Source organism: Rosa chinensis, chromosome 2 (assembly GCF_002994745.2).
Source record: "Rosa chinensis cultivar Old Blush chromosome 2, RchiOBHm-V2, whole genome shotgun sequence".
Taxonomy (NCBI): domain Eukaryota; kingdom Viridiplantae; phylum Streptophyta; class Magnoliopsida; order Rosales; family Rosaceae; genus Rosa; species Rosa chinensis.
The window spans coordinates 69,062,149-69,205,196 of record NC_037089.1 but is presented as its reverse complement, the minus strand read 5'-3'; the positions used below and the strand labels follow the sequence as shown (position 1 = coordinate 69,205,196).

The 143,048-nt window shown below is 38.1% G+C and overlaps 12 protein-coding genes, 1 long non-coding RNA gene and 1 pseudogene across 19 annotated transcripts in view; 8 read left to right on the top strand and 6 right to left on the bottom strand.

Moving 5' to 3' along the window:
• The window catches only part of LOC112186157, a 7,009-nt gene extending 5,748 nt beyond the window's left edge, over positions 1-1,261 (top strand). For both annotated transcript variants that reach the window (XM_024324511.2, XM_024324510.2), the window contains exons 9-10: positions 1-416; positions 759-1,261. The exon at positions 1-416 is cut by the window's left edge and continues 7 nt beyond it. In XM_024324511.2, coding sequence (XP_024180279.1) covers positions 1-416; positions 759-1,028 — 686 coding nt within the window. In that variant the 3' untranslated portion in view covers positions 1,029-1,261. The remainder of the gene's footprint in view (positions 417-758) is intronic.
• Positions 1,262-1,442: 181 nt separating this feature from the next.
• On the top strand, positions 1,443-3,096 carry LOC112186159 (AT-hook motif nuclear-localized protein 16). 2 transcript variants are annotated; one of them, XM_024324515.2, is made up of 2 exons: positions 1,443-1,533; positions 1,645-3,096. In XM_024324515.2, the coding sequence occupies exon 2, from the start codon at positions 1,689-1,691 to the stop codon at positions 2,487-2,489; it is 801 nt and encodes a 266-aa protein (XP_024180283.1). In that variant the 5' UTR covers positions 1,443-1,533; positions 1,645-1,688; the 3' UTR covers positions 2,490-3,096. The 2 variants fall into 2 exon arrangements, with proteins under 2 accessions (XP_024180283.1, XP_024180282.1); XM_024324514.2 differs by having other exon boundaries at positions 1,443-3,096.
• On the bottom strand, positions 2,689-4,426 carry LOC112186158 (pentatricopeptide repeat-containing protein At2g42920, chloroplastic). Its single transcript, XM_024324512.2, has one exon. The coding sequence runs from the start codon at positions 4,315-4,317 to the stop codon at positions 2,689-2,691; it is 1,629 nt and encodes a 542-aa protein (XP_024180280.1). The 5' UTR covers positions 4,318-4,426.
• Positions 4,427-16,923: 12,497 nt separating this feature from the next.
• Positions 16,924-20,000, top strand: LOC112189172 (glucan endo-1,3-beta-glucosidase 1). Its single transcript, XM_024328441.2, has 4 exons — positions 16,924-17,419; positions 18,605-19,072; positions 19,332-19,362; positions 19,458-20,000. The coding sequence occupies exons 1-4, from the start codon at positions 17,341-17,343 to the stop codon at positions 19,618-19,620; spliced, it is 741 nt and encodes a 246-aa protein (XP_024184209.1). The 5' UTR covers positions 16,924-17,340; the 3' UTR covers positions 19,621-20,000.
• A 19,767-nt stretch (positions 20,001-39,767) lies between these two features.
• LOC112189396 (glycerol-3-phosphate acyltransferase 1) lies at positions 39,768-42,691 on the bottom strand. The gene is made up of 2 exons (XM_024328727.2): positions 41,905-42,691; positions 39,768-40,699 (listed from the first exon to the last, which is right to left on the bottom strand). Exons 1-2 carry the CDS (start codon positions 42,619-42,621, stop codon positions 39,806-39,808), a joined length of 1,611 nt encoding a protein of 536 aa, XP_024184495.1. The 5' UTR covers positions 42,622-42,691; the 3' UTR covers positions 39,768-39,805.
• Positions 42,692-46,355: 3,664 nt separating this feature from the next.
• On the bottom strand, positions 46,356-47,804 carry LOC112184662. The gene is made up of 4 exons (XR_002930084.2): positions 47,760-47,804; positions 47,558-47,615; positions 47,064-47,142; positions 46,356-46,603 (listed from the first exon to the last, which is right to left on the bottom strand). It is a non-coding gene; the product is annotated as an uncharacterized LOC112184662 (long non-coding RNA).
• A 2,292-nt stretch (positions 47,805-50,096) lies between these two features.
• LOC112190267 lies at positions 50,097-53,894 on the bottom strand. Its single transcript, XM_040514161.1, has 8 exons — positions 53,809-53,894; positions 53,546-53,568; positions 53,324-53,397; positions 53,156-53,198; positions 52,120-52,181; positions 51,659-51,711; positions 50,647-50,713; positions 50,097-50,364 (listed from the first exon to the last, which is right to left on the bottom strand). Exons 1-7 carry the CDS (start codon positions 53,861-53,863, stop codon positions 50,676-50,678), a joined length of 348 nt encoding a protein of 115 aa, XP_040370095.1. The 5' UTR covers positions 53,864-53,894; the 3' UTR covers positions 50,097-50,364; positions 50,647-50,675.
• A 36,961-nt stretch (positions 53,895-90,855) lies between these two features.
• LOC112184866 lies at positions 90,856-91,669 on the top strand (annotated as a pseudogene).
• A 904-nt stretch (positions 91,670-92,573) lies between these two features.
• LOC112189637 (ribose-phosphate pyrophosphokinase 4) lies at positions 92,574-96,535 on the top strand. Its single transcript, XM_024328982.2, has 7 exons — positions 92,574-92,879; positions 93,475-93,790; positions 94,539-94,634; positions 94,772-94,840; positions 94,928-95,056; positions 95,919-96,015; positions 96,101-96,535. Exons 1-7 carry the CDS (start codon positions 92,764-92,766, stop codon positions 96,229-96,231), a joined length of 954 nt encoding a protein of 317 aa, XP_024184750.1. The 5' UTR covers positions 92,574-92,763; the 3' UTR covers positions 96,232-96,535.
• A 584-nt stretch (positions 96,536-97,119) lies between these two features.
• Positions 97,120-104,564, bottom strand: LOC112189636 (protein MEI2-like 2). Of its 4 annotated transcripts, none has more exons than XM_024328979.2 (13): positions 104,105-104,564; positions 103,125-103,178; positions 102,855-102,998; positions 102,296-102,765; positions 101,174-101,332; positions 100,957-101,073; positions 100,697-100,848; positions 99,845-99,936; positions 98,790-99,714; positions 98,592-98,676; positions 98,434-98,502; positions 98,061-98,240; positions 97,120-97,828 (listed from the first exon to the last, which is right to left on the bottom strand). In XM_024328979.2, exons 2-13 carry the CDS (start codon positions 103,165-103,167, stop codon positions 97,712-97,714), a joined length of 2,553 nt encoding a protein of 850 aa, XP_024184747.1. In that variant the 5' UTR covers positions 103,168-103,178; positions 104,105-104,564; the 3' UTR covers positions 97,120-97,711. The 4 variants fall into 4 exon arrangements, with proteins under 4 accessions (XP_024184747.1, XP_024184746.1, XP_024184749.1 ...); XM_024328978.2 differs by having other exon boundaries at positions 104,148-104,563; XM_024328981.2 differs by lacking the exon at positions 104,105-104,564 and adding an exon at positions 103,532-104,096.
• An 11,911-nt stretch (positions 104,565-116,475) lies between these two features.
• On the top strand, positions 116,476-122,206 carry LOC112186873 (mitogen-activated protein kinase 20). The gene is made up of 10 exons (XM_024325416.2): positions 116,476-117,089; positions 118,064-118,472; positions 118,734-118,861; positions 118,988-119,047; positions 119,412-119,561; positions 119,677-119,832; positions 119,986-120,197; positions 120,301-120,402; positions 121,018-121,184; positions 121,276-122,206. The coding sequence occupies exons 1-10, from the start codon at positions 117,066-117,068 to the stop codon at positions 121,722-121,724; spliced, it is 1,857 nt and encodes a 618-aa protein (XP_024181184.1). The 5' UTR covers positions 116,476-117,065; the 3' UTR covers positions 121,725-122,206.
• Positions 122,207-126,846: 4,640 nt separating this feature from the next.
• On the top strand, positions 126,847-127,876 carry LOC112189262 (transcription factor PAR1). The gene has a single exon (XM_024328554.2). The coding sequence runs from the start codon at positions 126,934-126,936 to the stop codon at positions 127,363-127,365; it is 432 nt and encodes a 143-aa protein (XP_024184322.1). The 5' UTR covers positions 126,847-126,933; the 3' UTR covers positions 127,366-127,876.
• Positions 127,877-136,426: 8,550 nt separating this feature from the next.
• Positions 136,427-137,991, top strand: LOC112188737 (peroxisomal and mitochondrial division factor 2). Of its 2 annotated transcripts, none has more exons than XM_024327914.2 (2): positions 136,427-136,616; positions 136,741-137,991. In XM_024327914.2, the coding sequence occupies exon 2, from the start codon at positions 136,776-136,778 to the stop codon at positions 137,748-137,750; it is 975 nt and encodes a 324-aa protein (XP_024183682.1). In that variant the 5' UTR covers positions 136,427-136,616; positions 136,741-136,775; the 3' UTR covers positions 137,751-137,991. The 2 variants fall into 2 exon arrangements, with proteins under 2 accessions (XP_024183682.1, XP_024183681.1); XM_024327913.2 differs by having other exon boundaries at positions 136,428-136,616; positions 136,768-137,991.
• Positions 137,992-138,925: 934 nt separating this feature from the next.
• On the bottom strand, positions 138,926-141,359 carry LOC112190077. Its single transcript, XM_024329507.2, has 4 exons — positions 141,208-141,359; positions 140,190-141,067; positions 140,005-140,103; positions 138,926-139,289 (listed from the first exon to the last, which is right to left on the bottom strand). The coding sequence occupies exons 1-3, from the start codon at positions 141,311-141,313 to the stop codon at positions 140,011-140,013; spliced, it is 1,077 nt and encodes a 358-aa protein (XP_024185275.1). The 5' UTR covers positions 141,314-141,359; the 3' UTR covers positions 138,926-139,289; positions 140,005-140,010.
• Positions 141,360-143,048: the final 1,689 nt, after the last annotated feature.

The following is a 143,048-nucleotide window of genomic DNA, read 5'->3' as shown; positions in this document are numbered from 1 at the left end:
GACCTGGTGCCTTGCCTTTACCTGAGGCATCCTCCGTACTTCCTCAGCACCTTACAGCTCGGTCATACTCCCAACCTACTTACGAACAAATAGCAAATATTATTGGCTACCCCTCTCCACCCCAGAGCTTTTCGCGTACACCATCAGCATTGCAGCAGGCATATGTAGGTGGTACTGGGCTCCATCAATCTGTGGCAGGCATGGAGTACAGCTTCCCTCAGCACAGAAATAGTGCCTCAATAAGCAGAGTGCCGCCATCTGCTGCTGCTGGTGGCCATGGGAGTTTTGGGACCTCTACCAATGTTCATGGTAATTTTTTGCATAACTCATCTGTCGCGCCCATCAGCACTAGGGACTATGATGATGTTTTTCGTTCTCAGTACAAGGATGGAAACCATTTATCCCCTCTTCACCAGGTACACTTCTTTTACCTAGCTTTTACTACGTAAAATAAATCAATAGTGACTCATATTACATCTTTGATCTCGCATGTACTGTTTATAAAATTGGTGTTCAAGGATTACAAATGTCACCATTATGAACCAATAGATAATAGATACTAATGGGATTTGTGTGATTATTGGGGCATCTTATACGTATTTCAAATTTCCTTTCTTGAAGCATTGGAAATTATATTTCTGCACATATTTTGCATTTGCCACGTATTGCTCTCTGTGGTTCATGAATCATGTTTGATTGGTTTTACGTTGATAATCTTAATATCTCTTTTTTAAACTACTCTTTGCTGTGGCCACCAGAGTTCGAGAACATTGTCTTCTGTTCAAGACAGTGCATATAACAACCTACTTGGGCAGAATCAACAGTATGCAGGATATCAACAAGAACAGGCTGGACAGGTTCCTTCACAGTTGCAGCATTATGGATCCATGGGATACCCTGATTTCTATAATTCTCAAATGGGCATAACACAAGAACGTCAACGTCAAAGCCTCAATGAATCATCCTTTGGTGGTATTCCAGACTTGTCGCCTCAGCAGTTGCACCAAATTTGGCAGCGGACTTACTAATTTTTTTGGGTCCCCTTTTTCCTTTCCCATCGGAGTTGTAGTGAGTTTGGAGTTGGCAAAGTAGGGGTGTTACTATAGTTCAGAATCACGGTGGTTCTGGCTGGTTGTCCAATTGTACATACTCTGAACAGAGAAGTTATTGTTTTGTGCCTTCTGCCCCAATGTTGTATCCTACGAAACTTTGTTGGGGCATAATTTTTGAATTCAATGGGACAGCTTGCCAATTTTAATTATTCTAGTGAAAAAGCCATCTGATATCTTCAAGACATTGTGTTACACACTAAAAACCCTTAAACATGATGCCTCAGCTAAAATTAAATGAGGGTAAGTGTTGGTAGTGTAGGCTTAAATTAACCGACTTGTAAGGTTTGTGAATGATTTAAGTACATTACATGTTATATCTGACTATCTGTTGGGGAAGGCAATTGACATGAAGGAGAGGTCAGTTGGGAGTTAGGCAGTGATTGTGACAATGGAGTTTGATAAAACTAGTGATAATTATGAGGTTGGTATCACTTAAACATCTCCTAATCCTGGTTCATTCTTTCTGGTTTGCTCATAAAACTATTGGCACAAATGGTACTATACTACTATATATACCACATTCTGAATGCAGCTCATGGTGATTCTCTGATCATTGCATACTGTGTGTATGAGAAAATGGCAGGAGGTGCGGATCTAACAGGACCTAATGTTGTGTCTAAAACTTCAGTCGACCGAAGCCAAGATGCGGATAAAGGTAATAATCACCACAGGGCTGGCATTGATGCATTGCTTATGGCACCAAAAATACCAAAGCCAGTGCAACCGGTTTCTTCAGCATCCGAGGGGGAGACAATCCGGCGACCTCGTGGCAGGCCTGCGGGTTCTAAAAACAAGCCAAAGCCACCTATCATTGTCACCCGCGATAGTGCTAATGCGCTTCGTGCGCATGCTATGGAAGTGAGTTCAGGCTGTGATGTGAGTGAAAGTTTAACCAACTTTGCAAGGAGGAAACAAAGAGGTATTTGCATACTGAGTGGAAGTGGTTGTGTAACCAATGTCACACTGCGGCAACCAGCTTCCTCCGGAGCCATTGTGACCCTCCACGGCCGTTTTGAGATTCTCTCATTGCTCGGATCAATCTTGCCTCCTCCAGCCCCTCCTGGGATTACAGGTCTAACTATCTACTTAGCTGGGGCTCAGGGGCAGGTTGTAGGTGGGGGTGTGGTAGGTGCACTCATTGCTTCGGGGCCTGTTGTGATCATGGCTGCATCATTCATGAATGCAACGTTTGATCGTCTTCCACTGGATGAAGATGAAGTAGCTGCAGCTTTGCAAAACCAACAATACCAAAATGGTCGACACCACCACCTGGATATGTCAGATTTATATGGACTTCCACCAAATCTGCTCACTAATGGTAATGTGCCCCCTGAGGTTTACTCCTGGGCATCTGGCCGAACTATGTCAAAGACTTAAAACATGATTGCAGCAACATGTCACCATTAGTATCTGGCATTACTATTCTTCATATGTATCGTTACTTGTAATTTTAACAAGAGTTTGTATCTTCATCACATACCCCCTTTAAATGCTGGTTTTTCCTGTTAATGTTACCTTAATTAAGTATATGCATCATGTAAGGAGGACAAGAGTGGCTTCTAATAATTTCCATAATTTAATAGGCAGCAAGTTCATCATAGCCTATTGCATTTCTTTGTAACATAAATCCCAATCCATTCAATAGTGAATAAATCTCTGGGGCTTTCTGATGCAGCCTTCCACCAGCTATAAACTCATGAACCTCTCCATCCACTTCGATCAAACTACATCCCGGTTCTTTCTCAATCTTCTGCTCTCTCATTGAAAGCCTTTCCTGCATTGCTTCCTCAAATTGACTAGAGGCAGCATAAACATTTGACATTAACACATAACCACAACTGTCACTTGGATCCAACTCAGTAACATGCTTTGCTGCCCGCTTAGCCATCTCAATGTCTCTGTGCTTCCTACAAGATGACAGCAAAGAACCCCAAATAATTGCGTCGGCTTCTATTGGCATACCATCTATGAGCTTCTCAGCTTCTTCAAGAAGTCCAGCTCTGCCTAACACATCAACCATGCAACTATAGTGCTTAATGGATGGTGCAATCTTATTTGTTTCTCTCATTACTGAAAAATACTTCCTTGCTTTCTCCACCATCCCCGAGTGACTACATGCAGTTAGAACACCAAGAAAACTGACATCATCGGGTACAAAACTCGAAGATTCAAGCCTTGAGAATAGCTCGATTGCTTCTTCTTCACAACCATTAGTTGCTAACCCCATAATAATGGAGTTCCAACAAGATAACCCTGTTCTAGGAGCTGCCTCAAACACCTGAACAGCTTTTTCAATGCTTCCACACTTGCAATACATATTGATGATTGCTGTTACAACAATGGGATTGAGTTGAATGTGATTTTTCCTTATATATTCATGAATCCACTCCCCTTGTCTAATTGCTCCTAACTGAGCTGAAGCATTCAACAGGCTCACCATTGTAAATTCACTAGGCTTTATCTTCTTCTTCTGCATTTCACCAAAAAGATCCAAAGCTTCTGTGTACATTCCATTCCTAACATATCCACCAATCATCGAATTCCACGAAATCGAATTCCTTCGAAGCATTTTATCAAACAGCCTTCTAGATTCACTGACTTCACCACATTTGGAAAGGCCCATTACCATAGAATTCCATGCAACAATGTCAAATTCCAACTCTTCTTCAAACACTCTTTTTGCTTCACTCAAAAAGCCACAGTTTGAGTACATACGTATGATGGTGTTCCTTATAAACTGGTCCCTTTCAAGACCCAACTTCACAACTCTCCCATGAAGCTGAGCTCCATCACGGGCAAGACCCACTTGAGCGTAAGCCTTGAAAACTGAAGGGTAAGTCAACCTTTGTGGCTGGATAGCTGAAGTGACCAACATGTCAATGAAAAGAGAGATGGCAGCTTCAGGGTTTGAGCTGTTAGAGAAACCTCTAATGATGGTGTTCCAGATGAAGAGGTTTGGGTTCTGGATATGTCTGAAAACCATGTAGGCATAGTTGATGTTTCCGGCTGGGGAGGCACAAAAGGCCAAGACACGGCTGGCGGCAACTGTGTCATTGGCTAGGCCAGTTTTGATGAGGTGGGCATGGATTTTCTGGAGGTCTTTCATGTTGGTGCATTGGTTTTCTAGCATGGAGAGGTGTGGTTTGTCTGAGATGAATTTGGATATTGAGGTTGAAGAAGTGAAAGAGCAACAACATGGTGTCATTTCTTGTGGCTCTTGTTTTCTGTTATCTGAGTTCTATCCAACCTCTTCCATATGAAATTTGCAGAAGTGTTATCTGGGTTAAACTACAGTACTGCCCCATGTGTTTCTATTTTTACTTGACTCCCATAAAAACCAAAGGGAGACAAGGTTGACGACAATTCCGAAAGTTATTGATTTTTGCCCGACGACATATTCGTTAATAAAATTCCATAAGAGGCTTTTGGAACATATTTTTAGCCATAACTATTTACAACATATTTTTATTTTTTGGTTCATAAGGCATGACATCATTTTAGAGGCTTTCTGTTATAATTTTTTTCCTTCTAAAAAATAAAAATATGTTGTAAATAGTTATGGCTAATATCATGTAAATAGATGGAGAGTCATATATGCCTTTCTCATAGGATTGTGAATAGGAGTAATTGACGTTGCTATTAAACGTTGCCTAATTGTATACATCATGTACTCTTATATAAACCCCCTCATGGTGAGATGAATAGAAACACTCTATCTCCATGCGCCCAAACTCTTTTTTTTTTTTTTTCTGAAACACTTTTGCTTTCATTTTACAACACGTTATCAGCACGATACTCTAACCCAAGCTCTAGTCAGGAAAACCCCCCTGCAGTCCCTACTGCCCCGTGCAGATTAGCCTGTTTTCATGCCCCGAAACCTCTTGATCGGGACCTCAGATCAAAATATTTCCTTCATCAAATTTGTTCGTCTTTGCCTATTCTATCCGCCCTCCAAATTTCAGCCCTATTGGAGTCGTTTTGAGACCTGTACACTATTCGAAGTGGGAGTTGTCCAGAAGAGGCGAATAACTCTTGGATTGGCTGAGAAGACAACCTTCTCAGTTCTGCACACATAAGCTGAAGATTTATCCGTTCTTCATCAAGTAATGTTTTCCAAAATCTAATTTGATATTCTTGCTTGTTGAGCCTATTGATTGAATATGAAAAATCACCATAATGCATGAACCCTAGCAAATCCTACATGATTTATTTACTTGGTATACGTATTTGTATATGTGTTTTGGATTGTTTGATTGGAAAAGAAAAAAATTAGGATACTTTGGAGCTATTTCTAGCACTTGGTCCATTAGCACCAATTCACAACTAGAGAGTATCAATCAATCATGCAAAAATAAAATCTGCTATTTCTAGGATTCGAACCCAGCCACAGTGTGTACCAGCCTAACATGTTGTCCACTGTGCCATTATGGCCAATTGGTAATTATCACCACCATGTAATATTAATACTGCCAGAAGCAGATTCAACTCTATTTAATTGATGATTGATCAATTGATTCAATTCATGTTTTGGTTTTGGTTGACATTTACCCAAAACAATTGCCATAATAATTTCACAATGTATCTTTTATTACTGCATCTGAATATTGTGTATTGCGTGAATTATGGGCTTAATTTTTTGTTACACAAATTTGAATCTACCATTATAATTCTTTATGCTAGAAGCATTATGGGCTAAATTATTATGCGATTATTACATAAACATTATGCCAGAAGCATTTGCCCAATTTATTTATATGAAATGCCAGAAGCATTAATGAGATTTGAACCCATTTCCTTAGGTACATAACCGCTGCATAAATTTATTTACGTTATGATTTAATAACATATATTGAATTGGATTAAATATTTGTTACTCCTCAAACTTTTCCCTGAAAAACAGTTTAGTCCCTCGCCTTTCAAATTAAACTGGATAGTCCTTATTCTTTCTAATTCTCACACAACAGGTCCAAAAGAGGTCTAAAATGACTATTCTACCCCCAAGATCTTTTTTTTATTTTTTTCTCTCTCTTTTTCTAATTTCTCTCTCTTTTTATTTATTTATTTATTATTTTTTTTTTTTTAGGTTCTCTCTTTCTCTCTCTCTCTCTCAAATGCTCCGGTGACTCTTGCAGCTCCCTGCTCTAGTTCCCCAACCCCAATTCCAGCTCCGACCAACCCAGCTTCGATCCCATTTCTAACCAGCCCGCCTCCACCGAGCTCCAGTCCCAGCCAGCCACTCAAACCCTCAATCTCTCACCCATCTCTACCTATTTGATCTGCTCCACTGAATTCCAACCCGAAATGCCAAGATCTAGGAAACTACATCGGCTTTAGACTAACCCAACGACGACTACGTGCCAACTCAGCACCACAAATCCATTGTTTTCCTCTCGACCCAAACGTCGAGAACTCATCTTCGTTTCCGCAGTCGCATTCTTCTCGCCTCCCCCATACTATGAACGTTCTTGACAATCATCATGCCGAAATCGCCGCCGTTCTCCTCCTCGTTGTCGAACTAATTGAGTGAGGCTCGAGGCTGCCGAAGTCCTTGGGGAGGAGTTTGAGGACCAGGGGGAGGAACATGGCATATGGATCGGGTCCTTGGTCCGCCCAGCTCTTGGGATTGCAGCGTCGCTATTATTTCTGGTCTCAATCGGTTGAATTCAAAATTGGATTTGTCATCGCCGCTGACAACTACAGTGGAGTAGAGGTCGAATTTCGGCGGGATTTTTCAGTGGATGGTGCCTGTCGGATCCTTTTCAGAACATGCAGAGCCACTGAGCACCAAGCTCTGGATCCGACGGCAGTCCACGGCTTCAAAGAGTTCTTGGAGATGGGTGAGAGATTGAGGGTTTGAGTGGCCGGCTGGGACTGAAGCTCGGTGGAGGCGGGCTGGTTCGAAATGGGATCGAAGTTGGGTTGGTCAGAGCTGGAATTGGGGTTGGGGAACTAGAGCAGGGAGCTGCAAGAGTCACCGGAGCATTTGAGAGAGACTGAGCACCAATCTCTGGATTCGACGGCAGTCCACTGCTTCAAAGAGTTCTCGGAGATGGGTGAGAGATTGAGGGTTTGAGTGGCCAGCTGGGACTGAAGCTCGGTGGAGGCGGGCTGGTTCGAAATGGGATCGAAGCTGGGTTGGTCGGAGCTGGAATTGGGGTTGGGGAACTAGAGCAGGGAGCTGCAAGAGTCGCCGGAGCATTTGAGAGAGAGAGAGAGAGAGAGAGAGAGAACCAGAAAAAAAAAATAAAAATAAAAAGAGAAAATAAAAAATAGAGAGAAATTAGAAAAAGAGAGAGAGAAAAAAATTAAAAAAGGATCTTGGGGGTAGAATAGTCATTTTAGACCTGTTTTGGACCTATTGTGTGAGAATTAGAAAGAATAAGGACTATCCAATTTAATTTGAAAGGCGAGGGACTAAACTGTTTTTCAGGAAAAAGTTTGAGGAGTAACAAATATTTAATCCTAGATTTGGTTATGTTATAATTGAGAATATTAAATGTGGCTGAGTCAGAAGCTAAAATCAAGCCAAAAGTCACAACAACAAATCCGAGCCAGAAGCTCAGGCCCAAGGTGCAATGCTAGCATAGAAACTCGCCACGTGTTGCCATGACAATGGTTATGAATCTTCTCCAACTAGGCTAATCCAGTTGGATGCGATGTCTAGGCAAGGTTCAGATGAGACTGTGTACTTAAGTGAGTCTCGCTCCACCTAAACCTCATCCTTCCTTACCTGGTCGTATTCAATTGGAGTTACCAAAAGGGTAGACTAATAGCTTTTCATTCTTTGGCAGACCAGTTTGAGCCCAGCAGGCCCACTCTGCCTGCGCAAGACCTAGCAGCCCAGCATGCCTCACATACTTTTTGACTAGCGCATGAAAGCCTAGGTCACGAGCCCGCAGACTATGCCCGATAGGCTTCATTATCAAGCCCACTCATTCTTTGGTCCAGCAGCATCAAAATAAAAGGAAAAATGATTTGATATTGTAATGGTGAATCTATTATCTAATATGTGTAATTAATTGCCAGAAGCATTTATTCACATAATTGTGTGATAGTTAATTGTTAAATTAGTAGCATGCAATTAATATCTCAATTGATTTGTGATTTCCATTTAACCAATTTGTGAGATATTATTACAATTTACTTTATTCAATATTATTGTGTTACTTGTCTAAATTTTTGCACTAGAATATATGTGTAGAAAATGCAGGTACCTAATGAACCAGAAGTTCATAAATGAACCAGCAGTTCATACATAAACCGAACTTGTAGTTTCGATAATGCCGTTTAAGAAACTTGAAGTTTTCTTCATAAATTCACCACACATGATAAAACTAGTAGATTTTACATGTTTAATCTGATTTGTCATACCATGTTGTAAGAACTCGAAGTTTCCATTTGTTGCTCATGGATTTTTCCAAAAAAGCACTTAACACGATTATTTGTTCTTTAATATCAAATTTTAGCAATTGAAAGTTTCTGGAAGAAATTATCTAAAGTTGGCATGTTTTCTTACCTGAAGCAAGACATGATTAGCAAAGTATTGAACAAGCCCATTTGCCCAAAAACAAAACAAGGAGAGGCACTTTATTAATTCTCAGAATTGATCACAATATTGTTGCTCATTGAAATGAACAACAACCTCCTGTTGAGGCATGATCAAGCCAAGCCCATCGATACCCGAGCAGCACTTTTGCTTGAAGCAAATGATGTTGCTCATCGCAAACCTAATCTCGAAAGGAGAGATTGTGACCGTCTGCCACCTGGTCAAAGCCCAAGTGGCCATGTAATTAGGCTCCACGTGGTAGGAACCATGATGCCATAACTCAGCAAGCCAGAGTTGAAAGGAACACTGGTCCGGCCCGCTGCCACCAAAATCAGCATGATCTTTGTTATCGATGTGGAGTAATTGACTGCTGGTCCCGCACCTGTTGTGCGATAGCCTAAGCAGTAGATGAGTATTACGCCGGTCGCAGAACTCGGAATACCAACTTTATTGAATGATCATTTTCTATCTATTCCACACTAGAGATCATGGATTTTTGGGAAGTAAATGAACATACCGAGGATTAGAACTCGAAAACATGGGTATAATTGGCCCTTTGTGCCATATCTATTTCATCTTAGTGAATGAAACATCTTCACATTTTGGTGATTTATGTTTTCAGTTATTTTGGATTGTAGAAATGTGGTTATGTTCGAATATATTTAATTCAATAAACTTATTCATACATGTGATCCATTGAATTAAATAAATGAATAGGCATATTCTGTGGAGAAGTTTGTTGTCTCGGTAAAAGTGCTATTACGCACACCATACTTCCAGATCGGAGATATTTTTCAAACTTATTGTCTATTCATACCTCTGTGACAACCGTATCAGGCCAATCCAACCTGATAGAGGGTTATGGAAAAACCCACTATATGTTGTCCAATGGTACTGAACCTACCATTAATGAGGCCTTATAATCTCCACGTTCCAGAAGAACGTTATTGAGTATTAAAGATATTTGAACAAACGGTTATCACGCTGAAACCACTGAGAAAAATGAGTGTAACATCTTTGCACAACCTCCAAAGTGTATGGCCAGAAGCGTACATTGGAGAAATTGAAATCTGTTAGCTAGAAGCTAACTAATTCAAGCAACTACTTGCTATGACATGACCGTTTGGGACACCCAGGTCAAAGTATGATGCACCGTATCCTCAATTCATCTCAGGTGCATCCCCTTCTAAATAAGGGTCTTGTATATAATGACACACTAAGCCATACTCATTAAGAATATTTAATACTAGACCATCATATGCAAAGACTAGTACATACACCACCATTTTTCTGCACAAAATGCAAGGGAAATTTGTGGACATATCCAACCACCATATGGACCAGTTAAATATTAATGGTTTTGGTTGATGTATCGACAAAGTGATCACATGTTACACTATTGTTTGCAAGAAAACACTGCTTTTGCTAAACTCTCACCCAGATCATGAAATTGAGGGTTCACCACTCGGATTATCCCATAAAGTTGATAAGACTTGATAATACTGGTGAGTTTACATCGAAGTCTTTTGATGATTATTGCATATCCCTTGGGATTGATGTTGAACATATAGTTCCCTATGTTCACACCCAAGATGGTCTCGCAAATAGAATCTTGGTAATGCGCACCAAGCTTCTAGTTTTTGCGTGGGGCTATGCAATCTTGCATGCAACTATGTTGGTCTAGTTAAGGCCCACTGCTACCCAACCTTACTCCGCGTTACAGTTGGTGACTGGGTACGAACCTGATGTTTCGCACTTACGCGCATTTGGGTATGTAGTGCACGTGCCAATTGTGCCGTCACAACTTACAAAATTGGGTCCTCAACCAAGGTTGGGCATGTATGTCGATTATGAATCCCATCCATTATTTTCACTTTAGAGCCCTTGACAGGTGATCTCTTTACCGCTAAATTTGCGGATTGTCACTTTGATGAGACAGTCTTCCCGCCGTTAGGGGGAGATAAGAACGTCACTGTTCCTGATGAACGACGTGAACTAACATGAAATGTCCCCACTATGTTTCATCATGATCCCCAAACAGCATGAAAATACTGAAGTGCGGATAATTCTAGATCTATAGAGTATAGAATACAATATGCCAAACAGTTTCTCTGATCTAGCTAAAGTGACGAGATCATATATACCTGCTGCAAATGTGCCTACAAGGATAGACGTCCTTGTAGGATATGTCATCCCAGATGGACGAGGTATGACCATGGCGGCTAACCAGTCATATGTCCCTGCCCAGAAGTGAGGTAGACCATTAGGTTCGAAGGATTCTTATCCCCAGAAGAGGGTAAACTTGTCACAAATGAATCCTCTTAACATCGCAATCTCAAACCGATCCATCTCATGAGATAAATCCGGATTATGGGTCTGTCCTAGAAGAGACGATGTTGGGGGATGCTCTAACATTTGAACCCATTCCCGAGAATAGAGAAACTCGGTAAATTTAGTGAGATTTGCAATCAGGTTGAGATTATCATCGATGATATATTAGCATTTGCGGTGGCCACCGAATCTATAATATACAATGACCTCGAACCTTGCTTTGTTGATCAATATCAATGAAAAGACGACTGGCTAACAAGGAAATAAGCAATCCATGTCAAATCAGATTCCTTGACAAAGAGAAAGATGTTTGGACATGTTGTTCCTACACCTCCCCATGTTAAACCCGTAGAATTTAAATGGGTATTTGTAAGGAAGCGTAATGAGAAAAATGAAATTGTGATACACAAGGCTCGTCTAGTGGCGCAAGAATTTTCTCAATGCCTTGTGATTGATTACGAGGAGGCGTATTCTCCCATAATGGACGTCATAACGTTCCGCTACCTTATCAGTTTGGTAGTTTCCGAAAAACTGAATATGCAGCATATAAATGTGGTCACAGCTTATCTCTATGGGGATCACAATACAGAGATATACATGAAAGTTCCTGAAGGATTTATGATACCCAATGCAAATAGTTCTAGACCACGGAACACGCTCTCCATTAGTTTTGAGGCGTTCACTTTATAAATTGAAAAAATCTAGACGGAGGTGGTATAACCGTCTAAGTGAATATTTGATCGGGATGAGATATGTGAATAATAAACTATGCCCATGCGTGTTTATTAAGGAAACAAGTTCCGAGTTTGCAATTATGATGGTCTATGTCAATGACATAAATTTGACTGATACTCCTGAAGAGATCAAAGAAACCGCAAAGCACCTGAAGTCGGAATTTGAGATGAAAGGCCTTGGGAAAACAAATTATTGTCTCGACCTAAAGCCCGAGGACAAGTGCATATGAAATTTTGGTCCATCAACCAAATTACATCTAGAAGATGTTAAGACGCTATAATGAGGATAAAAGTGCACACCCATAGTCGTCCGAAGTCTAGAAACAACCGTATCGTCCTGCAGATGATAACAAAGAGATATTGGTGCCAGAAGTCTCATATCTAAGTGCAATAGACGCATTATTGTACTTGGCTTAATGCCCTAGACATGACATCTTATTCGATGTGAACTTGTTAGCTAGATATAGCTCTGCGCCAACACTTCGCCATTGGAATGGCATAAAAGATATTTTTCGCTACCTTAGAGGTACGGCTGATATGGGCTTATTCTATCCCTACGTATCAAGGAATGGATCAAACCCCCTTGATCCTCTGAATGATGCTCGCCTTGTTGGATTTGCTGATATAGACTATCTATTAGACCCGCACAAGGCACGTTCCCAAACTGGTTATGTCTTTACCATTGGGAATACTACAATTTCTTGGAGGTCTATGAAATAGACACTTGTTGCTACCTCTTCGAATCATGCTGAGATACTAGCTCTTCACGAAGCAGTATGTGAATGTACATGGCTAAGAGCCGTTACAAACCATGTTCGAAGCACATGTGGACTACATTCCACCACTGATGAACCAACTATTATCTACGAGGATAATGCTGTTTACAAAGAGCAGATAAAGACGAGTTTCATCAAAGGAGACAACACCAAACATATTGCACTGAAGTTCTCCTTCAATTAGCAACAATAAGAAGCATCAGAAGATTGAAGTTAAACAGACTAGATCTGAAGATAATCGTGCAGACCTCTTTACCAAGTCACTACCAAAGTCTACATTCCAGAAGCATGTTCAAGGTATTGGTCTACGTAAACTATTTGAATTACCTAACATGTAATTTTCAGGGGGAGTATCCTGAAGCATACCCACTTGACCATCGTGTACTCTTTTTGTCCTTCATCCAGGGTTATTTTGTCCCACTGGGTTTTGTTATCTGGCAAGGTTTTAACGAGGCACATCTTTAGCATGGTCACCCCAATTATAGTACATCCTGAAGATGCTTTGATTTGACATATATGCATTTGCTCATCTTTTCCTTTCTACCACGGGTTTCTCCCACTGGGTTTACCGGGCAAGGTTTTGGTACAGCAACTCTAATGCATCCCTCTCATAGACATACTATCTACTTATGATGTTGATAAGAAGACTTCACCTATCTCTATTGTGATACGACTACTCCACATTTACGCGCGTTGTGCTCTTTTTCTCCTTTGACCAAGGTTGTTTTTCTCCCACAGGGTTTTTATTACTTGGCAAGGTTTTTGACGAAGCAACTTAGAAGCGCTCAGCCTAGGCAACACTATTGACATGAAATATCCAAGGGGGAGTGTTGTAAATAGTTATGGCTAATATAATGTAAATAGATGCAGAGTCATATATGTCTTTCACCATAGATTAGTGATTGATAGGATTGTGAATTGGAGTAATTGACATTGCTATTAAACGTTGCCTATTTGTATACATCATGTACTCCGATATAAACCCCCTTATGGTGATATGAATAGAAACACTCTATCTCCATGCGCCCAAACTCTCTCTTTTTCTGAAACACTTTTGCTTTCATTTTACAACAAAATAAAAACCTTATAGATTATTACATGGCATCATTTTAGTCATTAGTGTTATCTTCATGCTCTAATTTTTTAACCTATGATTAGTAATTTATAATATTAAATACAAAATAGTTTATTTATTTTCAAGGTATTGAAAACTTGTTAAACCTTTAATCTCTTCCAAATTGCTCAAAGTCGCTAACCAAAAGCTACTGGACTTTGTCATACACTTGTAGTGCTAGTTTAGAGTCAATCATTATAGAGTTCCAGTGTGAAGTCTAGTTGTCATTTCTGTGTAAGAGATGTCGCCTAAAACTCGTTGTAAGCCGTTCATTATTAATTAAGTTCTTATTTGATAAAAAAAAACTATAGGACATATGTGCCGAGTCTAAGCTGCCTCAAAAATTTAGGTACATAAATTAGTATAATGTTTGTCATTTGTCAATAAAGATGTCTATGACAGCTACAAAGAAACAATAATAATAAGAGAAGGCTGAATCTTAGCCTCCCAATAATTTTATACTCCATAGTCTCAATCGAAAATATTCCCACTAAATACTAATGGGAGAGATTATGGGAGTAACAATCAAGAACTGCCTTTCTTTAGAACCAAAGCATAAAGCAGAGACTATGGTTAATAGATTATACACAGTGGGTATATTTGGAATTTAATTGGTCAAAAGTGCAGGCTTAGGATAGAATTCTAGACAGTCCACTTTAAGACACATTTCACGAATTCAATTTATTTTGTTCAATATATGGTACCCCACATACAGATCCAGAATACAAATACTAATCACTAATTAAAATGGCAATCAAAGACTAAGCATAAATGCTAATTAGGAGTGTGGGAAAGTTGTCACATACAAGTAGAGGAGGAGGTTGGCTTGTAAGCTAGCACATGAAATGTGGTTGCTTTCCTTACATGTAAGCTACCAACTGACTGCAGGTCTACAAAACCATGTTCAAGTGAAGAATCAACAAAGTAAAGTAACCCGAAAATAAAATTAAAATAAAGAATTTACGTACTCTTATAACTTAATAAGGTTTCATGATTATTTAGTTTAAATGTTTAATGACTTATATCTGTCCTTTGTAATTAGGATGTCCTAAGGGCAACTCCAACCATGGGGTTCAAAACCAGATTTGGGAAATTTATAGGACTTCTCATCTCCAACCATGGTTTTTAGGGGGTGTTAGTCCTAAATTTATAGGACTTGGGCTCATCCCAAGTCTCAAATATGAGACTTTTCCAAGACCAGGACTCGGAACTGTAGCAGTGGGGCCAGCAATTGGGCTGTCTTAGCCCAACCGACGAAGAAACCCGCCTGGAGCAAGGATTGAAGGAGACGCGCGCGCCAGGGGAAGGGAAGAAGAGCACGCGCGACTATGCGCTGGAGAGAGAGATTCAGACTGACTTTGTTTGGTCTAGTGGGGCCCGCGGGCTGCGTTTTGTCCCCTGCCGTCCGTTGGAACCCCTAACGGTCATGAAATGGATGGTTCTGATCAATCCATTTTGAATATGGACGGTCAGATGTGGGGTTAATTTTTTTTTTTTTTTTACTGAAACATATCTATTTTTAATCCAAGGGCTCAGATTTGAGGGAAAAAAGTGATCAATGGCTCTTATTAAATCAAGGGTTATTAATTCCATTTTGTTCCAAAATAAATAAATAAAATTAACTGAAAATTGAAGAAAAAAATATACCCGTTAGAACAGTAAATTGTAGGAAATTCTATAAATACCAACCCATTCTTTTCTATTTCCTTACACCAAATATCCTCCATCTCCTTAACAATTTTTCATTAAATCACCCATCTTCTTGTTCTTAAATTTTTATTTATTTTTTATTTTGGAAAAAATGGCTCCAAGAAGGGATTTTAAATAGTTTGATTCTTTGTCGTATATGCCGACACAAATAATTTTTTTTTTTAAATATTATGATAAAATGATAAATTTTTTTTTTACCTTATTCAATTAAATTAAGATATTTTTAATATAATATTCATCAAACTTATACTCATATTAATAATAATAATTTTTAAATATTATGATAACATATTTTAGTCAAGAATAGTGAAAATAGCACCCCCATATAGTACCTCATGGTTGGAGATGAGAATTGAGTCCTATATGAATAGTGCAACAAAGGGGTGCTAAAATGAGAATAGCACCCCCAAATGGTGCCCATGGTTGGAGTTGCCCTAAGATCTATTCAACCAATTGCTGTATAAATAAGAAAGAAAGAAGCAGCAACAGAAAAAAATCAAAAATATATAAAGATATCAACATGCTTGTTGCTTAGCCGAACTACAAAGCCTTGCAAGAAAATCATCCCAACCACAAACATAACCCAACTAGAAAGGGCAACCGCGCGATGCCGCGGGAATTAGATTTGTTAGTTGTTAACAATTTTTTATGTAGTGCTTAGTCGTTAAACAATTCTTTTTGTAATTCTGATAAAAAATGTAATAGATCATAGTTACATAAGTTTGAGAAGTACAATTTTAGAAACAAAGTTTCTATAGTGCAAGTTTTAATAAGCTGTTTGAACAGATTACACATTTGCGAGAACTACAATTACAGAAATATGATTAATGAAACTCTTCCATTTTTAAGATTTTAAAAAAAAAATCTACTTTATGTATCATTTGTAGAAATTTACAAATACAAAACAGAATTGTTCTCTCACAAGAAAAATAATAATAAATAAAATACTTTTTTTTAAGAAAATGAAAAGATATGGCAAAATTGAAAAAAAAAAGACAGATTGTAATTTTAGTTAAACATTGGGGGCAAAACCGTCATTCCACTGTTACATGAACAGTGGATCCATCTTTAGTATTATCACTATTATGTATAATAGGAAGAAGAGACAGACTTTACTAAAGAAACTATTGTTGTCCCTTTCAATAATCTGCAGGGCATCCAGATTAGAATTTGGCACCCATCACGGTTTTATTTTGGCAAATTGTTATTTGCAAATCTGTCATCTTGAGACTCTTATGTAGTAACTTGAATGAAAATTCGCAATAGAAGGGAATAACATGACAGTCTGAACTCTGATTGTGTGAATAACATCATTTATTCTGCATGTATTGGTTTTGTAAGAGGTAATAATTGATTCATAGCCCATTCTAGTAGCCATTAATTCAGAAAAATGGCAAGTTATGTGATCAAAACACAATTTTAGAAGACTCTCATCTCTCCCACCCTAACTAAGGTCATTGGAATAGGAAAATGGCTACCAGATTAAGTATAAAACAACAAAAAGGAGTGTAAGAGAAAAGAGAGAAAGGCAAAATGAACACATCACCACCATCATTACAATCATCACTAACCAGCCCACAGACCAATCCTAAATTCCAAACATCTCTCTCTCTTTACCTTTTTTCTTCAACCTTCTTCCCTTCCCCACTTTTCTCTCCTTTTTGCACCCTCCCTTTGGTTGCACCTCCCCCTACAGAAGGCTACATTACACTAACAACCCATCTCTCTCTCTCTCTCTCTGGTTTGCACTTTCTTTAAAACATATATATGTAATATTTTAAGTACATGAAAATTGACAAAGGGGTACAAAAACCCTTCTTTTCAACAACACCATTCATACTTCTCCAGTTCAACATATATCTCCTTCTCTTTCTTTCTTTTAAACCAAAGAAAACAAGGGCTAGCTAGATTGAACACCACTATCGAAAAACCAGAAGAAGCAGAAGAAGAAGCAAAAGAAGAAGAAGGAGGAGGAGGAGGAGGAACAGCAGGAGGCATCGAAGAGAGGAAACAGAGGATGGTGATGATGATTGGTGGAAGGTTCAACTATGGTTTAATAGTATTCCTGATCCTATTGGGTCATTTCTTCTGTTCAGGTGAATTTCTTTGTCCTGATATGAACTTCGGGTTGCTTCTTTACAGTTTTATATTTGGTTTTCTTTCTAATCCAATGTGACAGCATCTCTCAATTTTCTCTTGTTAAAAAATATATTGTGGCAATAATCCCATTAGCTTCTTTGTCTTTTTCCTTGTTTCTTTCTGTCTTTGACAAATGAATTTTTTTCCTTAATAATCCACTTCACATCAACTTTCGGCTACTAATAAGAATCTAGCTATGTGATAATTGAGGATCTGGTTTTTGAGTCGGGCTTTGATTTGACCAATGAATATGCAATTTTCTTGCTCAAAAGGAATTTTGTCATTTCAAATGTGATTCTTGTTATGAACTCTTAATTGAACACTATAGAAACTTCATATCAAATCCTTGCAAGCATAATTCTTTCTTTTATTTTTCTTCTTCTTTTAAGGTACACATTCAATTTTTTTTGTGCATAACAAATTTAATTTTGAATCATTTTAGGTACAGTTTTCCTGAAGATGACTACTTATTCTCTCTCTCTCTCTCTCTCTCTCTTCCTCTTTTCAGAAGTAGGCTTTGATTTGACCAATGAATATGCAATTTTCTTGCTCAAAAGGAATTTTGTCATTTCAAATGTGATTCTTGTTATGAACTCTTAATTGAACACTATAGAAACTTCATATCAAATCCTTGCAAGCATAATTCTTTCTTTTATTTTTCTTCTTCTTTTAAGGTACACATTCAATTTTTTTGTGCATAACAAATTTAATTTTGAATCATTTTAGGTACAGTTTTCCTGAAGATGACTACTTATTCTCTCTCTCTCTCTCTCTCTCTTCCTCTTTTCAGAAGTAGGGTTTAGAGTACTAGTTCTTCAAATTTTCAATGATGCTGTTCAATTTAGATTTTCCCCCTTAGTTTTTGCTTATATATATATTTGACTAACCTTTATAGTTTTTACTGTTTTCCCTAAAAGTTCAAGAAGAAAACTTTGCTTGAATGATTACTAATAGGGAAAAATTGTTGAGCTGGTTTTTGGTACCCATATATCACAAGCTCAACTTTCTGGTTTGAAACTGTTTATAGGGTATGATGTTGTTTTTGAATCGGGAACAATTCAAATTTGGTACCACTATTTCCATATTCAAAAGGCACTGAACAGAATAAATAAAGCTTACTTTACTTGTCATTTCTAGTACAGGTTTGAAGGTGAGAATTAAAGAACAAAACCATGAACAGAAACAGCTACATATTACTACTTCAATTTCCAGAACCCAGAAAGACATCACAACCCCAATAACCACAGTTCCTACAATAACTCCCACCACTCCCACTTCATCAACACCAATTATGAACCCTACTTCCACACCAGATTCAACCTCTCCAGTTACTACAACCCCCTTTTCTACTACCACAACATCATCCACTTCTGCAAGTTGGTGTGTTGCTAGCCCAAGTGCATCACAAATGGCATTACAAGTTGCCTTGGACTATGCTTGTGGCTATGGTGGCACTGATTGTTCAGAGATTCAGCTTGGTCGAAGTTGTTACAACCCAAATACTGTCCGAGACCATGCTTCTTTTGCATTCAATAACTTTTATCAGAAGAATCCAGTTCCAAATAGCTGCAATTTTGGTGGCACTGCTGTCATCACCAACAATGATCCAAGTAAGATACCACCTCTTGTTTTTGCATTTTTTTTTTTTTTGATTTGCTGTTACGAAAATGTATTATGTTAGACAGCGCGCTTCACATGTTAGGTTGCGGAACCTTTGATTAGGTATATCCTCATTTTGTAAACCAATTTTGAAACATTACATACTAGATATCTGACCAAAGAGCATTACCTAATGCTTTAACGCAATTCAATGTGAATTCCTTTATTCTCACTTCCTTTTATTTTTCTTTTTTCCATCATTGTGTTTAGGTACTGGGACATGTCAATATCCATCCACTAGGTAACCCTCCCATCTCTGATTACTACAGTTCTCCCACCACCTATTTAGTGAGAAAGATCAACTTTCTTATTTGTATACATGCAATGGGTTTGCAGCACAAGTTCATCGGTTTTGAACACAACAAATTCAAGTGGCTCAACGGTTTTCGGTGCAGTACCTTCTGGTCCTTCTACCTCTTCAGCAGCTGCTGCTGCAAGTTCGCACAGCCTGCGAAATTTGTTCACTATGATGTCTCTGACGGTGGTACTACTCGCTTAAAAGGCTCCAGTGGACTTCCCCGACTAAAAATTGGTGTTTGGTTTGGGGGTTAGAATGTAGCATACATATGGGGAGGTACACATTTACATACTAGTGGCTTATTACATTGAGATGTCTCATCTCCTGTAATGGATATATCAATGAGTTTCTTTCTTAGTGATGAGATTGAGAGACCTTAGAAAACGAGATAAAGCAATGTGGGAATGTGTTGGTTCTTGTAGAGGTAGCATTGTAGCAGCTACCGAACACTAAGAAAATGTTGTAATTACCGGGAATAGAAAATTTTGACAGGAACTTATTGAAATAGTGTGTGTGGGACTAATGTACCCATTATATATGGTTGAAGTGAAATATGGGCTTGGTCAGCTTTCTGTTGGGTCTGGGTCCGTCTGCAGAAGCGGGCCTCTTGTACTCATTCCCTTCTTTTAATTTTTTGTTTTTTTTTTTGTTTTCCCTTTTCTTTGTTAATCCCAAATTGGCGTGGTTGCCAATCAACATAAAGCAAAATTGCGTTATATAGGAGTCTTAGCTACTTGCTAGGAGAAACCCTTTGAGGAGTTTTATATTTTTTACGAAAAATTCTAATATGGACCAAGGTGTAGGTAGACCATAGGCAAAATGAAGGGCAAAATGAGACATTTGGTGGCAAAATATCTGATTTTTTTGCCTAGGTGCAGGTGGACCTTGGTCCATGGAAGTCTCTTTGATTTTTTACATGTATTTTAATAATCTGAACTATTTATGCTCTAGTTACATATACAGATATGAACCTTACAAAAAACTAATCAAATTGAAGTACTTCATTGTTATTGTGAGTTTGCTTTGAGAGCTTATTTTATCAAGGGTGCCTCTTAGTATGGAGATTTTTCTATGACATTACGACATTATTAATTTGATTCAGTAAGAGAGATTTTCACCGATTTTCACAAATCTAGTCAGATTAAAACCCACTTCTAGTTGACTTGTGATGAACAATTTGGTTCTAATAGCTCATTTAAGGATTCCAAGAGGGTCTACAAACAATCGTAAATAGAGTTCTCATAAAAAATAAAATATTGAGTGCGGTACTTTTAGCAAAGACTTCTATGTTGCATAAGAGAAATTATTCTGTGGTTTTGAATTACCACGTGGCTTTGTCATGTAGTGGTTTAAAGTTAATAACATCACTTGAATTTGGTCCTCACCAAGTATGAGAGTGAAAAAATAAAAAATAAATTAAGAGACCAATAAAGAATAACTACAAGTCATATGAGCCAATAATATCAATTTGGACCACCACGTGTAACATGGGTTGAGACTATATTACAATTTTCCGCAAGGAGGCATGTCCTAGTTTTTATTTTTGTTTTTATTTTCTAAAATCAATAAAAATGTGCATTTCTTGCTTATGAAAATTAATGCATCTTATAAATGTGTTAAAAGGAGCTTTAGATCCACATTTATGAAAGTAATCAAACGAAGCACAAAATGAAAATTTTACTCATTATACGGTAAATCACACCTTGCGATTTAGTGCTCAACCACTAAAGGAAATAATAGTATTGTTGAAGGAAAGAATTAGCAAATTGAATTGTTATAGGAAAAAATAACTTAAGCGGACTGTAAATCCTAAAAATTAATTTTCAAGAATTAAAAGTAAAAGAATTGCGGCAATTAAAAATGCATTCGGCGACCTTTTCTCAAATCATGAAAAATAAAGATAAAAAATATTTTTAACTTTTAATTGAAGAAATTAAAAGTAACAATTCGATATTTTCATTTCTTCCTTCTATGAGTTTAGAAAGTATAGGGAATATAATTTCGCGTCAATATAAAGTCTTAAAAAAATTATTTTCAAAAACATTACCAAAGATCCCCGTACAGTATTTATGTTATCATTGCAACTGTTTTAGCAAAAACCTGGTCCAACTGTCCAAGAGTGTCATTGTATTTTCTGTTGTCATGTACGTGAGGAGGCGCAGTACAGACTACCTGCTTCCACACAAGTCGCAGCCAGGGTCCATATATAGTCAGCTTTAAATCAATCATCTCACCGGTCACTGAGTTTTTTTTTTTTTTTTGAGAAGAGACACCAGTCACTGAGTTAAAATTTGATTGCAATTCTAGTCTAAACTTTGAAATTATACATAAAATAAAGTTAACATTTAATTGCACTTTCTCTTTGGAAAAACTACAAAATACGTACTAAATAAATTGAAATCTAGCGAGAAAACAAAAGTTTTGGCAAAATTAAGCGATAATTTCATATGGGTGTTGCTCCTTTCAATCTTTATTTATTTTTTTATTTTTTTGAAAAGTGCTCATTTCAATCATCAAAAATGCTTGAGATCACAAATAATTTTACCAAATATTAATACCAAATGATGTGGCAGGTGTCATATCATCAAACTATTTTTAGCATGTATTCTTATTTTATTTTAATTCTTTAAAATAAAAAGAGCAATAATTAAAAATTATTGTTGTTTAATTAGAAAAATGTATATGATAAACAACAGAAAAATGAAGAAAAAAGCCCTAAACAAAACCCTTCAATCATGGAAACTTTAACATGCAATTGTAGGAGAAGGCTATCAATCAAAACATAAAAAATAGAATATGAAGTTGCGTGTGACTTAATTCATTAGTTGACTGGCAATTGAATAATGATCTATTACTACTAGTGGTGGTAGTTTTCATTTTAGAAATAGAGATATGCAGTGATGGAGTAATGATGATATTCAGTTGATAACTGGATCTCTCTCTACCGGGTTTCATGTTCTTACATTGTTAAAGGAAAATAGAAATAGATATACTACTATATATGCAGTATAATAGATTTGATGTAATTTTTGCTATTCTCCTCCAGATTTCTTTGTTCTTTTGATTCTACAGATTATGTTGTTTTTTAGTTGGGAAAAAAATACAAACAGTACCCAATCTATGGCCCACTAATAACTTCAGTACCCAAGTTTTCAAAACTATCACTTTGGTACCCAGGTTATCTAGCCCGACCCAACTTTAGTACCTGGAGCCGTTAACTCAGTAACGACGTCTGACAGGTGGCATATATTGAAGGGTACTTTCGTCTTTTCATATTTAATTCATTATTTATATATATTGTTTTGTTTTACCTCTTCTTCGCTTGCTCTCTCTCTCTCTAGCCCAGCCCCCCCCCCCCCCCGCGGCCGCCTGAACCATGGCAGCAGCAACCAACCTCGTCCTCTCCCTTCTCCTCTTTTAGCTCGCCACCCTCTCCCTTCTCCTCTTTCAGCTCGCCACCACCGCGTACTCCATCGGCATCAACTACGGCACCCTCGCCAACAACCTCCCTAAACAGCATTTAGCTCAAGCACATTTGAAATCCTACAGGTTTCTTCTTTATTTAAACAACAATTCAGTCTCATAAGCTCACACCGCATCCAAACCCAATCAATCTTCCAAGTACAGATATAATTGTAAACCCAGAAACAAAAGAAAAAAGACACCACCAATTCTAGAAAAAGTTCCAATCTTGCATCCAAATCAATTCAATCAAAATCACAGAGATAAAAAAAATAAAAAAAATAAAAAAATAAAAAGAAAAGGAAAAGAGAACCCAGATGGAAAAAAGAGCTAAAAACATGGATTGAAAGGTATCAGAGCTTACCTCAATAGAGAATTAATGAAAGCCTACAGATCTGGGGAGACGGAGAGAAAGAGGGCAGTGAGTTTATGGAGCAAATAGAGCGCTTTTCTTGTGCTTCAATGGTTTTTTGGACTCCCTCCTCCCGCCGAGGTCGCCAACTTCCTCAAGACCCAAACCATCATAGACGCCGTCAAGATCTTCGACGTCAACCCTGAGATCATCAAGGCCTTCGCCAACTCCGGCATCTCCTTAACCATCACCATCCCCAACGGTGAGATCCCCGGCCTCACGAACCTAGCTGGGGCCCGGCAATGGGTCGTCCAGCACATCAAGCCGTTCTACCCGGCAGCCCCGCGCCTCCTCCTCGCCAGCCTAGCCCCCCCCCCCCCCCCCCCCCCCCCCCGCAGCCGCCTAAACCCCTGCCGCGAAGCCCCACAGCCGGCCAGACCAGCACACCAGGCCCTGTGGCCCGCATCCCGCGCCTGCCCACCCTCCATCTACCAGCAGGTGAAGGAAGAAGAAGAGAGAAGAAAAAAGGAAGAAGAGAGAAAGAGTGAAAAAAAAAAACGAAAACGAAAACGAAAAAAAATTGTGACCCAGCCCAAAGAAAAGAAAAAAAGAGAGAAAGATAGGTGATGCCTGATCAGACGAAGAGAGTGTAAGGAAGAAGAAGATGAACAGTGAAGGGACCATAATACCTTTCAAAGTTTGCCAGGTGGCTAACACCGTAACGACCAACAGTGTTTTAGGTACTAAAGTTGAGTCGGGCTAGATAACCTGGGTACCAAAGTGATAGTTTTGAAAACTTGTGTACTGAAGTTATTAGTGGGCCATATGTTGGGTACTGTTTGTATTTTTTTCCCTTTTTAGTTTGAGGAAGGGCGATAGCAAATTTGGTTGTTTGGTGAATCACCTTTTTTTTATGCTGATTAATTAGTTTCTTAATAAAATCAATGTAATTTGTAAATTATTAAATTGAATGTATTGACATGTAAGACGCCAACTTAAATGCCACATAATTTAGTATTGATTTTTGGTATAAAATTTTGGTGTCTGTAGCACTGCTCTTCAATTATTATAAAGAATAATAGCACGTTTTTAAAAAACAATATATTAAAAAAATGATAACATATGGTATGGGGCCTAACTATTTATAAACCAATCGTTTAGCTTTCATTTCATATAGTGCTTACATCTTCTCAGTTTCATATCCATCACCATCCCACCGGGTCCTTCGCCTATTGTGGTTATGGAGGACCATATTCAATCCCTCTTCCAACCCCTCATTCACAGAAAACCAGTCACAAACCATAAAACAACTTATGATTCCATATCAAACGTCGGAATTCTCATTTGTTTCATTTCTGTCATCTCGGTCGCAATCCTCTCATTCTGGGGAAACCACGAAGCTTCTAAAGGGTTTGACATCACCGTCCTAAACGACGTCCCTCGAGACCTCTCTGCCGGCCACCGCTTCAACCTCTTCTATGTCGCCAATGACAAAGCCACCCGCATCGTCCTCGACGCCAATGATTTCATCGAACACCTTCTTCACCCTAGCGACGACAACTTCAAGAAGCAAGTAAACCGTGTCACTGTGAGGCTCGTCAGCGTGAACCTAACAAACGCCGTGGGAGTTTTCGTCGTAGAAGACGACCGTAGCTTTGTGGTGAACATAAGTCCTTCTGTTATGGAAGAGGCCAACGTCGACCGTGCATTAGTGTCGGCAATACGACGTGGCATGGTGCGTGTGTGGCTTTGGGATGGCTGTTAGCATTAAAGCCACCCTCAAGTGCAAGAGGTACAAGTTATAGAATATGGGATTAAGTAAGGATGTCGAACCCACGAAGATTGGTAAATCATTTCCTAGCTAGGGAAAACCTAAGGAAAAACTAGAAGAATATTCAAATGTACAATCACAAACAAAGGCTCACAAGTGAACCAAAGTTCATGGTGAGTATGTGCAAGATGGTGTGTAGAGATTTGATTTTGATTTTGAGATTGGTTTCTATTCAAATTGAAACAATGAAATTAAGTAATATAAACTAACCTAAACAAAACAAGTTGTTATCAAATGGATGGGAGTTAGGGCATCGGGTTTCACCTTTTGCCTCCCTTGCAAGCATTAAAGCAATTGAATATGAATGATGCAAAGCTAATTGTCCAACTACGCTCTTAGCATCCGGATAAGACTACTAAGGCTTAAACCCCTTTCATTTTATTAACTCTAACCGGATAAGTCTAGAGCTAACTACCTAGAGACAAATTCAATTACCGGATAGGTCTCAATTATTTGCCCCTAAATGCATAAAGCTTAGAGTTTAGGTAACCAAGCAAGCAAACCAATCCTATCTCTAGGTGATTTTAGCTCACTACCCTCACATGCACACATGGTGTGCTTTCATGCTCCCTTTTTGCCTAGAGGTAATCAATCTCTAGGAAAAACTTCATGTCATGGCAAACACATAACTCAAATTGATTAGGTCTAAGTAATGCATTCAACTATTGACTTAGCATGTGAGAATGACAACATGAATTTTCATCAATTTATAAACAAAAGCATCAATCCAAGCAAGTTTGGCTAGGGCTTTCAACCCTAGCCCCAACTAGTTCACTACTCACACATAGCTAGATACACAAGCTTCAACATTCTATTAAACATCAAATACATAAAGAGATAGAGAGTAAATGGTGACTATTGATGATGCCGGAAGAGGTGGTGGAGATGGGTCTCCAAGAACATGATGTGGTGGTAGTCACCTCCTTCTCCTTGCTCCAAGCTCTTGATATTGGTAAGAATAGTGAAATTTGGGATCTCTAAGATGAGTTGTGGTGTTGAATGGTGGAGGAAATGAAGGTTATAGTTAGGGCTAGGCACGGGCCGGGATCTTGGTAATCCCGATCCCGGGCCCGGAATTATTTTTCGGGACGGGACGGGACGGTTAATGCTATTTTGAGAAGTGATCCCGACGGGCCCGAACCCGAACAGGACCGGGTCGGGACCGGGACATCCCGAAAAAAAAAATGCATCGGAGTTTAGATTTGTTCGTGTTCTGAGCCGCCTGTAGAAAACTTGAAGTTTGGATTTGAGCAACTTTGAATTCCCAGTTCGGATTGAATTCTTCCTTTCAGAGTAGCCATCCTAGGCTTCTCACCATGAACAAGTATCACGTGCTTGGGAGAAAGAAACTTCACCAGATCCATAATCCCTTTGGCATCTGTATGAGGACTGAAAGTCAATTGATGAATCTGGCAATGCAAACAAATCACCTCATGAATAAATTCCAATTAACTCGACAAAAAAGATATGAATTATGCTAAGGAGTAAGTGAAGAAGATAAACCTGGCATCGCACGAGGAGAGAGAGGGAGAAGAAAGAAAAGAAACTGGGGAGGGAGGGCCAGAGAGAGGTGAAGACGGGGGGGGGGGGAGAGAGGGAGAAGAAAGAAAAGAAACTGGGGAGGGAGGGCCAGAGAGAGGTGAAGACGGGGGAAGAGAGAGGGAGAAGAAAGAAAAGAAGGGGACAAGAAAGAAAGGAGGAATAAACTAATAAAAGGTGAGAGAGAGAGATGGAGACAGTACCAAGACAAAAGAAAATAGGAGCAAAGATAATATAAATTATACATATTATATATATATATATATAAATCGGTACGGGACGGGCCCAAACGGGACATAGAAAATGAGAACTGAAACCGATCCCGTTTTCACGGGACGGGCCCAAATAGTCAATTTTAAATTTTGATCCCGTCCCGTTTTGGCGGATTTCGGGACGGTTTCGGGACGGGACCGGGATTTCGGTTTTGGGTGCCCACCCCTAGTTATAGTGGTGGAAATGAAGGTTTGAGAGGTGGAGATGGTGGTTTTAGTGGTGGAAATGGTGGTGTCTTCTCTAGAGAGAAAAATGGATCTTGGATAGGATGAAGATGATTGAAAGGAGTCAAGAATCTGAATAATTGGTCTTTGGCCTCTTTTTGATCAGCTAGGTGTGTCATCTTTGGTCCCCAAGTGTGCAAGAGATGCTCTTACACCATTGTCCCCCAAATGGTCCCAAATTGGCAAGGTGATAAAAGGACAAGGTGTAGGGAGATATTTGAATTTCAAGTGATGGGAGATTCTCACCACCATGGTCCTCCTTTGCTGGAGAAAAGACCCTTCATGAGTAGCGGCTTGCCGGAAAAGTTTGCCGGAAAAGTCGTCGGAAAAATCGCCGGAAAAATCGATTTGCAATTTTCTTCCAATCTCCGTGTCTTCTTCCCCTAGCTTCAAATCTCCATATTTCAAGCCTCAAATAGTTATTTTATTCTCAATGCAAGGTTTCCTACAAATAAAAGGAAATGGATTAAAAAAGGTAAAATAGCATGGAAGACAAATCAATTTTCATAATTATGGGGCACAATTGCGTAAGTAATTTGTGACTCAACAATGGCATAGGGTCCGGTGCTCCGCCGGAGCTTGTGAACGGCATGGTGGAGTACCTAAGAATGGTGGCGGAAGGGTTTGGTGGCCTGAAAAGTGGTGCTTCCAGCTGGAAATTGCCAGAGGGCGAGGGCTACATTTGGTGGGAGGACAAGGACCCTGTAGCCGTGGCAAAGTTGTTGCACTATTATGAGGGGTACAGGAAGGGCTTCATTAAACGGCTGAATAGAGCTATAAAGGATGAGTGGCATGATTGGACGGTGGATGATGCGTTAGGCATGCCATTACAAAATTTGTGCGATAAATATAATTTTTCCAGGTCCAGCTATTGAGGTGGGTTTAGATTCAGGTTTCTATTTTAATTGTAGCATGAATGTATTGTGCTTGTTGATCTTGCACACAAACAAGGATTAGTCGTGTGGAATCAAATGGATATATATGAATCATATGATCGATAAAACATTAAAACCTTAACCTTAAACATCAATACAAGAGTCCACGTACATAGAGTACATTCCGAATAATAATAGAGACTCATCTAACCTTTTGTGCTCTATGTTCTTTTGCACAAAAAGTTTGTTGTACAATATGATATACAATGCCAATGCAAGTAGCTATAGGCACCATGTTCAAGTTCAACCATAATTCTCTTGTTCCTTTCTCAGTTTCTCTACTCAATTAATCAATGTGTTTCGAGTCTTAATTTTTTTTTTTGGTAAATAAATGAGTATATTAAATCAAAGAGGGGAGGGCAAAGTCCAGTACAATTAAAGCCAGAAGCAAAAAACTTACAAAAACAAAGGGAAACAAGCCATCCAAAAGAAAGCAAATCAAACCAAAACAGGAAGCAAAGCAAGGACAAAAGCTAAGTAGCAGCTAAGTTCCACTTTTAAGCAATGGTTCTATTAGTGCTTGTGGACTTAAACTTGGTGGAAATGATCCTGCATCTAATCATGGTGATAATATGCTTGAAAACCACAAAGGGAACACATCTTTCACTCCTAAAGATGCGATTATTTCTCTCTTTCCAGATGAAGTAAACAGAAACCGAAAGGCCAAGCTTCTTGATGGTAGAAGAGAGAGATTTACCGCCGTACCGAGAAGAAGCCCAATCAACAAATAAAGGCCATGGAGGGTTCAGCCAAGGTACCCCACAAGAACAAAGAACTTTCTTCTAAATATACCGAGAGAAAGAGCAGGTAAAGAAAAGATGATTGATATTCTCAGGAAACAAACCACAAAGAGGGCAGAGATGATTGATTTGAGGAGAATAAACAATGACTATAGAATGGGTAGATTGTCATTTATTTTCATATTTATTCCTGACTATATATTTTTTTTTTTTTAAGTTATGCTCTATGGAAAGTAAATGGTAAGAGTGCCGCAACTATTCATCTGATATAAGAATGAGAGAAGGCTCAAGGCATAATAAATCCACAACGATCGAGAACTTTTAGTACATTGAGGGCATGTTTACTTATTTGGAATGGGAGGGAATGATTACGGGGTAAAAGTATTCATGCGTTTACTAACACATAAAGGGAATGATTCCGGAAAAAAGTATTCATGTGCAGAAAGGGTGCAAAAGCTTCTGTAAGCACTATGGGGGAGGCTCGAGTGCCAAAAGGGATGGAGGCAACTATGGGGGTTGAAACTTCCTAATAAAATCAAGGTCTCCTTATGGAGAGCATATAGCAGTTTTCTACCTTGTGCATCTGCTTTGAAACAAAGGAAAGTGTGTGAAAGTGGGCGTTGTATGGGTTGTGGGTATAGTGATGAGTAGGTGATTCCCTCTTTGTGGGATTGTCAGCTTGCCCACAAAGTTTGGAAAGCACACCTTCTTAACTGATGTGTGCAACGTTTGGAGCTGGGAGAGGGATTTCTTTGAGCTATTCTTACATGTAGAGTCTGTGGCCAGAGAAGATGATTTGGAGTGGTTTGGTGCGCTAGCTTGGCAGATTTTGCACGAGAGAAATAATAGAATACATGTCAATGTAGTGGTGGGGGCAATAGGGTTGCACACGGATTGGGTTGGATCAGTTTTGACTCCAAACCATCTCCATGCCAAAGTGAGCAGTTTAAGCATTTTGGAAAACCGGTCATTAAAAACAATAATCTCAATCCGACTCAATCCAATCCAATCCAATTAAAGATGGTTTGGTTTGGTCGGTTAGGCGGTTTTCACCTATATAATATTAACATGCTATTTATGAAAAAATTCATAGTAAAAATTCAATCTCTAGAATTGAAATTATGGAAAATGCTTTGGATCCCAAAATTTCATACAAAAAAAACCATCTCAAATGACATGACATTGATCACATCAGCCCTAATGAACCTCAAAATATTCAAGCTGTCATTTTTTTATATATATTTAGAATATGTATTTAAATTAGTTTATTTATCTCTAAGATATTAAAAAACGGAAGAAAAAAAATGCGGTGAAGTTAATCAATCCAACAAGCGCGCAAACTCATGTCTTGATAAACCCTAAAAAATGCAAAACTCATCCTCTATATATCGCAGCCAGTAAATTCTTTGTTCTATTGTAAACAAAAAAAAAAAAAGAAGAAGAAGAAGAATAAGTAAATTTGTTGTTCTCTCTTTTAATTTCTTGAACCAATCCAGTGGATTCAAATTTCAAAAAAAGTTGGTTAAATTAACTTCTGTATTGATTTGTATCTTTCTTAATCTTTTATTAAGAGCTAACTCACATTTTTTCATCATAATCCCTTGTGATTATGATATACAAAGCCAATTTATGCCTTGTGGTTGCTATATTCATAATCATCTTCTTTATTTTGGATTTTCATACGCAAGACCTTTTATTTATTCAAATCCTAGATGATTTTTCGTCCCTTGAGTTCCAAATTTTGGTGCAGCATGAGATGAGGATGATGATGACAAGTGGTATATGAGAATATCCCTGGTATTTGAAAATCAATTTTTGGGATTGCAGGGAAACATTATTTTTCTCATTTAATATAATATTAAGTAATTGCATATATAATGGAAACTATATAAATGAAAATTAATTGACATAATTACATGTTGGAAATAACTATGAATGAGGTGGCAATGCCACATCATTTGGGATTGAAATTTGGTATAATATTTTGGTGTCTCTAGCATCACTCTAATTAAAATCCAAAACATATAGTCCAAAACTAAAACCTAAATTAGATTCAAAGTGATTCACGTATTTAACGACTTAGCCATCTATACTAGCTTAATATGATAGTATTAAATGTCAAAGAATGAGAGATTGGGAGATCAGAGATGTGATATGAAAGGAAAAAAAAAATTGTAGCTATTATATACTAACATTTTAGGCCTTTGGTCCTTGAATTCAATATGATAGTATATCATTTGAGAATAAAGTTATAACTAAAGATTTAGAACTTACTTAGAACAAACCGGACAAATGAATATATATTTATTATGTGTGTGTGTGTGTGTGTGTATAAACATTTTCTCTTATACTTCAAACATACTGGTCGGTTCGGGTTCCATAGTTTAAGTACAAGAGAAACCAAACCAACTCAGTTCATAAATGGTTTGGTTCGGTATTGAACCGATTTTCAATTTTTAAAGTTAAAAAACCTTAACTAAACCATATTTATCTGTCGGTTTTGGCCGGTTTGTACCATGTTTCGCACACCCCTAGGGGGTAGAGAGCTTGGTGGAGAAAGCAGCTTGTTGGTGGGAGGTCTATTAAAGGTGGAAAGTGTGACTGACCATTTGGGAAAAGTGAGGACGACCACCTTAAGAGTACAGCGATGGGTGAAACCTGGGCATGGAATGATTAAATTGAATATTGATGGGCTTTAGGAGTGGGACAGGGCGTGTATGGGACTGGTGCAGTATGTCGGAATGAGTTTGGGGATTGTCTTACGATGTTGGTCGTATCGGGCTTGGGATTTGTAAGTCCCCAAAATTGTGAATTCCTTGCATTGGTTATTCTGTGTGCAAGCTGGCTTCTCAAATGTTTGAAATTGAAGGATATGCCCATAACGTGTTTTTAGCGTTGGATTCTTTAGGGAACTCATTGGAATCCTCCCCAGGAACCTTTTATCAAGATCAATTCAGATGAAGCATGGGAAGCTACTTCAAAATTGGGTGGTACTGGTGCTATTTTAAGAGATCATAGAGGTTGTTTCCTTACTGGAGCAAGTTACTCCAATCACTTCAATTTAGCTAAGCTATGGCTTTGATTGAAGGTTGCTTTTTGGCAGTGAGAATTAACAAATTGCACGTTCAATGTGAGTGTGACTGCAAGGATCTTGTGAATTTTATCAACAACAAAGATTGCAGTGAAAGTTGGAGGCTCAATCCTTTTGTTAAAGATATTCAAAGGTTCAAGAATTTCTTCCAGGCTTTCTCTTGCATCTGGATTCCCCGTGGAGCTAACCATGCAGCTGATGCTACGGCCAAGCTTGCAAAGCAGAGGTTGCTATCCCAAGAGTGGGTAGACCAATCACCAACCTCTCTCTGTTGTTCTTCAAAGAGATGAGCTCTCTCGCCCTCTAGATTAGGGTGTTTAGAAGGACTTTTGTTGTTTGGGTTTAGTTTATTTTTACTAAAATTTCTTCTTGTTCTCCTTAATTTGTTGTACTTTGTGACTTTTTCCTTTCTTTAATGAATTTCCAAATAAATAAATAAAAAGCGTTGGATTCTGCTCAAGAAGACTTTAGCGTGGATGGCGCTCTGGTCGATGAAGCAAAGATGCTTTAAAGTTCTTTCCAGTCCTGCAGTTTGGGCTATGTCCCCAAAGATTGTAATAAGGCTGCACATTGTGTAGCAAGAGAGGCGTTATCCTTATCTTTCCCTACCTTTTGGTGGTTGATGGAGCCGGAGTGACTTTCTCTAATTTTAGCTTATGAGTCCATTACTTGAGTTTTGTAAATGAAGTGTGGTACTCTTCCTATCCGTCTATGGAAGGTTTAATGAGGCTACTATATATTCCTTGATGTAGTTCTTCGACTATGAATGAAACATTCTTTTGATGAAAAAAAATCTATATATATCTTTCTTGGCAATTGAGAACCAGAATTGAATTATGAAAAACCAATAATACAAAATCAAATCCATAATATTGATATACATATACAATAGAATTAACCATGAAGAAACTTCAAACTTCAATATCAACCAATGAAAAATAGAATAATTATCCAAAAATAATAATGTATTTTAAATATAGAGATTGAAAAGGTTGGATTTAAAACTAGGGCTTTCGTTTATAAATCTTTGGCTTTTAGTGGCAAGCGAGATGGTAGCAACATAAATCGTGAAAATTGAATTGTAGGAGAGTAATGGCTTTGCAAACAACAACTTTGTCAACATGTGTAAATTTTTCTTTGGAGATGAAATTTGTCGATGCGGATGTGTCCCTTTTTATGTTATAGGAGGATTTTGCCAACAAAAATATTAGTTGGCAAATGTGTCGGAAAGTTTGTTGCTACACATGTTCCTTTCTTCTTCTTTTTTTACAGGGGGATTTTTCTGACAACTAATTGTTGGTAATTGTATCTTTTTTTTTATGGCAATAAAGATTCGTTGGACCTAATGTGTTTCTTTTTAATTTTTGTTTTATGGGAGAACTTTGGTGACAAACAATCTCTTTGCCAAAATATATATATATTTTTAGGCAAAGCACCAAAATGAGGTAAAATTATCTCACTTACCTCAGCAACAAGTTTTTATTCCCACTAATCCAATTTTAAGTAAAATAACAAGTTTTCCCTTAGATTAATTAATAAATTACAGCCATGCCATCGATCTCTCTCTCATTCCCACTGCGGACGACTTCTAGAGTTTAGGCGCCGACTGACCACGATCTCTCTCTCTCTCTCTCTCTCTCTCTCTCTCTCTCTCTCTCTCTCTCCCTCCCTCTCTCCCTCCCCATGACATTGGCTTCGGCGACGACGCGAAGGAGGAGGAGGAGGCTATGGTGCGGTAGTTAGAAGTTGGAAGGAACGATTTGGCTACATTAGAAGTTGGGGATCCTGAAGCTCGGCCATTGATATTCCATTTTCTCTAAGGGCGTGTAATATGGGCTTGTGGATACATATATGGCATATCATCTTCTTCGTATTCGCAGTAGAAAGACCAGGAGTGTAATCGAGGTCGAAGACGACGAGAGTAGGTAAGTTCTGGTGTTGTGTGAATATCTTGAAATGAATGCACAAAGTTATTAACTTTTTAAATAGTTGTTGACTACTAAAGAATTAAAATTATTAGCTTGACTTTTAATTCCAACTCCATACCCAAATCATTCCAAGATGGTCCCAATCTTCAAACTAACCAAAAGTATCCCAGAACTAAATATCAATTTGTAAATTGTAAGGGGACCCCAAAATTAAAGTTAGTAGCTATATCCCAGAATTAAAGCTAATAGCTAACTAGCTATATCAATTTGTAAATTGTAAATGGACAATCTCTTTTAGAGAAGAGCAAAAGGTTCGATGCAAAAAAAAAAAATGTTTATTAACCCCCAATAGATGTCTACTGGGGGGCAGTAGACGTTTTGAATTAACGTAATCTCATCATTTTTTTTATTTAATCAAAGTTTTATTTGTCTAATTTAAGGAAGATTAGTTCTCATTCTGGCGACCGAAAGTTCTATTGGGGGGCAATAAACCTTGTCGGCGACCTATGAAATCTCTGACGACCTCCAGCGAGGTTTTCAGAAAAGTCCGGTGGGCGGTGATCCGTGACCAGATTCCTGCGAAGTTGGTCGGAATCCAGCAACCGATGACCTGATTCCGGTGAAAGTTGGTCGGAATCCGGCAAAGTCTTTTATGGGTTCTCTCTCTCTCTAAGTAACAAAGGAGTGAGGGTAAAATAGTCTTAAAAAAAAAACTTAATGTGGTATTAGGGAAGACTTCCTTAAAGTGTTTTGGGTAAGGAAAAATTTAAAAAACTTAATGAAATAAGTGGGGAAAAAACCCCTGGAAATGGGGTAAATGGACAAAAACCCTTTTTTATATGGGGATGAAAATACGTGAGTCATCATTTGGAACGAGGGCTTAAAAGACCATGGGCACCTGCCCGACCTAACCCGCAGCAAAGGCCATCTCGGCCCTGTCAGTTGGGCATGAGGCAAGGCTAGAGCACAGTTCAAAGCAAGCCCATTCAACTCAAAAGCCCATTCAATTCCAGTATTAATATTTTTTTTAATGTAATTATTAGTTGAATATGTGAACTAATTATTGCATTAGGCCATATTGTCCTTTAATTTTGTATTTTATCTTGTTCAATCATTAACATATCATAATTTTTTATCTTCCATTTTTCTATCTTTGTAAAATAGTAAAGGCCGTGAGAAGTAAAAACCCTAAGCGTGTGTTTCTCTCTGCACGCACCTAAACCCTAGTTTTAATAGTGGCGGCAGGGTTGCTCTTCCCCTGCGCTTATATCAACACCCATGGCTTCCATTGAGGATGTCACTACCTCCTTTGCTGCGTCTCTTGCTTTAGCCGGCAATGAGGTCATCGATCTGTCTCGTCGGACTGGAGGTACATAGCGGCGCCCCCAACAATCCTACCTACTAGCCAAACCCTTGGCAAAACAGCCTGCTGCACTCAATGATCTCAGATGATTCTTCAGAAGAGAGTGGGTGCTTGATAAGGGTTTCAAGATCTAAGAGAGAGAGAGAGCAGAACCTTTTCATCCTGGCTTTTGACCTACAACGTGATCGAAACAAGGTTCTTCAGGGTGGTCCGTGGCAGATTAACCATGCCCTGATAGTGCTGCAAGAATATGATGGCATAGCGCCGATTAGCTCGGTGGAGATAAGCTCGCTATTCTTTTGGGTGAGGATCTCCAACATTCCACCAGCTTTTGAGGACCTAGACACCATCAAAGATATTGCGTCTGTGGTTGGAAAGTTCTTGGAGTTGGATGAAAACTATTTGATAACATGGGAAATGTTAGGGTTAGGGTTGCTCATGAACTATCAAAGCCCTTCTTTCTGCAGAAAACGCTCCGCCTTGCTCCTGGGGTGGAAGCGGATATATCCTTCTTTTTTGAAAACTTGGTCGGGATGTGCAACTCATGCCATTTTCTTATGCATGACTGCAATCGCTGTCTAGTCAGTATGGTGGCTGTAACACATGCTCGAGCTCGGGCTAATACTGAAAAGAGAGTGGATATTGGAACCCCATCCTTGAGTTTTAATGCAGGAACTTTCATAGAGGGCACATTCCGCTCCCATAGTGTGCAAACACCAGTGCTTCCGCCGGTCAGCAAGGCTCTTTTTGGACCCTACATCTTTGGACGTAAGCCTGTTATACTGCAGGAGAAGCTTCTTCCTAAAGAACCTGAAAATTCTTTGGCTTTTGTCCCAGCCATTGACCTCCTTGATAACACTAAGTCTCCCCCCAAAGAAAACGCCGCTATAGGTTCACCGTCAAAGATGATTGAGCTAGTTTTTTAATCTACATTTCCTGCTCCAACTAAGAGGGAGGAAACGATGGGGCAGCCAAAGAAAGCATCCGAAACTGAAGCAAATGCTCCTGCCAAGGTGGAGCCATGAACTGAGAAGTGAGTACACCCTCCAACCTCTAAGGCCTCTCCCAAAAAACTGAAGATTTTGCTCCCAGAATTGTTCAAGAAAGTGAATATTCAGGATGCACCAACAAAGAAGTTGAAAACACCATGCTTCCCGAGTAAATTTTCAGCGAAGTCTCTTGGTCTCCTTGAAGCCCCTGGAAGCATTCTGGTGCCGATGGATCCAATGATGGAAGTGAAAATGGAACCAAAAAAGAAGAGAGGAAGGCAATTGGGTGCAAAAAATAAAAATCCATCCAAATCCAAGAAGATTTTTGCAGCATATGTGGCCTATTTTGAGTATCTTCCCAAGCCTCCTAGCCCTAGTGAGAAGGGCACAAGGAGAAAATTTAAGTTGTTTTTTGTTTTGTGACTTAACCTATTTACTATGCTATTGTGTAGTTTATAGGCTCACTTGGAATAAGTGAGCATTGATTTGTATTAGTGAGTGGTGTTAGCATATCGCTCGTCTTACTTGCCATATGAGCAGTGACTGATATGTATTCGTGTCATTCTGGCCTTAATGAAATGAAAATCCTATTATTATTGATTCAAAAAACATTACATATAAATATAATGGGCTGGCCCTTGCCTTGCCAAAAAGCCTAGCCCGACCCAGCCCAAAAAGCCCATAAGGCTTTAGGCCTATGAGCGGGCTTGGGCCTTAATTTTTAAGAAAAAGCCCGGCCTTACATAACCTGAAAAAAAAAAAAAATTGTTATGGCCTTGCTCTATCAGCCCGGCTCGAGCCCATTGATTTCTAGCAGGGTAGGGCTAGTCCTGCCCATTGATGTCCCTTACATGGGATTGGATGTGATACTTCTAATTATTATTATTTTTTTGTATGAAAGGACTTTGCCGATGACTATTCCGTCGACAAATGTGTCTGTTTTGATAGTGATGAAAACTCGTTAGATAAGATGTGTTCCTTTTTAATTTTTATTTTATGGGAGGTCTTTTCCGACAAATGTTCAATCGGCATTTATTTTATGACGACAAAAATTCGTCAAATGACCGGGATATATTCCTTTTAAATTTTCGTCTTATAGGAGGACTTTGACTACAAAACATTCATTGACAAAACTTTTAATATCAATGCATTTTACATATTCTATCTTTTATTAGAAGATCGATGTCGATTGATAGTTTGATTAGATGTAGACAATCTGTAATCTCTAGTATGTAGTTAATATTTGGTATTGTCATAATTGCAAAAAAAAAAAAAAAATCTATATACAGTATGGGAATTTTCTTAAGTACGTATGTATATCCTATCTAGGGATGGCAATAGGGTGGGTTGGGGATGGGGATCAAAATACCATCCCCATCCTCGAAGTCATTCTCCACCCCCATCCCCACCACAATCCCCAATAAAAATATATTGGGAATTCCCCATCCCCATCCCCACTGAGGACTAAGCTTTCAAACTTGCTCCAAATCCCCAATAAGAATTTAATAAATAAAATATTTTTTTCTCATATTGAATTTTTTAAAATCAAAATCTATAACAAATAAAATTAAAACATGATTAAGGTGAAGGATTAAGAAAGAGTGAGAACGCGCCTCACACGCGGAGAAAGAAGGAACAAAGTCTTGCTTCACGATATCTCTCCCGGCCGAACGCCGCCGGCGCTCCTACCGTTGCATTCCGGTCCGGGAGAGGATGATGGTTTGGGCTAGTAGCGTAGGTCTATGGCAGCGGTTTGGTCCGGGGTTGGAGAATGGAGACTCGATTTCAAAGGGGGTAGATCAAACGTAAGTCTCTGCCTTGTTTCGGTTGGACACGAAGGCTTTGTGCCAGTCTAAGCACCTTATGTGCCTTATCTGCTCTAGGTAGGTGGCGAATTCTTTGTTTGGTCAAATGATCACAGCCTCCTAGTGGCAGGATGAAACTAAATGTTGTCGGGTTTATCCTCCGGCGGCAACATAGTAGGAAAGCGCGCTGTGCAATTGGTAATTATGCTACATTGTAATCGGGTTACATATCGAGTTATCTTTCTGTTATGTTACCGCTATGTTAAAGCAAATTGAGTAGCCAATAGAGCACTCTTTGCTAGTTGGTGCTTGTTAGAATACATGTACTTTGTAGAGATTCTTGATACTAGTTCGGGATTTCCTCTAGATGCTTATCGTAATTAGGGGTTTCGGCTCCATGTCCCCCTCTTGTATTCGACAGTTTCATTAATCAAGGCTTGAGGGCAGCCGCACCAGCCTTTTATTAAAATAATAATAATAATAATAAATAAAACATGATTAAATTCATAAAATAATAATTCAGTGAGTGCAAAATTCAAAAACACCATTAAAGTAAAAGTGTAGCTATTAATGTAAAATAGTAAATGTTTGTAATGTATATTATAAAAAATAAATTTATATGTATATATAAATTAAATATATGTATATATTATTGGGGCGGGTTTGGGGATGGGGATCACAATACCATCCCTGCCCCATCTCCAATCTTAGATACTCATCTCCATTCCCCATTTGTCCCCGAATTCTCCTCCATTAGAGGCGAGTATCCAATAAAACTCCGCCCCGCTAGAAATTTTTGTCATTCCTAATCCTATCAAACTCTGCGAAGATGAATTGTGGCACACCACTGCTAAGAAAGGTGGCGAACCTTGTAGATTAATCCATGTTCTCGATCACGTCTTTTGGGTGAGGATCTCTACTCAAACTTTCTTCGCCGCGAAGAGTTCAAATATTTATGACTTTGGATTTATAAGCTCATTCATTTCAAGAACAGATCCAAATCTCAACCTTTCAGAACCAACAGTCCAACACGTACCAGTGATCACGCGTATGCATGTACGGTTCTTCACATTATATGCATTATATGACTCTGAGTCTTTATCTGTAAACTGCATGTGATAAATACAGTAATAAATGCCTAAGACAGGAAATATCTGATTAAGAAAGGCAGGTTGATGCTTAGCCACAATAATTTCTAAGCCGACTACAAAACTTTATTAGATATTCATAGAGAAGAAAATTAATTAACTTCATGATTGGATAGACAAGATAGATATAGATCGAATAGGAATCGCACTCGGACTCTTTTATTAGCTTGGGCGTTCTTGAGACATATATTAATTAGTCTTTTCGTACAGAACAAAGTATAAACAAAGAAAGAGACAAAGAGGGTTAATTTGTACGTTAATGCTTCCAACTGCATGTAACTGGAGCAAGAATGCAAGATCATGATTCAATACCTTTTCAAATTTTGCAGGTTAGTTGATCAGTTGGGCCGGGCATGAAAACACAATGAAAATTTAGTAGTTTCTTCTAATTTAATGCATAGTTTGGAATAGTTAATCACTTCACCATGACTTGATGACATGGTTAGCTTCATGTAATATTCATGCATGCTTAAGAGTAAGGATCGGAACAAGAGAAAAAATAATGTGTATTATTCAGCAACTGAATAATAAATATAGCAAATTAAAATAGCTAGTTATAATTAACAGATATATATCTGATCGACTGATCACAACCATTAAGTGGGATCTAACAAAAAATGGCCATATACGTACGTATATATGGTATCCTAGCCTTAATTTTTTTTTTTAAAGGGAATACAGTCAATAAATAAACACAAATGTTTCCCTAATTCTTCCTCTTATTATCACTGACTATTCCTTCATTCCCAGCCAGCATCAAGTACTTGTCCTTCCTTGTAAGAGTGGTACACTCAAACCCCAAAGCATCACCCAACTTCCTCTGTATATAATTAGCAACTTCACAGCTAGATTTTCCACCAGCACAAGTCAGCTCTTTAGGTAACTTGCCTAATATTTCAACATAATACACAGGTCTAGGGTTCATCAAGAAGAAAATAGGATCCAAACATTTGAGCCCACTGGCTGTAGTCCCATAGAACATACTCACCTTTGTGTTGACAGCCACAGGCACAATCTCATCAGCCAATTCAGCAAACAGTGAACTAAACCTCAACAAATAGGGCTCTCTACATGTTGTACCCTCAGGACACACCACCAAGTCACCTTCACTAAGCAACTTGTTCATTGTTTTTCCATCTTTTTTTCTGTCCCTTGTTAACCTCACTGTCCTAATTGGGGCTATGACCTCAGACATTTTGCTTAGGCTGTATGTGACAGCTGTCAAGGGCTTGGCAAGAGCTGTGCTGAGGATAACTGGGTCTAGAAGTGTTCTGTGGGTACAAACATAGAGGACTCCTCTATTTTCATGATTTGATTTTGTTGAAGTACTGTCTAAACCTTTGACAGATAGATTTAGACCGGTGCAAGTGGCTAAGAAGATTGCAATTTTGAAGGGGAGGAAAATACCCACTGAGATTCTGAATATGGCTATGACTATTCCAATGGGGATCCACAAGAACATGGACAGAGTTGCTAATGGAGTAGGCAAGAAAGCTAGCCTTCCATCATGGAATATTAAGGGTTTGGGGTATCTGTGCCTTGGCAACACTGAAGTACTTGAATTGCTCTTGCTGTCTTCCTTGTTCACAACATAAGCTTCCTGTAACAGTTAATCACACAGATAGAATTCATTAAGTAATTTATTTCACTGGTAAAAAAAAAAATATTAAACAATTAATTGACATAATAAAAGCATGGTCTAGATTAAAAGTCTGTAATATGCATGGCAGATATTTGGTGAGGACACATCATGGTATTTTATATATAATTAATGTAAATAAAGAATTGTATTGAATTATTCTCCACAGAAATTAATAGGCATGTCAATGTTTGTGCAACAGAAAAAGTTTAAAGAATTAAGTATGAAAGAAGCCTGACCTTAATTAATTAAGTATGAAAGAAGCCTGACCTTAATTAATTAAGTTTGTTAGTTGGACTATTTACATATGAATAAAAGGATGCCAAGAGAAGAAAGGACATATATATTGCTTTCTTTGTGAACATGGTTCTGTGATGCTATTAGTATAATTTAAATATAAAATCCCAAAAACTTGTATATAAACTCCAATTAAGTTGATAAGTAGGATTAAGGCTGTCAATTCCGACACGACCTGATAACACGACTAAAAATTTGCACGAAATAAAGCGGGTTGTACCCGTCATAACACATTTAATAAACGGGTCGGCCGCGGGTCAACCGGCCAACACGAAGTGAACCCGTATAACCCAATTTTGCTATACTTCTTCTTGAAATTTTGGAAGTTCGGAGTATTTGATCATAGAATTGGACAATTTAAAATATTTTGTTTCATTATTGTTGGATTTAATTTTTTATGAATTATATATAATTATTTATATTATTCGTCTTATGCAGTTTTTAGTGAATTTAATCAATTTATGCATTTTTTTAGTTAAATGGGTCGTAGTGTTAAGTTGTTAACCCTGAAATTGTTCATTTTGTCCAACATGACATGACCTATTTATTAAATGGGTTAAGCGGGTTGGAAACGGGTAACCCATTTAATAAATAGGTTGAGTTTTGATTTAAATTTTCGACACGATTAATAAATGAATTGCATTTGGGTTTGTCTCTTGTGACACGATATATACCTTGACCCGACATTACTCATTGACAGCCCTAAATAGGATCACCTACCTAATAACTAATGGGGGTCAGGTCTAGTTGCTAAACAATTAATGGAAAATAATCTTCTTCTTTTTTGTGAAAAATGGAAAACAATCTCATATGATATATTTAAGTAAAGAAATAATAATAATGAGTATGGAAGTAAAAGTTGTATATACCTTGCAAAGAGAGATGAAGAGATCATCATGGAGGCTTGAAGTTCCTAGTCCAATATCTGGTATTCTGTCACCAAAATATTCCTTTAGAGCTCTGTGCTTCATAAGCAAACCAGATTTAGACAACAAACCGGTGAAGTAGTGCCCAGAAGTGAGCAACTCAGTCCCCTTAACATCATCAACATCCAAATACTCCTGAAGGAACCCTTCCACCATGACTCTAGGGACACTAGTAAAAACCACCTTAGACCCAGTTGAAGCCAAAGCCTCATAGGCATGAAGATTAAGATTTTCAAGATAAAACTTGGGTAAGACGGCCCTTCCAACACTCTCCATGTGCTTAATCTTAAGCCCACAAAAGGTTATGAAAATCATGACCCTAAATTGGAGTTCATAGTCCAAAACCCACAAAAAAGAGCATGACAGCAACAATAGAAAGGCTCTAATAATGCTTCCACCTTCAAAAGCAACCAACATGAAGTAAGGAAATACAGAGTTTGATCTCAAAAGGCCTCCAAAAATGTCACAAACAAGTGTGTGGGACTTTCTACCATTTAACTCACACTTGGTAATATTAGGGAAAGAAGGAGGTTGAGGTAATTGGTGGGGCTTGGGAGAGCCATAGTTTCTGACTTTCCTTGCTGCTCTTTGACATGAATTTGCTAACAGCTGGTACCACACCCAGTCTGTGAGCTTGAGAAGTACCATTGGGAGGACCATGGTGACAAATTGAAGAATATCAGAGATGAGAGAAGAAGAGGGAAGGGTTTTGTGAAGAAGTGGAAAGGATCCAGTAGGTATTTATAGGAGTCTCATTAAAAGATTTTGACTAGGAAATTTCAAATTTGGTTAGCCACACAGATGGCATTAATTGCCACCTCAACAATTTTCTAATTCGTTTCTCTTTTCTCTCTCTCTGTTCTTATTGATCACCTATGCAAGTTTCTTCTTCTGTATATCATAATACTTTTTTCTTATAAAACAAACAGTAGGGTGGATTGTTGGTGACCGCCTTAATGTGCAGTTTTACCCCATCTGCAAATTCCAATGGTATGCATTGGAATGTGTGCAGATTTTTAAGGATGAATATTGATGAGGGCATTCTTGGTTATCCAAAAGGATGGTGACAAACTGGGAAGAGCTTCACCAATGGGTTTTCGTTAATTTTCACACCAATATTAATCCTGGAGAACCAATCCATGATTTAGTTAGATAACCCATATACCATCTGATTTATTGACTTTTTTTAACCATTTGGAGGATTGTAGAAAAGTCAAATACCATTTAGTAAATTGCGACAGCTTTATTATTTGACTTTCTTATGTTAATGAATTCCTATTTTGGTTTTCCCAACACTAGTATTACAAAATTAATTAATGTAGGCCGGAAAGAGATAATAAAAGTAGAGTCGTCAATTCCGACACTATACATGACTCTAAACCAGCACAAAATAAAGCGGGTTGAACTTGCACGATTAAAAAGCGGGTCGACCGTACCATGACCCATTTAATAAATGTGTCGGCCATGAGTCAACCCACCAACACGAAGTGAACCGGTATAACTTAATTATATTACATTTCTTCTTGAAATTTTGGACGTGGGGAGTATTTGATCATAGGATTAGACAATTTGAAATATTTTGCTTTATAATGATTGAATTTAATTATTTATTAATTATATATAATTATTTATATTCTTCGTCTTGTGGATGTTTTAGTGAATTTAATCAATTTATGCATTTTTTAGTTAAATGAGTCGCATTGTTAACCCTTAAATGTGTCATTTTGTCTAATACGACACGACCTATTTATTAAATGGGTTAAGCGGGTTGGAAACGAGTAACCCGTTTAATAAATAGGTTGGGCATTTAAATTTTTGACACGATTATTAAATCGGTTGGGTCTGGGTTTATATCTTGCGACACGGCAAAAATCTTAACCTGACACGACCCATTGACAGTCATAAATAAAAGGTCAGAAGAAATAAATACCTTTTATATTTTTTTTATTAAAAACTCTAATTTTATTTTTATTATAATACAAGAAAATAATAACTCAAATGACACGCACGAAGTGTGTCGGAGTGCGTTTTAAGAGGCTAGTATTAATAAATTATGAACATAATAGAAAGTTCAAAAATTTAGAAAAGGAGTTATTATATTAATAGATTTTAGCTCCTTTAACTTTTGTGTGTGTGTGTGTAACTTGGTGAAATCTCCACAGCATTTTTATTTTTTAGGAAAATATAAAGAGACAATTTTGTGAATGTTAATCAGAGATTGCAATATGCATGACTCTGTCACAAAATCTATGAAAACGCATTGGTTCTATTTTCCTTGCTTTGGTTTTTGGGTATGCCAGTTAAGATCATGCAATTTGGATTAGGTGGTTGGTAAGGGTTTAATCATCTGTATGTTTGATTATCTTGAAGAATAAAATATTCACAAATTACTTTGAACACATGACTTTATTGTGATCTCGTTCTCTCCCTTTTTTTTTTATAGATAAAATTCATTTAAAGTCCAAAATCATGTCCTATACCAGATGCAATTCATACGATTTTTTTTTTTTTTTTTGCTAATTGTGGTTTAATGACTCAACTTTTGTATTCCTAGTATACTCTTTTGTTTTTCGTGAGTATGCGCCAGCACATGGTCATGCACGGGCAAATAACAAGGTATCAAAAAATTTAGGGATATCTTCACAAATGGTGTATGAACTTTAGGCATTTTTACACTTTAGTGTACCAACTTTCATAACTATCAGAATGGTGTATCAAGTTTGCTCCAATATTTTATTTTGGTGTACGCTGTTAAATTTTCCGTTATCTTTGCCAAAAAAAAAAATCATTTATCTTTCCTTTAGCTTTGTCATTTTTTTTTTGTAAAGATAACAGAAAATTTAACGGCGTACACCAAAATGAAAGATTTGAGTAAACTTGATACACCATTCTGATAATTATGAAAGTTGGTACACCAAAGTGTAGAAATGTCTAAAGTTCATACACCATTTGTGATGTTTCTCTGCACTATGCATGACATTGTCACAAAATCTTTGTAAACTCGCTGGTTTTATTTTTCTTATTTTGGTTTCTGGGTGTGGTATGCAGTATTGCATATTACAAGTAACTCATGCAGTACTGCATACTACATGCAATTTGGATAGATAGGTTGGTGAGGCCTTAATCATTTGGTATGGATGTTTGATTACCATGCATCCTGTTTGCATGGAACGCTAGAAGCCTAGAAGTCTTGAAGAAGAAGAAGATATTATAAGTTACACTAAACGTGACTTTCCTGTACATGTTTTCTTTTTAATTTCTTTTGTTTTTTCTAATTTCAGGAACAATGAAATAGAGAAGTTATTGGATATGGATGTTACGTAGATAAGCTAGCTAGATGCCTGGATAGAACATTTCCACAAGCGTTACTTTTCAAGCAAGATAGTTTCTATTTTATAAAAGTTGATACATACATCTCACCCTAGCTAGATTCACGACCATAAACTTGTTCCCTATGTGGCTATGTATTACTAGCATATATAGGGACGTTTTGTCTTATTATATCGGAAGGAAAAAAAAAAAATCTTAGAGAGTATGAGGGTCTCGCTAGGGTTTATTAGCGGTGACACTGGAATTTTGACTGGAAGTCCTCTGGTTATCTTGAGGTTAATGGTGCTGGGGTTCCTCTTCTTCAACCTTGTATCATTCAGAATTTGGTTCCAATTCTTTTTCTGATTTTCCTTCTTGGATGACTTAGTCCGTTATTTGGTTGGGCAGAGCACTACTACAATAAGTTAATCAGACAACGGAGATTTGGAGTTGTGTGATGACCAGCCTCACTGTGGTCTAAACGAGTGTTGTGTGATTGAAAAATCACACAACGGTGAATTCACCGTTGTGCAATATTCATTTCCTCAACAGATATTTAGTTCTGTTGTGCGAATTCTGCGCAGGAATGTGTCTGGCATGGCATGCGCGGGGATGCCTCGGCATTGACATGGCCATTCAGACAACAGAAAATGACATTTAGCTGTTGTCTGATATTCATAACACACAACAATTATATTGTTTATTTGTTGTCTGAGATTCATAACACACAACAGATAGAATTTTTTCTTTGTTGTCTGAGATAAGTAACAGACAACCGAATGAAATGATATCTGTTGTCTGTTGATTGATTCAGACAACAGGGATAATTTTATTTATGTTGTGTGTTATGAATCTCACACAACGGAATTTTGTTATTTTCTGTTGTTGGTTGTTAGTTCACACAACAACTATATTGTCTTAACTGTGGTGTGAATATTGTAATCGAATTGGCTAACATCTAGTAACTGTTGTATGAGAAGCCCAAATTTTGAATCCTTTTACAGTGCATACAACATATTATTTTGCATTATTTTTCCAGAAATAATGCTCAATATATTACCATATAAACAGTTTTATAATCCACATAATTCAAGTATTATCATTCAAACATCTATACATTCAAGTAACGAGATAATGTACCAAACAAGAGCATTCCTAGCTAGTTATACATAAACCAAAAACATTCATATTCTCAATGGCTCTTAGCCTTCAACTGCCTTTGGCTTCAATAAAACCTGGAAGGACCTGCTCCAATTCCTTTATACTTCCTGCATATTTAGGATCATTAGGAATATGATCAACTTCCTTCATTACACCCAAGGCCCCAGTTTCTCTGTAATATATTTAGAAGAAGTAATTAGCAGAAGAAATGCTTTAAGGAAACGCCAAATCCGGTAGACAGATACTAAGGAAACAATTCTCCACAGTTACAAATGCTTTAAACTCATAAATAAAAGCATGAGTACAAGGGACCATCTAATTCAGTGGACCTTAGACTACTATGATCTATGACAATAACATAAGCCCAAATAAGGACAAGGCAACTGCAGTAACAATGGAGAAATATTTGCTCATGTTTAGAGAACAGAACCTAAGAATACACTAGCATTATATATTCATAAACTAGGCACCATTCAGAAGTTTCTCAAGTAATTTGTTGCATGCTCCACTCATCGATCTATCTTATTACACATTGAATGTTTGAAATTATTGCCACCAAACCAAGTTTATCAGAGGACTGGGAATCATACAAGAAAATGCCTAATGCATTTTTTCCAACATAAACAATATACCTTCTTTGGCACCACCTTAGGAGGCGGAGGCTCCTGATAAAAGCTTGGCATCAGAGTTGCTCTAAAAGTCAGCTTCTTCCTGACATAAGCAATGAAAATGCAGTACGTAGGACTTTTAAAACTACGGAAAATCACCAAAACCCAAGTCATCACAAAAGGAGTAACAGAAATAATTTTGAAATCTTGGCCAGCAAAATAGTAAGATGCATACTTAAGAAACTTGACTAGTCCAGAAACTCGGCAAAAAACCAAATATTACATAGTTTTTTTTTTTTGGTAAAACATTTTTAAGTACGAGAAATTAGATGCATAAGTCAGATGAAGAAACAGTTATCAGTACATATCAGTTGGAAAGAAAGAAAGAAAGAAAGAAACCAACAACAAATAAGATAACTTCCAGTATCAAGTTTCAAGAGACTTGCCATAAAAAATAACAAAATAATATACAAAGAAAATTAACATTTTGTTTCAAAAACAAAGAAATTAGGACTTACCCCTGAATCTATTGGTTTCAGCAGCAAGTTTTCCAGATATCTCAAATGATGGTTTTTGCTGCAAATCAAGTCACAGAAGAAACAAAAAGTAATATAATTGCTGCCTTCTACCCAAACGAACAAATAATTTGCAATAAAGTAATGATACTTGGAAGAAGTAGAGATAAAGAATAAGATCCATACCAAGCTATGTGCTACTCACCAATTTTTCTGTGTTTCCAAGGCTTCCTCAGTAGTCCTCATCATAGCTACTGAATCATTCTCATCAATCCTGCTCAAGCAAACAACCAACAGCTTGTCAAAGACATATCCAGGCCTAATAAAAGAGTGCATGGAAAAAGTAAAATGTAACATAGCCCAAAGTATAGTAACCTATATTTGTGTGAAACTAGATTAGTAAACTATCGTGCACTCCATGCTTGAGGGGAGTACACTGCTGCACTTGGACCCTTGAACATAAAAATGAAATTTTAATCCACAAAGTGGTTCTCTTGGTGTTCCCTATTGCAACATCTTTGGGAAACAACAATTCGTTGATACCCAAACCCTTATGCATGTATGGAGTTTCTTATACAAATTCAATTCAAAAAAGTCCACACTTTTTGGTCTTCCACTACTACTATCAGTTGGGCAAAATATTGAATAGACAACCAATATATTTCTGAAAACGATTGGAATTTCAGGGGGAAAAAATGCTACAATTGAGCAAGCAATTTCATAGTACAAAACTATACATTAAAAGAAACACTGAACACCATACTATGCTCAGAGCATTACAAAACTATAAAGATATTGAGAAAATCTGGTAGATATTTCTTTCAGTGACCATTATCTCTTACTAATCACCAAATTTTTTTTTTTAAAAAGTGCACGTTTTATTACTTTTGACAGCATGATTTACTTTGTTAACTAGGCTAGAGCATACTACTTCCACTAACCTCTATCTTTATTTTTTCCAAAACTAAACTAATTTTATTAAAGTGCAATCCAAGGAAAATACATATGATGACCCATAGATTAATCAACTGTTTAAAATGTAAACATAATGTTTGAAAGATCAACTCACCTCAGCCTCCCTCGACTCTAGCACCTAGAAAATAGTTACCTACAGTTAGACATTTCAGATAAGAATCAAACAGATGCTATTCACAGATGCTTTTCAAACATTATTTGTAAAAACTGCAGAGGAATTGCACATTACCTTGGTTGCCACAGGGATAATTTCATCTTTAAATCTACCAGCAGCAGTAACAACAAATGCCTTTCTATGAGAGTCAACCTAACAATATTATGCAATAAAAACAATCAGTAAACAAAAGCAAACCAGGTTATAATAGCACGGTAGCAGAGTTATCAACTTACTGCAGCCTTATCTTGCTCCTGCCTTGAAACAGTAAAACAATAAGCAACATTTTCTGAGGTGACCCCCATAGGAAGAAGGTAATTATGGGTTTGTTTAAAGATCTTTACCTGAACATAATGCAAATTCATGTTAGAATGTTATAATCTTATTAAAGAAATCAGTTGGAAAAGTATCCACGTGTCTATGTATATAAGAGAACGTGCCGGGGAGGGAGTACCTTAGGATTAATATCCCCTACCCAGCTCCAATAAGAAATAATCCAAAACAAAGAATTGTCACTACTACACAAAAGGCTTCACACGACGGTTTAAAACTGTCGTCTCACATTTTGCATTTCCGTGGTCTATCGAGGCGTCGTCTGATGAAACGCTGTCAGACGACGGTTTTTAACCGTCGTATACCGATCATTGGGTCGACGGTTTGTAGCTAACTCTATCCTCTGATGGATCGGCAGATCTACCGACATGCTGTCGACAGGCTGTCGACAGAAATATGTCATGGTGTGACTTCTATTCATACCACGGTTTTAGATATTTTCCGTGGTGTGACTTCTATTCATACCACGTTTTTAGGATTCTAGCCTTGTCTCTTTGTTGTTCAGAAGTCATTTTTTATTTTTAAGACGTTGTGTGAATTGTATACACACGACAGTTCTTACAGCATAAAATGTGGTGTGATGACTTAAAAATTCAGTGCATGTATGCTTTCACACGACACATATAACTCAAACTGTTGTACCATGACATTTGAGACCATGGTTTTTCTTAATAGTTGTTGTCTTTGTGTGTATCCAACAATGATATCAATACAAACCGTCGTCTGAATTGTAGAAATTTTGTTTGATTCTACCCTAAAAACCTTATCAGACGACATATTTTCCTACTATTGTTGTAATGGCAAAATTCAGATTCTGGAAGCAAAAATGACCAAAAGAGTAGTAATTTAATCGTAATAGAAAGCTGTTATAATCCCATAGCAATCTAAATGGATCCGATAATGCTAATTGTATCCACAAAATAAGGGATCACATCCTTGAAACTCTTATAACAAAATACATCTAGAAATGTACCTAAAAATGTCACATAATCACATCTATAGGAGAACTGCAATTAAGGACAAACCAAAAAAGACCAACTTCTAGCCTCAGTACAACTACTAGCTAAACAAATTTCTCTCTATCACTTCAAAAGCTTTCATCACTGCTCCATCTTCTACATGATTGTCCAGTTTATAAGCAGCCTTTAAACCTGGATCATTGTTTTTAGAACAAAACCACCACAACAAACTTGGCCAGAAATGTGCTTTTTAAAGATAGGGTTTCCACTTCTCCTTGCAGAACAAAACCACCACGTCAAACTTCATGCCTCAAAAGGATACTGAATTGTCACATTTTCCTTTTACCACCAAGGTTCTCATAGCAATGTAGATTTCTGGAATTGTGCATCTGTAGATTAAGAAACAGTGTGGTATGCACTGATCTACATAAAATTTTAACTTGTGATAATTCAAAAGACAGCAAAATAAACTAGTGCCAGCCTTCGCAGGACAACAATATGAAATCAACATTGGAATATCCGTAATATAGAGATATTAGCATCCAAATATTCAAATTGTCTTTCTTTGAAGAGAAGAAGTTTGAGACAATCTTTAAAACTACCAATTGACAAACTATCAGATAAAGAAACTTATAGTCAGAAACATAAAACTTTAGAAATCAATTACATACCTTAACCTTTTCTCCATGTTCTAGTCCATCTACGAAACAATGTCCTCTTCTCCATGTTCCAGCCCATCTACAAAAAAGTAGATGAGCACAAAATGTCACAGTCCCTCACAATTTCCTTGCATTATCTATTCCTCACAGGTTTCCCCAAGCCCTCATTCATAGAGGACACAACCTCAATTTCACCATTTCCCCCACAGTAAATGAACAAAGACTAAATTAATCGCACATACAATGTACCTCATGTGAGGTACAAAAAAAGCAATAAAATCTAACGTCATATAGCTGTTCTCTAATTGCAAAAGCAATAGTAGGCTGCAATAAGAATTACTTCTTTTAGCACACTGAAAAGTGATCAAGGTTCCAACTTTGACACAAACCAAGAGTCTTAACCAAAACGCCTTACATTTACTAATGAAAAAAAAATTGCATTTGTTAAACAAGAATGATATAAAATGCAGTGACTTACACCATCTTCAGGGTCATGAACACCTAAATATGCACACAAGGTTTTAGCAAACTCCTCCGGATCACTTTCAAAGTTGTTCAAGTCCTTATACACACCAAAGTACATATGAGACTCAAGCTAACAACAGCAGGTATTCTTATGCTTTGATGAAACAAGAAACTGCTGAAGCTTACCCATACAAACTAGTCCCAGATAAAAGTATGGATTATGCGAAGATCAAGCTAATAACAAAACACCATCAGAATCTTCAATTAACCCAAAAAAGCATTGAAAGATATCAATCTAACTGCTAAACAAAATAAGAAATCTCTGATATATCAAGCAAGCCAAACAAAGAACTAGACATTGCAGACATGAAGTTAAGGTGAGATGTAAAACCAGACCATAAAAACCATAATATGGTCGTGTTTGATAAAGAGGAGTATACATTACTCGTTTATATGCCTTCGAACTTCAAGTAAGAGATACAAAACATCTACATGACATGAAATTGAACTCATTGATCTCAAGGCCAGAGAGTTTCAGAGAAAGTAGAGTTCCAGGTACCTCCTGGCAGACCAGATGGGATAGCTTCTCCACTTGAGTTGCCAGTTTTCTCACTGCAAACACAGACTATTTATTAGTGTATCATGTAGGTTCTAATGTTCACATAAGAGTTTGTTCACAGACTATTAGTTTCCATGATAATTAATATGAAAAACATAGGTTCTAATGTTCACCTAGAGTTACTTACAATTATTTATATATGAGATATATGTATGATGTAGCATATATATGTGTGTGTAGTGAATGTATACACAGGAATCATATGGCATATGAACTTGAGCTTCAAGTAGTACTGGTTCGATGATTATTGTTAATCTAGTCATGATTAGTAATGCGTATAACTATATGGTGAAAGCAATAATCTGATCACATGCAATTTTTGGCAGACTCAATCATAATGATAGTTGTAGAGTTAATTGGACAAATTGACCATAATATAATTGTATCATGCACAGACTTACTGAATCAAATTCACATGCTTTTGCTTTTGAACATTCCAGTATTCCAGCTTTGTGGCAGGCAACTGCATAATTATATGTTCGATCAAGAGGATTGATCTGAATGCCATATATGCCCCACCCAATTCTACCTGATTTCTCCATAATTCTACTTAAATATGTAGAGCTAATTACTGTTCCAAAAAGGTTGCTATTGCCAACACCACAGATCTTATAACTAAACCCAAAGTTTTACAACCAGTTTTCACCTGATCGATCACACCCAAATTAAGTTTTGAGTAATTACTGGTCATTTTTCAGCTCAACTGATATAAACCCAAAAAAAAAAAGGTAAAAATATGCATCTTAATTCTCAAGGCATATATATATATATATATATATATATATATATATACCTAGCTAACTTATCTCTAAATTATAACCTTTAATTTCCAACAAAAGTGCAGCACACAGACACACAGACACATATCACTATCTTTGAAAGCAAATTCTCAATGTAGACCTTGTTTCAACACATTAATCTATAATGGTTCCAACACAATAACTTATTCTCAGGGTAGTCCTAGTCCTTGTACTAGAGTAGCTTAATCTGATGACACCTATAAACTAATCTCATCTGCTACACCTTGCACTTCAGAAATTCCACAAAACAAAAAGTAAGACAAAAGAAATAGCAAAACAAAACAAATTCAGACCCTCAATGAAGCTCTAAGTTCTGTTTTGCTATATGGCATAAAAATGTAATCTTTCCCTTTCTATAAACCCAATTTTCAAACTTTCTCTTACCAAAACACCCAATTCGGATCCCGAAGTATTGTGACAATCAATCCATTCACACACAGCAATCAAACCCAAAACAGACAAATCAAAACCCAACAAACTGTTTCCACAACCAAATGAAAATCTGAGAGATAAAGAATCAAACTTTGGGAAGTTTTGCTCACTTAGATTTAAATAACATATTTCTGACAAATTTTTCAGCAGTAAATTATATGTTTCTGGCTTCTCAAACTAACAAAGATGAGAATGAGCATTATACCTGCACCATAACTTTCAAGATATTGAACACCCCGAAGAACTTGCTTCCCGTTTTGAAAAGAAATATGCACATAAATCCCAACAGTTCAACAAACTAGGCAATCCTTATAAAGGTACACATAACTAAATAAGAGAAACTTGATAATGGTTACAATCTTCAAACCATTACCTCCCTAGAAACTGTTTCCCAATATCCATCAACTCTGCCACAGATTTGTCACCATCTCTCAGAAACTTCAATATCTACCAAGAAAGCTATATCAGACCAAAATCTCTCTATATAAAACCAATTACCAATATCTCATACATCTCAAATATGATCAAAGTTTGAAACTCCAATATCTATCAAGAAAGCTATATCAGACCCAACAACCAGATTTAATTAGCTTACCAAGGCATTTTCCCATCGATCTCCTGCCACATGCATAATAATTGATAACCAAAATCAAACCGGTACCAAAGATGTACAAACCAAAAATCAAAGAGGCAGAACACAAACATTCTTTTTTGGACTTTCCATAACCAAATCAACATTAACAAAAGTCCCAAACACAAGCAAAAACCACAAGAGTTCATGAAAAACAAACAGATTTCTCAAATTAGCTTGCAGGAACAAACTGCAAATATGTAACCAAGTAAGGAAAAGAAACGAACCTGTAAACAACCGGTAAGCATTAGGCAACACCCTTTTCTGTACCGCATAGAACATCACATTTTTCTCAGAAAGATAAAGCTCCAGATCAACAATGACCTATTTCAATCTCTTCGATCTGTAGCCCCACAAAACATTCAAACCCTCACATACTTCAGCATCCACCACAACATTCAAAACACCAATAACACAAAACTCAAAAACAATAGATAAAACAAAAAACAAAAAACAAAAAAGCAAATGCACTTACTCTTTCCAGCCAATGTAACTCGAATGATTCACAAAGTTCAGATCTTTGGGCAGGAATGACATAATGTGAAGAAGATCTACACAACCCAAAAAACAAAAGCATATCAAAAACACAAAAAACACAAGCAACCCAGAAACACTGAGCTCGGATTTCAACTAGTACCGTCTTGTTTGAGAAGTGGGTAGTCATCAACAGTGAAGCTTATGAACCAGTCCCAATTGGTTGACAACCGGAGCAGAATCTACGCGCCGTGGAGAGTGAACGAGATCAAAGACAACCCTTTTCGGTAGACAAAGTCAGCTTTACCGATGAGATGGACATTCTGGGCGGCTCTGAAAATGGGAACAGATCGGACCTTGAGGGCTAACTGGTCACGGTCAGTCTGGGAAGCAAAGCGGTCGAGGTGGAGGAGGTATTGATTTCTGGGGTGGTAGGTGGCGTAGAGGAGGCAGAGGATCCGGCCCAACTCGCCTTTAGACCCGGCGGTGCTGCTTTGCGTCTCAGGCCTCTTTGTTAATGTTCTCAGGAAGCATCTCAAGCTTCCGTGAGAGGATTTAATGGCGGTACCGTGGCAACAACAAACTATTCAACTTGGCCGCTGACGAAGGCTTTGAATCCGAGGCCGTATAGATGAGATCTAAGGCGGAGGCGGGTTCTCCTTGGAGGCTTTATGCTTTCTCGAAGGCTTGCCAGACTGAGAGTCTGAGTGGAGCGGCGTTCCTTCTTGATTTCGAACCCAGAAAGGGAGAAAGCGCCTAGGCTCCGACCTTCCAGAGCCGCCCAGCCCCGCCTAGGCGGCCGACTTTATTCCCAGCACCCAGCTCGCTCGACTAGGGGAGAATCAGAGGGGTACCAGAGAGATCTCGGAGGCGGTGGATTCGTGGTCAAGGGCTTCACAGTCGGGGATTGGGAAAGAGATTGTCAGAGTAGCAGTGGAGTTTTGGAAAGAGAGTGAATGCTACCACGAGAGTTGGGTACTAGAGAGTCGGGGTGGCTGTGGAGTGAGTCAGACAGCGAGAGAGTCGGAGTGAGTTGGAGAGAGAGTCGGGGTGAGTCGATTTGTGGGGTTTTGTGGAGTGAATGCCGTGTCGGGGTATAGGCTTGGCTGGTCTAAGTTAAGGCATTAGTTTTGGAAAGACTTTTTCTCTAGTGTTCTAATAATTTGGTCTGAATGGATATATGCTAGTGTAGTTGTCTAGCTAGCTAGGACACGACCATTAATGTTGATTCACATATATGTACAAGGCATCAGACCATGTTTTTCCACATATATGTTGTCTGAATGCCACTTTAAAATTTTCAGTTTTGCCGCCTCTTGTTGTCCGGTAAGAGGGAAATGGATTTGGAGGGGTGAATGGAGGGAAATGTTGGAGGGAATGTTGGTGGACATGTTTTGCACTTGCAAATCTATAAATTCATACCACGGTTTTAAACAAACCGTCGTATCACCACTACATGCTGAGGAATACCAAATTGTGAGAAACTTGCCGCCTCTATAATAATTTAACCTCACACCACGCTTCCATTTATAAACGTCTTCTGAAGCAATACATAATTCCAGCATGAAAAACACCCGTTGGTTGAATTCATATTAGAAGACGGAAATTTTACAACCGTCGTCTCAATAATGAGAAATTATTCACACCACGGAAAACAGTGTTACGTCGTCTGAGAGGCGTCGTGTGAAGCCTTTTGTGTAGTAGTGTGTTAAACCTATGACACTCATGAGAATATCTTGAGACAGTGAGAATAGTCTGATACACTCACCAATGTCATAACTGATGTAGCTCTTATAGAAGCAGCTATCCTGCATTTGCTAGCTCTTTGAGACCTGGAGCCAACACGGTACCGAGAACAATATCCCCAACTTCCTTGGGATTCAGATTGGTTTTCTCAATCACTGCTTGCGGCAAAGCAATCACCATAACATACAAATGTCATTTTAATTAATTGAGACAAAAATAAGATGAGCTGCAAGAAGTGAATTATGTACGTACAACATTGCAACTCAAGCATAATATTTACGCATTAAGGTCTTTTGAGATAAAGGCATGAATCAAGGATGAGGATGTTATACATGTATGACACAGCAAAATGAGTTCATATGCATGTATGTTGCAGCTCAATTAAAAGTCAGCTAGCGTAAGAGGAATCTACATGGTTTTGATACCTTTTCTCAATGACACATGCTCACTTGTGAATAAACTAATCATGATGCCAGTATAGAGAAATGGCAAAAAAATGTTATGCTCTTGATATATGGGCATTAATTGCTTCATTGATCAAGAATGTCGTGCATTTATAGGCATGGTTAAATAACATAAGTAGACATTAAAACGTATATAGCTTTCAGTCAATGGATAAGAGAGACTTATCTGTTTGAAGCATCTCCCAATTAATGAACATTAATACAGAACTCTGGGGTGCCCAGAGAAGTTCTCGATCAACTCGATCCCAGTTGAGCTTTCAAAAGAAAAAAAAATGGTAAGGAATGATATAAATATCACATTTGAGCTTCCAAAGCAAATGCAAACACACATAGAATCATTTGCCTATGCATAAACACACACACACTTTTCTCAAATACCAAACAGAACTGCAAGCAACAAAATCAAAATCAAAACCCAAACCCAAAACAAAATACTTCTCTTTTTCTATATATGGCCGAAACCGCCTCCACGGCCACCGTAACAAGTCCTTCCTCCTCTGTCAATAGAATGGATGAGGGTGACATGCTTTCTCTGTCTACCCAGAGAAAGCATGGTTACTGTTATCCATTCTATTGACAGTGGTTCTATATCTTAGACCTCAATCTGCAAAATTCAACAAAATATTCAAAACTTAAGCCACACTATATGAACATGTGCTAATTATTCTCATTTGCAGAATGAAAAACACATAATCTACCTGAATGAATGGGAAAAAGGGAAGAAAAGCCATGCTTCTCAAGGCTATCCACAAGCTGCTGGGCAAGCCTAATTTCGAAAAAGCCAGCTCGTCTTCATTAGCAGGCTCAACCACCTCACTCTCCGACTCATATTCCGAATCCGAGTCCAACTCCTCCTTCAAAAAGTCCCCTAGTCCCTTGAAGGCCCCTTCACTGAGCACAGAATTGGGCGTCCAATTCCAAACAAAAGTCGAGAAAGACACTAAATCTCAAGTCGAGACAACCCCCAACCCCTAATCTAAGCAGATGTAGAGAGGATGAGACAATCCCCAACCCCCAATTTTTGAGAAACCCAATTACAAACCCAGAACCCTTTGTACCAGAATCCAGAACCTTTCAATTTCTGTAAATAAACCTTTGATGGCCGCTTTAGGGTTTGTTAGAGAGGACTGAAATGAACTCGTACCTGGCAGATTTCGCACTTGGGCATGTGGGAAGCGGAAAGAGAGACCCTCAATCTATTGTACTCACAAACCAATCCAATATAGGGTTTGACTAAAATGAAGCCAAAACAAAACCCACCTTCGCCGGAGCAATATTCTTCCCATTCCCACTATGATTTCTAGGGTTTCAAGAAATCCACTGCAAATGGTTTGATTTCTATGCTGAAGAGAAATGAAACGGTGTAAGTGGTTAGCTAGGTTTTGATTTTGAGTATATGGGTTGCTGGTTGGAGAGAGCAATTGGGGCTGTTTTGGAAGAGTAAGAGTGGTCGTCGGGTTTGGTGGGAGTAAATGGGGATAAAGGTTTCAATTAAGTCGTTTGGTGGGAAACTTTAATTTGTCTCAAGTTTCTCCAACAACAGATACATAAAGCACTGTTGTGTGAGTACATGATAACAAAGCAGGATGGGAGGGACAATTTGCCGCCTGTGTCTAATAGATTTCATCAAATTGAAACTTTGCCGCGCTGAGCAATTTGCTTCCATGGTCAGACAACAGAACCATAATAACTTGTTGTACAAATATGTGCATCTTACACTAGGTGTACCAAGTAGGATTTATCAAAGTTCATACAACACTTTGTTATACAACAGATAACGAAAAACTGTTGTGTGATAGTTCAAATTTCATTTTGGTGAGCTCATTCTGGGAGGGAATTATGTGCTCATTTCCCTCCATTCTAGGCCTCACATTTACACAACAGAAAATCCTTAACTCAGTTGTGCAATGTCTTCCTGAAAAAAAAAAGTTTTCAATTTCCCTGCATTCACACAACAGAAACAGATTTGTACCGTTGTATGATAGAGTTTGTGTTAACACACAATAGCAGATTTTGGTTCTGTTGTGTGATGAGTGTTGTGTGTTTCGATTTTTGTAGTAGTGGAGGCTCGCGGGCTTTGAAGAGTGCGGGTGGTGGTATGCAGGGAACGATGTCATAGGTTCGGCTAGTATGGCGTCACATAACAGAAGGATCTGGGAATCAAGTTTTGCCTGTAGCTGGTTGTGGGTGGATATGAAGATGCTGGATCGAGATCCGAAGGCTTACAGAGAACCAATGCTAGGTGGTACAGATGGTAGAGTGGATATTGGGATTGAGGAATGGTGTTGAGGGCTGCGTTGGAAGGTTCTTATGGAGGCGGCTGGGTGTCAAAGTACTGATGGAATAGTTGTCGACTGTTGACTTGCATACGGTAAGCTATTCAGGTGGTGGTGGCATATTGGTGGATCCTTTCCATGTTGGATATTGTGGTAGGATTGTGATATCGGTTTGGGAATGCTTTGGTGACGATATTGCGGTGGTTAGCAATGATAGAGACAGCGGTGCTAACCCACATGAATGTGTTAACCTAACAGTTATGTCCAGTAATGGTGGCACCTTTAAGGTGGCTGTTTGAACCCAAAATGAGCATTTTAGCCTGACAAGGCGTGTCTTGGAGAAATTAAGCCACTGTTAGTGGCTCAAGCTATATATTGTTGACAAGTACGAAATATATTATTTAGAGGCTAAATAAAGCCTACTTGCAGAATTATGGAAGATTATGCGAGCTGCAAGAAAAGGAAATGATGGAAGCATGGAAATGAAAAGTCAACACATTTTCCTACTGCGGCTAGGAGAAACCGACCTAAACAAAGAAGGAACGGCGGCAGACTAACCAAACGAAATGCAAATGAGCTACAAATTTTCAGATTCATTCTAGACATCCCAAGGATCATTTATTATGAATAGTGCAAGAGCTAGTTTGGAGTAGAAGACCTTCAAACAATCAGTCCAGTTTTCTGAAAGACAAAACCGGACCTGCAAGGAGTCCAGCAGCATTTCCGGCCCAATCACATGGAAGTAAGCTCTAACATTTTACCAGAATGATCTACACTCATGGTAGATCATTTGATATGGAGAAGTCAAAGGCCCATTCTAAATTTTTGGTGGAGATATAATTGAAGGAATAAAGGAGCAGAAAGTAACTCACAACCACTCCAAAACTCATCATTTTCAACTCCATTTAGTGCTCCACTATCTCCACTTAGTGCTCCACTATCTCATTTAGTGCTCCACTATCTCATTTATTTAAGGCCAACCACTATGACTTGGTAGCCTATATATTGAGGCTACAATAAGTAACAAGGTACACAATTCATCAACAACAATCTCTACGATTATCCAAGCCTCTTCAAGAGCAATTCCTCTCCTTCTCTTACCGGTGACCACACTCCAGTCCCAAAATCCTCAGGAGCCGACTGTCAGTGCCACCAAACCCTCTATCAAAGTGCTTCGGTCCTAGTCTCCTCGGGAGCCGACTGTAGTACCGTGACCACAACGGTTACGAAACCAGCCAAGTAAGGGTAACGCCCTCACAAACCAACTAAGCTAAAGTCACGCTTTGGCAAGTTCCACTACTTTCTGAGGATTTCACTCTGCTCGACCTACAACGCTGAGTATCGACTTGGTGACACAAGACAAAGTCCTCTAGCACGAGGCACAGACGACCCCCACGACGAGGTTGGTGCTCTATTCGTCTACAGTCGCTCTAAAGAAGTCAGGTCAAGGGATACTCCCGATGACCTCACCAGAACGATGCTAGCAGGCCTGCACAGAAAAGAGACTGTTGACCAACTCAAGAAAAAATAGAGCCAAAGAGTGGCTGTAACAGTTTCTAGGGTTTTGGATCTTAGGTTGGGCCAAGGTTTAGTAGGATATAGGGTTGGGCTTGAAATTTTATTTTTTAACATTTAATTATTTAGTTGGGTTTGGAAAACTAAAAGGATTGCGACTCGTCTTTTCATGGGTAAAGAGTCAAAAGATTTTTAAGGATTGAGATATGTCTGTTGAGTCACAAATTACTTATGCAATTGTGCCCCATAATTATGAAAATTGATTTGTCTTCCATGCTATTTTACCCTTTTTAATCAATTTCCTTTTATTTGTAGGAAACCCTGCATTGAGAATAAAATGACTATTTGAGGCTTGAAATGCAGAGATTTGAAGCTAGATGAAGAAGACACGGAGATTGGAAGAAAATTGCAAATCGATTTTTCCGGCGATTTTTCTGACAAACTTTTCCGGTGACTTTTTCGGAGAGCCGCCACTCATGGAGGGTCTTTTCTCCAGCAAAGGAGGACCATGGTTGTGAGAATCTCCAATCACTTGAAATTCAAATATCTCCCTACACCTTGTCCTTTTGTCACCTTGCCAATTTGGGACCATTTGTGGGACAATGGTGTAAGAGCATCTCTTGCACACTTTGGGACCAAAGAGGACACACATAGCTGATCAAAGAGCGGCCAAAGATCAATTATTCAAAATTCTTGACTCCATTCGATCATCTTCATCCTATCCAAGATTCATTTTCTCTCTAGAGAAGACACCACAATTTCCATCACTAAAACCACCATCGCCACCTCTAAAACCTCCATTTCCACCACTACAACCTCCATTTCCTCCACCACTCAACACCACAACTCATCTTAGAGAGTCCAAATTTCATCATTCTTACCAATATCAAGAGCTTGGAGCAAGGAGAAGGAGATGACTACCACCACATCATGTTCTTGGAGACCCATCTCCACCACCTCTTCCAGCATCATCAATAGTCACCCTTTACTCCCTATCTATAACGTCCCTAACCTAAATTCACCGGTTTACTAGTCATTTGGACAGTAAACGACAATTTGTTTTACCTTTACTTTTTTTTTCGGTATCTTTAGTGGCCCTAAATTGTTGACCTTTTGTTTGGGTCAAAATTTGAGAAAGTTTTCTTCATAAAAGTTGTAGAGGACGTTAAACCGAGCGCGTGCACATGTGGTATGTAAAAATTGGAGTTCGTACGTGAAAGTTATAAGCGAAAGATTAAAGTTATTGTTTATGGTAACTTTCTATATATATATTGATCAAAACCCGATCCTAGGGTTCTTGAGTTTTCTGGGTTTTTCTTCACCGGCCTGATTTGACTGCTTAAAGGTAAAATTGGGATGTGTTGTAGTTGAGAAAAATGATCAGGGTGTTGAGTAGGTGCTGTTGTCAAAATTTGGTAACCATCGGAGGTGGCGGCCGCCGGCGTGTGGGGCCCCGCGCTGCGGCGCGTGGAGGCGTGTAGGGCAGTGTTTTAATTCCGGTTTTTAGCCCATTAAATCCTATAAATTTTGTATAGCTTGTATGTGAAGTTTGGTAATTTTTGGAGAAACTTGGAATTAATTATGAATTTTGAAGTTTAGGGTTTCGATTATCGAATTACGAGAATCCGACCGTCGGATATCTCTCGGTTCTGACTTGGAACCTTTAAGATAATGAATTAGTATTAGAGGTAAAATTTGGGTTGAATCCGAGAACAAGTGGAGAGTTGATTGGTGAGGGTTTAATTATGGGATTCGTATTAAATTGTCGAATTATCGCTTACGGAATATAATCGTGTACAGGGCGACGTACTGAGCTCTGGCTCGATGAAGGAACTCTTATACGTGATCGTCGGAATAGTACTGTGAGTGGACTTTTATTTTCAAAGAATGATGCATGCATTTATTTATTTGTTTCGGAGATGATAATTTGTTTATCGTATTACTTTCCCAAGCATATGGTTATTTTCAGAAATGGTTTTGAATATTTGATTATTTGGAGATTTTATGGCGTGCGGGGTCACGTCATTGGATTATGCCTATCTTCTCTTATTTATTTATTTCCGTTGTGATTTCCGGATTTATACTGTTTATATTATGTTTATATTCGACGATTTGAGATTATCTTGGCGTGTGGGACACGTCATTGGAAATTCTTTTACGAGAGATGGGGAAGCCTTATGTATTTATGATTTTACTGTGGTTTTCGGATTTTCTTTTGCCATACTTTGGGTGACTTATCATTGCTAGCATTGATCTTCCGCCTTTGTGGCGAGGTGATGGGATCACCAAAGCCCTCCGCCTTTGTGGCGCTGGTTACTGTCTCTGTGACAGTAATTCTCAAGCCCAGTATCCTATCGCTACACATAGTGGCGTAAGGGTATATTACGGGAGTAATGGGAGTACTTTAGCCTGGGAGGCTATCACCCGAGCCTGGGAGGCTCACTCGTATGGCTATCGTCTTCCCCTACTTACTTTACTATTTTTGACTAGCGGGGCTAGTTCGATTTCCGATTTATTTTAGCCAGCGGGGCTGGTTTTATTTCCTTGAGTATCAGAGTTTTAACCTTTTCTTTTAATCGTTTGTGACTAGCGGGGCTAGTTGGTTTTCATGAGCGGAACTCCTCTTGTTTTATTTTCGTTAATCATTGCATGCATCGGGGATTTTTTTAAGAAATAAATGTGGGAAAGTATAAAATCCATTTGGTTTTAAATTGTTTATTTTTGTCCACTCACGCTAATGTTTTTATATACTTTCCCTGGGCCCTTTGGTTTCAAATGCTCAGTTTGCAGGCGAAATTAGTTGAGGTCAGACGTACACGGCATAGTCAACAGCATGGCGTCCGCGTTTGCCCTTGAGTTAGGTTTTCCTTATATACCTTTCTATTAGAATTGCTTTGATTACTTGTGGGATTTGTGTTATTCAAGTTGCATTTTTGTGTTATGTGATTTTTGGTTGATGTCGTGATTTGGGGAGCAGGGTGGCTCTAGGAGGATGAGGGGTGAATGATTTGGAAGTGTAAATTTCCTTTCTACAGGTTTTGGGTAGTCCATTTTAGGGGAAGTTCTGCCAAATTTTTGGAAGAATTTCTTCTAAGGTGGGCCCCGCATGGCCACTTCGGATTTCGAGATGAAATCCGGGGCGGGACCTGTCACTATCTCTTTATGTATTTGATGTTTAATAGAATGTTGAAGCTTGTGTATCTAGCTATGTGTGAGTAGTGAACTAGTTGGGGCTAGGGTTGAAAACCCTAGCCAAACTTGCTTGTATTGATGCTTTTATTTATAAATTGTTGCAAATTCATGTTGTCATTCTTACATGCTAAGTCAATAGTTGAATGCATTACTTAGGCCTAATCAATTTGAGTTATGTGTTTGCCATGACATGAAGTTTTTCCTAGAGATTGATTACCTTTAGGCAAAAAGGGAGCATGAAAGCACACCATGTGTGCATGTGAGGGTATAGTGAGCTAAAATCACCTAGAGATAGGATTGGTTTGCTTGTTTGGTTACCTAAACTCTAAGCTTTATGCATTTAGGGGCAAAGGATTGAGACCTATCCGGTAATTGAATTTGTCTCTAGGTAGTTAGCTCTAGACTTATTCTGTTAGAGTTAATAAAATCAAAGGGGTTTAAGCCTTAGTAGTCTTATCTGGATGCTAAGAGGGTAGTTGGACAATTAGATTTGCATCATTCATATTCAACTGCTTTAATGCTTGCAAGGGAGACAAAATGTGAAACTCGATGCCCTAACTCCCATCCATTTAATAACAACTTGTTTTGTTTAGCTTAGTTTATATTACTTGCTTTCATTATTTCAATTTGAATAGAAACCAATCTCAAAATCAAAATCAAATATCTGCACACCATCTTGCACATACTCACCATGAACTTTGGTTCACTTGTGAGCCTTTGTTTGTGATTGTACATTTGCATATTCTTCTAGTTTTTCCTTAGGTTTTCCTTAGCTAGGAAAGTATTTACCAATCCTCGTGGGTTTGACATCCTTACTTAATCCCCTATTCTATAACTTATACCTCTTTCACTTGAGGGTGGCTTTAATGCTAACAATGTCGCCAAGGGCACCTGCATTTCCTGTGCCATTTGGTTTTCCTATGGGTTGTGTAAGGTAGTTTTGAATGTGCTTCTGTTTGAACCGCTTTTGGCTGACGGTCAACTGTCCCTTTTGGCTACGTTGACTAGTGTTGGTTGTGAATGTGCCAACACTTGTTGGTGTAATCTTGCTGGGTCTTGATGTTTCGAGCGCTTTCCTGACTTCTTCTCCAAGAGATTGCATACCCGTAGTGGGATCAACTTCGGATGAAGTCTGCCGGTTTCCTTGAGAAAAAACTTTATGCTCTTGACAACAGTCGTGGGGAGCGACTGTTCGGTTCTTCCTTCTGGTCAACATGTGGTGGCTGAACTAATCAATACTATATCAGGGAGATATAGTAGAGCTTACAATGTAGGGTGAGGTGACTAGTTGACCCAAGTGTCCAAGGAGTAGTTGGTAGCTCCTTGCTCTGACTACCTAAGAGGGTGCAACTCTTTGATCCAAGTGGTGAGGATTAATGGCTCGTTGCTCCGAGTTGTCTAGGAGAGGTTTAGACTCCGCATAGTACTCCGAGTGATATTTGGTTTAGCAGTGTGCTAAGGTTTGCAAGCATAAGTTTGTATGTTGATTATCTGTTTTTTGGTTCGCCCTAGCCTTCTTTATAAATAAGTTGATTCCTTGACCTCCAAGCAGATAATCTCTTTTTTCAACAAGATTCTGTTACCAAGAGATTCATTAGGATTTTGTTTCTCAGTAGGAAATCCATCATAATTTTCTTCTTAGATCCTTATCTTTAATGTTCTCCCAATCAGCTTTGAATTCTTTTCTAAACAAGGAACCTTAGGCCAACAAAACCCTAGGCTTTTCCTCACTGGGCTATGACTCATATAAGCTAGTAAAATGGGCCACAGGCCTTGGCTCGATAATGCCCAATAACACCATTAGTCATAGGCCTGTTAATTAGGGCTCAAACAGCTTCATTATCCTTAAAAATGTTGAATTGCTTAGGTAATGACTATTTTGATACCCATTTAGGTGAAATTATTATGTATGATTTCGCTGATTAATAAAAAAATCGACATATTTTTCAAAAAAATAACAAAATAAAGAAGTATTGGGCTTCAAAGCTACCACACTCTTAAGTATAAGAGTTTAATCAATTGAACCTCATTTATGTTGTGTACGTGTTTATATGAAACTATTATCCATTTCAATCACCATCTTACATGTGTTTGTCAATAGATTGCTTAGGATGGCATTTTCATCATAAATTCCATTACTTTCTTTGACACTTTATAGCCTGTTTCTTCTTTTTAATATAAACCACACTACTTTATCAATGTGATATGTTTTGCTTATCTTACAAATTAACCTAATGATTAACTAGAGTGAGAAGTCCAATTTGAATCAAAAGCACTTCTAATCAACCTCTCACTAAAACCTTCTATTAGTCTATATAAATATCTTTTATTATATTGGAAGGGATCTAAATCTAAGCTAACTTACTTTTAATCAATCTTTAACCACTTGGACTGATTTCAAGATCAAAGAAATAGAGAAGTCATTGGATATGCATGTTCCATAGTTTTTTTTTTTTACTTTGTCAACGGAAACCCAAAGGCTTCCTAGGAGGAGAATGATTATAGGCTAAATTTGCTAAATGATCAGCTATAAAATTAGCTTCTCTATAAGTATGTCTAAAGATAATATCGTGAAACTTAGTAGCCAAGTGCTTAATGTCCTTAATTAAAGTCCTTAAAATCCAAGGAGTCATTGCAGAGCCTTTGATACAGTCTCTTTCAATAATAAGATGAAAGAACTCTTGAAGATACACTGTAGCAAATTAGTTTCTATCCTATAAAAGTACATACCTACATTTCTAACCTAGCTAGATTGACCACACACTGCTTGTTCCCTGCGTATTTCTCTCATACATGGATGTTTTGGTTTACATTAAGTATTGGGCTCCAAAGCTACCACGCTGGCACACTCTCTTGTTTAAGCAATTGAACCTCATTTATGTTGTGTGTCAGTGTGAAACCATTATCCATTTCAATCACCATCTTACGGTTCTTACCTGTTTTATTTTGTCTTGTCAATAGATTAATTAGTCTATAGATTTTTTTTTTTTTAGGGAAATGAAAGACTAATTCATGATATGCTCAAAGCAAGCGCGCAATTTAACCTTGCAAAATGTAGTTGTCAGTATAGAATAAGTAGGGATCGTTATAGCCGGGGATTGAGGGTACACCTGTAATTGCAAAAACAAGTAAAGAATTAATAAAAGTATAAATTAATTTACAAAAAGAATATATACAATTAACGAAATAAAGGGGAGGGGTTTAAGTATTATAAAATCAAAAGTTAAAATAAATAAAATAAAGAAAACATAAAAACATATATACAAGGGTGGAATGCAAGGAATAAAGATCAAATCCACAATCATATGAATGAAATCCAATCACAATTCCTATAGTTGATCTTCTATGTCATGAGAAAGAAGTTGACCATGTGAAACGTTAGAAAGCAAACGATTTCCCATTTTTTACTTTCCTTCAATAATTAATCCAAGTGAAATCACCTAAATCAATCCTATTGAACATGCAATCATAGTCTAGAAATCTAGCTAATCAAGAACACATTTAATGCGTGACTAGAACAAAGAAATGATGTCAAGCAAAGTGCACAACCTAGTATGAAAAAGTTCATCTATTTGCAATCCTCCTTAACTGATTTCGACTTTTGTCCAAAGCCTTCACAACTTAAATCTAGCTCCAATTACATGCATATATCCTAAGTTGGCCACCAAAGAACACATACATATAAAAGTTTTCTATAATCCAAAATCAATCAAGCAATCTCACATAAGCAACATATAAATCAACATATAAAAATTACAATTTTATTTCAAAACATATAAATGGGCTTTAAACTTTGCCCTTAACGTCATGTTAACTAGAATTCATAACTCTACGAATCAAACAAAGGAAAACAAAAGAAAGTATGAAATACACCTTGAAAGATGGATGACAAGCCTTGAGACGAATAACTTGAAGATACTTGAAAGCAAGCAATCTTCTAGGGACGACACAGGGATGGATGGTGGCTAGGATCTTGATGTATTGCATGGTGTCACGGGCCGAACTTTGCAATGAGCAAAGCGATCCGTGCGGCACTTGCTAGCAAGCAAGTCAGCCAAGTGAGTACCTTGCAAGGAACAATGAAAGCCACACGATATTAAAATAGTGCTAACAACAAGCAAGAACGCAATTATATAAACGTTGGGCAACCACGAAGAACAATGAATATTCGAATGGAAAGATCAAAGGGTAATCTCACGAGACACAGATGATTGAATAATTCCTCTTTTATTGATGGTAAGACGGCAAGGGAGGCAAAAGTACATGTGCTTACCTATTCTAGTTCACTAGTCCAAACTATGTCGACTAGGAACTCCTCCCCAAATAGCATATCAGCCTTACATGAACATGACAGGAGGAAACATGAAAAATGTCGAGGAGACTAATGCTAAAATAAAATAAATTACATAATTTGTAAATTACCAAAACATCCCTAACACACAAGCAAACCAACCAAAGGCTTGACTAATGACCTTGGACAAGGTTGCTTGTAGCATTACAAGTGCGGCCCCTAACATCCTCCCCCACTTAAGCTGTCGGCTCTCTCGACGACAGCCGTGGTCTTGAAGTCTTCAATCTTCTGCTGGAACTTCGTCTTCAGGACTTCAACATTCTCCCAACTGGTTTCTTCATCTCCAAGACCCTTCCACTTGACCAGGAACTGCTGGCATGGGTGTTGTGACACTCGGACCACTCTCTCTGATAGGATCTCATCCACTTCCTTCGGCTTGGGTGGTCTTATGTCGACGTGCTCTCGAATAGGCTTGTTGCGTGCTTGATCTTCACTGTCTGGCTGGTGTGGCTTGAGGTTGCTGACGTGGAAGACGGGCTGAACTCTCATCCAGGCAGGAATATCGACTTTGTAGGAGCATTTCCCCACTTTAGAAATGACGGGGAGCGGTCCTTCATACTTCCTGAATAGTAGCTTGTCTCTGGAGCGCAGGAACCTGAGTTGTTCCGGGAGCAGCTTGACAAGGACCATGTCTCATGCTTTAAACTCCCTGGGCTTACGGCCTTCATCTGCCCACTTCTTCATTCTCCCCGCAGCTTTCTCTAGGTAGGCTTGAGCAATCTCGGCATTGGTCTTCCACTCTTTTGTGCAGTTGAAAGCACGCGGATTAGTCCCTTTGTAGACTTCTTGCACAGTATGAGGCAGGAGAGGCTGTTGGCCAGTGACAATTTCAAAAGCACTCTTGTTGGTGGATGAGCTCTTCTTCGAGTTGAAATAAAATTGTACAACATCTAGCAATTGTGCCCAATTCTGCTGATTGGCATGAACGAAATGGCACAAGTATTCCTCCAACATCCCGTTGAACCTTTCTGTTTGCCCATCAGTCTGTGGGTGATAACTTGAAGATATGTTGAGCTCAGACCCGAGCAACTTAAATAGCTTGGTCCAGAATGTTCCTGTGAACCTAGTGTCGCGATCGCTGACAATGTTCTGAGGCACACCCCAATACTTTACCACATGTTTGAAGAAGAGGCTTGCTGTGTCCTCTGCCGAACAATACTTTGGGTTGGCACAAAGGTGGCATATTTCGAAAACCTGTTAACCACCACCAGGATGCCTGATAAGTCTCCCACCTTTGGGAGGTTAGTAATAAAGTCAAGGGAGACACTTTCCCATGGACGAGTCGGAATAAACAGTGGTTCCAACAGCCCTGGAGTCTTTTGGCGTTCAATCTTGTCTTGCTGACATGTTAAGCAAGTCTTGGTGTATTCCGTGACATCGTCTAGCATCTGGGGCTAATAGTAACCCTACTTGAGGAGTGCATGAGTCCTCTGCCATCCAGGGTGACCTGCCCACAGGGTGTCGTGACACTTCCTCATGAGCATTCTTCGCAGTCCGTCAGCTCGCGGAACAAACACTCGTCCTCCTTTGGCCATCAATATGTCATCCTCCATCCAAAACCGACGGCTCTTCCCTTCCTTCACCATTTTCATGAGGGATTGCGCCACGGAATCCTTCTCCAGACTCTCCCTGATACGTTGCTTGATGTCAGTGGCAATGATGCTGCTCGACAAAGCAGCTAACACCTTGAGGGTGGCAAGGTCGGCCTTGCGACTGAGAGCATCGGCAACTTGGTTTGTGTGTCCGGCCTTGTGTTCGAAATGGAAGTCGAACTCAGCGAGAAACTCTTGCCATCGAGCTTGCTTCGGAGTTAACTTTGGCTGGGTCAGAAAGTGGCTGACGGCAGAATTGTCTGTCTTCACCAGGAACTTTGACCCCAACAAATAGTATCGCCACGTCCTCAAACAGTGAACTATGGCTAACAACTCCTTCTCCTGAGCCGCGTACCTCCTCTCAGCTTCCAAGAGTTTATGACTTTCATATGCAACAAGATGCCCTCGTTGCAGCAGGACTCCCCCTAAGGCGAAGTCAGAAGCATCTGTCTGGACTTCAAATGGCTGATTCAGGTCGGGTAAGGCAAGGACCGGATCTTCCATCATGGCCTTCTTTAAATCTTGAAAGGCCTTCTCACAATTACTACTGCAGTCCCATGTCACTTCCTTCTTCAAGAGTTCAGTCAAGGGGGTTGTCTTCTTTGAGTAGTTCTCAATGAAGCGTCGGTAGTAGTTAGCCAACTCAAGGAAAGAACGTAGCTCTTTCACATTCTTGGGGTTTCTCCACTCCTTTATGGCTTCTACTTTCTCCATATCCATCCTGATTTGACCCCTTTCAATAATGTGACCTAGAAACTTGATGGTCACTTGCGCGAATGAGCACTTTTCGCGCTTGACATACAACTGATTGTCCCGCAATCGTTGGAACACCAACTTTAGGTGCTCTACATGTTCTTCTAGGGTAGAGCTGTACACCACTATGTCATCCAAATAGACTACCACGAACTTATCTAAGTACTCATGGAAGACTTGGTTCATCAAAGTGCAGAATGTGGCTGGCGCATTGGTCAACCCGAATGGCATCACCAGGAACTCAAAGGCGCCATAACGGGTGACGCATGTTGTCTTGGGTTCATCTCCTTCTGCAATGAGGACTTGATAGTACCCCGAGCGGAGGTCTAGCTTTGTGAAATACTTGTCACCACTGAGTTGGTCAAACAGGTCGGCAATCAGAGGGATCAGGTACTTGTTGCGCACCGTGACTTTGTTGAGAGCCCTATAGTCTACACACAGTTTCCAACTTCTATCGTGCTTCTTTTGAAACAACACGGGCGCACTGATAGGAGCATTTTAATGCGACGTTTTACTTGCTTTTCCCTACGTTTCTTGCGTTATTTCCTTATTAAAACCCTGTTTAGGAAAGTTTTCATTCTTTGATTGGGAAAGTTCCTATTTGTAGAAAGTTTCTATTTTTATAGTTTCTATTTATCATTTTTAGTAAGTTCCCATTTTCGGTAGTTTCTATTTTTCAGTTTAGGAAAGTTTCTATTTTTCTTATTAGTTTCTATTTTCAGGACCTCCGAGCTAAAATATGGAAATGAACTCATAAATGGAAAGAGGAGCTTGCGAACACCAAGGGGAGCAAAGATGAAGGTACATTGGAGTAGAAAAATGGAAATGTACTAAAAGATCAATTTTACACATATTCCTACTCCGGCTAGGAGAAACCAAGCCAAGCAAAGAAGAAGGAGTGGCCGCCTGACCAAATGAACTTCAAATGAGCTGAAACCTTCCAGATCCATTCTAGACACCCAAAGGATCATTTCTTATGAAGAGTGCCAGAGAAAAATATGAGTGGAAGGCCTTCAAAAAATCAGCCCAATTTTCTACAGAAGCAAAACCGGAAAACTGGACCTGTAAGAGGTCCAGCAGCATTTCCGGCCCAACCACATGGATTGAAGCTCTGAAAATTTGTCAGGATGATCTACACTCATAGTGGAACATTTCATATGAAGAAGTCGAAGGCATATAATGAAGTCTTGTTGGAGAAATAATTGAAGGAATAAAGGGGAAGAAACTGACCTGAAAACAGCTCAACACCACATATTCATGTTTCCCACCCACATGAAGAAAGCTAGATGCTTTTCTCTTTTTCCTTGGATATATTTTTTCTAAAATCTCTTTAATAGATCATCATCACTTCCATGTTGCTGCACCTTCATGCTTTGCTTTCATTTCATCATTTCTCTTTCTTTTCCATATTTTACAAATCACTTTCATACTCCACTTTCATTATTTTTCTTCCACTCATCATTTCACTCTTCTTTTTCTTCCCTATATAAACACCTTCTCCTCTCATTCTAAAACACATTCCTTCATCCATTCCATCTTCTTTGTCTCTCCATTTCCTTTCCATTTTCCTAAACACATTCCTTCATCCATTCCATCTTCTTTGTCTCTCCATTTCCTTTCCATTTTCCTAAACACATTCCTTCATCCATTCCATCTTCTTTGTCTCTCCATTTCCTTTCCATTTTTCTCTTCATACTCTAGTTTTAAGTTTCTGCATTTTTAAGCAAAGAGAAGAAGAGAAGAAGAAGCCATGAAGCCTCCTAGCCGTCATCATCCACCTTGTGCCGTGATAGTGAAGTCTTGCTTTAAAGATTCAAGATCAACGTCTCAAGCTCTTCATCATCCACTCCCTTCATGGTGTAATTCTATCTTTTTCCTTGTAATTTCTTTTGGTTTTCTTTGTTTAGATTTGTAGAACTATGAATTCTAGTTAACAAATAATGTTAAGGGCAAAGTTTAAAGCCCGTTTATATGTTTTGAGATAAAGTTGTGATTTCTATATGTTGATTTTTATGTTGCTTATGTGGGTTTGTTTAATTAAATTTGCATGATAGAAAACTTTTGTATTTTAATCTTATGTGGTTGCAAACACTTAGGGTTTTGATATAATTGGTGCTAGGTTTAAGAACATGAAATCGACTTTTCGTTTTGTGTAAACTTGAATCAAAGTAGTAAAGGTTTTGTGCAAAGACCGAATTTAATTAACGAGGATTGCAATTAGGTGGACTTTTCCATACTAAGTTGTACACTTGAGTTGATAGCCTTTCTCTATGTCTAATGCGTTGAACATGACATGATTGACTAGCTTTCTAGGGCTTGATTGCTTGTTTGATAGGATTAATCTAGGTGCTTTCGCTTAGGTTAATTGGCATTGAAAAGTAAAATATGGGAAATCATTTGCTTTCGAATGTTTCACATGATCAACTCCTCTCTCATGACATTTAAAATCAACTATAGGAATTGTAATTGGATTTCTTACATATGGATGTGGTTTTGATCTTTGTTCCTTGCGATCCACCCTTGTATATATGTTTTTACATTTTCTTTATTTTATTTATCTTAATTTTCAATTCTATAATTCTTAAACCCCCCTCCCTTATTTGTGTTTACTTGTATATATTTATTCTTTATTTTATTTTTGTAAATAATACTTTATTATTTTAATTCTTTATTTGTTTATACAATTGTATATATTTATATTCTTTATTTTATTTTTGTAAATAATACTTTTCTTTATTTGTTTCACAATTACAAGTGTACCCTCAATCCCCGGAATAGAACGATCCCTACTTACTTATACTACTAACGACATTTCAGGGTTAAATTGCGCGCTTGCTTTTAAGCGCGTCAATTTTTGGCGCCGTTGCCGGGGATTGAAAAATCACTTGCTAAATTGTGTCATTTATTGTATATATTTGTTGTATATAAATTGTTTGAAACTTAGTTTAAATTAACTAGGATGTTATTTATATTATTGAACACGAATTTTAATTGTAGGTTGTAAATTGAGAGGAATATGTGAAGTCTCTTTTGTTAATATTGGCCTAAACCCCTTATTGGTACCTAGCTAGGTCCCTTGAGGTTGAGGGCGGCCTTTATTAACACTTGTTGAACTGTCTTCACACTTATGAACTTTCTCATCTTAGCAAGAAAGCCTATGTGAAATGGTGTCTAGAAAGGGGACAACGTTCATGACGGGTTTTTGAATCCAGAAGTGCTTGCAAATGGGCCTAAACCACTATGTGGGAGTAGCTCATGCCAAAATGGATTTTTCCTCTCGTGTTCGTCCTCCCCCACCTGGCCATTTCAGTAAGGTTGCCCAAACGATTTGAAAGGGAGTTTGTGTCTAGGCGACTATACTTGGGCCGCACGTCCACTTGATTTACCACTTGGAATTTGATTCGATATCAATAATGTTTATAATAAAAGAAATACTTGTGAATACTCTATACGTGTAAATTATTTTGTTGTTTCACACTTTAAACTTGTAAAAATACTTTTCACGTTTTATACTCACTTGAGTACTTAACTTGTGTCTTATGTACAATATACTTGTTAATACTTGTAGTTTGTAATTAATAGTTATACTTGTTTTTATTTTGTATTTCTTTGTTAATTATAGTTACTAACTTTATTTAATGTAGGTACTGTCTGGCTGCAAGACGTAAAATACAAGCGCTACTTGGGAGGCAACCCAATTCAGAATATAATCAGATTTGCTTTCTCTTTCCCTATTTCTTTTTATTTTTCAATTTTTCTCTTTTGTTTTTTTTTAGGATTTGTTTTCGTAAATGTCTTCTATCTATGCTTAATTGTTTCATTGCATATTTATAATTGATTACATTGAGGACAATGCAATATTTAAGTGTGGGGGAAGGGATTTATATTTTGGTCTTTTATTGTGAGTCATATATAATGTCAAATACAAAAAAAAAAATACAAAAAAATGTCAAAATATATATAAAAAAAAATTTGTTGCTTTTATTTATTGAGTCTTAGTTATACTTTTGTCTTGAGTCATATATATTGAAAAATACAAAAAAATCGAAAAATGTCAAAAATTTAAAAAATTTTGGTTACTTTTGTTTTTGTTTTTGAGTCTTAGAATGCCCTTTCAACTGTCTAGGATGATTCTATATCTCTGAAATCATGAGGATCACAAAATTGAGATGATTTTTAAAATGGTATTCTTTGGTTAATTGAGATATATGAAAAATGCATGCATGTGTAGTGGATATGGATTTCGTAACCTTGGTACAGAATATGAGCATGTTAGGATGAGTTTTGATTCATAAAAGCCCATGTGAGATATTTGAGCCATGTCCCTTTTTCTTGGAGTGATAATTGAAAAATATATTCTTAATTTCTTGGCGATGTTTTGATGATCTCATTATTCTTTCATTTGATTGATTGCTTGCCATAGATTAAGTTTGATGGACTAGAAAATGCTAGAATTCGCTCTTGTGCTTGTTGAGACGTTTGTCAATACATGGCCCTGATTCTGGAAGGGATAGAGGCAACCTAGGAATTACCACCATTGCTAAATAAGCATGTGTCCCTATTTGTGCCCGTCGTGGGACTCCCTTAGATAAACCCCTTTGAGCTTACATTAAGCCTTTTCTTTCATCACCCTTAAATCCTTAACCCTGAACCTTAGTATAGCTACACTCTTACCCTTTGTTCTAAAAACTTAGCGGAGCTATATTTTGGGACTTTACTTGAGGATTTGGCATTGAGAAAGAAGATTGAGAAGAGGTGAAAGTTCAAGTGTGGGGGTAGACTTGTCCATGAAAAAAAAAAAAAAAATTTATGTGAAAGCCGTGAAAAAGAAATGAAAAAAAAAAAAATGTGTACGGCTAGAAAATTAAAAGAAAGAAAAGAAAAAAAAATGTATATGGATTTTAGTCCTCCATACTTAGTGAGTTTGGAGTTTGTTTTGAATTGAAGGCCCACTACAGAAAAATTTGGCCTTTGTCCATTCCACTATAGTTCTAGGGAAGTTTACAATGAAGATTTGGCCCAACATGAAGACATTAGGCCCTCTTATGTTACCTCTAGGGAAAGTGACGTTTTTGCAAGGCCTTGGTGGATTTCTTGAGGTCTCTACATCTACATGTGCTCTGCTAGGTTTTTTAGGACATTTTGATAAATCCTTACCTTTCATTTCTTTAAACCTTGAGCCTTAGCCCCATTACAACCTTTGAGAAGACCTTCTTGATCCTTAAGATGGGACAGCCCTTGATGTGGAGATGAGTTACAAGAGTTGAACCTATGGCTTGGGTCCATCCTTGCAAGTAGTTGATATCCTTCATGAGATCTTTTAAAAAAAAAAAAAAAAATTATATTCACAAAGTGCTTTTCGTTTCTTATATATGTGAGCTATTTGATTGCCTCAAAATATTTTCTCTCACATATAATTGAGTGATTGTAAGCTTTTAAGCATTGTCTTGAATTCTGAGAGAAGAAAGAGTGGATATACCTTGTGAGGATATGAATCATACTTGTTCGAAGCATGCTTAACAGAAACCATCACCATTGTCACAACCAAGTCCTACTTGTGTATGTGTGGATTATATGTTTTAATTAACTCTTGAATATCTACATATTGATTCTTGGTTGAGTGCTAATCTTGATGTTGTGAAAGTAGGAGATTTCTGAGACAAAAGGTTGAAGGGCAATAGAGTCATTGTTTTTGTAGAGTCTTTAATTTTCGTTGAGTCTTAGTGTGTGTCTTAGTGTGATTTTGCTAAGGGACTAGCAAAAGCTAAGTGTGGGGGAATTTGATAGGAGCATTTTAATGCGACGTTTTACTTGCTTTTCCCTACGTTTCTTGCGTTATTTCCTTATTAAAACCCTGTTTAGGAAAGTTTTCATTCTTTGATTGGGAAAGTTCCTATTTGTAGAAAGTTTCTATTTTTATAGTTTCTATTTATCATTTTTAGTAAGTTCCCATTTTCGGTAGTTTCTATTTTTCAGTTTAGGAAAGTTTCTATTTTTCTTATTAGTTTCTATTTTCAGGACCTCCGAGCTAAAATATGGAAATGAACTCATAAATGGAAAGAGGAGCTTGCGAACACCAAGGGGAGCAAAGATGAAGGTACATTGGAGTAGAAAAATGGAAATGTACTAAAAGATCAATTTTACACATATTCCTACTCCGGCTAGGAGAAACCAAGCCAAGCAAAGAAGAAGGAGTGGCCGCCTGACCAAATGAACTTCAAATGAGCTGAAACCTTCCAGATCCATTCTAGACACCCAAAGGATCATTTCTTATGAAGAGTGCCAGAGAAAAATATGAGTGGAAGGCCTTCAAAAAATCAGCCCAATTTTCTACAGAAGCAAAACCGGAAAACTGGACCTGTAAGAGGTCCAGCAGCATTTCCGGCCCAACCACATGGATTGAAGCTCTGAAAATTTGTCAGGATGATCTACACTCATAGTGGAACATTTCATATGAAGAAGTCGAAGGCATATAATGAAGTCTTGTTGGAGAAATAATTGAAGGAATAAAGGGGAAGAAACTGACCTGAAAACAGCTCAACACCACATATTCATGTTTCCCACCCACATGAAGAAAGCTAGATGCTTTTCTCTTTTTCCTTGGATATATTTTTTCTAAAATCTCTTTAATAGATCATCATCACTTCCATGTTGCTGCACCTTCATGCTTTGCTTTCATTTCATCATTTCTCTTTCTTTCCATATTTTACAAATCACTTTCATACTCCACTTTCATTATTTTTCTTCCACTCATCATTTCACTCTTCTTTTTCTTCCCTATATAAACACCTTCTCCTCTCATTCTAAAACACATTCCTTCATCCATTCCATCTTCTTTGTCTCTCCATTTCCTTTCCATTTTCCTAAACACATTCCTTCATCCATTCCATCTTCTTTGTCTCTCCATTTCCTTTCCATTTTCCTAAACACATTCCTTCATCCATTCCATCTTCTTTGTCTCTCCATTTCCTTTCCATTTTCTCTTCATACTCTAGTTTTAAGTTTCTGCATTTTTAAGCAAAGAGAAGAAGAGAAGAAGAAGCCATGAAGCCTCCTAGCCGTCATCATCCACCTTGTGCCGTGATAGTGAAGTCTTGCTTTAAAGATTCAAGATCAACGTCTCAAGCTCTTCATCATCCACTCCCTTCATGGTGTAATTCTATCTTTTTCCTTGTAATTTCTTTTGGTTTTCTTTGTTTAGATTTGTAGAACTATGAATTCTAGTTAACAAATAATGTTAAGGGCAAAGTTTAAAGCCCGTTTATATGTTTTGAGATAAAGTTGTGATTTCTATATGTTGATTTTTATGTTGCTTATGTGGGTTTGTTTAATTAAATTTGCATGATAGAAAACTTTTGTATTTTAATCTTATGTGGTTGCAAACACTTAGGGTTTTGATATAATTGGTGCTAGGTTTAAGAACATGAAATCGACTTTTCGTTTTGTGTAAACTTGAATCAAAGTAGTAAAGGTTTTGTGCAAAGACCGAATTTAATTAACGAGGATTGCAATTAGGTGGACTTTTCCATACTAAGTTGTACACTTGAGTTGATAGCCTTTCTCTATGTCTAATGCGTTGAACATGACATGATTGACTAGCTTTCTAGGGCTTGATTGCTTGTTTGATAGGATTAATCTAGGTGCTTTCGCTTAGGTTAATTGGCATTGAAAAGTAAAATATGGGAAATCATTTGCTTTCGAATGTTTCACATGATCAACTCCTCTCTCATGACATTTAAAATCAACTATAGGAATTGTAATTGGATTTCTTACATATGGATGTGGTTTTGATCTTTGTTCCTTGCGATCCACCCTTGTATATATGTTTTTACATTTTCTTTATTTTATTTATCTTAATTTTCAATTCTATAATTCTTAAACCCCCCTCCCTTATTTGTGTTTACTTGTATATATTTATTCTTTATTTTATTTTTGTAAATAATACTTTATTATTTTAATTCTTTATTTGTTTATACAATTGTATATATTTATATTCTTTATTTTATTTTTGTAAATAATACTTTTCTTTATTTGTTTCACAATTACAAGTGTACCCTCAATCCCCGGAATAGAACGATCCCTACTTACTTATACTACTAACGACATTTCAGGGTTAAATTGCGCGCTTGCTTTTAAGCGCATCACGCACCAAATGGGGCTTTAGATGGCCTAATGAATCCTGCCTTGAGCATGTCCTCAAGCTGCTTTCGTAGTTCCGCCAGTTCTGGGGGAGCCATTCTGTAAGGCGCCTTTGCAGGCGGTTTGGCCCCCGGAAGCAGTTCAATCTCATGGTCCACACTCCTCCTCGGGGGTAATTCTTTGGGAAGTTCGGGAGGCATCACATCTACATAGCTCTCTAATACCCCCTCAATCTCCTTCGGAATCACTTCTCCTTTAATCTCATCCCTTATCATGGGAACTGCTACATAGGTAGGCTCATCACACTTCACGCCTTTCTTGAACTGGAGGGCGGACAAGAGGCGGGGTTCACTTGGTTGTTCGATTCTTGCGGGAACCACACACGGCCTTTCTCCCATAATGAGCAAGTGTTAGGCACTAGGAATGGGGATGGCTTTGTTCGCCAACAAGAACTCCATTCCTAATATGACGTCAAAGTCGTCCATCTGAACAACTACGAGGTCGGTCTTCCCATGCCAGTGACCCAACTTGAGTGATACCCCTCGAGATAGGCCCGTTGTGGGTGAGTCCTTTGAGTTCACAGCTTTCATGCGGCCCATATCCTTCTCCAACTTTAACCCCAACCTCTAAGCTTTAGCTTCTGACACAAAGTTGTGAGTGGCCCCTGTGTCAACCATCACGCTTTTGGCTCCTTTCCCATTAATACTACCATCTATGAACATCAAGCCTTTAGCTTGGGACTTCTTAGGTGGTCGTGGTTGTTTCTCTACTGCACCCAAGAATCTCAAAGCTCCCATGTGACCAGGTTCCTCCTCTGGCTCTTGCTGATCCTATATTTCCTTCGATTGAATATGAGCCTATAGAGCAGAGAGAGTAGTCTTATGAGGGCATTCATTCACTCTATGAGGTCCTCTGCATAAGAAGCATGCTAGTGGCTTTGGAGCATAGCCGGAGGGATTAAAAGGTCGAAGGGTGAAGACCCCTGTCGAGGTAACAGGCTTGGACGTTGCCGTGTCCCTCGCATTCACTGTTCTCCTGTCCCCTCCTCCTGAGTTGGAAAATTTGGAATCTGCTCCCCCACTTCTACTCGATCTGGGCCTTACATTTCTGTTGACACTCGCATTCGGAAATGGCTGAGTCTTCTTAGAAGAGTTCTCTTCGAATGTGTAGTCCGTCAACCTTTCAGCAGCTTGTGCGGAGGCCAAATCTTGGACCCTCTGCCGCTGAAGCTCTGTCCTCGCCCATAACTTTAAGCCTTCAAGGAAATAGAACAGCCGATCCTTCTCTGACATATCCGGGATGTCAAGCATGAGCACAGAGAACTTGTTCACAAAGTCTCGAATGTTGTTGGTGTTCTTGAGCTCCCTTAGTTGCCGTCTGGCAATGTATTCGACATTCTCAGAGAAGAACTGAGCCTTGAGCTCCTTCTTAAGGTCTTCCCAAGTGTCAATGGTGCATACTCCCCTTTGGATGTCATTATACTTGGTTCTCCACCATAGTTTTGCATCTCCCGACAAATACATTGTTGCCATGTTCACCTTCACCTCTTTCGAGTCTGGCTTCCCTGCTCAGAAGTATTGCTCCACATCAAATAAGTAATTCTCAAGCTCCTTGGCATCTCGCGCCCCTCCAAATGCTTGAGGTTCTGGTATCTTTACCTTCCTGTAGTCCGTCACAGGTTGGTTTCCCATCGCACGGATGGTCAGGTTGAGCTTGGTACTCATCTCCACCAGCTCGTTCCTGAATGCTTCAATGGTGGCTCGGACATCTTCTGCCATATTGTCCACCGTCACCTGGAGTGTGTCAAAGGCAGCACTCATTGCCCCCATTTTCTCGTTTGGAACGGGAGTTTCTTCCACATCTCTCTCCCTTCCACCTCCTCGAGCTTTACATTTTTCAAGGGCCACAACTCGGTCCTTTAGGCTCTCCACCTCTATCATCCACGCCGCCAACCCATCTAGGTCGACGCGGTCCAACACATTGGTGACATCAATCAACCTGTCGGGCACCCTCGCAAGTTCTCCGAGTTGCTGGTCATACCAATCGAATCTTTGTTGGTTTGTCATCCTGCCTGTCATCATAGTGAGCTTCTTGAGCCGAGTTGGCTCTGATACCAACTGTCACGAGCTGAACTTTGCAATGCGTAAAGCGGTCCGTGCGGCACTTGCTAGCAAGCAAGTCAGCCAAGTGAGTACCTTGCAAGGAATAATGAAAGCCACACGATATTAAAATAGTGCTAACAACAAGCAAGAACGCAATTATATAAACGTTGGGCAACCACGAAGAACAATGAATATTCGAATGGAAAGAGCAAAGGGTAATCTCACGAGACACAGATGATTGAATAATTCTTCTTTTATTGATGGTAAGACAGCAAGGGAGGCAAAAGTACATGTGCTTACCTATACTAGTTCACTAGTCCAAACTATGTCGACTAGGAACTCCTCCCCAAAGAGCATATCGGCCTTACATGAACATGACAGGAGGAAACATGAAAAATGCCGAGTAGACTAATGCTAAAATAAAATAAATTACATAATTTGTAAATTACCAAAACATCCCTAGCACACAAGCAAACCAATCAAAGGCTTGACTAATGACCTTGGACAAGGTTGCTTGTAGCATTACAAGTGCGGCCCCTAACACATGGCTTCTTCTCCTCCTTGTTTGAAACGCAGAGCTTCTGAAGACTAGAGAATTGAGAGAATTTTTCTGATGTTTATTTTCTAAGTGAGTGAGGTGTGTTGTGGTGTTGTCGTATAAAAACGTCTAGAGAGGATGCTATATATAGGGGAAGGCAAGGCTTCATGAATTTAATTTCCAAAGAATTTTCTGGTTGCACCACACAGCTTCGACCAATCACGTAGTGCCACGTTAGCTCTGTTGTGTCATCCAACCAATCAAAAAGCTCCAAAATCAATCCCATAATCTTTCCAAATATATTATTGCTGATTTTCCCAAGATTTTATCTGATTTTTCTCTTTATTTTCGGCCAAAATAATCTTGAGTGAAAATAGGAATGAATCTGGACTTGTTTTGGACCTTTTTTCCCTTAAATCTCTCCATGGCATTATTATCCTTGATCCTCTCTTGATTTTTGACATTAACTCCATAATTTCCCATGGCAAAATCAGATTTAATTCCCCAATAATATCTCCAACGTCATCTTCAAGCCGTGTGGTTTCCTAGTGCCATCAGGACTCCTCTCTTTTCGCCATGTGTTTTCATTTCAGCTCATTTCTTCTCCATTTATTCCAATGTACCTAGAAAATAAAAACTAAATTAAAATTTATTTATTTAAGGAAATAACTAAGTAAAATATGAGGAAATAATTATTAAAACATCGCATTAAAACGCTCATATCAATTCATTGATGAAACATCATTACAATCATAGAGTATGAGAGCCTCCACACTTGGAGGGATGTTGGTAAAGTAATCAATACCAAATTGACCAGCTTTGGCCTCCTGCGCTAAAGTATGCGCTACTAGATTAACATGCCTACTACCAAAAACCACTTTAGCATCTAAAGCATCGTGCAACATGTTTCGCAAGTCATCAATTAAGAACCCTAACTCCGATTGATCAAGGGATGAGCCAGAGATAGCTTGAACCAAATCCATACAATCTGTTACCACTATCACCGGTGTGAAATGCTCATCAATAGCCAACTGCACTCCTAGAAGCAAAGCCAACAACTCCGCATGCCAGTAAGTCTCATCTATCGACATCAATTCGTTCAATCTCTATCCAATCTATAGATTATTAGGATGACATTTTCATCATAAATTCCATTATTTCTTAGACAATTGATAGCCTATTGCTTCTTTTTAATCAAGAAGTATCATTAAATGTATAACTCAATATACCAAGTTATATTTTACATCCTTCTAAAAAAAAAAAAAAGTTTATATTTTACATTTACATAATGAAAACAAAATAAAATAAAACAGATTATAATACTTACTATTACATGAAACTTTGAGTATTCACATAATTGCATATATTTTTTTGTCTAGATTATTCACCGAACATTTAGTCCTAATAAATAGAAACACTACTGAGTTCATATATATTTATGATCGCACAAGTATAAGAAAAAGTTGAATTATAGCAATACCTCACCTACTTTAACTCTGTGATGCATTTTGCTTATCTTCACAATTAACTTAATGATTAACTAGAATGAAAAGTCTAATTTGTAATAAAAGCGCTTATAATCAACTTTTCACTAAAACCTTCTATCAATCAATAGAAATATCGTTTGTTATTTCGAACAGTGTTACCGGGATTGCTCATCTTCCAGGTGACCTGCGTTCCAGATCAAAAGAACCCAATCGCAGTGCGTCTATGACCTAAATCGCCATATTTAGTGATCCCATATTAACGGCACGTTTACCCAAGATTGGTCTTCCATCTTATGGTATTCTTGAAGAAAAAAGATTTCTTTTTTGCCATCAAACTACCTTCATCGTTGGCTGAGTTGACACAGGGTAGTTAATTATGCTTATCCAAATATAACAATTCTTATCAGACTCCAGATTAGTTTTTCCACATCTATATTTGTATTTTTGGTTTTATTTTTTTAATTTTAAAGGCAGCCACTCTCTCATTCATTGATCATTAATTTCTTTTTAATTATTATTTACCTATATTTACATTAATAAAAACTTCATTTACTTTGCCAATACAAAATTTAATTATTTTAATATTAATAATATTAATAAATTAAATTTAGAAATGTACCCTTTTCGTATTGTGTGCCTAAGTAACTGGCATACCGCGAACATGTACATGTACGACCCGCGATCCAGATAACACTGATTTTAAGGGATGTAACTCTAAGCTAGGTTATTTTAACCAATTTTTCACCTTAATTCTCTCACCACTTGGAATAAGAGAGAGTAGCTAACTTATTTTAACACCTTAGTTCTTTCACCACTTGGAATAATTTGAAAAACTTAGTCAAGATAATAATGAGTTGCGGTATGGGTAAAACCTAAGAGCACATTTAGTAATACTAGTCATTTTTCAGTCAAATTTTAGCCAAAGTAGCTAAAAAGTCATTTTGGCTAGCCAATTTAAAAATGTATCTGCATCAATGCTCTCTATTTAGCTCGTTTTGAATTTATATTATTTTTTAAATAAAGATTAAATAATTTAAATGTATTTATAAATTACATAAAACAACTCAAAATGAATGTTTTAAATTAGAGAGAGCCTCATCTCACTCTCTATATTTAGGAGCGAGATAGCTAAAAGTTATAATGGAGAGTCGCTTAGGAGTCTAGTGCAGCTATTGAAATATATATAAAAGGCTAAACATGCTCTCTAAAATAGCTAAGGATCCAAAATAGAAAGTCTTTTAAAGATGCTATAATGGCACTTCCATATAATTCAAACCCAACACACATTATGTTGCCCTAAGAGCATCAGTAGTGAAGACTCATTTTTTAGACTCAAATTTGGATCCGAATAAGCTGGAATAGTGATTTGAGTCCATCTGAATAGTGTACAAAAGGACTTAGGCCCAGTTTGGCATTGCTGTGATGTGGGCAGAATTGCTTTTGCTTCTGTTGTGGGCAAAATCAGTTAAGTGTTTTGGTAAATTTTTTTTTCAAAAGTGATGTGAGGATGAAAAGCTGTTTTAGGTGTTTGGTAAACTGTTAGTAAAAAAATTGTGGTTGTGGATAATCACCAAAGTGGACATGAATACTTAATATGTTGAAAATATATTTATATCAGTCTTGTGTAATCTCAACTCAAATTAAACTACCCTCAATTTCTATTTTTTACGAAGTATTTCTTCCTATTCTTTTTTTTTGGGGGGCCAAAAAATGTCTTGAAGTAAAACCAAACAAAGAAAAATTACATTTCGAGTATTATCTTAATTTTAGCATTATGGTGTCATGAAAATATAATGTAATTGGACTAAATTTGTTTTATATTCGTTTAAAATGATAATGAACATTAATGAAGAGTTTTCTTTCCTCCCATCTCTTTCTGGCCAATATCCATGCTCAGGGATTGCCAGCACCCATTTCAATTCATGAGCTACCAAGAACGTACAAGTAACTATTGGAATTGTACGGTGGAAAATGGCCAAAACCTTTGCCTATTATAGGATTTGGCTCTATTTATTACCGGGAATCCTGAATTTGCTGGGAATTTGATTAATGGTTCCTCAGTTCTTTGGGTGAATTGCTTGGAGACATGGGATGAATTTGCAGATTGTGTAGAGAGAGGACCAATTAATTTGCAAATTGCTTAAATTGATAGAAGTATGGAAAAAAGGAAAGAGACTGGTACCCAGAAATTTAAAGAAAATATTACTTCAATATATCGATTGAGAAAGAAAAACCAACCTGCATATCAACACATACATGGTAATACTTCTAACCAATAAGACGGAAAAGAAGTTGTAGTTGACAGGCTAGGAGAGAGAGGAAGAAGGACAATAGAGAGAAGAGACAAAGAAGAGAGCAGGTTGGTAGTTACAGAAAAATCATTTAATTGTACCGCTTCCTTGAGATGGTTTCCGTAGAAGCAGAAATGAAAAGCACCCTCAGTGCTGCTTCTCATTTTTCGCTGCCACCGGAAGCGCTTCCACCCCAAAAGCAATTTCTGCTACTTTACCAAACACCCCTACTAAATTGTAAAAGCACTTTTGGGCTCAAAAGCAGTCTCAAACTGGGCCTTACTTTTATTGGGTGCTACAGTAGTGCAGGACTTATTTTTGAACCCATCTTTAAATTTATTTTTTCAGACTCAAATTTGGATCCAAAACACAAATCTTTCCACTATAGAAGAGTGGAGCAGATTCATATTTGAGTTGATTAATTGATTAATTGTTCACCATTGAATTGAAGAAACAAACAAACCTGAGCCACCAATTTTAATCTCATATAGCCGTTAGATTTGGAAAGCATAGTGGTCTGATGGTGGTCTTCACGTCAGAAGCTTCATAATAGAAAGTTAGAAACAAGTGGGATTTTGTTTGCCATGTGATGAGCCCCACAATTTTTTAGTCCAAATGGATTTGAGTCTCAGGGAGGAATGGATCCAATTCTTTCCGACCCACTGCAGCACAATTCCACAACTTTTAGACCCAAAATTTTGATTTTGGACCCAAAAATAGGTCCCCACTGCACATGCTCTAATGATCATATCAAGACATACTCGTCACCCACCAGTAATGACTAATGAGAGAAACTTTATACTAAAGCATCGAGCTCGGGTGTTCTTTTTATTGTATGTTCTCCTTACCTGAGTAATGTAGGGAGGAGACGGTTGGGAATTGATTCTCATCCTTTGAGAATTGTTTATAACCCATAATGTTATTATATGTAGGTCAACCAACAGAAAACGTCTTACATGTGGCACTCACTCAGGAAATCTGGATTTGCAGTCAACATTGTTCTTGTCATTTCCCTTTGCTGCCATTAATATTAAAGCTTGATGGAGTTATGCATCACAAGAATTTAGGTCAACCAACAGAACAGATGTTACAAAGTAAAGAAGATTGAATGTCGTCCTCATCGTGTATACTCGATCTTTGTAGAAGACACATGTAGGGAGGAAAGGAAATGATGAATATATATTAACAAATTTGAGGCTTGAAAAAAGAGAGAAAGATTGGACATACATGCGCATTAGTCTAACTGAAAATGTTCTCCCGTTCTCTATAGCAGCTTCGGTTGGTTTTGTTTGGCTTGGCTTCGTCTTGGTCTTGGGCCAAGCCCTCGTGTCTTTTATGAGTTTATCTTTTATGGTTGTAATATTCGAGTTAGCCCTTAGATTTATATATTTATTATATTATTATTAAGAGAGAAAAAAAATTGTTCTTCATAGTAATTTTTTTTTTTTACTGATGTAGCTCTCGAATACTACTATACTTTTGAAACAAGTATTTTCACCTCGAAGACTCCAGCCGATCAATGCCTTTTTTGAGGTCGAGGTGGTGAAGCGTGCTTCCGGTTCTTATGCTAGGTGCTACGTACCACACCCATTGGCATTGATTTGCATGTTGGTTTTGTGAACGACCCATACCTGGAAAGCTCGCAAAAATCCATTCGGAAACAGAATCTGACGGGGCAAAAGAAGGGAAAGCTAGCCATACTGCTTTCAGATTCTTCAACAGCGCATGTGGTTGATGTAGTGCCAATCTATTGGATCTCGATCTCATTTTCCCTTACCATTCAAGTGTACGCCATTTGCTAGGGGTGGGCATAACCGATTTGGAAACGGTTTTCTGACCGAACCGCCCCAAAAATATCTGGTCGGTCACCAAACCGAAAATAAGAAGGGAAAAAGGTGTTGGACCCGAACCGAAACCGGATGAATACGGTTCGAAAACGGTTTTGAGTTGTTTTCCGACCGAATTTGCACCGAATCGACTGAATTTATATATATATTCATATATATATATATATATATATATTTATAAATATGTGTCAATAGTTGATATGCTTAGATTTTCTTATGGTGCACCCTAGCACACTGAATAACATGACAACCCTAGGTCACTTAATTCCTCCTCGGCCGCACTTCTTTTCTTTCAGACTCTCAAACCACTCTCTCAACTCTCTCAACTCTCAAAGTGAAAAACTGCAAACCACTCAGCCGCTCAACCGCTCACTTAATCAATCTGCTCAGCCGCTCACTCTCTCTTCAATCTGGGTATGTTTCATTTTTCAATCTGGGTCTCTAATTTTTCAGTTCCATTCATCTTGTTAATCTGGGTCTCTCATCTCTGGGTTCAAATGTTCAATACTTAATTTAGGTTGATGTTATGATTGTTATCGTACTTTAAGTCTTTAAGAGTTCAAGTGAATGAAATTTCGATTCTAGGGTTTCAAACTTTCAATTTTAGGGTTTCAGCTTTCAATAGTGTTCTGTGTTCATTGATTTGCTTGTTCATTGAAGATACAGGCTTAGTTTCTCACTGATTTGCTTGTTCTATGATATGATTTGGGGTTTTATCTTTTGTGTTCACTATTTTCAAGATGGAAGGCAATTCGGAGCTTGCTGCAACACCAACTGATGTCACCAGGAGTAGCACTGGAACTACACCAGCAAGCACACCATCTGGAACTGCACTAAGTGCTGCTGCTGCTGCTCAACTACAAGGTGTTTAATCCACTGCTGCTGATACCTCAAGTCAACTTCCTCCTGCTGATGCTGGAAGCAAAAGAAAGAACAAGAGCATTACTTGGGATCATTTCACCAAGCTTCTGAATACTGATGGTACGAAGATGGAGAAGCCTCGAGCCAAGTGCAATTACTGTCCGCAGACATACCTTGTGCACTCGAAGTCAAATGGGACTACAAGCATGAGGAACCACATGCTTTATCAATGTAAGAAGTGTCCTCTCTACCTCCCTTCAAAAAAGCAGAAGTTCCTAGCATTTGATTCTGCTGAACTTGGTGCAAACCTGAAAGCTTTTGGTTATGATATGGATGTATCTAGGATTGCATGTGCTAGGATGGTTATTAGAGATGAACTTCCGTTTAGTTTCATGGAGGGACAATGGTTTATAGACTTCATGAAGGTAACTCAGCCGCAATTTAGTCCACCTTCTAGTAGGGCTATAGGGAGAGATGCATGGGATCTGTATCAATGTGAGAAGACTAGGATTAGGAATATCTTAGCTACGTATTCTCAGAGAGTGAGCCTAACCACTGATACTTGGACTTCGATCCAAATATCAATTATATGGTCTTAACTGCCCACTTTATCGATGATAGTTGGGCCTTGCATAAGCGTATCCTTAACTTTGTTGTCATCCCTAATCATAAGGGCAAGACAATCGGGAAGCTTGTAGAGTCATGCTTGATAGGATGGGGAATAGAAAAGGTGTTTACCATTGTTGTGGATAATGCTAGCCCGAACCAAGTTGCGCTTGATTATATGCGGGATAAGATAGAAAATTGGAAAGAGCTTGTGTTGAATGGTAGCTTTTTGCACATGAGGTGCTGCTGCCATATCCTTAACTTGATAGTTAAGGATGGCATGGGGAAGTTGGACAGTTCCATCGCTGCAATTAGGAACTGTGTTAAATACATCAGATCCTCTCCTTCAAGGTTGGATAAATTTCGAAAGGCTACAGCTCAGGAAAAGGTAGAGCATAAGGGTGGCATTGTTCCCTTGGATGTATGCCCCAGGTGGAACTCAACTTACTTCATGCTTGATATTGCCGTGAAGTTTAAGAAAGCTTTTATGAGGTTAGAGGATAAGGACACACAGTTTGAGGGATATTTCAAGAAAGAGTTGGTGGGAAGAAAAGGGATGGGCCTCCTACTTCTGTTGACTGGGAGAAGGCAGCAAGACTTGTGAAGTTTTTGAAGATTTTATGTGATGCGACAATTCAATTTAGTGGCACCAAAGTTGTGACAGCCAATCAGCCCCTTCTTTGGATGTGTACCATTATTGGGGAGTTAGATAAATGCATCTAAGATTCAGATCCTCTCTTGGTGAACATTGGGACATCAATGAAGAAGAAGTTCGATAAGTATTGGAAAAAGCTGGAGGACATGAACAAGATCTGCCTAATTGTTGTTGTGATGGATCCAAGATACAATTAGTTGCTATATCTGAGCTACTTCTTCCCCAAGTTGCAGCAAGACAAAGCAATGGTGCAGTTGATGGTGGATGAGGTCAAGGACACTTTTATAAAGCTATACGAGGAATATGCTGAGGCTGATCCAGAAGCTGCCCAAGCTTTAATTGAGGCCACTATGCCTAAAATGGATTCTGCAAATGTACTAAGTGTGGAGGAGGACAGCCATGCTCAGAATATTTCTAGTTTCATGAAGCTGAGACAAGAACAAGATGTTGTCGAGATAAAAACAGAGGTTGACAAGTACCTCCTTGAAGCTACCGAAGACCCTACAAACCTGAACTTCAACTTATTGGCTTGGTGGAAAGAAAATGCAGCTAGGTTCCCCATTCTATCGCAGATTGCACGAGACGTGTTTGCTATTCCTGCATCCACAATTGCATCTGAAAGTGCCTTCTCTCTTGGAAAACAGGGTCATCGATCCTTTTAGAGCAAGCTTAACTCCCCAAATGGTGAAATGTCTAGTATGCTGCAGTGATTGGCTGAGGGTAAACAGTGTGTCTACACTGTACAAAGAGCCAACAAAGACTGAGCTTGATCTCTATGCAGAACTGGAAAAGCTTGAATCAGGTTTGGTAGTTGGAACTTTGCATTTCTGTTAGTTTCTGCATTTCTGTTTAATGTTGGATTGTTGTGAATTTCTGGAATTTTCTTTAACTGTTGCTTTCAATATCTGACCTTGATTTCTGCATGTTTATATGTCTTTGAAGATGTGTCTGGAGTTACACAAGTCTCCATTTCTGAGGAGTAAAAAGGGAAGAACTGAAGAATTGAGGATGTTGCCGCAGATATCTCATGAGGGTCTACAACTTTTTAGTTTTTATTATGTTAATTTTCAATTGAACTGCTGGTTTGTAATTTGGTAATTTGAAATTTGAACTATTGTTGGATGTGTGTTGGACTGCTAGTTATGACTGCTGGTTATGTACTTATGTTTATGCGTTAAACTTCGAACTGTGATGGGATGAACTTGTTTACATCTGTGTTTATTTGGTGATGTTGATTATTATGTATTTATGTTTTTTTTTTCTTGTTTCTTTTCTTTCTTTCTTTCTTTTTTTTTTCTTTTTTTTTTTTTTTTTTTTTTTTTCTTTTTTTTTTTTTCTTTTTTTTCTTTTTTTTGTTTTTCAAAAGAGGATCAAAGGATTTCACTCCTACCCCCATGGTGACTCGAACCCATGACTTCGTACATAGGTAGTGGGTGCTCTAACCACTGAGCTAACACCACTTCGTCCATGTATTTATGTTGATTGTTGAGAACATAGTTAATTAGTTTGAACATTGCAGGTTGAAAACTTGAAACTTTGAATACTTTGCCACTAGCAGGTTGTTGTAGTCTTGTAGTTATGTAACAGTGTGATTATATGAATGTTGCTCAGTTTGGGCATTTTCAGTTTGCAGGGTGTTGAAAACAGCCATTTAAGGCTAAAACAAATGTATTTGTAACGAAATTTGGGCTTCAGAAAGAATAAAACTTTGGGCCTGAAAATGAAGTATTTGGGCCCAAAATGGAACCGAAACCGACCGGCCGGATCCGGAATTCGGTTGCACCGATAAATTCGGCCTGACCCGTTACATTTCGGTTGTCGGTTTCAAATCTGGCCCAAACAACAAATGCGATTCAGATTTGGTTTGGGCCTAGAACCGAACCGGCCCGACATATGCCCACTCCTACCATTTGCTGTGTTTAGACCCCTTTTTCACTTTCTCCGCCAACCTTAAAATTAATTAATAAGATCAATTCACTTATTAACTAAAAATAAAAAGTACTAGTACTTTGTGACGGAACTCCTCCTCACTATGTTTTTGTAAATTGTAACTTCTCATGCTGTATAGGTGACTAATTGCGGTTGCTAAAAGAAAGCCGATTTTATAATAATTCAGAGGGTCATTGACCCAAAGCCCCAAAATGAGGGAAAAATATCCCACTTACCCCAGCAAGAAATTTATGTTCCCACTAACCCAATTTGAATTGAAATGACAACTTTGCCCTTAACATGATTAAAAAACTCCAACATGCCACTCTCTCATCTCTCTCCGAGTCTCCTCCCTCCAATCCGGTTTCTCTCTCTCCCCCCCCCTCCCCCTCCGTCCCTCCCTCTCCCCGTCGCTCCCTCCTCGTCGGAGTCGGACATTCGAAGGTGCTGATCTCCATGATTGCCGACGGCGGCTTTTGCGATCAGAAGGTTGGCGATTTCTTTCGCCTCGATTCACTGCAGCCACCGTAAATCAGTCATCTCCGGCGAGATTCAGGTCCCATTTCGGGGGATTTCTAAGCGGGGATCTCCGGGTTGGGTCCGCTCCGGCCCTCTCTTCATTTCCGGGCAGCTGTGGTGTACAAATGATCAAAGCAGCTCATCGGCCCTCCGGCGAACTGTACCGACTCGATTCCCCACCTCACCCCTCACGGCCGCGCCGACGCCCTCGTCCCCTCCTCCTCCTCCCCCCTCTACTTCGACTCCGCTCACGTGCGCACGCCCTTCCCTAAAGCCCGCCGCCTCATCACGACCAAAAATGATGCGTTCGTTTCCTACGCGCAGCAGTAGAACAATTGCTTCCCCTCTAAGTACTCGCCTCTGGCGGCAAACTGCGATCCGCATATCCAATTAGCCATCGAAGCCCTAGGTTGCTGACCCGAGGCCGTCAACATGTGGATTGGGGAAGAGCGCTCTACGGCGTCGTCTCACAAGGATCAGTACGAGAATCTCTACGCTGTGATCACGGGACAGAAGCATTTCCTCCTCCTCCCTCCCACCGATGTGCATCGGATGTACGTAAGGGAGTACCCGACGGCTCAATATTCGTATTCTCCGGTCACCGGAGAGTTTGAGCTAGAAGTGGACAGTCCGGCTAGGTCTGTGCTTTGGTCTAGCTGGAAATGAACAACTCGTCAAGTTCCTTTTGTTCTTCAATGGGCCTAGGCCCTTTTGCTGTACGATTAATCCAGGAGAGATGCTTTACTTGTAAGTTTTGAATTGATTTCATTGATGCAGAAGGCCCACAAGGAAAAAAAAAAGTTCTATTGGGGAAATAGACGTTTGTTGATGCGTCTATTGTGGGGCAATAGACATTTTGAATTGATGTAATTTTCTCATTTTTTTTATTTAATCAAAGTTTATTTGTCTAAATTTAAAGAGATTGGTTCTTATTCCGGAGACTGAAAGTTCTGTTGGGGGGCAATACACGTCTATTGGGGGGCAATACACGTCTATTATGGGGCAATACACGTCTAATAGACGTCTCTTGGGGGGCAATAGATGTTTTGAATTGATGTAATCTCCTCGTTTTTTTTTCTTTAATCAAAGTTTTATTTGTGTAGTTTTAGGAAGATTAATTACCATTTCGGTAATCTAGACGTCTATTGCCCCCAATAGACGTCTATTGGGGGGCAATAGACCTCAATAATAGACATCTATTGAGGGGCAATAGACCTCTATTGCCCCTCTATTGGAGGGCAATAGAGATTTTCAGAAAAATCCGGTGGGCGGTGGCCGGTGACCGGAATCCGGCGACCGGTGACCGGATTCCGGCCAAAGTTGACCGGATTCCGGTGGCCGGTGACCTGATTCGGCCGACCGCTGATCGGATTCCGGCGACCGGTGACCGGATTCCGGCGAAGTCTCTTATGGTTTCTCTCTCTCTCTCTCTAAGTAATAAAGGGGTGAGGGGTAAAATGGTATTAAAAAAAAATAAAAACAAAAAAAAAATCTTAATGGAGTATTAGGGAAGACTCGCTTAGAGTGCATTGGGTAAAAGGAAATTAAAAAAACTTAATGGGGTTAGTGAGAAAAAAATCCCTAAAAATGGAGTAAATGGACAAAATCACTAATTCGGATACCCCATGTACAGAGTTTTCACCCAATTGAAAATTGGAAATTGGAATGACCAGGAAAAGACCCTATAGTCGGGTTAGGGTTGCGCATACTAATCCAAAGAAAGTAGCCAAATGAAGTCTTTTGCAAAGTCGCAACTAAAGTAATAAAAAGCCCCTCTTCGCTTCTGTCTCTGTCTCTGTCTCTGTCTTTGTGAGTGTTTCCGGGCTCTGTTTCTCGACGACGGCAATGGACAAGTCACAGAAGAAGCAAGTCTACTTGTTCTACTGCGCCGAATGCGAAGACCTTGCTCGCCAGGTCGCTTCTCAGTCAGACCTCATTACTCTCCAGACCATCAAATGGAGGTCCTCTCTCTCTCTCTCTCTCTCATGTTTGCTTTGTAAAGCTTTAATCTTTCCCTGGCTTTGTTTCATATAATCGTGAATTCAGATGGGTGCTTGTTATTTCAGCTCATTTTTTTGAAAAGAATAAATGGGTTCTTTACTCTCTTTCATGTACTGCATGCAGTGACTGACACAATGAATGGAAACAGATTAAAAAAAAAAACCCAAAAGAGCAAAGCTTTTGATCTTGTGTGAAGCTAAGAGTTTGGGAAATTAAACTTGAAGTCGAAAATGATTGGTGGAGAAGGGTAGTAAGAATTGAATGGTTAAGATTTGAGACCGGAAAAGAGTAATTGAGATCATCATTCATTCTAGATTTCTAGTAGTTACTTGAAATTGGACTTGCCCCTTGAGTTTTACTTTAATTTTTGCATTATCCATTGCATATTATAATGATTACAATAATGTAATGAGAGTTATGTCACACAAGAATTTCATATGAAATGAGATGATCTATGTAGCCCATACATATATCAGTTGAGTTACAGGAGACTTGAATTTATTATGTGTAAGATAGGTGGGATTTTGATTGTCTGATTGGATCATATTCATACAGGAACTTTGATGATGGGTTTCCAAACATTTTCATCAACAATGCACAAGAACTTCGAGGCCAACATGTTGCCTTTCTTGCGTCCTTCAGCTCCCAAGGAGTTATCTTTGAGCAGCTGTCTGTAATATATGCACTCCCCAAGCTGTTTGTTGCATCCTTCTCTTTAGTATTGCCTTTCTTCCCAACCGGTTCCTTTGAACGAATGGAAGAAGAAGGGGATGTTGCAACTGCATTTACCATGGCGAGAATGTTGTCAAATATTCCCATATCAAAAGGTGGCCCAACCAGTTTAGTCATTTATGACATACATGCTTTACAGGTTTGTTTCGTTTTTGGTATTTCTCTTGTTCTGATTGACAGACTTCATAACATTTAATTTGTTTATATTTCCAAGGTTTTGGGGTGCAAATTCTTTTCTTGAGTTAAGTGTGCATGAAGCTGGAGAAGTTTGCATTTGTAGTTACCCATGTACAGATCATATATATATACCATTCAATCTAGACTAGGGGGTATCATAGTAGTATAACCGAATGCAGTCAATCATCCATACAACCCAATCTCATGAAATTCCAATTTTCTGAAAATTCATGTATTAATTCTAATCTGAGCTTGCAAGAAAAACTTTCAGTTGTATTCTAGGTGTAGAGAACCTCATTTATCATCCCGTCTTGCTGTTTCTTTCGCATCTAATCATGAATGAGCTCATGAAGCATATTTCAATATTTGTCTCCCACACACTAATCCCCCTACAGGGGGCTGAAATTTCAATTTACAGTTACATTTGTCTGAACAAAAGTAATTAGTAATAGGTCAGCAATAATAAATGTCTATAGTACAATAACTTACAGGTCAGACTCCAATTTGTACATTAAACTCGCACTGCTCTTTTGCAGTTGACTTATTTTTGCTATTCTCATATCTTTATCTTTAAATAGCACATAGGACTGAGACTGTAAAATGTTGGGTCTATACTTTGTTTTAATAACTGAGACTGTAGAAAGTTGCTTGTCATTACACTTTGTTGGGTGTATTTATGTTTTAATTACTTCAGTTTTGTTTTTGTGCAGGAAAGATTTTACTTTGGGGACCATGTTTTGCCTTTGTTTGAGACTGGAATCCCTCTCTTAAAGGAACGGCTCCACCAGCTTCCTGACTCTAATAAGGTGGGGGTGCAGCATCATCTTCCATGTCTCGCAGTGTATCATTTCATGTTAGAATCTTTTTTTTTTTTTTTCAATTTCCATGTCCTGTCTGTATTTCTGTAATTATGATTTCCATTCTAATTATAGTTGCATTCCAGATTGTTGTGGCATTTCCGGACGATGGAGCTTGGAAGCGATTTCACAAGCAGTTGGATCATTTTCCCATGGTTAGTCTGATATTTTGATTAAGAGGGAATTGTGTCTGTTATCTATCCAAATCTCACCTCTTGCAATTGGGTACTGTTTGATGGCAGGTTGTCTGTAATAAGGTTCGTGAAGGAGATAAGAGGATAGTTCGAATCAAGGAGGGAAATCCTGCAGGGTTTCATGTAGTCATTGTTGATGACTTGGTTCAATCTGGAGGCACCTTAATCGAGTGCCAGGTATGACTTACCAACATTTTTCCCTGTTTGGACTTTTCATACCCTTGAGCTTGTTGCTTGAGTATTGCAGATTGTTTATTTCTTTCAAGAGTGTTATTCACCTTCAAAAAGAAAAGATTGCAATTCCTCAGTTAGAATATGACTCTGTTAATGTATTCTGGATGTAATAGAGGCTTGTAATGGAAAGGCCTAGATTTTGGACCTCTAATCCAGGATGAGGCAAAGTTTATCCAACTGTTGACTTCCATTACAAGTCTTTGATTCTTTATCTAGAAAGTAGGAAGATTAAAAAAAGAATATGGTATCATTAATTCAAATTTTATATGAAGTTCCAACCTAATTCTTTTCCTTGCACGTGACTCATTTAATGCCTGGTACTCTTGCATAAATACAAATTCTTTATGGAGTTATGGAAGCAAGACACAACATGATACCGGGATAATTAACATAGTGAATATGAGATAGCAGGGCATTATAATTAACATTATAATCCAATTGCACCCTTATATCTGAGGTTCACTTTATGCAAAATTCCATATCAAGGGAACCGGTTTTTAATTTCATACAATGGACATTATAAAATTACAGGATATACGTTGTGAAGGCCATGACTCATGTGGTGTGTTACAAAATATAGATGGTTTCTTAAAATCATCAAGACACACTTTCTTTCTTGCAATGGCTTTGCTTTGCTTTGCTTATTAAAATCACTCTTCAGTTGGAATTTTACGGTCAGGTGACTCGGATCCCATAGCCGTAATTGTTAAGCGTACATCAGAAATCTAAATTCTTGAAGTTAAATTAGGCTTTGTTGAAGTTCAAATTTGCCTTAAACTTCCTTCTGTATTGTTCCATTGCGCAGAAAGTTTTGGCAGCTCATGGTGCAGCCAAGGTTAGTGCTTATGTCACCCATGGAGTATTTCCTAAGCGCTCATGGGAGCGTTTCACTCACAAGAATGGTAAGTACTTGCATGGTATTTTTTATATAACTTTTATTTGAGTTTTCTGTGATTGACCTGAATTGCCATTTGTTTTTATTTTCAGGAGAGTTGGAGAACCTGTTTGCCTACTTTTGGATCACAGATTCCTGCCCACTTACTGTCAAAGCCGTAGAAAATAAAGCACCCTTTGAGATCTTAAGTCTTGCAGGATCCATTGCTGATGCTCTTCAATAGACAAAAAAACACAAGTGAGATAATGTGTATCCGATGACAGCAAGATGTTATTAGGGAAAGGCCCACAACATCAGAAGGCTATTTCAGATTAAGTTGCCTGGAGTCTGAGAAGGCTATTTAGATTTTATGTTACTAATAACCCGACTGAAATGGGGTTGCTGTCTGAAATTCCCTGTAACTTTAGAACTTGTCATGTTTGAATACAGAAGGATCTGTCTGATTTTATGCGGATTCACTCGTGTCATAGACGCATGTGATTGTTTCTCAGGATAAACAAAAGGTGCTGAATTTTAATTAAGTGGTACAGATTTCTCGTCCTAAATCATTTGGGCATGGAGAGCGCTCATACTTGGGGGAGTTGGTATCTTTCCTTCTTTGTTTCTCTTGTTTTTCTTTGGTCTGATAGTATGTTTCTTTTCATTTGCCGAGTTGAAACACCGTACTGGATGACAAAGCCTCTCTGCTTCCCAACAGTGATACTATCACTCGTTTTCTTGTCCTATATTCTTTTTGAAGTTGTGACGAACAGAACCATCAGAATTCAGATCGAGAGTGAACATCAGGAGGCTTCGACTTAATCAGTTGATTTGATGGGTTTGGTTCATAACATGTTCTGATGAAGGGTTTGCAGACCCAAATTGAGCACACCTAAAGAGGTGGCAGAATGCAACACTTTCACAGAATGGGGAACCATCTGTTGAAAGACTTTTATGTCCTGCCTCGAGGCAATTATATTTTTATTGTGAATTTGTTATGCTAATGCAAGAAATGTGGAGAAACAGGTTCCAGAGGTATTATATTTCCAATTCATCAGCAACATGTAATAGGAACAACTAAGCTGCATATACTGTGCACATTCTTCAAACATAGAAAACACAGGAACAAAAGTAAGCGAGAAAGAGCGTAAACATCTGTACAACTATATATTTATACAATTTTTCTTCAGTACATGACAAGACCAGATACAATATGAACAAGATGATTGTCTCCCTTCTATACAACCTTCTTTTTTTTCTTTTCCTCTTTGAAACAGCCCCCGAAGCCTAATATCCAACAGGGCATTTTACCATATAAACAAGTCATTGTATTTGCAAATGGGATTTAAAAGACCCATAACATAAAATTAAAAAGAAAAAGATAAGAAACCAAAGGAGAAATTCTGCACAGACGGTTGAGCGAAGCATATGGCTGCAGAGACTTCACAGTTCAGCAATACGCTTCGCCTTATTCTACTCCCTTGGTTGAATAACAATTTGCACTCCCTACAAATTAACAAAATGCTCTCGGCCGCTTTCCCTTGATACCTTCTCAAGAAATATCAGAAGTATCCGTTACTCAAAAGCGGACGCTAGCCATAATGAGTTATTACATGCCCCATGCCCCATACCTCGATCTCTCTCTCTCCCTACTTTGTACAGTTAACTGTGCAGAAGTTAGCAGCCCAATCCTTGCTCAGGCAAGTGAGATTATGAATCCATTGCTAATCGTTCTCTGGATTCTCATCCAGATTCCCCTTTGGGCTGTCCAATGAATCACCCAAATAAGAGCCATCTGGCTGCCGTATGCATATGTTCAAATTTCTGGAGAGGAAAGTTTCCTGATGATCCACAAAAACATGGATATCAATTAAACAAAACAGGGAGCTACAAGAGGACTTCAAGACAGAGAAGCTCCTAATGATACTAAACAATTTTACGCAGCGATGCTACAATACCAATCAGGATTTCAAACATGGGAAAAAAAAAAGCCATGGTAAGATCATATTTGACAATGAGGGAACAAAGGTGAATATCATTATCCATAAAACATAGATGACTCAAACATATTACCTCGTCACCAGTCTCCTGGCCCTCCGAGTGGAAGAGGATAGGCCGGCAACGCTTGTCCTCATTCATAAGGCTTGAATTCTGAAAATGAGTCACAAGGGCAGCTTTACCCTGGATACGTGCATAAGCCAGTGAAGCAACCTTTTCACTGTTAAACTTCTCCCACTTCTTGCCATTAAATGCCTGCACCAATTTTTATGGTATAAGTACTTGGTAAGAGTTATAGATGTTTATCCCCACTTTCAGTCTGATTCAAGCATTTTTAGATTGCCAATTAAATATCAGTATTAAGTTGTTCCTTTCTTCCTGGAAAATAAACCACACAAAAAACAGATAGACCAGCAGTAAACGAAACGATTGAAATTCTGGAATCAACCTCATAAAAGGCTATAATGTGGGAAGGAGACACCATATTGATGAAGGCATAACCCACATTGCACTTATTCTGCAAAAAAACAAGGGCATCCATCAGTCCTAGATCAGCAAGAGGAAATCCTAGAGCACTCACAATCAAACATCAGTGGAAAGAATCACCTTAAAGTCGATTGGCAAGTACAGGAAATCGTATGTACCCCGGTGATTTTCATCTATAGCAGCCAGCAGCATTTTAGAAGTGTACCTGAAAGGAAAAAGATTATATGCAACTTTATAAATGTGCTACTAAAAACCAAAACACAACCAAAAACGTAGGCAAGCAGCGAAATCCTGGGATGACTACAAATTGTTTCTTACTTATTGGGGATGTTTTTGATCATTAAAGTAGTCCTACTGTCTTCCCCGCGGAGAATTTTATCTAAATCAAGTTGATACTGCTTTTTGCTATCTACTTGATTCCCACTATTCTCAACCCGCCGACTCCTACCACGATCAGCAAATAGCTCACTGATGGTTGCTGCAGGTCCAGTGTAAGAACCATTCCCAAGGTACACAGGACTATGCTTTGGCATTGACATCATTCTAAAACTAGGAGAGCCATTTTCACTAATGTTTCCTGGAAGACCAACACCAGCATTCATAGTTGCTCGACCACCCATGTTCATCATGTAATTACTATTGTTGCAGCTTAAACCCATGCCCCCAAACATTGGATTCATGAAGGATGTTTCAGGTGATTCGGGGAAGTAGCCAAAATGCCTATCCAGAGGAACACCAGATGGAGCAGATCCCACATGATGGTTATGTGAACTGAGGAAAGAGCTCTGCCGGCTAGTGAATGGAAAACCCTGTCCCTGTCCACCAGATGAAAACGGATGTCCCACAGATGATGTTGGCCAGGCAGAAGACTTGGGCTCGGAATAAGGAGTTGGGCTTCCCCAGAGAAACTGAGGACCTGACAAAGTTCCAATACCTGATGAATTTGAATTTGACTCACCATATGACATGGGACCTGGACTAGTGCTTAATTTCTGCTCAGGAAAGGAATAGGCTGCTCCTGGCGTTGAAACGGAGCTACTAAATATCTGACTCGTATTGTTCAACCTTCCTTGGTCTTTACCAATAGGTGCAATCTTTGGGGAGTTAGGAACATGAGTTGGAAGAATTGAAGCTAACCCAGGTAAATTGTTGCTGTCTACAGGACTCAGGCTTCCCAGACCTGGGGACTTACTAAAACCAAGCTGATTATGTTCAATGGGGCTTCCAATTTGTGCCCAGGTACCTGCATAGTATGAAAGCCATTGACTTAGCTTATAGCAGACCATGCATTCCCAGTAAGTGTAATCCAGGAATTCAAGAGAAGAACAGAAAAAACCAAGTTATCAGCTCAATCCAGAAACAGAGAGATCTACCTGGAGGAGAGTTGGTCATTGGTGAACCCACTTGATGTCGGAAACTCCGAGTTTCATCTTGGTCAAGCTCTTGACTTAGTTGCTGCATCAAGCTAAAATAGAAAGTACAAAGAATTCATTTAGGCCAGGTTTAAATGTAAAATCAGCAAGATATCTATATTTACAGGATTCATCAAAAGCAATTTTCTTTTATTGGAATTCAAGAAAGGTTATATAGCATGAAAGTAGCTAAATCCATATGACATATGGAATGGAGGCCAGGAAAACATTGATATAAAGTAAAAGAAACAAAAGATGGATTAAACTAAAGTTCACAAATGCATGTTTTTCAAATTCTCCATGGAATAGAAGCCAGCCTCTACAGAGTCTAGACATAGCACAGCATGCACATGCAACATAGTTCAGTTAAATAAGCTCCCAAAGAACAACAAGGTAAATGATTCCGAAAGGTCAAAAGTAATCAGAAGTGTGACTATTGACATTTTTGTTTATTTCCTTCATTTGGAGATCCTCAACTTAGGTTTGAAGTTGTAACTGCTATTACTCTCGAATCAATGCATTTGTTTCTTAAGAGTCCTCACACGATGGAATTTGTATCTTGACAAGTTGACAACATATTTATAATTTTTGAAGTCCAGCAAACAGCCATGACTTCACAATATATATAAATATGTCCATTGATAAATTAATGTAGCACCATTAACCAAGCAGGCAACATGACACTTACAAGATCCAATTAGCCTTCGCAACAGTGTTTGCTAGATTCTTATAACATTAATAAGATGATAAAAATCCAGATAATGCAAATGACTTGAGCACAAATGTCAAATTGGTTCAAAAACCACAACTTACTTTCTTCGAGCTCCACCAGGGCGGCTGGGTTCAAGCTTTATACGTTTCCCAGCTATGTCGCTCCTATTTAGTGCTCTTAAAGCTACCTCTGCAGCTCTAACGTCATAAAACTCTATGAATTTATGGTGTCTCTTGTGTGGTGTTTCTCGGATCTGCATTTCGATCGAGGAAAAATAATCAAGATAGTGAAAAGGTGCACAAGGCACCCAGAGGGAGAGACAAAAAAAAAATTTAACAATAGACTCCTAAAAAATTTATACCTCCTTGACTTCTCCATAAGCCCCAAATATCTGTCGAAGGTCATCATTTGACACTGATGCATCCAAATTGAAAACCACAAGAGTTCCTTGGTTGATATCCTTTTCTGAAGGGTTATCCTGAATTTCAGCAAAGAAAAAGATGCATTATGAAGATGTAAATTTAAAAACTAGTAAAAACCAATTTATAATATCAGACAACTAATTGATTTATTCAAACCTTGGGAATTGAAAAATGAATGTCAAGTTTTCTTCGTCTCAAGGGCTTGTTCTGTAATGCACGCATTGCAGTGCGAGCAGATCGGATATCATAGTATGATATCATCACAAATCCCCTATGCTTGCACGCAGTATATAAAGTTCTGATATCTCCATATTGCTGAGAAAAAAGGGAGAGCACCAGAACTCAATAAGCATAAGAGTATCGAAATAAAAGATGAAAAATTGTATACACAACAGTTGTACAGAAGAAAGATTAAAAACAACTTAAAAAGCAATAACAATAACCAATTACAAACTTTCTCGCACACAAATGAGCCGATTCTCAAAAGAGAGAGAATAAAATGAGTGACTCTAGATTCCTAGCAAGTGTGGGAGAATCAGGGATCCAAATAGAAAGCACGAAAAATCAACCAAGCCAGACTCCAAGGTGCACCACCGAAATGAGTTACATATCTACCAGAACATTGTGGTAGGAAAAGAACTTCACAACATCAAGAAGAAAGCTGGCACAGCCTTAAGGGTATAGTACTAAGAATTCATTGCAAAATGGGGTCTCTAACTTTAACAGTATAGTTCTTAAAATTACTAAACCTGGAAGCTACCAATGTCATTCACACAGTAGCAAAAGCAGGTTGCAACAATGAAAATACTAATCAACTCAAGAAAGGGAGCATGATGAAATCCAATCCCATATTAACCAAGTTAGCACTCCAAAGTACCCCAGGTGAAATGAGTTTTGTAACAAGTTATTGCTGAATGTTACCTTGCAATGGTTAAGTCAAAAAGGAGGGAAGGCTATTTCCATGATATAAAAAGTTATATGCTTCTTATCCTCTACCACATGGATTTTGATGGATCTATTCACTTGGAAGGCTTGAGGAGTCTTAATTACTAATACGGGAATTTGGAGGACCTACGACATTGAATAAGGCAGCTAGAACTCATTTGATATCGTATCATGAAGGAATCATCTATAACAGTGTGTTCTTAGTTGCAGTTCTCCGCCAAACAACAGCCCCGACCCACCCAAATACATAGAAAACGAGGACATAAAAGAAACCAAGCCAGGCAAAGAAGCCAAGTCAACCAAAAAGTTAAATGAAATAGCAACGCAGAATACCTCAAATAGAGATCTCAATTCGGAATCCTCAACATTACTATTGATATTTCTAACGAACAAGGTCCTTGAAGGATGCTCCCCATAAGGATGTTCTCCAGCCACAGTTCCCGCTCCATTTGGAAGAGCATAATGACCAATACCATTTGGACTAACCCCATCAGATATGCTTAGCTTTGACAAACCAATACCAAGGCTATCTTGCAATTCAAAATCCAATTCCATTCCGCCACCACTGCCAAAGAGATCATACTCTTCCATCTCCTCCAGATGACTAGGCAGCCGACTTAGATCAAAATCATCTGTTAAGCCAGCTAACAGTTCGTCTTCATCATCGGGAAGTGTAATTCTGAACGAATTTGATTCAGCATTCTCAAGTGGATTTTTAATCTCAATGTCCTGGTCAACTTTAACCAGATTGGGTAAGCTATCATCAACAGACTGACGCAAATGCTCCGAATCGGCAAAATTCACTGCATATTAAGGAAATAGAGTCTCAACTCCCAATAAGCATTCTACAGATACAGATAACCTCTTACATTATAAAAGAACTCAGACGTACACTTTTCATGTGGAAGGACGGGCAATGAGCTCGAAAACAAGCTAGTATCACTTGATGCATGATATGCCTCAGTTGTACGAAGGATGCCCCATGCAGTATTCTCTAATTTTCTAGGAATATTGACCGATGGAATCTTAAAGGCCCCTACAGAACAGTTACAAATGACCCATCAAAAGAAAGATTGTGCATGCGTAAGGACATTTATAGAGCATATGTATGTAGCTGTGTGCCTTGTAATGCTTCCATCAGTTAAAGAAAAAAGAATAAAACCTTCAGAACGACCCATTTTAATATCTTCTAAATGTTTCTCCATTGAATCACTTTCTGCAAACACAAGGACAGTAAAAGAGAAAGTTCAGCTATCAGAAAACTCTCAAACGCGCGATTGTCTCAGGAAACATGCACATGTAACTACAGATACATTGTATGCATCGACAAACATAAACAATAGATAAAATCATACAAGAATCAGTATGGTGCAAAGAAATGAAAAGAAAAATACAAGGGATGATGTGATCAATTGATTCATCCAGAGTTCAAGTGCTTGCTTAAAATGTAGTTTGGATGACTAGCAAGGTAAAGGTCGTCTCGAACCCCAATCATGCAATGCTCTGTACATTTAGAGGTTCATTTATAACTAATTTTAGAACCCCAACAGTAAAAGACAATTATCTAACCTCCAAATAGTTTCCTACTTTTGACTTAGCACAAAACTGCTCTCTTCATATAACCAAGAAAAACCATCAATATTGTTAAAGATAGCATCAAAACATGCAACACAATTTGCCAGGAGTATCAAAACCAGGTAGGCACATTTGATCTCCCAAGACTAGATAAAGCTGAGCGATTTTCGTCTAATCACAACGTACACACAAATCCAAAGGGGGGCCCTACCACACAACACAAGTTTGGTTGGTAATTGATCAGCTAAAACTAAAACCAGCTTGAAGAAACTGGCATAGCCCCAACCCAGTAGCTCCACAAGAAATCCAACTAGGTAACCAAGTCAACAAAGGCTCTGAACTCAAACTCAAAGTTACAGTTCACCTACCTACTTCCAAACCCAAATAAGCCTCAAATCAATCAACTTTCCCCACAATACCAAAACCAATTCCACCAAAACAGAAAAAGAAAAAAGAAAAAACCCACATGCAGAATCATCCAATCACATGCAAAGACCAAACCTTTGACACAAATAAACCCAATCACACGAAAGCCAACCAGACCCAGAAATCCAACACTTGAATTACCTCAACAATCATGAAGAAGAAGATCTTTCCTTTAAAAGAGTACCTTAGGGAGCAAAGAGAGAAAGGTAGGAGTCAGGGAGTGAAATTGAAATTCATGATGAAATGGGAATTGTGGACTCAGTGTGTGAGAGTTTCGTAGAAGCAGAGATATTTGTTTCTTCTACTCCTCTACTTCCTCCTCTCTCGCCGAGAAACCAGACACAAAATGTAAGAAAATTTCCCAACCAAAAAAAAAATGCAAGGGAAGGGAAGGGAAGGCCAATAAAATATATAATAATAATAACAATAATGAAATAAAAATGATGAGGGGCAAATGATTGGAGGCAAGGAACAGTACCAGAAATATACGAAAATAAAGGCAAAAAAGAATTATTATTTATTATTTAATTCTCAGACTCAGGCACCATAACAGAGAGCTTTAATCCTATTCAAAAAAAAAAAAAAAAACACGGAAAACAGCTTAATTTTGTTTCTCTCTACTGCAAACTAGAAATTCAACTGGATTTGAATCTCATTTGGCGTCCGTTGACGCGAACCCAAAACACATATATGAGAGATTGAGAGATATGACGCACTCGGATAATTTCGCGGCCTCGTGCTTGGGGGCAATTACGCTAATGCCATTGCTTTCTTTCTTTTTCTCTGCTACGTGGCGGGGCGTGAATGGCGGGGAAGGTGTGGTGGGGCCGAGGGGATAAGGGATTTGTCTGGTGGTTGTTCCAGGGGATTATTGCGATACTTTATTGTGGTGGGGTTTGATGACGTGCTGGTGCATCGGCCGGAGAGTTGGGTTCCACTGTTTTTGTACGTGGGGATGTAGAAGTCCCGAGGAATACCCGGAGCAAATGGGTTCGTGCCGCGTGGCTGTAATTATGGGTCGAGTTTGACCGGACCCGCAACGATAAGGATTTGTGGCCCAACCCACTCAGACTTTCGGACTGGACTTTGGAGTTAGGTTTTTCTTACTTTTACATAGGGCTGGGCACGGACCGGGACGGGCCGGTTACTGACTGATACCAAGCCCGGTACTAAAAATTTTATTCTTGACGGAACAACGTTTTTTTAAAGTTGGTACCGAAACCGATCGGGATAGGGTCAGGCCCGGGCCCAATTCGGGATACCCGATTCCTTTTTTTTTTTTTTGTCCCACACTTAAGTACTTTAACAGCTATCCAAAATTTCCAGATTTCAATCATTCTATGATGCAACTATCCTCTTAGCACTGCAACTTATAAACCTACACAATCAATTTTGCCTTAAACAGTTAAACCAAATTAAACAATGTAAAATACTAAAATGAATTGAAGAATTCTTGAAAAGTAGAAATGAACTAGTGAAGATGGACAATAATACAATATGTGCAAAACTGCAAATTGCAGATTGCATATTATGATAGAATGCAAGTCCAACTATCCAAGAGTGACATGCTCCTCCTTCGGCTCTCTGACCTTCCTCTTCGACTATAAACACAATCCAATCAACGGATACATAAGCAAGGGTAATTTACGCAGCACCCAAACGATTAAACTACTGAATATACAAGCAGTAAATTCCTTTCAAATTCGGCAAAAGAACATATAAACTACCAAAGCTTATTGCACTACCAGTTGGCGAAGAATCTAAGAGTGTATAAATCTGGAAGCAACAACCATCGCTCCTACCATTTATATGATATAATAGCAACAACCATCGCTACTACCATATGATTCAAAATAAAATTTGACAGAAACAGATGATTAAGAACATGACATTTCCGATCTTTTTTTGTGAATTTCAATTTCCAGTAAACCCAACAAGAAACACAACAAAAAAAGGTTGAGGCTACTTACTAAGAGAGTTAGAGTCTTGGATGGTGCTTGAACAAGCTTAAGCTGAAAATCAAATCCTCACAATAAACTGAATAAAGTAAGGTTGAGGGCTTGAGGCTACTTCCACTCTCATCTCATCATGCTTGCTGTATGAAGGGAAATTGGAAAGAAATTCGGGATCGGGGATTTAGATGAAGAACAGAAGAAGATCTAGAGAGTGGAGAAGACTCGAAGAGAGCTTAGAACTAGGGTTAGTGAATTGAGATCGACTGATCGAGGGGGATCGGGGATTTAGATGATCGAGAAGAACTAAAGAAGATCTAGAGAGTGGAGAAGACTCAAAGAGAGCTTGGGGATCGACTGATCAAGGGGGATCGGGGATTTAGATGATCGAGAAGAACTGAAGAAGATCTGGAGAGTGGAGAAGCAAAAGACTCGAAGAGAGCTTGGGGGTCTTCGACTCTTCGTTAGTTCGTTTAACGGCTTAGGGCCTTAGGCCGTTTAGGACTTTAGGTCAAAATGTTTTGATTAGATGTGGTCATAAATATGTGTTCTCACATATTTGACTAAACTACCCAATCAAAATCAACCAAGTAATATAAAAAATTAAAGATTTAATTTAATTAATTTAAACTAGATGAGATCAACCAGGATCAATTGGGTTAGTACCGGTACCGGGCCCTTTTCTATGGGACGGGATGGGCCCAAATAGTAATTTTCAGATTTTGATCCCGGCCCGTACCGGTGGATTTCGGGACGGTTTGGAACGGTACCGGAATTTCGGTTTTGGATGCCCAGCCCTATTTTTACACTTCAGAATGCAAGTGTTTTAGGCCTTAAGATCTTTGATTTACTCGGTAATCGAGTAAGGAAAAAATGTAAAGTGATCAATAATTTTTTTCACTGAATTAGAGTAGGTGAACACCATTGTCTTGGAGCGGTGATTGTAAACGAGAATTTGGGAGCATAACCTTGGAGTTGGAGGTGATGAAGTTAGTTTATCTGTAATGGGCCTGACCTGATGCAACGATTTATGGAGTTAGAAATGATTTTAAAAATCAGCCCAATTAATTGAAGCCCATTTTAGAAGATCCTTTCATGAAACCCCCATTAGCTAAATAAAAAATTAATTTTTGTCAATTGGAACGTGTTGACAAATCCAATAACATGTTTTGGCATATCTAATTCAACACATGAAAAAGGAGCTTAGCTGAAGCGTATAATATATACTATTAATCAGCGCTGGTTAAGTTGTCAAATAATGTTGCTTAATTGGGCCCTCTAGTTGTTCACACTTTGCTTTGTCACCTTAACTAACCTCTTAAAAGCACGAAACCCACTTGACATCACTCGACCCTCAAATTCCATCGGCTCCCGCAGATTCTGATGTCCAAGCAACGAAAAAAGTATGTAATTCATCGCGACAATGAGCATGTAAAGACTAAAGAGGCTTCATTAGTCAAACACTAACACGAGATAACAATAAGCTACTCATGATCTTATTTTGTTTGACATAACACGTACCGTACGTTATGTGAAATTGCTCATCTAAATTATTACACTAGATGAAAAATCTTCTCCGAACCATCACTCTTATCAGAACGTCTTTGACATTCCGAGGATCGGACTCCGAAGAGAGAGAGAGAGAGAGAGAGAGATAGAGAGGACATGAGGTAATAAGGGTAGGGGGTTGGCATGGTTTGCCCAAAAACGAACACTTGGGGGTGAGAGGCGAGGCATAGGTGGGGGTCGCAGGGCCAAGCCACGAAATAAGCGCATGGCCATATCTGGGCTTTGAGTTGGCATCACCAAACACTGGGATTCAATTTGAGTCATTCAAATTCTGTTTGGTACCAGCAAATCACCTCTCTCTCTCTCTCTCTCTCTCTCTCTGTAGCTCCCAGCAATCATGCGACCGACAGAAGCGGGGGCCCACACCAGATCAGCATAGCTCCACACTGTGGGGATGGGGGCCACGCACCTTTTTTTTTTTCTGACGGTCGGTAGTAGCCTGATCAAAGGAAAGCTCACGTGGCCATGTGGGGGTGGGTGATGAGGAGGATGCGTAATACGGATACGTAATACGCATACGCGTATGTCTGTGCGTATAGGATTCGGGGGTAAAATAGTTGAATACCAGGGGCTTGGCCCCCTGTTTTGACTTTGGAGGACACGTGTAGCACGTGAGGAGGATGACCTCAGTCACACGCAAGCATTTAGGGTTAGGGTTGCTTTGTCTGCGTGCAACGTTTGCATGGGTTGGCAGGTCGTCGTCTTCCTTCCGCTCCCCCCCCCCCCCCCAAAATTAAAATTAGGGTTGCTATGTGGTAGATACCAGTCATGTCATGTAAATATATATTGGGTGCCATCATATTCATTATACATGTTCCAAGTGCATATTATAATATTATATATACGTTTCTTCATCTTTTTGGCCAGGGAAAGCTTGCTTGCAAGTAGGTTTTTCAAGTGGTGATTATTGGTTTTTCTTCTTCTTTCTTTCTTCCTTTCTATCAAGATAAAAGTTAACGATCAAAGGGAGGAGTACTTGAGATGGAACCATTGCCTTTAGGTGCTTTTACACTAGCTATAGTGTGTGGTAATGGGTTTTGCTTTATGTTGAGGTCTGGCCGGTGAGTGTTTATACACATGCCACATCCTCGAGAGAGTTTTGTGGACCTTGTTAAGCACAAGATAAAAAGGCATTTCTCACTTGATTCATGCACGGTGATAGTGCTTCTAGCTAGCTAAGACTATATACCATAATTGTTGGTGGCCATTTGGAAATTTCTCGTAGTGGGATGAAAGAGTATTCATACAACAAATTGTTCTACTTAGCCGATTGTTATATTTTAATCCCTATTGCCTAGTTCATCGAATATCTTACATAAGCTCTTTGTGAATCTTTGACGCCTCCTTATTATTTTTTTTCAGATAACTAAATACCCGACATTTTAATTGTTCGACAGATGTTTGAATTAACTATGGCTGTCCAACAATTATTTTTACTGATACCTAAACATATAGTCCAGTTCAAGCGAGGTGTGACACAATAACTTTGAAAGTAATGTTGAGTCTTCAGTTAAAATATATAACAATGCCATGAACCTCTCTATCAACCAAAGTAATTAAATCTTTTCAACTTATCTCAAACTTCACTACTAGCAAAACAACAATTACCCACGGATTTTAATCTGTGGGTAATAAGACTATCTCACACGGATTTCAGTGTGTGATAGCTTTTACCCACGGTGCACGCACAGATTGGTATTACCGTGTGGTTTGGAGGGGGGGTAATGCTCATCCGCCACGGATTATGTTGTCCGTGTGAAATACTTACGTGGGCCCCACTATAATTCCACAAATATAAATTACCGGAATTAGCTGCAATCCGTGTGAACAACTCTATTTCACACGGATTTCTGTGCCAAATACGTACTTATCTCACACGGATTTCTGTGTCAAATACATACCTATCTCACACGGATTATTTTGTCCGTGTGAATATTAGAAGTGGGCCCCACTATCTTTCCGTAAATATAGATCACCGTAATGGAATGCATCCGTGTGAACAACTCTATTTCACACGGATTTCTGTACCAAATACGTACCAATCTCACACGGATTTCTGTGTCAAATACATACCTATCTCACACGGATTTCTGTGTCAAATCCTTTTACCCTAACTCTCACTGATTTCTGTGTGTAAAAGTAACAGCATGTTAAAAAAAAAATTTCTGCTAATTAATTTGCAACCTAAACATAATAATACTTTTATTTTTTATTCAAAAAAAATACTTTTATTTTTCTACAATTTAAATATATTACAAATATTTACAATAAAATGAACAAATCCACAACTCAATCGAAAATATTCAAACTTTACATTCATAGCAAGATATTTTTTTACATTTCATACCAATGCTAATTAGAATAAAAATTAGTACATGATCATCAACAATGCAAGTACTACTAATTTCATTGTCTGCCCAAGCTGCAACATTCCAAGTGAAATGTGAAAAGTTTGGATGAGAGCTTGACATAACCGAACTTTGTCTTCGATTACCGGTATTCGTCTGTATGGCAACCAAGACAATGTCATAGAGTAACACGTCTCAAGCAAATTGAAAATCAATATAGGTAGGTAGTTTCTGCAAGACCCACATTTGTGACAGTCCTACGATCATCATATCAAAATTACAAGTCTAACGGATGGTCCGATCTTCACATATCACAAATCGAACTATCAAAATCGATCGAAATTGTAAAATTCACAACTAAATCATACGATATCCAAAATTCACATGCTATATATCAAAATGATCGTATCGACATGTAGAATCTAAAAATGAGCAGAAACTTCTCTTGGGACCCCCGGAACTGGCCGAAAAAGGTCGCCGGAGTTACGGGCAGAGCCGCCGCCGACCACCTCCAATGGTGTTGGGGCTGGGCTTCTCCGCTTCGTTTCATCATTTTGAGAAACATTTATAACTAGCACGAAGTCAGAAAATGAGTAAAAGTGATCGAAAATTACCAAAACAGTCCGGTTTGGCCGGAAAAACTGCAGTTTCCGATAGATGCTCCGTTCAACGTAAAAACGGTTGCTTCGGGTCCGGTCCTTCTTTCTGCATCTTCTACTCCTTGATACTAGTTCAACAAACTAAAGAACTCGAGTTTTGGTGGCCGGAGATAGGAGAAATCTCGGTTTGAACCAAAACGGCCGAAAATGGAAACGTGGTTACCGCCGCCGATACAGGCCGTGCCGCCGCTCAAGGCTACCACAGGCAGCTGCACAAGGAAGATACGAAGCTGTAGGATGTGGTTTGGCGTCAAACGGTGTCCGGAGGAGGGAGAACGGAGCCGGAGACTCCATGCTCTGTTTTCAGCTCGGGGAGAGGAGAGAGAGAAATAGGGATCGATATGCTTCAGATTTGGATCAATGTGCTGGTTATAAGCGGAATTGCCACGGATATCCGTGTGAAATACATTTACCCTTGCTACTGATATCCGTGTGTATAGCTCAGTAATCCACAGAAATCCGTGTGTAGTGCTACTACGGGAGGGAAATTGAATTTATTCCAAAAAAGTGAGCGGGAAAAAAATTTACCACGAAAATCCGTGTGAGCTACATATCTGTTAGTATTTCACACGGATTTCTGTTAGTATTTCTATTGCACACGGATTTCTGTGGCTTTTAAGAACAGTAAATCCATGTGTGTTGTTATTTTGTGGAAAATTTTCAGGTTTTAAGTAGCATTATACACAGATATCTGTGTGTTTATAGTATTTCACACGGAAATCCGTGTGAAATACATTTACCTTTGCTACGGATATCCGTGTGTATGTACTTAAGAAATCCACGGAAATCCGTGTGTAATACTACTACGGGAGGGAAATTGAATTTATTCCAAAAAAGTGAGCGGGAAAAAAATTTACAACGAAAATCCGTGTGAGCTACATATCTGTTAGTATTTCACACGGATTTCAGTTAGTATTTCTATTTCACACGGATTTCTGTGGCTTTTAAATACAGTAAATCCCTATGTGTTGTTATTTTGTGGAAAATTTTCAGGTTTTAAGTAGCATTATACACAGATATCTGTGTGTTTATAGTATTGCACACGGAAATCCGTGTGAAATACATTTACCTTTGCTACGGATATCCGTGTGTATGTACTTAAGAAATCCACGGAAATCCGTGTGTAATACTACTACGGGAGGGAAATTGAATTTGTTCCAAAAAAGTGAGCGGGAAAAAATTTACCACGAAAATCCGTGTGAAATACATATATATTTACCACTGATTTTCGTGTGTATTTATCTTGTTAATTATTGTTTACACTGAATTCTGTCTCTATTCTATTTTTTTCACACGGAATTTAGTAGCTAATTTTTCATTTCACACAGATATTCGTGTGTTGCTCATTTCACAGATAATTCTATAATAAACACTTGTTGTAACGGAATTCTGTAGCTAATAGAGTTTTTCACACAGAATTCTGTAGCGAATGGTTCTTTTCACACGGATTTCTGTGTGTGTTACTTATTTCACACAGATGTCTGTACCAAAAACCGGTCAACCCTTTAAACGCTACTACTTCCCTAAGGGGAGCCGACCCTTGAGGAGATAAAATTTCAGAAATTTTTACATTACTTGATATAGCTTCTACCCATGAGAGCATGAGAGTTTACAGATCAAAAAAATAAGTTACGAGTGAGCGGTTATGAGCATATTAGTTTTATGTAGTCTTTAAAATTTAGGGTTGACCTACTAGATCGAAACCCAAACGACGACGAAAATAGCTGAAATTTTGAACACAACCATTTATTCTTATCATGATAACATCCTACGGTCGATTTTGATAAAGTCTATTTCCTACGCATTGTTGCTTATGGAAGGTATACTTTTCATTATAACTAATAAACTAGTTATACCACATTAGTAGACATATAAGAATTTTGTGCAATCCAAAAAATAAAAATTGAAAATTAATAAATTTGAGATGGGTATTTATAGCGTATTAATAGGTATGGTGTAAAAAAATTAACTCAAATTAAAGCCATTATTTCAATATCAAATAAAGTGGTTAACCTTATATACATCGATACTTCCCTAAGGGGAGTTAAACCACAAGGAGATAAATTTTACAAAATTTTTACATTATTTGGTATACCTCATATTCATGAGAGTATGAGAGCTGACAGATCGAAAAATTAAGTTGCGAATGAGCGGTTATGAGCATATTAGTTTTATGTGGTATTTAGGGTTAAGGGTTGATATAGTAGATCGAGACCTAAACGATAACAAAAATAGCTGATATTTTGACCATAACTATTTATTCTAATCATGACAACATCCAACGGTCGATTTTGATAAAATCTATTTGCTCCACATTGTTACTCATTAAATGTATACTTTTCTTGACAACTAATAAACTAGTTATACCACATTAGTAGACATATAAGAATTTGGTGCGAACCAATAAATCAAAATTGAAAATCAATAAATTTGACATTACCCATCTATTTATAGTGTATTAATAGATATTGTGTAAAAAAAATTAACTCAATCAGCCGTTATTTCGATATCAAATAAATGGTCAACCTTATATACACCTATATTTTTTCACACGGAATTTTGTAGCTAATTGTTATTTTCACACAGATATCCGTGTGAAAATGTTTTAGTTTTTACACAGACATCAGTTACTATTGTTTATGCACACGGATTTCTGTGTGTAGTCTCCTTTTTGGCTTTTTCACACGGATTAATGTGTCAACATTTTCACACGGAAATCCGTGTGTGTTACTCATTTCACACAGAAATCTGTATCAAATACTTATTGTAACGGAAATCCGTCCCTCCATAATTCACATAACATAAAAAATTAATGATTTCAAAATAAACTAATTTATAATACATACAGCAATCCGTGTGAATTGTTTTTCACACAGATATCCGTGTGAAAATGTTTTAGTTTTTACACAGACATCAGTTACTATTGTTTATGCACACGGATTTCTGTGTGTAGTCTCCTTTTTGGCTTTTTCACACGGATTACTGTTTCAACATTTTCACACGGAAATCCGTGTGTATTACTCATTTCACACAGAAATCTGTATCAAATACTTATTGTAACGGAAATCCGTCCCTCCATAATTCACATAACATAAAAAATTAATGATTTCAAAATAAACTAATTTATAATACATACAGAAATCCGTGTGAATTGTTTTTCACACAGATATCCGTGTGAAAATGTTTTAGTTTTTACACAGATATCTGTGACTATTGTTTATTCACACGGATATCCGTTGATATTGTTATTGTATAAATTATTGTGGGCCCTATTATGCTCATTTCACACGGATTTCTGTCAGTATTTCTATTTCACACGGATATCTGTGGCTTTTAACTACAGTAAATCTGTGTGTGTTGTTATTTTGCTAGTAGTGCTTGATAGGAATGGAAGTGCATACCATTATTGAAACGCATTATCTATGAAAGTGTGAGATCTTGAGAGATATCCACATAAACAAACTCTTCTCACCTCATGATACGGTAGCTATGAATGTTCCCAATTCCCTACCATGCGTGTATACTAGATAATGCACAATCATGTACTATTCTTTCTACGTAGATACGACACTTTACAAGCCTATCAGGTAATAACATATGTAATTAAAATCAGAAGCTTTCCAGCTTTGGACTATCAAACCAATAAATTACCAAAATGATTGAATGAAAACGACCACTTAATTAAAATTGGTGGGGAAAGACTTCAACCTCCTTTGTATATTGTTCATGCGTGATTGTGAAAGCAAGATCGAGTAGGACCAAATCTATTTTGTTAATCCGTGGATCCTTTAACTTTTGTAGCAAATCATCTTTCTTAAATCAATGTCATGTGGAGAATTCACGGCAAGCTATTAGAGAAAAGCAATTTACACTTTTATAATCTCCTATTACTTTGTATTCTAATGCTTCTTTCAGCTACATATATGTTGTCTTCCGGTATGTGAACCACAAGGAAATAAAACTAGGGCAATGGCAACCGACTTTCAGGAAATATATGATTCTACTATTTGATAGAGACCACCAAACATCCATGAGAAAAAGTAAGGGCAGGAGATAAGAAAACTGAGACAAAATACTTTTCTTTTGCTTTGGGAGATTTAAAAGAAGATAAACGTTGTGTTTATTAGTTAATATGATTAATGGATGCTTACATGTCCCACATTTTAGTAAAGAAGATTGATGCTATTGCCCCTCCCAACAGTCCCAACTTTTGTGGTCGGCCTCCACGCCCACTTCAATATGATGATTTGAACGTTGAAGTGATCAAAGATTCAAGAATTTAAGCTGTTCTGTGGCAATGGCTCATAATATGATACTTTTGTCCTTTGTTCTATATATAATAGCTTCAATCTTTCTCGTTCGGTTCCTATATGCTTTATAATTCAAACTTTGCAAATCAATCACAATTTAAAGGCTTAATTGGGTAATATATATATGATCGAATATCTCTTATTTAATATGAAATTTATGTTCGGCTCTAATTTTGGGGGGTTCTCTCTAGCTAGGTTGGATGAAACGTCTGTGTTGGAAGGTATGGTGCTTGCTTTCAAGTACGTAAAGGACCTATAATATACACAATATCAGGGTTTTCAGTATAAGGCTGATTATAAGTTACACATATATTGCAAGTGGATGTGGTATTGTTTATATATACCACCTAAATACACATATGCACTTTGCCAGAAAAAGAAACAGACCATTACGTGTTTAAAGACCGTTTTGCAGTGTGGTTGTCTAATTATCAAAATAACTCCATATGTTTTTGCTTTCAGGTCTGAGATCCATAAAATTACAATCGGTTCTCAACTATAAATATATATATATATATATATATGTGTGTGTGTGTTGAGTTAACTAAGTAACTGATACACTTATCGTGATTAAATAAATAATAATTTTCAAACATATGATATATGATATTTGAGTTCTCTTATATTTTTTTTCCGACTAGGTATGAGTTCTCTTATACTGCTCTTCCATGCTACACAAGCAACTATAGCATAGGATACAAGATTTGTCGGTGCCAAAGTTGATAATTTGGGAAAATACATGGGTGCGTGCTATTATATATAAATATGTTTCTGGTAAACTAATAATTTAGGCTGGGGGTCCTATAACCATATTAAATATAAGTTGTACAAGCGACCGTCCAAAAACTGGCACATGGAATTAAAATTCATGTCAAGTAGCTAAATAGCTAATTGATGCGGACTATTATAAATTCATCAAATTAGTGTGGTCATCAACGAAAATTTCCTAATCAGTAAGTTTAATGCATTAGATATTTTTTGGACCGTGTCTCTTGAAATGACAAGTCTCATTTCGGTCATGGTTCTTACACTAATGTGTGATGTATGGCTGAATAACTTAATGAAGTAATAATTTGGGATTGTAATTGCACAATCATGTTTTCATTCTTTAAAAAATGTAATGAAAATCAATATTGAGATCCAATCCCATCCTCCCACTTATTTCATGATAATGTCATCACGATGGTCAATCAAATTAAACAAAAATCAATTTAGTTTCTATAGCTATGTGGCACATTGTAGACCTTAGCCTACTCCCTTAAACCACCAACCTGCCCCTCCTCTCCCTCTCAAATCCCGCCACATCTATGTTATTGTGCTCGATAATTGGCATTGAGTAATCTATCAAACACTCGGATTTCAGATCCGTTAAGAGTGTAATTTATTCAAGAATAATCGAGCAACTTAATTTTTAAATTTAGGAATAAAATCGACGCTAATTTTGTTCACATACAACAACAACAATTGAATGAAACCGTACGTCGCAAAAGATTAATTAGAATCGCAAAAAGAAGAATCTGCCATTCTGGCACCACACGAGTAATCCGAAACCACCCTTTGCAGTTGCTCGTAATTAATTATACTGCCCTTTTTCCCGTTGATCCTTATCCGTATCTATACGCTTTGTATCTGCAAATATATACGATTACGAAAGCACACCACACCATCCATTTTAGCTTTCCTCTCCCTAGATTTGTTCCGCTCTATAATCTCTCTCTCTCTCTGAGGACTGAGGAGTCTCTACCCATTTTGTCGGTGTAAAAATCAGATCTTGCAGCGTACATACAAACTCTGTTGCTTCCAACACTGCTTCTTCTTCTTCTTCTTGTTCTGTTTTTTTTCTTGTGGTTCTCGGGAAACCCAAGTCAAGTTGGGAAGAGGGTGTGGTTTTTAAGTTGTGGGTTTCGGGTCTGTGTTGCGAAATGTTTAAGCTTTATGCGCTGGATGCTAATTTATGGTGGTAGTTGGTGGGTGGTCTAATTATTGTTCAGTGATTGGGATTTTGGGGTTGGAGTTGGAATTGGAGGTCTTCAAGTGCATGAGGGATTTGGTTTTCTGGGTTCTATGCTGGGTCAGGGATTTGGGTTTGAGAATAAGGCGGGATTCCGGGCTTTTGATCAGGAGCAGAGGTAGGTGGGGCAAATGTGGCTGAGTGTTTGTGACGAGTGACTACTGGGTTTGGTTTTGCTGTGCTTGATCTCAACTGGGTGTGAGTTTTTTTGGCTCAGTTTTTCGAGATTTGGAGGTCTGGTTTTCGCACAATAATGCAGCAGGATCACAGCAAGAAGGTGAGTTTTTTATTTGGTTGCTTTTGATTGTCTCTTGATTTCGTATGTGATCCCAGTGCTGGTGATTGTAGGCGGTAGTTTTCGGTTTCTATGTGTTCTTTCTAATTATGTTTTGATCACTGGAACGTGTCATGATTCATTTTATGTGTGAAATTTGCATAATTGGATTTGTAGGTGTTTGTTTTCCTGGTAAAGTTTTGATTTTTCGGACCATTGAGGATTGAAACGGTAGATCGTTGAGTTTTGATTTTTCTGAACTCTTTGCTTTGCTGATCAAGTGATGCATCTTCTGATTTTTAAGAATTTATAAGTGCTATTAGATTTCAACTCCCTTTTGATTAGGCTAAAAAAAAGAAAAAGGGTGCTGTTGGCTCTGAGATATGAATGTAACAGTCATAATGGATAACGGTTTCCATTCTTATTCTGGAATGGTTGTTATTCCTGGAATTTTATGCTTATGCTTTTCTTTCCAGCGCATTACATGCCAATTACATTGATCCCTCTTCTCTCTCTGTTGTTTGACTAGATTCGTGTCTACTAAAGTGACATTTCTCTCCTGTCTTGATTTTCTCCCTCATTCTATTTGACATTGATTTTAGTTTTCCTTTTGGCTATCTTTTAGTTTGTTCAACAAAGAATGAATGAGTTGGTATTGGTATCCTCAATTCCAAAACTGCAATTAGTTATAGGAATTTGACGTTTTTGTTCATCTTTTACCCTTTTTGTTTTCATTCTATTTCTATCTATTTAAAGTTGATTTCAAGGACTTTTGAAAATTATCCTTTAAAGTCTCTGATTAAGAACATGAATTGTGGTTTTTCGGAAGGGATGGTAATGCACGGTCAAACTAGCAAATTAGGATTTTAGTATATTTATGGATTGTATTGATTGCATGCTATCTGAGGATATATAAATTGTATTATTGTTTGTGCATCAGTTAATACTGTATACTGATCTGGGATTCAATGCTACAGAATTCAACAGAGATGGAGTTCTTCTCTGATTATGGTGATGCCAATCGATACAAAATTCAGGAAGTTATTGGAAAAGGAAGCTATGGTGTTGTTTGCTCAGCAATAGATACTCATACACATGAAAAAGTGGCAATAAAAAAAATACATGATATATTTGAACATATATCTGATGCTGCTCGTATTCTTCGCGAAATAAAGCTTCTCAGGCTTCTACGACATCCTGACATTGTGGAAATTAAACACATTATGCTGCCACCTTCTAGAAGAGACTTTAAAGATATATATGTTGTTTTTGAGCTCATGGAATCAGATCTTCATCAAGTTATCAAAGCTAATGATGATCTGACACGAGAGCACTATCAGTTCTTTCTTTATCAACTGCTTCGTGCACTTAAGTATATTCACACTGGTAATTGTTGCTCGCTAATTTATTTGTTGTTTCAACTGGATAGGTTTTGTACTCTGTGTTTCTAGTGGTTGATTGACTCTCTGCTGCATTTAGCTTTTCTTTTTTTATTGTTGTTGTACCTTGTGTTTGAAAACCTCTCTTCTATCTTCCCTTGGCCTCTCATTTGTCTTGATGTCTTCCTTTTCTAGCCTCTCGCATTTTTTATTTTTATGGGATATCATTGATTTTGGGGCATGACTAATACTTAGCTACTTGCTGCAGCAAATGTCTACCATCGTGATCTGAAACCGAAGAACATATTGGCAAATGCAAATTGCAAGCTAAAAATTTGTGATTTTGGGTTAGCGAGAGTTGCATTCAATGATACACCTACAACAATATTTTGGACGGTATTTAATTTGTGATGTTATTTAGTCTTTTTTTTTTTTATAGAGCAATGTTTATATAGCATTTGGTAAGATTTTTTAACATCTTAGTTATATGCTAATACTTCACCTTTAATGGGGCATCTACAGGACTATGTTGCAACTAGATGGTATAGAGCTCCAGAGCTTTGCGGATCATTTTTCTCTAAGGTAGAACTTCACACACACTTTCGTACTTTTTAGCTTCAGCAAGGCGTGGGGTTATGAGTAGGTTGATTTAAATCTAGTAACCAGGTGTATCTTTGCTATCATCATATTCCTTTTCCCATGGTTGTATTTCAGCTTGTATTTCCTATGGTAATGACATGCTGATATGGTGATAATATCCTCTTCTTTTAAAGAAAGATGGCTGAGTCTTTTATTTCCCCTCGTATTGAGATGGAAGAGTGAATAAGGAGATCAATACATTGTTGTTGCACTTTTAAATTTACTTTCTAGTATGATCTAAATCTTGAGTAGTTGTGGGGTATCTTTTCTTTCCTACTTCTCAATTTCTGAAAACATATGAATGCAGTATACACCTGCAATTGATATATGGAGTATAGGCTGCATCTTTGCTGAAGTATTAACTGGAAAGCCCCTCTTTCCTGGAAAGAATGTTGTTCACCAGCTGGATTTGATGACTGATCTGCTTGGAACACCCTCATTGGATACCATATCTCGGGTATAGAAAACTTCACTTTTCTGATACTATGCTTTCTATCGCTCCTTTTTGTTTTTCTTTACAATTTTATCCTCTAGATATGCTTGTAATAATAGCAATCTGCTTTATTGTCCAGGTTCGAAACGATAAGGCAAGGAGATACCTAACAAGTATGAGAAAAAAGCAACCTGTGTCGTTTGCACAGAAATTTCCAAATGCTGATCCTTTAGCACTACGGCTTTTGCAAAGATTGCTTGCCTTCGATCCTAAGGACCGACCAACTGCCGAAGAGGTTGGTCATATTATATCCATCATCCTTGTGTTTTCTCCTATGTGCATGTCAGTGCTATTTGCTGGCAAATCATGTGTGATTAATCTAGTTGGTACTTTTATGTAGATACTTTGATCATCAAAGTGTTAATTTGGTATTTTGTTCTTTTACCAGGCACTGGCTGATCCTTATTTTAAGGGACTCTCAAAAATAGAGAGGGAGCCTTCATGCCAGCCAATTACGAAGATGGAGTTTGAATTTGAGAGGAGAAGGGTCACAAAGGAGGATATACGGGAGCTTATTTTTCGGGAAATATTGGAGTACCATCCTCAATTGCTTAAAGACTACATAAATGGAACCGAAAGGACTAATTTTCTCTATCCAAGGTTCAAGCAGCCATAGTTATCTTCAATAAAAACATTGTGGTACAGATTGATTAAGGTCCTTTTTTCCTACCTCATTCCTGATTTTGTGTTTATTTGTATGCAGTGCTGTTGATCAATTCCGGAAGCAGTTTGCACATCTGGAGGAAAATAGTGGTAAAAGTGCCCCAGTTATTCCACTTGAACGAAAGCATGTATCTCTTCCTAGGTAAAATATCATCCTTTTTGTTTATGTCTTCAAATGTTAACAAGCTTCTAACCAAGTTATGTATGTCAAGTACTGATACATAGTAACCATGGTGATAGTACAACATAGTTACCATGGTGATAGTACAACATAGTTACCATGGTGATAGTACAAGGCTGGCCTATAATTAGCTAAGTTAAGATTTTTTGTGAGGGCTCCATCAGAGGATATCCGATTACTGCCCCATTTTCAGAGACACCTCCTTATTAGGTAGTGTGAGGGTTCACTAATTAGCCTAATAAGTCTGTCCCTCTAGCCTTTTTTGCAATTCTAGGATGTCTTCAGCTCTGAAATAGCTGCATCGTAACCATGGTGATAGTACAAGGCTGGCCTATAATTAGCTGAGTTAAGTTTTTTTGTGAGGGCTTCGTCACAGGATATCCGATTACTGCCCCATTTTCAGAGACACCTCCTTATTAGGTAGTGTGAGGGTTCACTAATTAGCCTAATAAGTCTGTCCCTCTAGCCTTTTTTGCAATTCTAGGATGTCTTCAGCTCTGAAATGGCTGCATGTTTGATTTATATTAGACTGTTGAGGGCTATAATGACAAGTCACAATTCATTATATGTTGACAGGTCTACAATTGTACATTCAAATACGGTTCCCCCTAAGGAACAACAAAATTATGCATACTTGAAAGATCAGAAACACGCTGAGGAGGCATACAAGAATTCAAGGGATACAGAAGGAATACATGTAAATCTATCACGAACCATGCAAGCACCACAAAGAATTCCCTTAGGTACTCAATAACTTTCTTTAAGAATCTGTAGCTGTTCCATTTACTTGTGCTTCGATGTAGTTTTTAACTGGATTTGGTTTTACTTATCCAGCTAAACCCGGTAGAGTTGTTGGTCCTGTTGTACCATATGAGAATGGAAATATTGTCAAAGATGCTTATGACCGAAGGACGCTTATTAGAAGTACAGTACTGCCCCCTCAGGCTGTTCCTCCGTCTTATTGTTACCGGAAACCCAGTGGTGGAAGTCAAGAAAGGTCTGCAGTGGAAGTGAATAGAGACTTTTCCTCGCAGTCCAAGCAAGCTGCACAGTGTGGCATGGCAACAAAAGTAGCACCGGATGTAGCAATCAACATTGACACAAACCCATTTTTTATGACACGGGTGGGAGTCAACAAGGTGGAACATGATGACCGAATTGCTATTGACACAAACTTCTTGCAGTCAAAGGTTCCATATGGTGGGATTGGTACTGCTGCTGCCACTGCAGCTGCCCACCGCAAGGTTGGAACTGTTCAGTTTGGCATGTCAAGGATGTACTAGGGAAGCATTTAGACACAGTTGGGTGATCAATCGTAGAAATGTTTCCCTAATGAAGCAGTAGATCATGCAGAGGAAGAAGATGGAGCCAGTCGTGTAGGAAACGGGATGGATAAGCACTCGAAGGGAGGTCAAAAGCAGGTGATGGAGCGCTTTGCTTAAAAGAGCCGGCTTTCTTTTGTTGTGTTGGATACAAGTACATTTATGTTGCCACAAGAGACTATGTCAGTGAAATTATACATTCAAATTCAAAAATGAAACACTCTGCCCGTACGTGAAATATAACTACGTGCAAAACTGTACCTCAGTCTGCAACAATGTCATAAAAGTGGGCTCTATATCCATGAGGTTTATCATGGTGTAGAACGAGGTGTATTGAAGGAAAAAGAGCTTAAATCTCACTGTTGTCCTGTGAAGGAAGTAAATGGATCAGTTATGAGGAGTTAATTTTTGTGGGGATCAGGAATGATCTGTTTCTTTCATCATTCATCATATCCATCCTCTTTCTTCGACTTAGCACAAAAGTTAGTTAGCCTCTTATATATTCTTACTTCAATCTAGTGATTGCATGCTAATCTTCCGCTGCCGACGGAACCCCAACGTACGTGATTTGACATATAACTGGATTTGAACCAGCCGATCTAATCTTCCGCTGCCAACGGAACCCCAACGTACGTGATTTGACATATAACTGGATTTGAACCCTAAACATAATGGAAAGAGAAGTGTCAAGACTCGACTCGAGACACATAACAGAAGTCATAAGACTCAAAGCAGCGTAGGCAAGGCATTATGGGTGCCTCTGCTGTTCTCTGAATAAAGTTTTAGGGAAGATAAGATTGTTTTGGTGCTCCTCTTTGTTCCCTCGTAGGAAGCTCAACTCTTAGGTTGTTTGTTGGAAGATACATGCATGGAATGGAAATGAATGCTATAGGGTACAGGTGGATCTCATCTCAGAGACCCATGCTTCTTGGATCAAGTAAAAATAGTTATTTTAATTCCCGCAAAAATATATTTCTTTGAATTTATTTAAATACAAAAGGGTTAATTACAAACTCGTACACTACCCTGGTAGGGTATGACCAAGGGCAGCTAATTTATCGCCGGACATAAGATTTTTTCATGATTTTTGTTATTGCAATAGATCACTATTACAGGGCTTTTCGGTAGTTAATTGAGATATGAGATTCTTTCCTGATTGGTCAAACGGCCTGACACAAGATATTTTCCTAAATCATACTAACTAAGGGTTAATAGGAATCATTATGTTCATAATTTGCTACCATCGGTTAGAACTCCTTTTGAGATTGGTTTCCTGACCAAATGACCACTTAATTGGTCGGGCAGCCTGACATAAGATACTTCCCTAAATCATACTAACCAATGGTTAATAGGAATCATTATGTTCATAATTTGCTCCCATTGGTTAGAAGTCCTTTTGAGATTGGCTTCCTGACCAAATGACCACTTAATTGGTCAGGCGATCTGACACAAGATATTCTCCTAAATCATACCAATCGAGGGTTAATAGGAACCACCACGTCCACAATTTGCTCCCATGTAGTTCAAAGTCTGAACAGTCTCACAATATCTATTTAGCCATTTGCTAAACGGCTAAACCCTACCAAACCCGAGTCCCAAGGCAGATTTTACGGATTTTAGGGCACCGAATAGCAAGAAGTATCAAAAACATCCCATCATGTTAACTGTTGGGAGATGCCCGGAGCACTAAGCCAAGTTGAAAGAAACACCAGGGATGGACATGTATATCAGTATTTGTACAGTTGTTGATGGAGGAAAGGTGGGAACTGGGAAGTAAATGAGTTAGAGCGATGGGCATCCAGCAATAGTTTTCCCTGACTCTCGCACACAAGAATTAACTACACTTCGCTGATGCACATTACAGCAGCTGCAGCAAGCATGTCCATGATGCTAAAATCCTCTTCGATAGATAGATAGAAATATCACTTTTCTCTTGTGATTATAATTATTAAGGGGGGAATGGGTGCACATAGTTCCATGCCATATCATTATTCAATACTCCCCTACTTTGCTGTACACATGGACCCTCTTTGCACGTAAGCCTTGTCCCAATAACCACCCATCATAAGGGTCCCTTCTCCACGCCACATACAGCCCTCTTCTCCTCTTCCCTTCTTAACACACTCATTTGATCCTCATTTACTCTTTGATATGCAATATCTCTTGATGATTTTCCTTTCATGCATGGTTGTTCCTTTTTAATTCTCTTTAAGCTTTGTTTATTCAGAGAGATAGAGACGGGGATAAAATGTTCAACAATATGCCTATATTATAATATGATATTGTATAATAAATTTTTGATATTTCACTACAAAAATTATTAAACTAGTTGTCGTTATCTACTACTTAACTAACTCGTTGTTCATTTTCCATAAATAAAAGCAAGACTCTATTGTGACGAAGATAAGTTGCCAGGAGAAGGGGCAATTGGTCTAATCTAGCATTAATGTTTTGGTTTTGGTGTTTCACATCATGATCGAAGATGAGATGAGATGTATGTAGATTTTTTGGCCTGCTTGGTTTAAACTATATGAAAAATGATGATTCTTGCTCTGGTACTTGAGGAATCTGTTTTACCGCAGTCCGCCATGGCTTTCTCAACAATCCCAGACATCAATGCTGCCAATTTGGTGCGAATATGCACATCAACATATGCGACTCGATTCATTTTTGAAGAAAAAAATAATAATGATACAATTGTAAGTATGTTAAGACAACTTATCAATATCAGTTTAAGTGATGATACATTTACTTTACATGATCGCATGTGTTGTACTAAATTATGTCAAAGATGATGTCTTTGTTCTTATTAAAACTGATTCAAGAAAATCCGAAACTAGGTCACAACTCTTTTTGGATCTGAGATTAGGTCACAACTCACAGCCTGACCTGCAAACATTGTACTTGGATGAAGTACGGCTCCCCCCTAATTTATTTTATTTTATAAGACAAAAAAGAAGGGAGTAAACTATTAAAAAAAAACTCAAAGCTAGATGCGGGAAGAGATCCGATTGTGACTGATTGTGATCCAAGAAATGCTTTGAGGTAGGAATTCATAACTAGAATATTATAATAAAAGAAAAGAAAAAGAGGAAAAAAAAAAAAAAGAAGCAGAAGAAGGAGGAACAGGCTGTAGTGTGGTGTAGGATGTAGTGTGTGAATGTGACAGCAAAGAAGAAACAAGGAGATCGAAACAAGGGAGTAAGGAGGGCTCTGATCACATGGAGCCCCATATGCCCAACAAAACCAAATCTCTCTCTCTCTCTCTCTCTCTCTCTCTCTCTCTCTCTAACCCTAACACTAACACTACCAATCCCGATGATGACGATGATCTAATTCAAGATCACAATCAACCTCCGCTGGTTTCCTCCTTGGAAACACCACCACTACTTCTCCATTTACAACCTCACCCGTCGCTTCGCTTAACACCTCACTTCACTTCCAGTAATTATTACGCGGTCCTAGAACAGTGGTGATCCAATTCAAATACAACAACTATATTTTAGACAAATAAAATAAAAAGATGATTTTAGTGAACCAATTAACATTAAATTATTGATACAACATGTGGACTCTAAGTTCGAATTGCAAATTCGTGATAATACAGGATTATCAACTCACCTCATTTTCTCTTTTTTTTTTTTATCCAATAAAATTTCATTCCGTAAATTACAACTACAATCTCTCTGCAATCGCAACATCTAATAAGATATTCGCGATAAGAAATCATGAAACTAAAACTACGCATCCCTTACCTGAAATAGAAGAGATTAACGTGTTAATTGATTCAATAACACGAACCAAAGTTCCTGAAGATACAGTAATAATTGATAGAATTGACCACAATTAATATTAAACTGTTGATTGGACCATCTGACAATCTTCCGATGACTTGAGAACAGAACATGGCGGTACTGAGACCTGTGGTGCCTTAAACCGGCAAAGGGACTCTCACCTCGTTTGTTTCTAATTAGTAACTGGTGAAAAATTGAAAATTGGAAACGGGATTTGTGTTTTGTGGGGCTCAAGGGGTGGGGTCCTGGTGGGAGACACGTGGCGACCATGCCAAGGGTAGTGATGTAGATCACAGGAAGAAGGAGGAGCACATGGGGGGTGTTAGGTTCAAGAAAATCATGTGATCACATGTGCTCGCTCTTGCCTTTGTTTTGTACCGTGGGCCCCCCACCCCGTTCCTCTCGATCCACACCCTGATTCTCTCACTCGCCTCTCCCTCTCTCCCACCGCTGCGCGTTTCACTGCTCCCCCACCACCTTCTTTTTCTCTTTTCGGTAATTACTTTTACAGTGGGATTGTGTTGAAAAAGAAATTAAAGTAATATTCAGATATTATTATTATTTTTATTTATAAAAGTCATATTTCGTTGATTGTTATTTATAGTCATTAATTTTTGAATGATGAGAGACTTTGTTAAAATAATTATTTTTTCGGTTTGTCGTTTGTTTGGTTGTTGATGGTCTTGTAATCATAAGTGACTTTACGGACCTGGTCATAATTGATTTTCATGTGTGCTAACTTTGATGATGGCAATAGCGATGCTCACAATTTATTTATTTATTTTTTGATGTAGATTTACCTGTGAAGATATTGTGAACTAAACGAAAAAAAATAATGTAATTACATTTGTTCAGTGAGCAATTATTCCGGTTGTGCAACTCCACCATTGTAGATACTAATACCCACAATTACTTTTTTAGAGGCAATATTATTGTTGAAATATATTCACAACTCCTTTTTTTTTAGTCGGAGGAGGTCAATCATTTTTATTTAATATGAAAAAACCAATATTACACAGTGACCCGGCCTGTGCTTAAATGTTTCGAAAATACTTTGGTTATTTTGATTTTATGAACAGTAAGGTTAATGAGAGGGTTAAATTTCGTTTTGTCGTTAGTTTTTAATCTTTTGCTAGAGCGAGCAAGACGACGCGCTTGAGTAGACTTGAGCAGCACAGCGCTAGAGTCCAAAACCCATACCAGGGCTTGGGAAGCCAAAACTAAGCGGGCCATGCTTCGTTGGCATTGACATTTCTAGAGCTCAACAATAATTTAACGCCAACCTCATACTCACTCCCTCACACTCACACCCTTCGTTTCATTCACAAAGTCATAACCCCTCCTCCTCCAAATCTCTTTTTCCAGACTAGACATCCATGGAGATCGAGAATAAATCTCAGACCCAGATACCCAAACCCACATTGAAGAGAAAGCAAAGAAAAACCCACATGGGCAGTAATGCACTGCATGAATCCCACGCAGCAGCAAGATCAAGCAGCAGCAGAAGAATCAAAGCAAGAAGAGACAGTCAGTGCATGAAGACTAGTACTACTACTTCTCAGAAAAACCCAAAAGATGTAAAGGCTCATGGTGGTGAGGAGGAAGCTGCTGATGATAGGGAGGAGGTAGAGAGGAAGATAGAGGCATTGCAGAGGATTGTACCCGGAGGTGAGTCACTTGGTGTGGACAAGCTATTTGAAGAGACTGCTGGGTACATTATGACCTTGCAGGTTCAGCTCAAAGCCATGAAAGCCCTTGCAACCTTTTTTGAGGGTTTGGAGAAGGAGAAGAAAAAGTTTGGAGCTTGAGTAAGGAGGGAGGGAGGTTCTTAATTGGTTTCATGAGAGACCAACGAATCAATCTTTTTTCTTCTTCAATTTTTAATTTTTCTTCGTTGGGTAAGTAGTGGGTTAATGGGTACCTTCTTCTTCTTCTTCTCTTTCTACTCTCATAATGTTTTTTTTTTTTTTTTGATATATGTAATGAGCTAATGAATAGGAAATTAAAGATGGAGGTTCTCTGCTAGCTAGTACTAAAGAAATTAATGTAATCACTACCTTTTGATGTTATGGTGTAGGGAGTTAAGACTGTTGGGATTTTGGATGAATGAGCTGCATAATATGTTCATCACATAATTATGCGCCTTTTCAAATTTTCTGGTCAAGAAAAGGACCCTGTCTCAGAAATGATCTGATTGATTATCTCAAGGCCTATGGAGCTGTGATTAGACAATGATAATCTCTTCTTTGTATTTGGCAGTCTTAGGTTGCATGCATTTTTGGTGTCTCCAAGTGTGATTACATGTGTCTTATTTGGTGGTGATGCATATCAGATTCTTTTGTGAATTTTACAAACCCTATAAGACTCCAAATTAGCTCTTAAACACCCTTCTTTGATCCTTCAATTTAGTCAAGGTAAGCAAGTGGAATTTGTCATTTGGGTGTTTGGCAAAGATTTGATAAAATCCACAAGTGTGATTACATGTGTCTTATTTGGTGATGCTTATCAGATTCTTGTGTGAATTTTATAAACCCTATAAGACTCCAAATTAGCTCTTAAACACCCTTCTTTGATCCTTCAATTTAGTCAAGGTAAGCAAGTGGAATTTGTCATTTGGGTGTTTGGCAAAGATTTGATAAAATCCACAAGTGTGATTACATGTGTCTTTTTTGGTGATGCATATCAGATTCTTGTGTGAATTTTATAAACCCTATAAGACTCCAAATTAGCTCTTAAACACCCTTCTTTGTCCTTCAATTTAGTCAAGGTAAGCAAGTGGAATTTGTCATTTGGGTGTTTGGCAAAGATTTGATAAAATCCACAAGTGTGATTACATGTGTCTTTTTTGGTGATGCATATCAGATTCTTGTGTGAATTTTATAAAACCCTATAAGACTCCAAATTAGCTCTTAAACACCCTTCTTTGATCCTTCAATTTAGTCAAGGTAAGCAAGTGGAATTTGTCATTTGGGTGTTTGGCAAAGATTTGATAAAATCCAAGCCAGATAATTCAACATGTTCCTAAATAGATTTGACTATTGCGATTAGATTGAAGAATAGTCTAATACCATATTATACCAAACACACAGGGACAACACTAATGCAATCTACTGAATCTCGTCCAATCCCATCCCATCCATTTCAAAACACAATGTGAGTAGAGCCAATACAAGATCCAAATGAGAGAAGGTTTGGAAACATTTCTTTAGCACCACTTGACACTTCATATGAGGAAGTTAACTTTATGGGGTAGTTGGGTAGCACTGAGGAGTGAGTTGGGTGCATTTTGGTGCTTTTTAAAGCTGTGTAAGGTTTTGGGCACTAGAACAGAGAGAGAGAGAGACAGAGAGACAGAGAGAGAGACTCAAAGTGGTGAGAGAGATGGATGTTGTAGAAGAAACAAAGGAAAAGTGTTGTTGTCTAACAGAAAAGCAGCACTGCCATGGCAGGTGGTCCTCATGGAACATTCATGGTATTAAGGCTATATACTGAAAACTGATAAGAAGCCCAGACAAATGTTGGCCTTGGACAACCTGTAAACTCTGGCAAGAGGCTGTAAAATTCAAACTTACTTCCAATTTTGAAAAGAAAATTTTCCAATGAATCATAGATACTCTCTTTACTTCATCTCAATTTTCAATCAATACATGGGATGATGGGAGAGGTAAAACAAGGCCCAAGCTTGGTTTTTGGTCCAATATTTTTGGTGTGTCCTTGTGGGTGTATTGTATATGGAATTAGTGAAACTTTTAAAGAAATCTATAGAATTTAAAAGTCTGGTGTATTTAGGGGGTGTATTGTATTTGGATTTGTGCAGACTTTTTTTAAATGACAAACTTTTAAAAAATCTACAGATTCTTTAAAAAATTGATAGACTATTATGAATTTCTTAAAACCATTGATTTTAGCAACAGACTTTTATTGATTCATGAAAATCTATATACTTTATTATGAATGACTTTTAAAGATTTCCTAACATGTACAAAATATAAAAACAAAAAACAAAACAAATACAGCCCTAACACAAAACAAGATAATAACTCTGTCTCTTTAATGCTCAAATATCTTCTAATAGAAATTGACTCAAATGAATGATTGTTAGTCTGTCTAGCGAGTTTGTTCTCATTCTTAATCTCCCAACAACATAAATATGCAATATAGATTACTTGATGTTTATGGTTAATTATTCTCATCAATTTTGTTTTCGCCGATTAACATATATATGGTAGCAATATTGGTCAATGTCTTGATCTATAATCAATCAATTGAAATTCAATTGTTCAACCTTTCTCTGAACCATAATATAAATACAAATTAATGAGAATAATTAATTAATAAGATAAAATTTAGTATGCCATAGCAACACTATTCAAGGTCTTACGGATAGACCACAATATTTGGGTTTTAGGGTTTCATAAATCATTTTTATTGCTATTAGGGTTCGAAGTATCACAATTGAAAAAAAAGAAAACAAAAACCACATTCAAGAACTACAATGAACATGTTGAGTATCAAAAAAAGTTGATATCATAAAAGATTAGAGAAAAAAAAAACAAAAAATTAAGAAAGAGAGATGATGAAGGACCAACTTCTTCGTGCGTATAGAGAAAAACTTTGATAGACCCTTTTAAAAAAAAAAAAAAAGAGGAAACCTTGATAGACTTTTTCAAATCTTTGGTCTGGAGGCTGGAAAATTATTGGAGTTTGGTATGTATAGTTAACACTACAAAGTCCATGATTATCCATGATTTTCTAATTCCATAAGTATGAATGATATTTTGAATACCTCTGTACTTTTATTTATTTTTAAAAGTCCTAATTGAATAATGAATACCCCTAGATTTTGGTGGAATGAAAAAATCCTAATTAAATTTCATGGACGGTTAAAAGTCTATATTGAATACACCCAGACTTTTAAATTCCATAGATTTCTTTAAAAGTTCCACTAATTCCATATGCAATACACCCCCCTTAATATAGATTTTTAATAGGGTCCTTGACCCAAAGCACCAAAATTGACAAAAATTATCCCACTTACCCCAACAACAGATTTTTATTCCCACTAACACAATTTGAAGTGAAATAACAATTTTGACCTCAGCCTAATCAAAAAACTACATCAATGCCATCGATCTCTCATTGCTCTCAGATCTCTCTCTGTCTCTCCTCTCTCTCTCTCTTTCGAAGGCTCCGTCACCGTGTTCTTCCTCTTCCCCTCCGACCCGGCCGGATCCAACTCAACCAAATCGGAGTCCAACTCGTCGGAGAAGCTCACCCTTGACATCTCGTTCTCGCTGACGATCAAGGTCGATCTGGAACCGCGACTTCTTCAGCTTCCTGCCGCCGTCGAACTCACTCCTCCGCCACCTTCTCCACACCTCGAAAAACAATGTCTCCGCCGGAGATCACGACGCCGGGGACGAGCCTCTTTCGCCTCGATTCCACTGCAGCCCACCGGAGAACAGTCATCTCCGGCAAGATTCGGGTCCAATTTCAGGGTACTTCGAAGCGGGGATAGATGGTTCTTGTTCGGCCCAGTCTCTCCATGTCCGGCCAGCTCGACCGTGGGCTAGTGGCTTGGCTCAGCTCCGAGAATTTGTTCGCGGTCGACCCGTCGTGATTGTGCCGGTGATGGCTTCTTCTGCACACAAGTCAAACTGCACAAATAGCCTCGGTGTCTCACCTTCCAACTGGTTTTGTTCAATAGTCTGCTCTGAATCTCTCTTCTGATCTCCCTTCTCCAAAATTGGGAGTGAGTTAAAATTTGATACCTTGAAACATGTTAGGAGTTGTCATTGGGTGGATTTTCAATAGTAGCTCAGAGTTTGCATTGTAATGTCTGTTTGCGTATGATTTGTTTCGTTATTTTTTTTCTTTTTCAAAATTTGGATGGTGGTTGCAAGACAGAAGGCCCAACAGAAAGAAGAAGAAGTCGACTCCGACTGCAACAGGAATGGAGAAGAGGACATGGGTGCCCAGAGCTTTTCATTGGGTGACTCAATCAATTTCTCTGTTTTTTTTTTTTGGGTAAAATGGTGCAGAATGCCCGGATAGAAAGAAAAAATGAAGAAAAAAAAGTTCTATTGGGGCAATAGACATCTGTTAAAGCGTCTATTGGGGGGTAATAGACATCTATTGGGGGGCAATAGACGTTTTGAATTGATGTAATCTCCTCGTTTTTTTTCTTTAATCAAAGTTTTATTTGTGTAGTTTTAGGAAGATTAATTACCATTTCGGTAATCTAAACGTCTATTGGAGGGCAATAGACGTCTATTGGAGGGCAATAGACGTCTACTGGGAGGCAATACATGGCTGATAGTCGTCTATTGGGGGTCAATAGACGTCTATTGAGGGCAAAAAAACTTTCCGGTGAGATTTTTAGCAAATTCCGGTGGGCGGCAGCTGGTGACCGGAATCCGGCGACCGGTGACCGGATTCCGGCGAAAGTTGACCGGAATCCGGCGAAAGTTGACCGGATTCCGGCGACCCGTGACAGGATTCCGGCGGCCGGTGACGGGCTCCGGCGAAGTCTCCTATGGTTTCTCTCTCTTCCATTTTCTCTATCTCTCTCTCTCTAAGTAACAAAGGGGTGAGGGGTAAAATTGTATTAAAAAAAAATAAAAAAAAAAAAAAAAATCTTAATGGGGTATTAGGGAAGACTCCCTTAGAGTGTATTGGGTAAGAGAGAATTAAAAAAACTTAATGGGGTAAGTGGGAAAAAAATCCCTAGAAATGGGGTAAATGGACAAAACCCCTTTTTAATAGTCCAAGAAAGTCTTGAGGTATTTAATTAGGATTTTTAAAGACTTCATGAATTCTACCAAAATCTGAGGGTATTCAATTAGGACTTTTAAAAATGAATAAAAGTATAGAGGTATTCAAAATATCATTCATACTTATGGAATTAGAAAATCATGGATAATCATGGACTTTGTAGTGTTAATTATACATACCAATCTCCAATAATTTTCCAACCTCCACACCAAATATTTGAAAAAGTTTATCAATGTTTCCTCTTAAAAAAAAACAAAAAAAGTCTATCAAAGTTCTTCTCTCTACGTACAAAGAAGTTGGTCATTCATCGTCTCTCTTTCTTAATTTTTTGTTTTTTCTCTAATCTTTTATGATATCAACGTTTTTTGATACCCAACATGTTCATTATAGTTATTGAATGTGATTTTTGTTTTTTTTTTTTGTTTTTTTCAATTGTGATACTTCGAACCCTAATAGCAATAAAAATGATTTATGAAACTAAAACCCAAATATTGTGGTCTACACCTAAGACCTTGAATAGTGTTGCTATGTCATACTAAATTTTATCTTATTAATTAATTATTCTCATTAATTTGTATTTATACTATGGTTCAAAGAAAAGTTGAACAATTGAATTTCAATTGATTGATTATAGATCAAGACATTGACCAATATTTGCTACAATATATGTTAATCGGCGAAAACAAAATTGATGAGAATAATTAACCATAAACATCAAGTGATCTATATTGCATATTTATGTTGTTGGGAGATTAGAAATGAGAACAAACTCGCTAGACAGACTAACAATCATTCATTTGAGTCAATTTCTATTAGAAGATACTTGAGCATTGAAAAGACAATGAATTATTATATTGTTTTGTGTTTGGGCTGCATTTGTTTTGTTTTGTTTTTTGTTTTTTTTTAGTTTATATTTTGTACATGCTAGGAAATCTGTAGAAATCATTCATAATAAAGTATATAGATTTTCATGAATCAATAAAAGTCTGTTGCTAAAATCAATGGTTTTAAGAAATCCATAACAGTCTATCAAATTTTTATAGAGTTTGTGGACTTTTCAAAAAGTGTGTCATTTAAAAAAATTCTGCACAAATCTAAATACAATACACCCCCCGTAGTCTTATACCAAAAGAGAACTAAAATAATAGAATGAAAACCCTAATACTTCTTCCTTGCTCCCTGACTACCTTCGATCACCCACCCCAACCCTAAACCGCTAGTCTCGGCTGATTATGTAGGGTTGAGGTGTAAAAAGGTAGCCTGAGAGATGGAGACGAGGGTTTTTGAGTTTTTTTTTTCTAATTTTTCTAGTCATGTTAATCGTAAGATATATCATGAAAATTTGGACCAAAAAGTTTGAGAATTATGCACAAGGCCGGCTAAAAGACACTTCAGTATTGCATAACAAGGTTTCCTAATTTGTTGCAACCCGAAACTCATTTGAACTTACAAACTGAACCCTTATGGCCTTATGGATGGAAATATCAGTTCCCTTATTCTAAACCAATAAAAGTTAGAAAAACCTTAAACAATATGGTCGAGTACACTAAAACTTGGTTTTATGTATTGCCTCCTCATCAGCGCTTGAAGGTTTTAATGGTAAACGTCTCCTAGGATACAACGACCTTCTTCTTGTGCTAGTAGCACTCCAAACCTCAAGAATAACAAACTTAGATTATGTATGAACTCTCTCTTGAAAAGACTCAATTGGTTTTCAAGACATTAGGAAAAACTCAAATGTAAAAGAAGAAGAGGAAAGATGAATTCAAGAAGTGATTTTCAGAACATGGTGTAACAACAATAAGGTAACTTTTGGATGAGAGATGACTTTTCACCAAAAGTTCTCTTTTACGAATAATCATGACTTCTCATTGCATAGTCATTTACATTTATTCAACTTTACACATTTTCACTAAATTATTCATCCACAATTATTGAAATTTAATAATTCAATATTAAATTTTCCAGCATTAATCACCTTGGTCCATTCAGTATTTCAATGTGATCGATTTGCCAAATCATTTAAGCTAGCTCATGCAAGTACGTAGTAGAACTTATTGTTTCCCTAGCCTATTCCAAAACTTGCTTGCCATTTTCCCATCAATTTTGCACAATGATATATAGTCTCGTACTCTTGGTAAAGATTGCTCTATTGGAGCCTTTGCTCGTCTTCATATATAGGACTTGGGGATATCTTGTACCTTTTGGAGCTGGTATCGTGCCATGCACTTTGAAAGCAGAAGATTTCTTATAAACTAGTTTGTTTGCACTTCCAACCATCCAATCATTATCTGAAATCACAATCTTAAAAATTAAGAATGAAAAACGATCCAATATATACCATATCTATATGCATCATAATTATATTTTTTCTTAATCAAAACCTCGACAAAGCAGGACAAACATTATTGTAGAAGAAGAAACAAGCACGAAGGAGGACATACCCTTACCTCTTAAAGAAAAAGAGGGACGAGAAAGACGGAAGTGACAAACAACACCCCACCATTCAACGATAATGGAGAATAAGACGCGGGACTGCAGAACAAGCTCTCACATCTGGTTTAGTATCCAAGCCAAGATGTCTGTCCTTCTCTACTATCAATGACAAGTATGCTTTTGTCAAATAAACTCACATAGCATGAAAATATGAACGTGTCAAGCTAGGTAATTTCTGTTTTAAGTCCAGCCTTGCTTGGGATGAAGAAATCGACTGTTCTACTGGTGGTTTCGTAATTAAGCCCCTCCATGCATGTGTTGTTTACTATGATTCTTTTCTGGAGGAATATGATTTTCTTGTTGGTGAACACTCGCTTTTACTTTAGGATACACTCATTAATAATTAAGAAGCAAAATAAGTTTCCATGTTGATCAAGCTGATAATGCATAAGAGAAATTCGAAGACGACGATTCCCAGCGACGGAACACAAGTATTAACCACACTTAAACATACGGTTTGTTTATAAAGCAAAAGACAAAGACAAAGACAGAGAGCTCAAGTTAAAGTTGAAAACCAAGATCGAAGAACTGATTCTTCTGCTTTATTGATATATGGATGGGAAAAAGAAACAAAAAAAGGAAGAAAGATTGATTTGGTGACTAATAATTCCCCTTACGAAGGGCAGAAGAAAGCTACATAATGACTAATATCCCACATGGAAAATAAAGAGAATGTACGTTATAAATGTTAATAAGAAGATACATATATATATAGAAGGTAAGGGCAACCTTTTTCACTATTCTCACTATGGGTATGTAGCAAATTACTTTTAATACTTAGGGCAACGATGCAGCTAATGAGGTTCTAACTTAGGCGCGTCTATGGGCATCCCTCTCCACCGGGCAATGACACAGCTGATGAGGTTCTAAAGTTCTATATGAGGCGCGCGTTTATTGGCACCCGCTACTCACGATGGGTAGATAATATCGACTAATATCCCACATGAAAAATAAGGAGAATGATATAAATAAATACTTATAAGAAAATACATCGAAAGTTAGTGCATCTACTTAATATGAATATGTAACATATTTGTGGTTAGGCAGCGGATTGTCCCCGTTTGTGGCGGTTAGCAACTGCTCATCAAGTTTTGATATGCCCTAGGTTGTTAGGCGAGCAAGGTTGATGCTTGTTTTTGTCTTCCTAGTTTCAATTAACTAATTAAGTCTACTTAATGTGATTGTAACGTTTTGCAAACCCTTGATTTTAGTATAATCCTAATCCAATTCCTAACACCTGATTACCACTTGGATATGATGTTGTTACAAAACGGTTTGGAAGATCGACAATCTTTCAAGGCCCAATATCGTATTTTTATCATTGGGCCAATGTAAATGTTAGTGACATTCTCCCTTGAAAAAAGATTTCATATTCCTTCCAATAAAAAGTATCCGAATCTACAATTAAATTAAACTAATTACATGTCAATTTACAATTAAAATTAAATTAAACGGTCGATACGCTCTGATCAGCGGTGCAAAAACGATGCGCGCACTGAAAACCCAGTACACTAGAGTAGTACCATAAAACTCCGCTACTATCCCACAAACATGAGAAAAAATCACAAAAAGGAAGAGCCTTTTAGCACGTGCTCCGCACACCCACGTTTCTTAACCGTCCGTTTCTCCGATTCGATCCCTATTCTCAAATCGTAGAAAAAGAGAAGGACGAAAGGGGTAATCGGTCTGCGTCAGAATCAGAAACCCTAGAAGTTCTTCTTTCACTCTCAACATCGATACATCACTCACAGCTCCCGATCGCCGGTTTCCGGTTGCCGATTGCCTTCAGGTTTACTCTCCCTTACTCTTCTCTGCTTTCTTTGAACTCGTATTAGTGAATTCATGGAAGAAATTTTGCTTGGCAATTGAACAAGGATTTTCGTTTTGGTTTCTCCGGTTTGGATTTTGATTAGGTTTGGTGTGTGCGTGTGCGGTTTTAGGGTTAGGAATGGCGGAGCCGAGGGAGGTGAAGATCGTTAATGATGGCGGCGATGGTGGCGATGATTTCTACGACGCTGATCAGACGGCGTCGCTGAGCCGGAAGGTGTCGTCGTTAGAGTGGGAGAAGGGGGAACTGGAGAAAGAGAACAGAGAAACCAAGGAGAAGATAGGCCAACTGACGAAGGAGATTGAGACTTTGAAGAGCGGCGAGAGGGAGATGAAGGACAAGCTCAGGGAGATGGAGTTGCAGGTGGAGCGGAACGAGGAGGGCAAGAATTTGCTGGAGACTGTTGTCAACCGAGCCATGGAGCTTGAGACTGAGGTCGGTAGGCTTCAACAGGATTTGATCACTGCAATCACTGAAGGCGAGGAGGCCAATACCGAGCTTGCGGAGATGAAGCGAGTGGTGGTTGAGAAGGGGGAGAAAATTGATGGCTTGGAGAAGGAGCTTGAGACTCTGAAGAAATTGAAAGCTGAGAGCGAGAAGAGGGTGAGGGAATTGGAGAGGAATATTGGGGTTCTGGAGGTGAAGGAAATAGAGGAGAGGAGCAAGAGGGTTAGGGCGGAGGAGGAAATGAGAGAGAGGCTTGAAGCGAAAGATGGTGAAGTTTGTTTGTTCAAAAAGAAAATTGAGGAGTTGGAATCGGTGATTGGGAAGAATGGTGTTGAACTGCAGAAGTGGATGCAGGGAAAGAGCAATGTTGAGGTAGCGTTGAGGGAATCCGAGGAGAAGTCAAAAGCTATGGAGTTGAAGATGGGACAACTGCAGAAGGATGTGGTGGACGCCGGAAGGGTTATTAATGAATTGAAGGAGAAGACTGTTGGGGTCATTAATGGGACTGTGAATGAAATGAAGGAGATTTTGGAAGGCGGAAATGAGACGGGATCAAAGGGATTGAGCTTGCCTGTGGTTGCAGGGTCTGCTGGAGCCATTGTTGCTGTGGCGGCTGTTGTCTTCGTGTTGTATGGAAGGCGGAGGTGATTGGATTACTATGCAGGAATTGAGAAAAAAAAATGCAAGGAGAAAGCTTGAGGTTAGGGCTTATTGCTTGAGAGCATGTTACAGTTTTGTCAAAAATACTGGAGGCTTTTTTGTTGGCTTTGTTTTTTTTCACTAGCCTATGGATGTCTTATTAGCTCTAATTTTTGATGCTTTCTTGTTTGGTTAACTTGCTTTGGTTGGGCAAATTACATAATATATATTTTTGAAGGATTATAGTGTCTGTCATCGCTATGGTATTTGCTATGACTGTATGCTTCAATCCACTTTGCATTGCTTGACCTTTAACACATTACTTTTTCTTCGATGAATCACATTTGTGGATTTGATATCCTGTACCTCTTACGTTGAAGTTGGTTCTATTGCCTTGTTTGTCATATAGGGTTTTAGTAACACTCGTTCAGTAATCAGAAAGAATCCAGCATAAATCCATCAGTAATTACAAGCTGCGGCTACTTTTGGTTTTAATAGGTTTCTGAATGTTATATTAGGGATTCATCTCTCATAAGGTGAAAATATGATTCTGGGTAAATTAGAACACTATATTGGCTACACCATCTTAGTACAGACTGCGGATTTGTACATGGGAAACCATTAATAGGAAACCTGTTTCAACTTTGGACATTGCTGTTGAACATGCTTTAGTTGTGTTATAGTGCAATTAGTTGCCCAAACTTATTTGGGTATTTGGTTTCATGTTTTAGATGCAAACTCCAGCAATAATCATATCGATAGGGTAGATCAAATCCCTTATCCAGGCGCAGCCGTTGTATTACTCACATTGTTCTGTCTCTGCATTATAATATGTGTAGTGATCGTCTTTTGTACTACTGTATATTAGTCTTGATGGTGTATTATTGAACATCTGATGCAGTCATGCCCCGACTTCTTTCATTAAATTTAGACTTATGGCAATAAATCTTGTATTCTTCTACTCTAACAATGAAACAGTCTACACCAGTAACTAATGCCGCTTTTACCACGTTTTCTATGGCCGTTGAAGAATTGTGGATGTGCCATATATTTGTTGGACTTTTGTAAAGTAATGCTAGGTATGCTCTGAAATCCGGTACTGTGTTGGTGAACTTTTACCATGCTCCGGATATTTCAATCGTTATGGTAGAACTTTTGCAAGCCTAGGTTGAAAACTTGTTTCATTTCGGCATAAACTCAGTCGGAGTGACCTCTGTCTACTTCCGTTGTAAATAGATAAAATCGTATACATTTGCCAATAAACTATCCGGTACAATATGTACCAACAAACAAAGGGAGATTAAACTATTCAGCACAAATATAGAAGGAAAAAAACCCCTTAAGCAGATACAATCATCAAAGTAATAGAGGATAAACCACTGAGAAAGAATGTTTCTCAAGCAATATGCAGGATATGAAGACATGGCCACCGGTATAAGTAAATTTCACTCCACACGCAAAACCAAATATGCGAAACTCTGAAACCCCAACTCCCTATATAGACTTGTTGTGCTAGCTCCATCATGAACTGAACCATTCCACTCATCGCTGCACCATTACAATAAAAGCAAAGTCAGGTCAGAGATTTGCAGAAACAGGCTGTTCATCACTATCTGTATGATGATGGTGTGACAGTGAGTTATATGGACTGGACCCATTCATATATATGATGCTGGAGTAGCTGCAAAGCCAACTTTGAAGCCATGCTGAGCATTATTCCATAGAACCGAAAGAGTGCTATGACAGCACATTACAGCACATTGCGGACTTTAATTTGGTCAGTTCACCCAAAATTAAGAAAAAGTTAATGTCGATTAGTAGCGAAAGCAAAAATGATCTACTCTCAATCCTTAAAGTTGATCGTGAGAGATTGGTAAAGGCTTAGAAGGCAGTGCCCTTCTGAGTTCTAACAGCTCCCTTAGTTTCCTTTTCGTGTTTAACTACCACTGAAACCACCTTGAATGTGTGTTGTTCTTCCTATTAATATCAGTATAGGGACCTTTCATCTGCAAGTCCTTGGTATTTAAAGTTCACCAGTATAATGCCATTGGTATCAGACACTTTAATCAAAATAGTTTATGATTCATATAATAAACCAAGTAATGATAACTAGAAACAAAACAAACAGGAAGTTTTATATCACAAATCTAATTCTGCCAGGGAAATGAAGTGCACAGTTTCTAGATTCAAACAGAAGTTGCCAGATTTTATTTGTAAATTAGCATAAATTTCTAAGGAACAGGTATTATTTTTCGGTAATTACCTTGAATCATCTATCTGATCGGCGCAGAACTTCAAAAAGTCCACAACAACTCCTCCATGAAGTTGGTTGCAGGGGAGCTCTAGTCACAGATACAATAGACTGAAACCAGAACAAATATAAATGTTAGAAAGTTATCAAATTAAGAAACACAATAGGAAAAAAGTTTTTTCTTGAATCAACATTACCGGATTTTCTGCGGTTTCAGATATCTCAGGCTTGCCATACTCTTCTCCGGCATCAATTGATTCAACTGGAGGAGAAACTGGAACCTCAGGCGACTGTTTCGACTGTTTCGATGAATCGTCATCAACACTTTCACTAGTTACCATGTAATCAGCACCTGATGACTCCCCAGTACTAGTCTCTTCAACAACTGGCAATTTTACTTCTACAGTTGGAACAACCTCCTCCTCCTTCTCATCTGAACAAGGCACTTCGGTTTCTTCAATTCCTTTCGACAGCGCATTCGTCATGTCCTCACTCAAAGATGGCAATGTTGATTCCTCAACCCCATTAGAGACCAAATCTGTTGATGTCTTTTCCTCAATCTCCTCTGGCACAACATTTTCCACAACTGGAGAAGGTCCATCTGTCTCATCCACAGATGGCACATATTGCTTCTCCTCCTCCTTTTCCTTCTCTTCTGGTTCAACAACATCATCAACAACAGAAGTTTCTGTCTCCACAACCGAGACTGGAACAACATCCTCTTCTTTATTTTCGACTACTTCTCCCAATCCCACCACTACAGTACTCTCCTCAGCAGCTTCAGCCGGCTCTTCATGGGCCTTTTTCGCATGCTCTACCGAAGAGTCATCAATAGCTATATCCCTTACAGATTCAACTACTTCACCCTCTTGAACTTTCCGAGTCTCCTCTAACTTTCCGTTTGATGAATCTGCCATTTGGTGATGATCTACAGAAAGTTTCCGCGTCTCTTGTTCCTCTTCAGCTAAGTATTGATGCGAAGAATGGTCTTGACAAGTCACAGAAGCAGTCTCACAACCACTTAATTCTTTCTCATAACAAAACTTCACTTCTGAATTAGTTTCCACAAAACTTTCTGATTAAGAAAAGAAAAGCAAACTTTTAGACAGATGGATCGCAGATAAGTCAAACAATGTGCAACCCAATTGGCCAACTAAGCGAATGACAACGAATTAGAATTTATGCAAAATTAGAGAAGGGAAATGCGTAATTTACCTTGCACTTGGATTTGAATGGTAGGTAGAGAGTGGTGGATGATGGGTTGTGCTGTGGAATGCTTCAGTTTCTTCTTTGATGCTTTTTTCTTTGGACGTGAAGGCATTATTATTGACCGGTTGTTATGACATACGAGTATTTATTACAATGAAGAAGAAGAAGATGTAGAAGTAGAAGAAGAATGGTGGATGGAGTAAGGAAGATCGTTTTCGGTTTCGAAATTCAAGTTTGTCACACGCTATTATATGAGTTTGTGACCTGTGGGATTCACTTTCTTTACTTTTTTGAAATTGAAACGGTCAGGAGGGAAATGTTAAACGTGATATTGCAGAGAATGGTTATGGGGGATGGGCCCTTTGGAAGTTAAAAGGGGCGGGAATTTGGTAAAGGGCTTAATGCTAGAACCAAGAGTCTCATCATTTCATAACTGTAAAATTGTGTTTGAGAGTGAGTGAGTGCTTTTGGTAAAGGAGAAAAGGAAGGATTTTTGTTTTTGGAACAAGACCATTACATTCGTCGTGAAGCTTTTGATGCAATCTAAATATTTCTTTCACAAGGAAACTTGGTCGGAAAAGATTTATGAAGAAGTAATTTTGTAATTTTTGACTTGCAAGGATATACACACACACACCTTAGGCTCTAGAATGATCTTGCGATTAATTTTCTTTAATTTGAGATTAATAACTTTTTTTGTAATATGCATAGAAGTATCTTGAGAATTTATATATAAATGCATCGGATTCTGTTAAAGGATATATTTATTAAGTCATCTTTTGTCAATAACTTATATGTAATTTGTCATTTTTTTATTGGGTTTGCATTCTAGGCTTATAGTCGTTTCCATACGATTTTAGTTGCACAATGAGTATGAAAAATTCGATGGGCCAAAAAAATAGAATCATTTGTTTGTACTTAAGTTTCTATTTAATGGAAAATGAGTAAAAATAAATAGTAAAAGGCCGGAGTATGTTAACATTTCTTATACATGTCAAATTTTATGTTATATCTAGAACTAATTTCAGTTTACCCCCCTGAGGATTGGGGTCGACATCATGTTCGTCCCTGCAGTTTCAATTTAATCAGTAACACCCTCATACTTTTTAATTTTATCACCCGTGTCCAATTTCTTAAGTTCTGTCCAAATTCGACGTTGTATCTGACGTTGGGGGCCCACTATAAGGGCTAAAATGGTCATTTCAAGACAAAAAAAATCATTACAAAAAAATACTCATTTTAAGGGCTATTCTGACGTCGTTTGGCCTCTGCTCCACCATCGCCATCCTCCTTTTCTCATCCTGTACTCCACAAAAAAAGCCCTGGCCCCGCTTCTTCAGCCCCAGAACATCAACACCTTGAAAAGGTTGCCTTCCAAAGACCGATGTTTGATAAGATGATTTCCGAAGGTTTATAGCAGATGCAGGTTTTGGGACTTTCGATGCAAGCAGCCGCTCTTTGAGGTCATCCATCTTCTATGAGCCCCAAAATGCTGCAACGCATACAAAAGTTATTCACAAACGCCTACAAACGCCGCTTAAAGAATCCATCCTAAATCGTAAGCTATCAGGTGCAGAAACACAAGAACCTAACCAATGCGAGGCGAGTGCGAAAAACTCTTCTACTTCTACTTAAATAGCTACTGGAAGCTTAAGGTTTACCTATTAATTAAGTGGAGATACAGATGAGTATATATGGCTTTAATAGACGCTTCGCCTAACCAATGTAGGACCAGTGCTTAACCTGTTAAGCAAAATTACACAAGCAATGCAACTTACACTAACGCAGTCTGAAACGCAATCATAAGTTGCAATTCTAGAGCAAATTCACATAAACAAACATAAAAT

Coding starts and splice junctions, on each gene's coding strand:
- LOC112186159 (XM_024324514.2), top strand. CDS start 1,605: ATGGTACTATACTACTATATATACCACATTCTGAATGCAGCTCATGGT.
- LOC112186158 (XM_024324512.2), bottom strand. CDS start 4,317: ATGACACCATGTTGTTGCTCTTTCACTTCTTCAACCTCAATATCCAAA.
- LOC112189172 (XM_024328441.2), top strand. CDS start 17,341: ATGGTGATGATGATTGGTGGAAGGTTCAACTATGGTTTAATAGTATTC. Junction 17,420..18,604: donor GGGTCATTTCTTCTGTTCAG/GTGAATTTCTTT, acceptor TTTCTAGTACAG/GTTTGAAGGTGAGAATTAAA. Junction 19,363..19,457: donor TGTCAATATCCATCCACTAG/GTAACCCTCCCA, acceptor ATGGGTTTGCAG/CACAAGTTCATCGGTTTTGA.
- LOC112189396 (XM_024328727.2), bottom strand. CDS start 42,621: ATGGTCCTCCCAATGGTACTTCTCAAGCTCACAGACTGGGTGTGGTAC. Junction 40,700..41,904: donor TCTTCATCTCTCTTTGCAAG/GTATATACAACT, acceptor TAACTGTTACAG/GAAGCTTATGTTGTGAACAA.
- LOC112190267 (XM_040514161.1), bottom strand. CDS start 53,863: ATGTTCTATGCGGTACAGAAAAGGGTGTTGCCTAATGCTTACCGGTTG. Junction 53,569..53,808: donor TGCTTACCGGTTGTTTACAG/GTTCGTTTCTTT, acceptor TGCATGTGGCAG/GAGATCGATGGGAAAATGCC. Junction 52,182..53,155: donor TCTTGAAAGTTATGGTGCAG/GTATAATGCTCA, acceptor ATAATTATGCAG/TTGCCTGCCACAAAGCTGGA.
- LOC112189637 (XM_024328982.2), top strand. CDS start 92,764: ATGGACAAGTCACAGAAGAAGCAAGTCTACTTGTTCTACTGCGCCGAA. Junction 93,791..94,538: donor ATGACATACATGCTTTACAG/GTTTGTTTCGTT, acceptor GTTTTTGTGCAG/GAAAGATTTTACTTTGGGGA. Junction 96,016..96,100: donor GCGTTTCACTCACAAGAATG/GTAAGTACTTGC, acceptor TTTTATTTTCAG/GAGAGTTGGAGAACCTGTTT.
- LOC112189636 (XM_024328979.2), bottom strand. CDS start 103,167: ATGGAGAAACATTTAGAAGATATTAAAATGGGTCGTTCTGAAG. Junction 100,849..100,956: donor CTTATGGAGAAGTCAAGGAG/GTATAAATTTTT, acceptor ATCGAAATGCAG/ATCCGAGAAACACCACACAA. Junction 98,241..98,433: donor ACATTATAGCCTTTTATGAG/GTTGATTCCAGA, acceptor AAATTGGTGCAG/GCATTTAATGGCAAGAAGTG.
- LOC112186873 (XM_024325416.2), top strand. CDS start 117,066: ATGCAGCAGGATCACAGCAAGAAG. Junction 117,090..118,063: donor AGCAGGATCACAGCAAGAAG/GTGAGTTTTTTA, acceptor TCAATGCTACAG/AATTCAACAGAGATGGAGTT. Junction 119,833..119,985: donor ACCGACCAACTGCCGAAGAG/GTTGGTCATATT, acceptor TTCTTTTACCAG/GCACTGGCTGATCCTTATTT.
- LOC112189262 (XM_024328554.2), top strand. CDS start 126,934: ATGGAGATCGAGAATAAATCTCAGACCCAGATACCCAAACCCACATTG.
- LOC112188737 (XM_024327914.2), top strand. CDS start 136,776: ATGGCGGAGCCGAGGGAGGTGAAGATCGTTAATGATGGCGGCGATGGT.
- LOC112190077 (XM_024329507.2), bottom strand. CDS start 141,313: ATGCCTTCACGTCCAAAGAAAAAAGCATCAAAGAAGAAACTGAAGCAT. Junction 141,068..141,207: donor CATTCAAATCCAAGTGCAAG/GTAAATTACGCA, acceptor TTTCTTAATCAG/AAAGTTTTGTGGAAACTAAT. Junction 140,104..140,189: donor CTGAAACCGCAGAAAATCCG/GTAATGTTGATT, acceptor TTCTGGTTTCAG/TCTATTGTATCTGTGACTAG.